The 132780-nt window shown below is 37.7% G+C and overlaps 1 protein-coding gene across 3 annotated transcripts; it reads left to right on the forward strand.

Moving 5' to 3' along the window:
• The first annotated feature begins 3045 nt into the window (after positions 1-3045).
• Positions 3046-104419, forward strand: TAB2 (TGF-beta activated kinase 1 (MAP3K7) binding protein 2). Of its 3 annotated transcripts, XM_037819217.1 has the most exons (8): positions 3046-3163; positions 26924-27072; positions 50737-50927; positions 70446-71946; positions 98138-98298; positions 98508-98601; positions 99852-99932; positions 103092-104419. In XM_037819217.1, the coding sequence occupies exons 3-8, from the start codon at positions 50826-50828 to the stop codon at positions 103232-103234; spliced, it is 2082 nt and encodes a 693-aa protein (XP_037675145.1). In that variant the 5' UTR covers positions 3046-3163; positions 26924-27072; positions 50737-50825; the 3' UTR covers positions 103235-104419. The 3 variants fall into 3 exon arrangements, with proteins under 3 accessions (XP_037675145.1, XP_037675150.1, XP_037675143.1); XM_037819222.1 differs by lacking the exon at positions 26924-27072 and having other exon boundaries at positions 3050-3163; XM_037819215.1 differs by lacking the exon at positions 3046-3163 and having other exon boundaries at positions 25850-27072.
• The last annotated feature ends 28361 nt before the right edge of the window (positions 104420-132780 follow it).

A 132780-nucleotide genomic window follows, 5' to 3' on the forward strand; every position in this document is an offset into this window, starting at 1 on the left:
ATTGCCACAGGCAACTGTATCAAATGGCACAGCTCTAGACTAAAAGGCTCTGGAATGTAGTATAGGGATTGCATCATGTTTTATCTCTGTAACCACTACAATGGGCAACTGAAACACAGAGTCTGTTTTATTCCTTATTTTCTCCATAGAGCCTTGCAGACAATAGGCACTGAATATTTACTGGAACAGTCTATATGGAAATCACATTTGCCAAATACTTGAGTCAGGGTCCCTAACTGTTTTTGTTCAAAATTCAAATAGAGTAAATATGGGAGAAGGAAAAGTTAAATGACCCAAAGTTCCAATTTGTTACCGAGGAATGGACGGTTAGTTCCACTGTAATATGATCTATCCACTATGTATCTATCCACCGTCAATCTATCTATATCTCTCTACCATCTATCTATAGCCCACAACATTCCTCCTTTTAGGCAGGTAGGGGAACTCTCTGCACTTGAATGCTTTTCAGTTTTTTTAGACTTTATTTTGCAATAATTTAAGACCTAACGCAAAATTGCAAGAATAGTAAAAAAAAAAAAAAAAAAAAATTGCAGGAACAGTACAGAAATTCCCAGATTCACCAATTTTTTTAAATATTAAAAATTCTTAATTATTTCAGTGTGTTTTCTCATGAACAAGCATATTCTCATTTATAACCTATTCAGGAAATTTAGCATTGACACAATGCTTTTATCTAATCTGCAGTCCGTATTCCAATTTCATCCATTATCCCAATAATGCTCCTTTATAGCATTTCTTTTTCCAGGAAAGGATCCAGTTCAGGGCCATACACCACCCTTAATTGTCACGTCTCTTCAGTTGCCTTTAATCAGCAAGTCTGTCTGTTACGACATTGACAGGTTTTTGTTCTTGTGGTTGTTGTTGTTTTTTAAGAATACCAGTTATTTTATATAATTTTTCACTATTTGGGTTTGTCTGATGCTTCCTTATAAGATCCAGGATAAAGGCTCTTCAATGTTAGTGCACAGATATATTGGTATACATATGTTCCCCGCCACCCACTGGCTCTTAGACTTGACCTAGTCACACCTAACATATTCATAAGTTTAAAAAGCATTATCATTTCCATTAAAATATGCAGATTTATATTTCATAAAATAAATTTTTAAAAGAAAGCATTTTTGCATATAATACATTAATGTACCATTTCAAAAGCAGTTGTTGGCTCTGTGCTTTATAGTGGTTTCAAAGACAAGTGAAATTTACTTAATAATGGCTTCAGTTTGTTTCTAAAACCATTTCATCAATTCTTTATGAGTACAGAAATAATTCCTCAGAGGTGACTACCATAAGGTTTTAAAGTTCAGGGAATATAAACATAGTATAATAAATATATATTTATATAATAGCATATAAAATAATATAAAAGCAATTCATATTACCAGTGAATAAATTAAGACATAAGGTCTTTCTGCGTTTTAAATCCTAATTCGCTTTTAATTATCTTAATATGGGCACTGGAGAGAAAATGAATTACAATCCTGATATTGTAAATTATAAGCACTTTTGAAGTCATACAGAGTTTTAATTGGTGCTAATTCCCAAAAGGTCAGGTATTTTTAAAGAATGAATGAGGGCAAAGGAAGTGGGGAAACCTGGAGAAGAGAGGTCTGCCCTTCTTAAAAGATGCTTTAAAGAAAAAAAAGGGTCTCCCTGTAGCTATAGCACTTATATTAGAAATGGAAGAATAAAAATGGTCCGTAAGGATTTTTCTGGGGTGTCAGAATTGTTTCAAAGAAGAAATTGGCAGGGATTTAGACATTTTGGACAGGGACCGAAGAATGCCGTAGTGTTTTGGACAACATGAAAGAGCTAGAAATGTTAAGTAAATATTTTACATTGTGAGAAATGTCTAAGTGTTAAACACGTTTTTTCGATGGGGAAATTAAACAAATATTTAAGAAGCTAGAAAACTTTGTCTCCCCTTTTCCCCCAAAGTTACAGTATCTTTGGCTCTACTCCTAGGACCTCTAGGAACGTGCAATTAAAATAAAATCGAAACAAAGCCCTTGCAGGATTTAAATCATTTTTTCTTAAGCGTCAAGAAAACTAAGAGGCCCGACACTTTCAAGTGTGGACATTGCGCATACTGAGGCCTCCGGACAACGCCGACTCCCCAAACCCGGGGCTCCAAGAGGTCTCCCACCTGCTCCCCTCCGGCCGGGCCGAGCCCACCACCCCGTCTCGAGCCCCTTGCCCCGAATCCCCCGCCCCGAACCACCTTTCCTTGATCCCCCCGGCCTGAAGCCCCCCGACTGGCCCGCGCCGCCCCCTCGGACATCCCCAGCGCACGCTCCCGAGTCCCAAGCCCCAGGCCCGTGCACTCCATCAGGATCCCTCTAGCTCGCGACCTCACCTCGATGCTCTCCGAGCCCCCACCTCCATCCCCTCGCCCATCCCCAAGCGCCCTTGCTAGATCCCCGTACCCCTAAACCCTCGGGTCAGAGGCCCCTGCCCTGACGCTCCAGGCCAGCGGCCCCGGGACCCCGCAACTTGGCCGAGGCCCCCCGCCCGCTTCTGGCTGGGGCGAGTCCTCGCGATGCACGCCTAAGACCAGAGCTTGAGGTCTCTCCTTTCAGCCCAAACCCCTACCAGCCACCGAAGAGAAAAGCCTGTCCCCTTGCAATCTGCGCGGACCGCACAGGGCCTTAGGACCCCCGCCCTTCTTGGGTCCTCTGAGCGTCCACCCCATCCTCCCGTCCTCTGCGGCCGCGCCCCGCCCCACGCAGTCTCGGCCCTGCCCCGCGCAGTCTCGGGCAGCGAGGTCTCGCGGTGTTTGCTGCGGCGCCGCCATATTGCGGCCGTATTTTGGTCGGGACGGGGCTGGCGGCGCGGCGGCGAGCGCGAGCGAGCGCCGGGGGGTGGGGGGAGGGCAGGCGAGTGCCGGGGGGTGGGGGCCGAGGGTCGGGGCGCAGCAGCGCGGTCCAGCAGTCCACTTGGAGCTGCTGCATCGCAGCGCGGCGGCCGGGCCGACCCTCCAGCCTCGGGCGGCGGCGGGGGCTGAGTGGGCAGCGCGGGCGGGCGGCGAGGACCCCCCGGCCGGGGGCGGCGGCGGCGGCGGCGGCGCTGGCGGCGGCCCTGGAGGCGGAGACGGCGGTCCTGGTGGGAGCGGCGGCCGAGGAGGGGGCGCCGGCGGCCGAGGGTAAGCAGGTCCGAGCCCCTGTGGGGAAGGGGCTCCGCGGACGCGCGAGGCCCCTGCGGGTGTCTGCGCCTCCTTCGCCCTCAAGGCTGATGGGGCCCCCGGGTTCTCAGACCGGTTGGGGGTAGGGAGCTCTGGCCCGGCCTGGGCCCCGGGGAGTGAGCGGAGGGGGAGGGGAGGACTCGGTGGGGGGCTCGCGGGGCGGGGGCCGGCGAGGGGAGGGCTCCGCACCGAGGTCCCCGCCCGCCCCTAAGGCGTATGCGAGATGGGGGTGAGGGGTTGGTCTGTTTGGGGAGCCGTGGTCTGGATGAAGATGACTTTGGGGCGGTGTACTGGAGGAGACCGAGGGGTTTAAGTGGGCCCGAGGGAGAACGTTTCCCTTTCCAGTCTTAGTTTTCTGTAGCCTTCTTTGAAGTGGGGAGCAAGCCCCTTAGATTTCGCAGGACTACTCTAGTCTTCTGTCTTTAGTCTTCTGTCTGATCGACCTCAAACCCGAAGAATGTGGTTGAGGCAGGGAGGCTGAAAAGGGTCTCTTGGTGGTGCTGAACAGGTGACAGGTGTACTTTCCTGTTGCTGATGTGGGATTATTTAGGCAGCGTTGTATACCACAGTGTCAGAGACCGTGTGTGTGTTTGTGTTTATGTGTTTGGCCATGTTTCATTCCATATATAGTATATTTGAGATGTTAGGTTTCCATTCTTCAAATCGGCTTAATTGTTGTGGAGAAATTCTTCAAATGTTTCTGAAAAGAGGGGTTTCCAGGAGAGTGGAGGGGACTTGCATCTTCACAGGGGTTTTTCAGTAGTTCACCAAATTCAGATTCTAAATGTGAGGGCTGTTTTCATTGGAAAGTTCTTGAAAACTAAGGTCGTATTCAGAGCAACAACAGTAAGGCAGTATAATTTTGCATCCATTTTGTCTGTTATACTTAAGTTAGTAAAGTGTCAAGTTTTAGTGTCAGGTTGATTCACATTTTATAAAAGGAATTAATTTCTGTTTTAGCTCACTCAAAAGAATATGTTGCTCATTATGCAATTTTAGATTTGGCCAGAGATTTGGTGGGCATGGAATAGAATTTTTTGCTTTCAATTTTTATACTACTATTGCTTACCTCACTCTTGGTAGAGTAGCACGCCTTTTAAAAATTTTTTTAAAATTCTTTAGTGAAATTGTGGTTGATTTTAAACCTTGGCCATTTGAAACTTTTAATTTTGAAACCATTCCATTTTCTAATAAAGGATGATTTGCTTTTCATCTTAGCATGGTTTGGGCTGAGCACTTTATTTAGAAACGTTGGGAAGAACTGTCAGGTAAAGGAGCTACAGACTAAATTAGGACTGAGTTGTTTCAAAAGGATCTTGTAGCTTTTAAAAAACTTGTATGGGGCGAATATGTTGAATGACCGTCCTATCGTTGTGTTAACAGGAAATACAACAAAAATTCCAGTGATTCAGAACTTCTGTTCGGGTTTTTCCCCCCTTAAATCTAATCAGTTTCTAATAGAGAGTGCTTAAGTTTTAAATCTTTAAAGAATCAAACTGAAAGTTGAATGTGTTGATTAGTTTACTAAATCCTCTGCTGAATATGCCCCATTATTTCATTTGTCTGTTGGGTGCACAGAGTAACTTTTCCTGCGTTTCGAAGTACTCCTCAGAGGACATGGATGAAATGCAGCCATGGAGAGTATTTTTGAACTACAGTGAACTGCCTCATAGTAGAACCTGTGTTTTTGTAACTTGTTAGGAGGGGGGTAAATAATCTGAGTCTCATCTGGTACAGGTTTCCTGAGAAATAAATTCTAATGTAAATCAGTCCCATTTGATTGAAATATATTCTGTCCTCTCTTAAGTGGAAAGAAGTGTTTTCCTTCAGCTAAGGGTGTTGTAAGACTTTACAGTGGTTACATCTAATGAAATGAGATTTTAAAACTGCATTGTTAAGGAGGAACTAACTACCCAGGTCTGCAGTCATGTCAGTATTGAGTATTGTTTCTTTAGTGTTAACACATTACTTCCTGGGAAATAAAAGTTTAGTCTACTTCTGAAGAGTTGCAGCCCTATAAGGGAAATTTTTTTCACAGAGTTCTGTTTAGAAGGAAATACACATATGTAGCTATGAACATACTACATCTTGAAAAATAGGTATAATGTAGAATATTTTACTGTATGAATTCCATGCCTGAAAAGTTCTGGAGGAATGTCTGAATTTTCTAAAACAGCATTTTTTTAGTAAAACAAGTGAAGACTACAAGTTTATTTTTTTTATGATTATCAAAATATGTTGAAGGGAATTTTGCCTTATTACTGATGTTTGGGGGGAAAAAACTTCTTGGTAATCTTTACAGTATATATCATTCTTGAATTAAACGATAACTCAAAAAAGATTTTAATTCGATTATATTTCTACTGGCCAGGTTCCCATGGCGCAGTAGAGAACAGTAGTAGCATTTTTCCTTTGTTTCACTCATGTCATATTCATTTAATCCATCTAAGATTTGGACTCTAAAATAAAAGGATTATGAAGTGATAACAGGAATTATACAAAGATTGGGCCAAAACACTAAAGGTGGAGAGGATAGGAGATAAGATGCTGGTAGAGGATTAAATCAACAGATTTAGGCAGCTTGGAATACAGAGATGTGGGTAGTAGTGGCTGCTAAGCCCAGGAAAATGATCATGCTGAACTGCACTGAGATTTGCTCTGAATCTTTTGACAGCCTCCAACAACCTATATATGTCGTCTTGTTTAAAACTATCTGTATTATGATGGTAAGGATTTGGAGACACTGACAATGCATGGAATTTAAATTTTGTATGTTTAAGGTTTCTTTGTCTCTGGTTCACACTTCAAAATACAGTATTTTGATGTATTATTTTTATGATTCTGATCCTAAAAAAAATCAAGGGTATTTGGTTACTCATAATAGAAGGCAAAAAAAACTTGAGTAAATATTCTTAGGAGTCTCTCGGTACTGTACTTTTTACATGCTTTTTAGCTAGTTACTAACCTTGACTGTGAGCTTGATAACCAGAGTCAGAGATTAAGAATGGCTGTCTATTTCTTCAGTGTATCCTATCCCTCAAACTACATGATTTTAGTAATTAGTTCTTTATTTACATTCAGCCTTCTAGCAAAGAGGCGCCAGAATAATAGTCACAGTCTCCTGCACTGGAGTTAGGCCTTTCACTTAGAGGCTTCCCTTGGATTTTTTTTTATGGGCTCATTTTACCAAATATGCTTCGTTTCCAATTTCCTAATCCTTAGAAAAGGAATGAGCTATTGTTAAAAGAAGCACAGTGAGAAAAGAAATGTCAACTGATAAGTTACTGCTTCAGGAGATCCAAGTCAGAATTGCCTCAAAGTAAAATCATGAACATTGATGTTAATAAATTATCCCTATGAAAATTGAATCAAGTTCTGTCCGCTAAAAGTGCATTCATTTGAAACTTAGTTTATGTGGATCGCCTTATCTCCTGATCATGCTAGATGAAAGAGGCTTTGCTGAATGTGCCTATTTTTGCCTTACCTTTTTACCTTTTTAATGTAAACCTTTAATAAGAAATTCTGTTCATTGATTTCAGTTCAAATTTGGTATTGAGGGAATGCTATCCTGCACAGTCAAGAAAAGAGAGAATGCCAGCTGTGTTCCAGGCTTTCATTTCACAGATATTTATTGAGCATTTAAGTATGCACTATTTATCAAGTACTCTTCAAGATACTAGAGATACAGCTGTGAATAACACGAAGATTTCTGCCCTCATATAGTTTACATTCTAGTGGGGGAAGGCATGTATAAATGAGTAAAATGTAGTGTGTCTGGGTGGGGGGGAGTACAGTGGAGAAAAATAAAGCAGGAAAAGGGATTGGCAGATGGACATTATATACTTGATCTTTTAAGACTACATAATGGGTGTCCTTGATTTCAAAAAGCGAAAACTGAAATTTTTCTTCGATTAAGAGTATAATTCGTAAAGCTCCATTATGGTTGTACTTCAAAGTTACAGTGTTTCATTTAATAGAGATTTCCTATTGTTAGTACTTTAGAAAGCTGTTTTGTGACTCAATAGAAAAGTTTGGAACCTACTATCCTAGTTTTGAATCCTGACTTTGTCCCTTACTAGCTTTGTGATTGGGGGCCAATTCATTATTCTTCTCTGTAAAATGAGAATAATGTCTACAAGATTGTTTGATGATTGAGTTATACATTTTACGTAAATTGATATATATTAGGGGCTTAGTAAATTGCAGCTTTTGTGTTTGTTTATTGCCTTTCTGGAGTTCTCTGTAAAACAAACAGCTAAAATTAGTGACCATTCCAAAACTTCATAGCACTGTGTGGTACATTGTTTAACATATATTTCATTTGAACAGCTAAAGCAGTCTTGTCAGTTTAAGGTTAATTAAAACACAACTGTAAACTATTCACTAATAACTTCTGGGGAGTTCATACATGTTATCTAGTCAATGTAATATTAAGACAGTCTTACTTTTTCTGGTGAAGGAATGTTGTTACCTGTCTCGTCAGATAGGTGGATAAGCTGGATCTCGATTTTTTTGACAAGCAGGCAACAAATACTGTGTAAGTTTCCAGTTCACATGAATACATGTAAAACAGAACAGTGCTGGCATATAGTTAAGTGTTTGATTAACGGTCAGTTTTCTCATTATTTATTACTTTATTGTGTGATAAGAGTAATTCAGAGAACTTTTATTGTGTGGTAAGTGTGATTCAGAGAACTTTCAAGGATTAAGGAAAACTATTAAAAAAATAAAGGAAGATGCAAATCATGAATAAGTGTTTTGAGGGAAGAGTGGTATAACCATTCATATTGCAATAGTCATTCCTCATTTTTAGACTGGGAGATCCCTCAACTGAGCATCTCAAAGGCAAACCATGCCTTTACTTCTTCACTATATCTTCTCAGTGCCTTGCCTGTAGTTAGGAGCTCAAGAAGTACTACATGTTAAATGTGGAATGGTTTAGTGGTAGCTATTGGGTGTCTCACAAATCCTTGTAGTAAGCATCCTTCTGAGCTTGAAAGATGGCTGCACTGGACTTCAGTCTTTGAAGCTCTAGTTTTAAGCACAGACTAGGATATCATGCAGAGTTTTCTGAGGTGCTATTTAAAAAAAAAAAAAAAGACCAAAAAAATTCTAGAAATTGAAAAGAAGGAAAGAAATCGTTTGCTGCCATATTAGTGATCATTAACCCATGGACACTATTAAGCTGTCAACATCAAAATGAAAAAGTGATAAAGCAATTATTAAAAGCACAGGTGAAAAAAATTCAGTGCATTATTATAAGTAATCATTAAAGGGCAAGTTTATCTTATCCCTTTAAGGCAGTTTCAGTGAAGCTGTATGTAAGTTTGTACTGCCATTATAAATTAAATGGCCCAGTCACTTACTTATATTCCTGTGATGTGGGGAATATCGGTATTTTCATAGAAAAGGGGAAACATCCCCTACCTCCATCCACCTTGACAGTAATCACTTTTCAGATGTTTAAATCTTAGCACGTATCTACTTTTTCCTGTTCTATGGTGAGTTTTCCTCTGCCTAGCAAATAATAGTTCTAGCTTTCCTAAAGTTGTAAGTCTTCTTTCAAGTCCTGTTAGTCATTTACACAGAATGTTTGTTGGATTTGAAAAAAAAAATTCCCCACAAAGATATATAGGAACAAACTTCTTTGCTTTATATTCAAATTTGGTATGACACAGTACTATTTTGGAAATGAGACAAATATATGTTCAGTTGATCTTTTGATACTCTGTGGTTTTTGTTTGCTTGTTTTGAACAATAGTGAAAATCTACCACTGTAAAGGACTATTACTACACAGTGGCAGCTTGAGAGACTTCAGAAAGGAAGTCCAATTTATTCACAAACAGGTACAACATACAAAAGGGCAGTGTAAGAATTTGTGGTATTTTAATTGCCTTGTTAAAGAAAATGGCATTCTTGTTTTCATTTAAGGAGAAAAACAAAAACAGGCCTAGTACCAGTGCTCTGGATTACAAGTCACAGAAGCCAAATAATAAAGCAGAGATTGGAAAGGTTCTGCAAAGAGAAAAGGGAGAGAAGGAGAGAGAATGTGTTTTTTTTTGGGGGGGGGGGGGCTGTAAAGGCAAGAGTAAAGAAATGTGGGACTTAGAGATTTTGGTGGAAATAAAGTGAATGCTGAGTGTTGGAAATAGAATTAATCCATTAAAGGAAGTGTTGTGTGAAAGAGTAATTACTGGTAAGTAAATCCTCCTTATTCCTTGGTTTATTTAATGGTACTTTAATCTGAATAATTAAATAATTACTGCTATTTTAAGGTTTAGTTTTAAGTTTTACTCTGACATTTAGATACATGAAACTTTCTTTTGACCTTTCATATCTTGATGTTAACCTTTTTAGTTTAGCAGAATTGATCTTCCTGTCAGTGTGCCAGCCAACCAGCCAGTCAGGCCAAAGATACTGCTTGTTTCATCAGTACAGCACTAGTGGGCACTCATTGGAATGCTTTTCCATTCCCCATCACTGAGAGAGAAATACTTGCCAATGCAAATGAAAACTTGACATCAGCACCTTGACCTTCTAGGGCATGGTTCTCACACCAGGCAAGTTTTGTTTAGTCACAGAAGCCAACACAAGCAATAACTCTGATATGAACAGGGAAGATAGAGGTAGAAGGGAGTTTACCTGGTTTTAATTCTCAGGAACTGAGGAGAATAGTACTTTTGATTTTGAGTTGGTCTTCTTGTTAACTTGAAGACTTTTAGTTCTCCCCTTCTCTCACATCTTTAATTAAATATCTTAGTTTCACCCTCTTGGAAGTCAGTGTGGTATAATAAGAAAAGGCCTAGGCTTCAAAGTCAGATGAGCCCAAATCCAAAACTAAGCTCTTGTCGGTAATAGCTGTGTGGCTAATCCCTCAAACTCCAAGTCTTGGGCTTTCTTCAGAAGAATTCATGTAGTAATACCTACCTTGTGTGGTACTTTTAACTGCTTATCTGTATCTGTTATATTCTCTAGCTCTCTCCTTACGTTGCCTAGCACAGTACCTACTGGAACCTAGTAGGCATCGATAAATAGCAGTCGAAGTGTAAAATATGTCTTATCATATCCTGTGCTTTTTAAGGCAGCTTTTCTTCCCTATGACTTTTTATATTAGTTTCGTTTTGATCAGCTATTTAGCAAAGTTTAGTAAAAAATTATTTGATCTTTCATGTAGAACAGGCTGAATTGTTCTAGTTACAACATTACTTATGTAGCTTAAATGATTGAAAGTAATTTTACATTTGGAGTTTTGCTGTGTTAGATTTTTCTTTCAAGGTCCCTATTCAACTTCATTTTTCCTCAACAAGTAGTAGAATATAAGGGAAATAGTATTTATACAGTTTAATTCACTGTAACTCTTCAGACCAAGGATGAAATCAATAAAACATCACCCTTATTTAAAACACACACATGCACAAAATGAACATTTCTCTCGTCCATTCCTGTGAAAAAACTTGTATTTTCAATTTGAAATTAGCGCACAACCCATAATTTACTTCTTTTGTAGGGAAGTGTTAGAAAATTAGAATGTCTCAGATTTTGACTTCACCTTAAATATGAAATTAAATATACTACTATATAATTGGTACCAAAAATAATCTGTATAAAATGACCCTATACTTTTTGTTTCAAATTGCTAACTAATATTTCACATTTATTTTGTTAATACTCTTTTCTATATATTTCACATTCAACAGGGAAATAGTGATAACTTTCCCTATACTTATTACTTGATTAACTGCGATTATCTGTTGCTTTGATTTTTTCCTAAAGATACTGTCTTAATCCATTGAGCACAACCAGACTTATGTTGTAGAATAGTTTGCTCTAGAAATAGTATTGTTGGTATAAATGATAATATTCTAACACATTAATTATACCAGTTCTTAATTGTTCACTTAGTAAACTTTAGTTTTCTTCCTGGTACTGTAGTAATACAGATAACTTACTACTGAAATATAAATCCAGTTGCTGTCATTACTGTTGAAATAGTAAAGGGAAAAAAAAAAACTTCCAGCCTTTTATTAAGTATGTTTTAGAACATTTCAGAGTGCCTGTATGATATTTCTAATCCTAGAGGTAAAAAATGATCTTGTAAGTCTTACACACATGCAGTCTGTAAAATAAATCTGGATGCACAAGTAGATGCACAAGTGGTTCTAGCCATTGATAAATGACATGTTATTGCAGAAAGAATTGTAAAGTACCTATTGGTCTCTTCAGTCTTCTTTTTATGGCTAGATAGTTTTGCTGTTGGCAAAATCAACTTGTAGTGTATAGGATTATTTCTATGTGTATATATAAAAGTTTCATTTCTGTTTTGATCAAATACCATTATTCTGTAAACCTAATTAACAGATTTTGAAATCCTTTCAGATGGGTCACTTAATGCCAGTAATTATTAGGTCAGCGAGTTATATTGCTTTTTTGCCTTTTGCAACCGAGTTTGTCTTACATGCAGCAAAACTAATCATAGATTGCATAAAAATTTAAACTGAAGAAACCTCCCTTTAAAAATTAATAATAAATATCTGTGGTATAAAGCCTAATATATAAATATTTATTCCATATTCTTAACATTCTATGAATTATTCTCTCTTTACTGTTCCTTTATTTTATACTAGCATTTCCTGATCATAGGTTTTTATTGGTGCTAGATCATCATTGGAAGGTAATTACGGAAAAGATAGCAACACAGGCAAGAAAACTGTTGCTTTCTAAAAAGATTCAGAATATATTATGTGCTCTGTTTTAATCCATTGAACACAAATTGTGATATAGTTCCTTGCCTAATTTTAGTGCACAATTCAGTGGCATTAAGTACGTTTACAATGTTGTGCAACCATCACCACCATCCATTACCTAAAGTGAAACTCTGTACCAGTTAAGCAGTAATTCCTCATTCCCCTCTTCTCCTCACCCCTGGTGACCTCTAATCTACTTTCTGTCTGTCTCTGTGAATTTGCCTGTGTATCATATTTGTATTTCCATTCATCTGTTGATAGCCACATAGGTTGCACCTTTTGGCTGTTGTGAATAATGCTGCTGTGAACATTGGTGTACACGTATCTGTTTGAGTTCCTGTTTTCACTTACCGGGGAGTGGAATTGCTGGGTTGTATGGTAATTCCACGTTTAACTTTTTGAGGAACTGCCAAAATGTTTTCTGCGGCAGCTGCACTGTTTTACATCCCCACCAGCAATTAATGTGGGTTCCAATTTCTCTACTTCCTTGTATACATTTGTTATTTTCTGTTTTTTTGTTTTTTGTTTTTTTAAATAATAGCCATCCTAGTGGGTGTAAAGTACTATCTCGTGGTTTCTAAAATTTTATTTGAATTTTTTTTAGTAGAGAAGTTGTAGGTTTACAGAAAAATCATGCAGAGTTCTGGTATACCACCCTATTATTAACACCTTGCATTAGTGTGGTACATTTGTTCCAATTCCTAAAAGAACATTTTTATAATTGTACTATTAACTATAATCCATCGTTTACAGTAGAAGTCACAGGGTTATACAATCCTGTGTTTTTCCTTTTAATTTTTATTCCAGTAACATATATACAACCTAAAATTTCCTCTTTTAACCACTTTCAAATTTATAATTCTGTGCTGCTAATTACATTCACAATGTTGGGCTACCATCACCAACTATTAATAAAACTTGACAATCGGCCCAAATAGAAATTCTGTGCAATTTAAGCATTAACTCCCCATTCCCTACCCCCCATACCTCATCCTGTGGTAACCTGTAATCTGGATTTTGACTTTGAGTTTGCTTATTCTAATTATTTCACATCAGTGAGGTCATACAGTATTCATCCTTTGGTGTCTGGCTTATTTCAGTCAACATGATGTCTTCAAGGTTTATCCGTGTTGTTGCATGTACCAGAGCTTTCTTTTTACGGCTGAATAATGATTTCGTTGTATGTATAGACCACATTTTATTTATCCATTTATCTGCTGATGGATGCTTGGGTTGCTTCCATCTGTTGCCATTGTGAATAATGCTGTTGTGAACATTGGTGTGCAAATATGTGTTTAAGTCACTGCTTTCATAACTTTTGGGTATATACCTAGAAGTGGGATTGTCAGGCCAAATGGTAATTCTGTGCTTTACTTTTTGAGAAACTGCCAAACGGTCTTCCACAGCAGTTGCGCCATTTTACATTCCCATGGAATATATACAAGGTTTTCTATTTCTCCACATCTTCTCCAACACTTGTTATTTTCCGTTTTTTTAATAGTAGCTATTTCAGTAGGTGTGAAACGGTATCTTATTGTGGTTTTGATTTCAATTTCCCTAATGACTAATGATGTTGAGCATCTTTTCATGTGCTAATTGACCATTTGTGTATCTTCTTTGGAGAAATGTCTATTTAAGTCCTTTGCCCATTTGTTAATTGAGTTATCTTTGGGTTGTCAAACTGTAGGAGCTCTTTACATAGGCTGAATATTAAACCCTTCTCTGATATATGGTTTTCAAATGTTTTCTCCCATTCTGTAGGTTGTCTTTTCACTGTTGATAAAGTCCTTCAGTTCACATAAGTTTTTAATTATAATGAAATCTTGTCTTTTTTGTGTGTGTGCTTGTGCTTTTGGTGTCACATCTAAGTATCTAGTGTCAAATCCAAGGTCCTGAAGATTTTTCTGTATGTATTCTTTTAAGAGTTTTATAGTTTCAGCTCTTTTATTTAAGTTGATGATCCATTTTGAGTTACTTTTTACATTTGATGTAAGGTAGGCTTCATTCTTTTGCCCATAGAAATCCAGTCCTCCCAGTACCATTTGTTGGAGAGACTGTTCTTTTCCCCTTTGAGTGGTTTGGCACCTTTGTCAAAATCAGTTGGCCATGGATCTGTAGGTTTATTTCTGGACTCTTTATTCCATTGATCTACATGTCTGTCTTTATGCCAGTACCACACTGTTTTGATTACTGTAGCTTTGTAGTAAGTTTTGAAATTGGGAAGTATGAGTCCTCCAACCTTGTTCTTCTTTTACAGGGTTGTTTTGGTGATGGTGTTATGTTTTAAATTTTAGTTTCCAGTTCATTGCCAGTGTTTAGTAATATGGTTTATCCTGTGGGTTGACTGTCTATCCTGTGACCTTGCTAAATTCACTTACCAGTTTTGGGAAGTTATCTGCAGGTTTTTTGGAGATACCATTTACAAGTTGAGGAAGTTTCCTTTCTATTCCTAGTTTGCTAAGAGTTTTTTTTTGTTTGTTTTGCTTTGTTTTGTTTTGTTTTGTTTTATCAGAAGTCAGTATTGAATATTGTCAAAGGCTTTTTCTGCGTCATTTGATAGGAACATGTGGCTTTTCTTTAGACTGTTATCTAATAATAACCGATGGTAACATTCCTTTTAAAGGCTCATTCTGGCTCCTCTGTGTGGAATAAACTATGGGAGTGATGCCGAGGCGGAAACACAGAGACCATACCAGCAGTTATTGTGGTAATCCAGAGGAGAGTTGATGGTGACTTGGGCCAGGGTGGTCACAGAGAAGGGTGAGAAGAGGTCAGAATTTGGATATGTTTCAAACCTTGTGTTGGCAAAAATTGCTGATGAATTGAATCTGAGGCATGAAAGAGAAGTGAAGGAAGATTTTTGGCCCAAGCAATTGTACATATGGAGTTGCTGTTGAGTGAGTTGGGAAATAGTAGTTAAGTGGCAAGTTAGGACTGGACTGGGTAATGAAGAGTTTGCTTCTGGGTGTGTTAACTTTGAAATACCTAGTAAGACATAAAACTGGAGCGATCAAATAGGCAATTCAATATGTGAAATGGAATTCAGGCTAGAAATATATATTTGGGAGTATTCATTTGAGTTTGTTTATAGGCAGTTGTAGCGGTATTTGTTAAACTGTTCCTGTAACCTCTTTCTCTTTACTGTACTTAATATAGGTTTATTAGCAACAAGCCAGGTTTTTCTAGCATGTGAAGAGCTTTATGAAAACTTGGCTAGGTAGTATTTATTAACAGATTGTTGTGTATCTGGCATTAAGTACACAAGAAATTACATGATTGGGAGGCGATTTAGGGGATATATTTTTACTATAATACATATTTAATTATGTTTACTTGATAGGGAGATGACTGTAATAGTGATATAGACATAGGTGTCTTACTAATTTTCAGAGTTTTGTCCTAACTCTTTATAAAATGGAATAACTTTATAAGTATTGTGAAAGGGATTGATACTATTAAGTGCCTGAATGGCTTTCTATGCCAACATTCTCTTCTAGTTAAAATAGCCAGCCAGAGAGGCAGATCAAAAAGAAAAATTAAAAACTGGAATGCAAAGTATCTAGCAAGGAGAGACTTAGATTTCTGACTTAGAGGCAGAAATAAATTTACAAAGGGAGAGGGTGAGCCTCGGTTATAGAGAATTGTTTAAAAGAGATCTTTTAAGTTCCGTTCAGATATATATATTTCATATTAAGGTATTCTGCAATATATTTTTGAAGCACCACTCTTTTACTGTTGGAACTAATTAGCTCTAATAAATTTATTTGATTAATATTTATTTTTATATTAATATTTATTGATAAATCATGTATTTCTAGAACTATGTTGTATTCATCCCTATTGCAGGATTTGCCACATAAATGATCCATTTACCTTTTAGTTTCTCCCACTAAATGTAAGTTTTTTTCCTGCGTTAGTACAATGCCTTGGCTTTTGAGCTCTCAGTATTTGTGAATAAATGAATGAATGAACAAACGCCCACTATGCTAAAGGTCTGCTAAAGCTAGTGGATTTGCTTGCCTTTGGAACTAAGTGACTTTTTGAGATTTTAGAGTCTAACGGTTATGGTCAAATGTCTTTTCTGAGTTGTACGCTAATGCACCATTACCTATCCAAAGTCAGTGACACACACGTTGTGCTTTTTGTTTTCTTTTTCTCCTAGTGGTAATGGGTTTACTCAAATTCATCTAAACTTTGGCCCAGACTTTTAGCATCCAATGTCACATGCATTGCAGATGATAGGCTGGGTTTAGAATTTAGTCCATAGTAGCATGTCTCATAGGAAATTTCCTGTCCACATTTTAAAAGAAAGGAATGTTCATCTACCTTCTGCCTAGTCCTTCTCCCCATTTCCAGGCAGATGGTGGAGGTATAGGCCAAGTTTTTCTTCAGTAATAATTATACTTAAAAAAACATTTTCATATACCTTTTTTTCTTTGAGCTTTACAAGACGAAAATACCCCCAGCCTTTACTATTCTAATACAAATTTAAATGCAAGGGGAATATTTTTTAAAGCCTTAGTACTAACATATTTCCAGATCCATTGTGTGTGTGTACACCTGTTTATACAGACATATATACATCTCTTCATTTGTTCATTTCAGTTCATGACAAATTAATAAAACTTATAGGAAAAATACTTCTCTCTGGTATTGTTGAAATCAGCATAGTAAGAATATGAATTGCTTAGTGCTCTGTTCTAGGCATCGTGAGGAATAAGGGAGGAGTGCTATGTAAGATAATTCCTGTTCTAGTGGAAGAGAGAACAGTATATCATGAACTGAGTCTGATACAGTGGTACCTACCTTGCATGGTTATTGGGAGCATTAAAGGAGCGAGCGTATCCTTGGTAAATCACTTGACCAGTGGCCCAGCTCGTAATAAATGCCTAATGAATGTTAGCTGTTGTGGTGGCTTGGAGTTATGTACCTCAGGAAAACATGTTCTTAATCTGATTCCACTCCTGTGGATGCGAACCCACTGTAAATGGGACCTTTTGGATGAGGTTACTTCAGTTAAAGTGTGGCTTAATCTGGGTTGGGTTTTACTTTGGATTACTGGAAGTCAGGAGAAAAAGCCACAGGGAGCAGCCAGAAGCTGGAAGTCAGTGGAACCTAGAAGAGAAAGGAGAAGATGCCACCAAATATGCATTGCCATGTGACAGAAAAGCCAAGGACCTAGGATTGCTGGCTGCCAGCCCTGGAGTGCCACTGTCTTTGGGGAGAAGGCTTCGCCTTGCTAATGCCTGGATTTTGGAGTTCTCCTAACCTCAAAACCGTGAGCCAATAAATTCCCGTTGTTTAAGCCAGTCCATTGTATGGTGTTTGTTTTAGCAGCTGGGGAACTAAAACAGCCATTAATAGGAAATTTATTATGATTAAACTATTACTGAAATAATCTTTTAATTGTACAGTAAAGTTAAAACTTTTTTTTTTTCCCATTTATTTCTTGAGGCCATTCTTTCCTGCATTTTATCTAGCTTTTCTGACTTCTTTGTTGTGAGTGCATGGTCCTCGCGTCTCCTTTCTGCCTGGCCGCTTTTCTATTATTCCCTAGGTCGGTGACTGTCACCACCTTCTGCTGAAACTTGTTACAGTATCACTGAAAAAGTCTGTTATATCTTCTGGGGAGGAAAATGTCCTGATCCAGCTCATGTTTTAGAAAGCTAGTGAGTTTGTTACCACTGTGAAATATAGCATAGAAAGACTGAGGGTGGAATAAGCCATCATGTGTTACTGTTACTGTGATTATCCAGGTAACAGATGAACAGATGCCTGAACATTGTGGGTAGAAATACAGGAAGGATGAATGCAAAAGATTTTTGTGGAGGTGATCAGTGGAAATTTGCCATATATTGTAAGTGGGGAAGAACTGAAGACCTGAGGTTTCTAGCTTCAGAATCAAACTATTAAGAATTAATATAGAAAATACATTATTGGGTGGGAAGCATTGAGTTTAGTTTCAGACATGCAGACGTTAGGTTGCTAGTGTGGCAGTGTCAGTCTATTAATTTACTGTGTTCTGGTTTCTCCTCCCCCCCCCCCCCACTTCTCTCTCAATTCTAGTTGCTGTTAGTTTAAGAAGTTCTCTTTAGGAAAAGTCATTTCTTTTTCATCGTCATCAACAGTAGAGATTGAAATATGGGGAACAAGTCTTTATTCCTTCCCGCACTGCCATTATTCTCCTCTTTTGGTCCCTTCTCCCCAATGAAACATGTTACTTAGAATAATATTTACCATCATTGTCCACTTCACCTCACCTCCAGAATATTGGTTTTTATATTTTTACATGAAATAAAGGAGGCAACTTGGCATAGCTTTTTGAAAAAAAAAAACACAGAACTTTAGGAATTATTTGTGATTAAAATATTAATCAAAGAGTGGAGTTAACACCTTACTCATCTAGTATCATTGGGTAATAAATATTCTACATAAGATAATTTCCTAAATAATTGAAGCTTACCCCTTTAATAAAGCTCCAAGTCTATTTCTTTATAATGTTTATATGATTTGCTACCTTCTAAAATAAGGAACCCATGCAAACTTAACCCTTTCTGGCAGATGGAAACAGTTTTACCTTACGAATGGGAGTCAGAGGCCCCAGGTTCTAGTCCAAGGTCTGACACTGTTGCTGTGTGAGGCATTTTTTGTGTTTTTACTACTGAATCCTGGGAACCTAGAACAGTGCTAATAGGTGTAAGCAAATATTTTTATGAAGAATCATTGTTTTTATGCTTGCTTTAGCATTCCTTTCCTGATTTATCACATGGAATTCATTGCTGCCTAGTAAATACGCTTCTGGGTTTTTAATATAATAGGAATACCTGGGGTCTGACTGAGTTAACTGTAAGCTTAATGTCTGTTTTAGCTGCTTAGTGGCATTTTTGGCCTTCTCTTGAAATACTTTTTGTTAATGAAAGTTGCCATATAAATGATCTTCTGATACATGACTTATTGATTTACTGAAAACAGTTTATTGAGCTGCCTGTTGTATATAGGAGTGTTATATATGCAAGCATGTAGCCTCTGTCCCCTAGGATCTTATATCTCAGGTGAAGAGACACACAGTGGAACTATAAGTGAACAATTAAAAATTGAATCGTAGAGCATTGATGACACCCCTCACCTTCCCCCAGGTACATTAGGAGTTCTAGGAACAGGCAGTTCTTTGTGGGCTGAAGCAGTAGAAAAAGGCTTCAAGAAGGAGGTGAAACTTGAATTGATTTTCAAGAGGTAATTAATTTTGATAAACTTCAAGGTGGAGAAATGACATTCTCTGCAAGGGCAGTAACTTAGTAAGGAAAGAACTCAGGGTTGAACATGTTCATACATGCCTGACTGGATTTCTATGGGTGTAGGAAGTAGTGGGAAATAAAAATAGATATTTAGCAGAGCATTTTAACCTATGGTCCATGATCCCGAAAGGATCTGAGGATAGAATTCAGAGGGGTCCCTGCATTTGGACAAGAAAAAAATTACGTCTTTATTTCACTAACTTCTAGCTGGAATTCAGCATTTCCTTCTAATTGTTATGACTTTAAGCAGTAAGCCACAGTAGTATTAGCGGTACCTCTGGCTTCTTACTAATTGATAAATCACAGATATTTTCATATTACATTACAGTGGTGGATATATCCAAAAATAATTTATGCATATTACTACTTTAAAATTATGGTTGTTATTAGACCCCTGCTAGATTTTATTGTGTTAGGTATTAATAAAGAAGCATGTATTTTAATTTATCACAAAAAAAGGATTTTTTTTTAATTGGTAACTTTATTTCATATAATTGATTTTCTTTGTAATCATGTATTTTACACATTTAAAACCGTTCTGAGAGGGCATCCGTAGTTTTTCCAACTGTTAAAGGAGTCCATGATACCAAAAAAAAAAAAAGGATGGTGGGCTCAGAACCTTTATCCCATTGGAACCTAATTGGAAATGGCCTTAAACCATTACTCACAAAAACCAAAAGATACAAACAACTCAAGTATCTATCAACAGGTAAATGTGTAGTGGTTCATACACTCAAGGGACTATTATTCAACCATGCTGATACATGCTACAACATGGATAAACCATAAAGACATCATGTTGAGTGAAATAAGCCAGTCACAAAGGAACAAATATTGTTAGATTCCATTTACAGGAAATATCTAGAATAAGACAGAAAGTAGATCAGAGGTCACCAGGGGCTGGGAGCAGGGGGTTTTGGCGAGTTACTGCTAAATGGGTGTAGAGTTTCTGTTTTGGGTGATAAAACATTTAGAAGGTGGCAATGGGAGTACAACCCTGGGAATGAAATTAATGCCACTGAAGTGTACACTTCATCTACTAGGATACTCTCTTGCTTATCACGTCAACTAAAACTCCTCATGTGAGCATTCGTATGCAAGTATCTATTTAAGTCTCCAATTGCAGTTCTTTTTGTGTTTGTTTTGTTTTGATTACAGAATAATAAGTGCAGTTGAATTTAGAAGATTTTTAAATTTCAGTAAGTTGCGGGGGGGGAAGGGGGGAGATCTTAGCTTACAACCATAGATAAATCTAAGATTGTAAATGGTTACCAAAACTCTTCTATAATCCCAAAACCACTACTTTTAACCTCTTAGATTGCATCTATCCAAGTCTTAAGTTCTCATGCAAAGGAGTGAAATATTTAAAGTGAATGTATTAGGAATGTTTCTTAATCTGATGTACTATACTTGATACCTTGGAGTGGGAAGACCTTGGTGACAGGGAGTTAAGCTTCTGGTAATTTATATGTTGGATAATCAGGAATGACATGGTAGCAGTAGGAATAGATGTGAATCAGCAATTACATAAGATATTTGGAAAGAAGTTACAGGACTCAGTGATAAATATGGGGGCTGAAATGCTCAGAGTGGTATAGGAAAGAGTATCAGGAAGAAAGTTAAGATAAAAATAGGATGCCTTAAAATAGAATTCTTGGAATAATATTGTACCATCCATAATACCTTATCTGAAACCATGGGACCATGGGTGTTTTGGAATTCAGAATTCTTTTGGATTTTAGAAAGGTATCATGGTGTATATTTTATATATTACGTAATACCCCCAGCAAGGTCCGAGATATCACCCTGTTAGTAAACACTAATGTTTGTACAGCAAAAGATGTAAATACCTACAGTAAGTAGATTAATAAAGCCAATAGATAACCTTACATCAGTTCAAGTCAGACTTCTGCCACCAGATGACTTTTGACATGAAACATCAAAAAAAAAAAAAATCTTTTCAGAACTTTTGAGACTTCAGAACTATGAAGTGATTGTGGACTGTATTGACTATAACATCCAGCAAAGAGAGTCTTAAGGAGTTATGTTTTAAGTAATGTTACTGGTGAAATGGGTAGGATTTAAAAGAGTCAGGAAAGGTGAAAAAAAAAAAGGCATAGGAAGAGTTAAAATAACTTCAGTTTTCAGGCTCAAAAAAGTATTTCTACTTCTGACAAAAATGGGGAAGTGGAGGAGGGGGGCTAGTTTGGGGAAGAGTTTAATTTTAAACATAAGAGCAATTAAGAGGAAAAACATGTTGCTTCACATGAGATTATATTATTTTTCATGTAGTTCTTATCAGGTTAAAATAGCGTAATACTTGGAAAAGCTTGGAAGTGTTGGAGTATAAAATTTCATTTTATAATGAGCTCTTAATTTTCAGCAACTAATGAGGAGCCTACAGACTCCTGATATTGCCATCTTAAAGTATATCTGGGTTGGGATTGGATGGAAAATGTTTGTAATAAGTGGCTCTACTCCCTGGAACAAAACCTGAAAAACTGACTAAAAGGAGCAGAGTGCGGTAACTGTCTTCTAAGAGGGTTCTTTTCTTTGTAGTTGAATCATTAATACAGTAGTACAATACAGTAATTATAGTGGACATATATTTAAAAGGAGTGGTCATTGCAGCAGCAGTGGTAGCTAGCATGTTTAGGGTGCCAACCATGTGCCAGGCACTGTTCTAAGTGCTTCACAGCCAGCATCCCGTGGGGCTGCCTATGGTCTGGGCCATCGCCTCCACTGGGTGGAAAGCATTAGCATAGGAGGTGGTGTGGTTTTGATTCTCAATCCACTTCAGTAATCTGCAGTGTAGAATATTAAGACATGAGTATATAGGATTCAGTAGGCCTTAACTTTATTGCCATTCTGTGATTTTATTTTAAATCGACTTTGATAAATGGATTCAGGCATTGATAGCATATAAGTAAAATCTCTTAGAAATAGGGACAAGTCTTTTACAAAAATGAAGCAAGGCCCATTAATTACTTATTTTAAAGTTCAACTACTTATTTTTACTGTATATAATGTATGCATTTGTTAGTTTTATGATTTGTAGGTAACATAGAAACACCTATTTTGCCCATATTTATTACAAATTTATTCAAATTCTGCTACTGACTTGTATGGTTAAGTAAGGGTGCTAGACTGAATAGTTACGTAAGGCTCCTCTCAACATCAAATTATTTGATTCTGAATGTTTAAGAATGGAAAGCTTAAACCTAAAAGAAGTTCTCCTTAGACTCTGCTTTTAGTGTAGATGAAATCCAGAGGAACAGTTGAGAGAATGAGTGTCGTGACTTCACACCTGCATTCTTTTTTTTAATGCAATTTTCTTAAGATATATTCACACACCATATAATCCATCCAAAGTATGCAATCAGTGGCTCATAGTATCATCACATAGTTGTGCATTCATCACCACAATCAATTTTAGAACATTTTCATTACTCCAAAATAAAGAAAAAAATAAAAATAAAGAACACCCAAAACATCCCATACCCCTTATGTCTACTATTATTTATATATTTTTGGTCTTCATTACTTATCTACCCATACACTGGATAAAGGGATGTCAGTCACAGGGTTTTCACAATCACATAGTCACATGATAAAAGCTATATAGTTATACAGTCATCCAGAATCAATTCTACTAGATTACAGTTCAACATTCAGCTATTTCCTTCTAGCTATTCTAATACACTAGGAAATAAAGTGGAATATCTGTATAATGCATAAGAATAACTTCCAGAATGACCTCCTGACTATTTGAAATCTCTTTGCTGCTTAAACTATATTTTGTTCCATTTATTTTCCCCCATTTGATCAAGAAGGCATTCTTAATCCCATGATGTCGGGGCCAGGCTCATCCCTAGGAATCACATCCCACATTGCCAGGGAGACTTATACCCCTGGGAGTTCACCTGCATCCTTTTGACAAACATTATTCAAAAGAAACATAGAAATCAGGATCCTAGGAAACTGGAAAAATGTCCAGAACTGACTGGAAAAGAAGTTTTCCAGAAGATGATCAGGAACATCAGTTGTATACAGCTCAGAGAAAGAAGCCTTAGACCCAGGTTAGGAAGCCAGGAGCACATCTCTGTACATAACTCTGCTGCTTAAAGTAGTCTGTGGAGTTAAATTATCACAAAAAGGTGAACGAGGACCCTGAAGAAGCTGTTGGACTTGGTTATTTGCATGAAACTATTAGTAAGGGAGGGTATTTGAAGGCAGATTAAGACAAAATAGAGACCATAGTATAAATACTCAATGGAGAAGTTTGGTAAGGCACAAATGGTCAGAGAGAGATGGCTTGGCATGTCATATTCTTTACATTGCTATTGCTATTTTTCATATACGTTTGTGTTTACTACTAGACTGGGAGTAAGGTAGAGGGCAGGAACTGCAGCTCAGTCTCCTTGTTTTCTCAGTGCCTTGAGTGAAGTAGTATTTAATAAATAGCTTTGTGAATGAATATTTGCTGAATGCTTAGAAGTCTTAAATGGTGAAAGATTTTGTGGTATGAGTTTGTACATGGATGTGTATTTAAGATGAGTAAGACTTAAACATGTTCATAGGTTGAAGGGAGAGATTAGAAAGAAATGGGGCTGCTTTCCCCAAAGGTATGTGAGAGGAGAGAAGAGGATAGGATCTGAGGCCACAAATGAAAATAGTAGTCTTTGTTAGTAAGAGACATTTCCCCCTAAAAGTACCAGACCCAGAAGGTTTTACTTTTGACTTCTTTAAAACTCCTCTATACTCTGATTTCAGAGTATAGAAAAAAAAGAGGTAAGCTTCCCAGTTCTTTTAAGAAAGCCAGCAGTAACATGATAGTAAAATATGAAAGAATAAAAGAAGACTACGGACAGATCTCACAAAAAATTGGTACAAAAACACTTAATAAAATTATCAAATGGAATACAACAGTACATTAGCAGAATAATACTGTGACCAGGGAAGATTCATTTTAGGAATGTAATGATAGGTCCAATTAAACCGTATTAGTAGGTTTGGGGTGGGGGGATAATATCTTGAGAGATTGTAAAAAGGGAAAAAAAAGTCAACATTTATTTCTAATAAGAATCCTTGGTAAAAGAAAAATGGATAGATAAACTTATGATTTTATGTATCTCAGACCATAAGAAATGGTAAAATATTAGAATTCCTATTTTCTAAAATTCTAAATTCGTATTAAAATGTCATGAATCAAAAAAGATCTGGCCTGTATCACTGTTACAAAATACTGGCCAAGGTAATTAGACCAGAAAACAAAATAAGAGATGTAATAATTGAAAGAGAGGATGCAAATTCATTATTATTTGTAGATGATAACATATACCTGGAAAAGCCAAGAGAATCAACTGAAAAATTACTATGAGGAATGAGATTTCAACATGATGGTTGGTTATAAAATAAAAGTACAAAAAACAATGGCTTATGTAAAGTGTTTTTCTTTATGTTCTTTAAACTGAAAGCCTATGCGTATAGATTAGTAAATAGGAATCCTCATACCTTTTTTTTTTGCTTTCTGGGGACTATATTGATTTAATCTTTTGTCATTTGTAAGTAGATTACAGTCTGTTTTGAATATGGCACTTTCCATGTTAACTTCTTAAACTGTTTTGAAATAAAATTAAGGCAGTGGATATATTTGGAGTGACTCGAAGGAAATTATTTTTTAAAATTCTTTGTGGCTTATGATGCATTATTATTTGGTAATGCCAGGGAAGGTGTAATCTGATCTTTGAGCTATATTTGGTAAATAATAATTTTGTGTGGAACCCACTGTTCTATCAGTAAGAGGAAAATTATTGCCTGAATGTAAGACTTGCCTTTGTCGTTAAAGCATTTCCTGACTTGAAGACCAAGTTATATCATATATTGATTGCTCTTCCATTTTATAAACTGTATTCTGTATTAACCTTTAAACAACAGGTGTGTTGACAGAAGTAATTTCTACTTGTCTTGGAGGAAGAATAATTACATGTCTTCTTGTTTACACTAACTCTCTATATATCCTGAATGTAAATTGACTATATTTTAATTCATCATCAGCTGTCTAATTGAGCTCTCCTACATAGTTGCTTTGTAGCTGTTCTGAAATCAAAGTTAAATAAATAAAATCAGTTGATATCTCAAAGGATGTGATGCAGTTGTTATTTAAACCTAAAGCTGTGCAAAATCTTCTGCTTTAGCAGTTAAACAAATGAGTATCAGTTTAAGTATACTTACCTGTTTAGCACAGAGCAGTGCATTTCATTCTTGAAATGCTTTGGTAATACAGAAAAAGGTAGTGTATCAGGATTTTAGGTGCTCCGTCATAGTGACCTTTATAGTGGCCTAATTCTTATTTCCAGTCTGTTGGGTTGAGCAGTGCTATCCCATTGAATAGATGGGAAACCTCTGCAGAGAGGTTTTTTGTTTTTTAAGCAGTTTTATTGAGATATATTCATATACCATACAATCCATCCAAAGTGTACAGTCAGTGGCTTTTCGTATAATTACTGAGTTGTGCATTCATCACCACAATCAATTTTAGAACATTTTCATTACACCAAAAAGAAACACCCCATACCCCTTCACAGTCACAGTCTATTGATAACTTCCCCAGCCCTTTATAACCACTAAACTAATTCTGTTGTAGTTTTAATCCAAGGCCGTGATGCAGCCGAACTGTCTCTCCCAGAACTCTTTTTCCATACTACATGCCACCACAAAAGGTGGAGAATAAATTTTTTTCCCTAAAACTACTTTTTCTCCATTTTACTTTGTTGAGTTGCTAGTTAATAGAAATGCAGAGATTTAAGTCCTTTAAGTCCTTGTCTTCAATTTTCATTTGTCCTATTACAGTTTTCGCAATATCTGCTATCATTTGACAGCAGCAGAGTAATCAGTTTATTTTGACTACTGTGGATTAGTTTCTTAGAAAAACTCCTATAAGGTACCAGTCTACCAAGCATAAGAACATTATTTCCAGTAATCTGATTAGTACAGTGGTCTATTATTTTTAAGTTCCTACCATTTCTCTAACCTTTGTAGTTGCAAGGTTTTTTTTAATGTGGACCTCATTTTTTAAGAAGTCATTGACTGTTTTGGTAACGGAAAAAAAAAGAATTTCCAGTGTGGTTAAGAACCATATCTTATGAGCTGTTCTTTGCCTCCCTCTTTAAGAATTACCAATTATTTTTTAAAATTGGAACTTCAAATACAGTTCATTGCCTGGATGTATTTAAAGCATTTCTTCAGAAACCCTTGAAAATTTATCATAGGAAATTATGGAAGCAGAAAGAAGAGGGTGAAAAATAAGACTGTGAAAGGCAAGAACACAATGACCTGAAAATGATGAGTTTATAATTCCAATTTTACCTGTGTAAATGGATATTTTTTTCTCTTTCTGTTATAGTTACTCTGTGGTTCCATATTGGACAGTTTGTTGCTAAAAGCCATTAGATTGCATAAAAGCTACTGTTTCAACTTGTAGAATTGGGAATCCAGAAAAGAGTTGGGTAGATTAAGAGAATGACTTAACTAATTAAAGAGACCCTTTCTCCACTTCAGAATATTTTTTGTGAGAGACTTTGGGGACTACCTCACTGGTTTTAGATCTCCTAATGTTGTCTGGTCACATTTCTTGTTCTGCCTACCTCCAGTTTACTCTAGTTTCTCTTCTGCTTTCAAGGCTCCAGACCCAGTTCCTGGACCTGCCCTGGAAAAGAAGTATCCAGTAGAGATGAGCTCACTGCAGTTACTTAATTAAAAATTTGTAAGCTGCAAAAATGGCAATGGGCCAACCAAGAACAGCTACAATTTGAATTTTTCTATTTCCAGGTATGCTAAAGTCCATGGCACCAGTCAAGCTTAGCCTATGTAACTGCCTTACTATGAATCTATAATAACCGAAACGTTACTTTCAAAACTTGCTTTAAAATGTAGTAACAGCCCTAACATCTAGGTAACATATAGCTAGTATTGACTTTAACATACCTTTTGCCTGAATATTCCTAATTTAACTTGTTTGCTAGTAGTAGCAAACTAATGCAAGAACAGTTTAAGGAAAATACATTTTAAATGCTCCTGAGTTAAGCCCTGTAAGTGGTACAAAAAGTACTCCAGTCTTTATTGAAAATAAGCATGAACAAGAACAAATGTGTCTTCCTCCAGGAGGTTCTCACATAGTACAAGTAGCATAGAGAATAAGGTGAATGAAAGTAGTTCTCCTTCCTGAGGTCCTCAATTATTTTGTACTATGAATGCCTTCACGTGGAAAGTTAATGTATTCTTCACTAATTGGAAATCTGAAGTAAGATTTCCGGGTACAACCAAATGATGTATTATAGTATTTATACCTGTGAATTTATATATTTAACTGTAACTGTATAACTAATATTTGATAATTTATTACTTGATTGCCCAAAGAAGCTGTAAGTAGTTGGAGTTGCCCTGAAGGGTAACAGCAAAACTAAAAACAGAGGTTTCCTAATACCTCATATTTTAACCAAGAGAAAACTCATGAATGGTTAAAGGGTTAGTTAAGTTTCTAAGGACACTTATTGCTTTTACCAATTTGTGTAGTTTTAGGAACAGTCCATAAAAGGTGACTTTGTTTACTAAATGGGCATATAACTGTACATATCTTTTAATTCTAACATTCATTTGTAGAGGTTAAAGATTACCCAAAATTAAATAGAGGAATTTTGTATCCCAAATGCAAATTTAAATCATGATTCTTGTATTCTAGTGTGTGCCTAACCCCCTCCTGATATTCCCTCCTTCAGGTTTAATGCATAATGAATTTAATGCCATCCAGTGTATTCAGTTTTAGGGCACTGATTATTCGCCATATTATTTGTTTGGTATAGAAAGAATTATATTCCCACTGAATGCTAAATTAGGACTGAAAGGGAGCCACTGACAGAATGGCTGTAGAATCATTACCACTGTTAGGTGAATTGAAGGAGAAAGTGAAGAGGTAATAATGGATTTCAAGTTCTGTCAATTCTTGTCAATGATGCTGTTAGTAATGGTGAAATCTTTCTATATTAAAGGGAGGAGCAAGAGTATTTCCGGGTTATGGAAATGTAAGTATATAATATGTTCTAGAAATTGTGAGCAGTACAGTATTCCTAGAGAATGGTGGGGTACAGAGGGACATGGTGGAAGATGGAGTTTATCATATATGTGCTTTTGAATGTCAGGTGAGAGAGATTGGGCTTAAGTCAGTAGGTAATGGGAATCTATTGAAGATTTCTTAGCATTAGCACAGTAAGTCAGTGAGCCTTTTGGAAAGGTTAATTGGCAGAGTGAGGGTTTATTTAATGAGGTTAGAGATTAGGCTGTAGTAATACTTATTAGAGGGCAACATTTATTTATTATTATAGGTGTCAGGCACTGTGTGAAGTTTTACCTGCATTTTCTCATTTAATCCTTCCTACTTGTGTATAGAGAAGAGTAACTGAAATTGCATGTTAAATATTTAGCACAGGACCTGGTCCATAGTAAGTGTTGAACCAGCGTGATCATACTATAAGCTCAGAGAAGGTGGTGTGTCTTGTCCAGCTTTGTATGTGATGACTTTCTTTAAGGGCATTATGTTTGGCCATTTTAAGCTTAAGATAGTAACAGTAATAATAAGCCTACTTTTTCTACCACCTCCTTACCTCTTTCTTTTAAACAATTAAACCACCTCATTGGTAGGTAAGTACAGCTTACTTAGTTTGAGGGCTTAGTTCACCTTGAGTTAGCCTTTGGGTGAAAAAAAGTCAACTGCATTTTGTTCACTTAGTGGGTCATCAGTCAGGAGACTAAACTTAGAGATGTGTCTGAACATGTAAACCCATAGGTACACTTTAAGTAAAAACACAGTGCTGATTCTTTTCTTTTAAGCATTTTGGTAATTGTTTATTGCTGCAGCTGTTAACTGTACATCAGTAACAGTTTCAGCATAGATAATACAGGCAAAAGATACGGAAAGTACCTCAGGTTGGCTGAGTATAATTCTGCCCTCCCCCCAACTTTAGAATACAAGCAGTGTTATGGGGAAATATGTAGGGAATAATTGTGTAGGGAAAACATCCGTTCTGCTCCAATTATTTCTCACTTGTTTATACTTAATTATACAAGTAATACACAAAAATATTCTCCTTATAAAATAATTAAAACATAATGAGATATGTAAATCTCCTTAACTACCCTCCATCCATGTGTCCCTCTACCCAGTGCCCCCTCCTCCAGTAATCATTGGTGTCTATCCTTTCAGACCTTTTCCTGTGTAGTCATATGAATATATCTGTTTAAAATTGGGTTTTGTTTTGTTTTGTTTACAGAAAGCATATCATATTTTACATGAAATTTACATCTCAGTAATGTCTACAGGTCTTTCCATGTAATTCTTTGGATGTATTATTTCACTTTAAAAACTGCATGATGTTCCTTGGGAAGGCTGTACAATTATTTACTGATTCCTCTTTGGTGGACTTTCAGGTTGTTAGTAGTACACACTGACGTGAACATCCTTTGTGCTCCTCCTTAAACACATGTGTTTTCCTCTAGATTAGATGCTTTTAATTTACATGGATGTTACCAGACCAAGGTAGTGGATTCTTTGCCTAATGCACTCAAATGACCAATTTCTGAGACACCACCATTTCAAAGAGAGAAAGAGTTACATTGCTAGGCACGAAGCAAGAGAGCAGATGGCCTGTCTGCAAAATTTGTCTCCCTAAACTGCAGTAATTTTTATAGTTTTATAATGTCAAAAGATGGGCAGGTTTTAGAATAATGAGCATATTGGCCCCAGATGATGTAATTAGAGGTGATTTAATTATTGAGCATGCACAGTTTGATTACATGCTTAGTCACAGAATGTATGTAAGAGAATGGCAGCCTTCATATGATGATGGGCATGATTTTTAGTATTTATAATGAGGTGTAGGTGACTTGTGGGGTCAAGTCTAAACTACTTTGCTTCTCAGGCGGGCCCATTTTGGTTAGATACAGCTTCAGTTATCAAGAATATCTTTGGACTTGGGGTGGGTTAGTTCTGGACTGACCCTTCATTACTAAACTTTGGCGCTGTCTTTAGTGATCATAAGACTCTAAATTCGAAAAACTGGGTAAAATGGGTACAAGTAAAGGTCAGTCACAAGGTTTTACAATCACAAGGGCACAAGATAAAGGCTATACAACCATTATCAGAGATCAAGGCAGCTGGATTACAGTTCCAGTTTCAGATATTTCGGTCTACTCTAATATACCAGAAAGTAAAAAGGAGTATCTATATAATGATTCAGTAATCATAATCATCCCTTACTGCCTAGCTTCTCAGTTACATAAATATAGGTAGATAGGCACTCTTTATTAGTAGTAACAGGCTCTGTTCAACCCACCTCAAAACTGATTGCAGTAGCAGTGTGTGTGGTAACCCCACAGTCAAGAACTGTTGACTTAGAACACTGATCTGCTTCTGGCTTGTTGGAACTGGGACTATATCCCTTAGGATAGGCTATATCTCTTCATACATCTCTCTATGATTCTCTTCAGTTAAAAAATGGTATAATGATTTACCCTACCAGCTTCACATGTGAGGAGGATAGAGTGAGGTAATAGATATGAGTTATAAGAAGTCCAATAGAATAATTGTAATTCTAGAACTATACTAGGTTATTGTCTTCTTGAAAGCAGGGACTATATATTCTTCATTTTTGCGTGTCTAGAACACAACATGTGGCCCATAGTAGACAGTTTCGTGGAATGGATCCCAGAAGCAGAAGCAAACCAAAAAATGAATCGCACCTGTGAGAATGTTCCAGACCAGTAGAATTTGGTTAGATATATCTTTTACGTTCTCTGCAAGCTGTACATTTAACTTCACTAAAAATTTTACACCTTTTCAGATTTATTTTCTATCACTTCCCTGCTGCACTATAGCCTTAATTCTTTTAGTTTTTCATGTTCTTTTCTGGCTTTCCCCCCCATCACAAACACTTGTCACTGATATCCTGCAAGACTTAAGTTATGTCTCTCCAGTGGCTGAGGTCAAGCACTGCCTCCTTTGTGACGTTTCTCCTGTCTTTCCTAACTTCCTAAGTTTGAGGTGCTTCTTCCTCTTGGCCTCTGTAGCAGCTCAACTGCTTCTCAGTGGTGCTATGTGAGTTCATTGTTGAATGAACACATACCCTCCTCTGGGACTTGGGGGATACCACAGAACCATTTGCTGCAGTTCTGTTTCATTTACATAATATGAATGTAAGACATAGAGCCTAGTGTAAACTATTTTTTAAAAATTCAAAAGCATTCAAAGAAGATGAAGGAGTTTCCAAACTTGTATCATACCCTGATTTTCATCAAAGCAACCTGGGTGTGACAATATATAAAAGAACTTGAAAGAAGTTCAGCCACCTGGTGCCTGTGAGAACTCAGCTGATAACCAAGCTAGCCAGCATTTTCATTCTCCCCTTTCTTAAAGTGTACTTTTAGTTTTCTTATTGCTGCGAGATTAGAAATATAAAAACCTTTGTTTATCTGGGCTTGAACTTAGGCAAGTGTGCTTTTATTAATTTTAATATTGTCAGCATCTATTATAGGGCAAATGGTGGGCACTAAACAAATGTTTCTGAAGTAAGAAAAAACAAAAAACTTGGTACTGTTGACTATATATAAAATTATACATAGAAGGTATATATCATTTCATAAATCAAAATGTTAAGTAGTTGATTTCTTTCATATATTTTTACAATTCCAAATTTCATGTTCCATTAGGAAAATCTTTTTAGACTTATGGATAATGACTATAGGATGAGAGTTCTGGTTCTTTATTCAATTATATTTTATAACTCTTAGATAATTTTGTATGTTGTTAACTGAATATTCTATGAGGGAATCTGTAATCATTTGGAGAATTGTCAAATAGATTTATATATGATAAATCTGTTGAGATTCTTAAGATTATTCTTGACCATCTAATGTAAAATTCATTCCTATAACTATAACAAGATTAATCACCAACTTTACAACAGTTCCACACTGTTAGAGTTGAAAGACTGGCACACACTTAACAAGATTATTGTATTGAACTGAAAGTTGATTCAATTTTATAGTGCATTTTACCAACTTTGCTTATTTTGAATTCTCTGCGGTTCTTAAAAATTCTGAATACTGTTGAGGTAATGAAATTTTGGCCTAAATGTTTTCCTTTTGCACATAGTTCTTTATATATTTACTTCTTTATTTGGATAGCCATCTCATCATTCACCACAGTCAGATTGCCAATCATGTCTATGTGTGTAATTTTAAACTGCCAGTTCGACTGATTGTTAGCTATTATTAAAGGTTTTGAGACCAGTAATATATAATATAATATATAATATCCATTTATACTCTTTCTAACTCAAGAACTTCATATATAAAACACACAAACACACACACATACACATACATGTGCACACTAGCAGCAGCTGCAGTTCACCATGAGGGCCTCACCTGAGTTCCATGACATTAGAAAGAAGGTGAGCAGAGTTATATGAAATGAACAGGAAAAATGTAGGGCCGATTAAGGGGGATCAGTAGGTGAAAGTTTTTGTAACATTCTCTGAATCCTTATAGTAAGATGTCTTCTTGTTTTATATTTTAGCCAAACTATAACTTCACACTTCATTGGGTTAATTGGTTCATTATAAATGTTTATTCTTGGCATAAAATGAGAACTGGTTCTTGCATTTTCTTTCCTCCTTTTCCTTTTCCTTGTACCCATGTATAGGAGCTTATTGTCTTACTTAGCTCCTGGTTTCTTTTAAGGATAATATTTATGCACAGGACAGACTAACCAAAAATTACATTTTAAAAGGCACTAAAAGGTAACTTACTTTTCTGTCTTGAAGCCTTTAATGTGTTGGAAAATAATAATGAGATATGAATTGGAAATACACACAAGGTAATCAGTTATGTAATATGTTTTGATGAAGTATAACCATTCTCAGATTTATTGCACTTTTCTTGATCCTTAGAAAATGGTAGCACTCACCACAAAACCACAATGCATAAATTGCCAAGTGGCTGACTTGCACATTCCTTTTAGAAGAACTTATAACTAGTAAGACTCTACCATGAGAAATGGTCAACATCCGTGGAGTTGAGGCAAGGCATTCAGTGAGAAAATTGGGAAGCTGTTTTTAAGGGGAGGTAGTGTGGATCGTTATGTTACTTTGACTATTTATTGTTTTCTTTTGGAAAGTAAATTATTATACACATATAAAATTGAGAAATAAGTTTTTTGGTAACAATCCTTCACGCCCTTCAAGCTTTTAAATAACACTGACTCTGAACACAATAGCTAACTCAAAGTAATAGTATTTGGATGACTGATTTGGTATGTTTCTGTTATTTTATTTTTATAAATAACTGATTATCCTGTAAAATGATTTAGTGTTACAACTGTGTATGCTAAAGGTGAACTATAATTATCTTGTTTTATTAAGATAAAACAATTACTAGCCATTGAATGTTAGATTTTTAATTGCACAGCTACAGTTCATGCATTTTAATTCTTAGAAAAAGAACTTGATAGCACATAATTTGGAGTGAGATGGAGTGGGGAGAAAGTTTGCTTTGCCTAACATGCTCCAAGAAATGTAATTCCAATAATTTGCTATAAAAAATAATTTTGAAATTATTTATCTTAAATTAATGACATTTGTAAATTCTATCAAGTGTGAAATGCATCAGGTAATATCTAACTGGCATACAATGTGATGCTTGCATAATAAATCAGGACTGTGAACGGTCTTTAAAATAGTGTCTGGACTTAGGTATATAATGTAATTCTTATTTTTTTTTTTTCGCATTTAATTTTAAAAACTTTGTTGAGGCCAAAATGTTTCTAAACTTTGTTTAACTTTAATTTTGAAAAAAATAATAGCTTCATTCAGCTGTTCATACTGCATATCAGTGCTTCTTTTTGTGGTGAAGATGCTATTTAAGAAAACTCACTGCACAGTTTGCTAATGTGACCCAATCCACAAAAGAGACACAAATTATAATTAGTATTAAAAACTTGGGGTAAGGGGGAATGTTTGTAAAAAAAAAAGAGAAAAAAAACTTTCAACATCGTGTTGACAACCAGATAGACAAGTTGAAATATTCTCCCTTGCCTTTGGGCATCCTGGGAAGGTTAGCTTAACCAATGTTGACATCAGAGGAATTTTGAAGAACAGTCAATCCTGTTAAAATTTGACACGTGTTCCTAAAAGTCATCTCACTGTGCAAAACAGGGAAATAAAAACCACAGGACTTACAGAGAAAATGGAATTAGCGGTATAACACTTATAAACCCCAGCAGTGAACATTTTAAAAAAAAAGATAGGAATGTAAAAAAAAAAGTTAGCCCAGTTTTACATATGTTAAGGGTTAAGAAATATGTAAAGATTACAATCAGTATTGTACTTTAAAAGACCTGAAGTGTGCTTGTGGCAGTGAGCATAGGAGGGGTTGTAACTTGTGAATTCTTGTGAAGTGGTAGAGGGCTGGATATCTGAAATCGGACGGGAGCTGTAACACAAGGTGTGGAAGAGCAGGGCTAACAGCACCTGCACAGTGAGCTAAAGGAGTTGGTATATGTTTGAGGGGTTCATGAGCACATTTTGTGAATTCATGCCCAGCTTGTTTCAACTGGGTGTGGTTTTCTGCATTCACCTAGTATTTCTCACAGATGAACACAACAAAATTCTATTAATATTCAGATTGTTTCCCAGTACTTCAATTGTAGAGGAACAAGCTTGTATTTTCAAAACAAGTGCTATAGAAGAACTGAGGTTAAGGGAAACACTTTAATATGGGGGGATAGAAGCAACTTTATATAGTTAGTAGTCTTTAAAAGATGTATCCTGTTTGTTTAGAGATTTATTGCAACAAATATTGATTGAGCACCTACTACTTGCCATATACCTTCTAAATGCTTAGGATACAGCAGTGATGAGCAGGAGTCTCTGTCCACTTGGAGGCTTACATTACTTCTGTGAAGAATTTTGTTTGTGATCAAAATTGATTTTGGTTGGTTTTAGGAGGTAAAATTGGGTAGTTGGGTGGGAGGAGGAGTCTTCTGGGCAAAAGAAATCTTTAAGATAATTTCCTAGGATCCTTTCCAATTCTTAGGAGTCCATGGTTTACCAAAAGAAAAAAAAAAATCTCTAGTTATTCGTATAGAAACCAGAATTAAATTCTAGGCAGTTATATATGTTAAAATAGAAAGGTCATCCCCTTTATCTTCTTTTCCACAAACTGAGGGAGAATCTTAATGTTGAAAAATAAATTTTAGTTTTATATATTTCATTCTATTTCTCTTTGATATTCAACATGAAATATATTTATCTTTGTTAAAATAATTAAATTTGTTCCATTAAAACTCAAAGTCATGTAAGGATGGAACAAAGATAAATATATATAATTTACATAATTTTCATAATAAAAATTTACATAATGATATTGAAATTTTAGTGTTGCTGTATCTCAAGACCTTCTATAATAAAGACCACTGTGCACTTGCAGCCTTCATCACCCTTTCTCAAACTCTTCTCCTGTGACTACTTCTACCCCCTACTCCTTCATAATCCCCTGTTTTCTGTCCCTCATCTCTTACTCTAGCCTGACAGGTAACTTACTATCTCCAGAATCTGCCTGTTAAATTGCCTTGCTTCATACCTTAACCTTCCTATTTAAGTACATTTGCTTGAAGACACTCCCACCCTCAGCCCGGAGAGATCTCTTTAAACACCTGCAGAACAATTTATACCACTAATTAATGTACACTCTAATGTTATTCAGTTTTTCAGGTAACTTTGTCAGAGCTCCCCAGTACATAAGTTAAATTTCTCATATTCGTGGAAAAGGAAGCCTCAAAGATTCAGTCAGCTCCTTCAGTATTCTGCAGGCAAGGTAGCAGAACCTTTGAGAAGGTTGTGTTCCTTTGTACTTGGTGAAAATTCACGATATTTAGAATTATTATTGCTACCCATGTTTGTGTCTTTTGCTATAGGTCAAGCAAGTGTAATACAACTAACTTTCCCTATGTTATCTCTCATCCTTGCAACTCCTGGAATTTTTTTCTCCATTTTACAAAGAATGAAATGACAGTGTTAATTGCTAACATTTACATGAGCTGTCTTGTTTACATAAATGCTTAATGTGTGCTTTATTATTTTATGTGGATTAACTCATTTAGTCCTCATAATAATCCTGTGAAATAGCTGCTCTGTTATCACCATTTTATAGATGAGGAAACATACACAGAAACTAAATTATTTGCCCAGGGTTACACTGCAAGTAAGTGACAGATTGAATATCATAGGTAAAAACAAATTCTACAATCCTAGAATTTGTACTTAACTGGCTATGATTATGTGTCAAATGTGATGGGCTTTGTATACATTATCTCATTTTATTGTCTCATTTCATTAAATTAGATAATGTCCACTTCTACAGAATCAAGGTTGAAATATTTAGCATTGTTAGGTTCTCTCTCTAATATTAACATGTTCCTTCACCAGAAAATCTTAGAAACAAATGGCTAACATGACTACTGTTTCCTTAAATTCTACTCTCTAGTTGTAGGAAAGTTTAAGCCTGTCTCAGAATTAAATTTTATTTATTCATTGACCTTTTTTCTTTTTTTAAAAAAAAGAAGGCTTCCAAAGGACAAGTTAGGAAAGGTTGATACTTTGTCGAGTTTAACTTACATGGATCTAAATAGTTTATATAAGGCACATCACCAATTGTTCCTTTTATTTTAAAAGCTGGCTCTCTGGGAATTTAGCTCTTTTCCTCCATTTGTATGGTACCTCCTCCATGGAAACAAAGATTTTTCAGAAATTGACCTAGCCAAAAGCAATTTGCATTTTACAGTAGATAGCCTTCATCCTTAGTTGACCTAAGGTGATCCATGTGTGTTTATTACAAAATGCATTTGCCCTGAGCTCCTAGATCGACGATTGCAGAAACCACTTAGTGTAAATTTACAAGGGTCATTTTCCCCTCCACCAGCTATTTATTTCCCATTACACCAAATTACATAAAAATTCCTAACCATTCCTCGTGGAATCTGCCTTTTGGTAATTGACTTATTTTAATAACCCTTTTTGTTTTATTACCTTTATCCCGCTTTTTTTAAAATCATGAAATTCCATAGCCCTTCCCATCTCTTTTTTTTTCCTCCTTATTGTAAATACTCCAAGCTCCTCTTATACATAATCCTATGGTCATAGACACTTTGATTTCTGATTATGCCCTTTCCTGTCTTTCATTTACTGTATTAACCAGAAGTCTTGTAGGAACTGGAATAAACTTAACTCGAGGAAACATTCAGATGAGCAGTTATCCTTCTGGGTCCCATCTCATTGGGTTCAGAGAAGAATCAGTGCACATACTTGAGCCCTAACCTCAGGTACTCTGATCCAGTAGGGCTACGATGAAATCCAGTAGTGATTCTGACACAAGTGGTTCATGGACCAAACTTTGAAAAGTGCTCGCCTAGGAAACCCACCCTTTTCTCAAGAGGAGTCTACGGTTTTTGTACCAAAATGTATAAAAAAAATCTTAAGGAACTTCAAGGATTGGCTTTTTACTTTTCCTACTACTTCTTGTTTGCTCTAAGATTTACCTGCTTCGGATATCATTGGTCTTATCAGAATGGAATTAATGGCTCCTTGGTTCTCCACTTTGCCCATCAGAATTACTGGTGGAGTGTTTTGAAATAACGGAGATGCCTAGGCCCTACAGCCAGAAATTCTAAATCATTAGATTTGAGTCACTTCCCTTGCCTTGGACTTTAGTTTACAAAGCTCTGGTGTTGACGGTGATGGTGGTGGCAGCAGCGGCGGCGGCGGTGGTGGTGGTGGTGATGGTGATGGTGATCTGCTGCTGCTGCTTTTGCTACTGCTGATGCTCTCCTCCTCCTTCCCTCTTAATAGGTAACACATGAAGAGAATACAGACTTCAACAAGCACAAAAGAAGCATATAGAATCTCTCTCCCCAACCCCTCTTCCCCCATATACCCTGAGACCAGTTTCTTTCGCAAGTAATTTTGATTTACACCCAAGATGGAGAAGCACTAACTTGGCACTGGCAAGCAGTATACTTTACAGGTGTTAGGAAAAATCTCTAAAGTGTATATACAGGTAGGGGAAAAGGAACTTTTAAGTCTTAAACTAAAAAGGAAATTTGAAGGTTAGCCTACTTCATATTTTGACTTTGACATTGCAGGTATTTAAAACAAAGTTCATGTACAAAGGAAAAATCTAAATAAAAAGTTTTAAACATAGATTTCTAGAGAAGAATTGGAAGCACCCTAATTATTTGCTTATGAGAATGGCTAAATAAATTGTGGTATATGTACTTGCTGGACCACTATGCAGTAATTTTAAACAGTGCTTACTTTCTAGTTTTTCTTGAAGTGTGTGTGACTTTTATATTAATATGTGTATATGCATATATATATATGTATTTTTTTTTAACCCATTATAGTTTACCACTAGAACTTTGGGGTTCAAATTCCATTTATACCTGAAAATTAAATCCTTCTCTGCTATTTGCTTTCTTCCCAGTGTTGACGAATATGTAGACAAGATTTCACTTCTAAATTTCTCCACAGTGTTCTTTACTGGATATTGATTTTGTTATACCATGCATTAAAACTTCAGTTATACTCATTTACTTGGCCCTAACTTTTGCTTATCCACAATGAAGTCATGCCCCTAGTGTATACAGAACTTACTTTGAGCACAGTGTGCTCCTGCTTAAAGTACTTAACATATTAGGAAGTTAGAACATATCATAAAATTAATCTCAATTTCAGAACTGCAGATAATCTTGGACTACATAGCTCTTTTAAGCACCCTACCCCCAAGTCTAATTGCAAGACAGGGCATAAACCCCATCATTGTCCCTATTCATTGAATAAATTTTTCAATACAGAATATAACGTATTGATTGAATACAGTAGGTTGCTTTCTTTTTAAATTTAAATTATTTGTAGTATTGTTTGAATACTTGTTCAAGAAGGTATATGATGAAAAGGAAGTCTCCCTTAGTTGCTTTCCCCAGAGGCAGCCAGTGTTTTCTGTTCTTTTGTGTCTTTCTGGAAACGTTTTGTGTGTTTCTCACATGTCAAAGTCAAAGTTTGTGTGTTCTCATATGTATGCACCTTAACAAGTTAAGCACACAAATGAGAGAATACAATACATTGTTCTTCACTTCAGTCATTTGGTGGTAGTTGTGTTTTTTTTTTAACTAAATGGTGTATTGTTCTAGTTTGCTAATGCTGCAGAATGCAAAACACCAGAGATGGATTGGCTTTTATAAAAAGGGGGTTTATTTGGCTATACAGTTACAGTCTTAAGGCCATAAAGTGTCCAAGGTAACACATCAGTAATCAGGTACCTTCACTGGAGGATGGCAAATGGTGTCCGGAAAACCTCTGCCAGCTGGGAAGGCACATGGCTGGTGTCTGCTCCAAAGTTCTGTTTTCAAAATGGCTCTCTCCCGGGATGTTCCTCTCTAGCAAGCTTGCTCCTCTTAAAAACGTCACTCATAGCTGCACTCCGTTCAGTCTCTTTGAGTCATCATGTTTTATATGGCTCCACTGATCAAGGCCCACCCCGAATGGGTGGGGCCACACCTCCATGGGAGTATCCCACCAGAGTCACCTCCCACAGCTGGGTGGGGCACATCTCCATGCAAACAACCTAATCCAAACATTCCAACTTAATCCCCACTATTCTGTCTGCCCCACAAGATTGCATCAAAGAATATGGCTTTTTCTGGGGGACATAATACATTCAAACCAGCACATGTATCTTGGGAATTATTCCACATTAGCACTTGTTTCTTTTTAGTGGCTACGTAATACTCCATTATCTGAATGAACATAATTTACATGTAGTCTATCATTAACAGATATTTTGGAAGTTTTTGTGGTGTGTAGTTACAGACATTGCCATAGTAAATATACATACTTTTCTGAATGCAAATGACTGCCTACAGAGGGGATTCATAAAAGTGAAATCATAAAGTCAAAGAATATGTGCAGTTTTAATTTTGATAGTTTGCCAAATTGACTTCCTATAGAGATTGCCGTATTACGTATGTAAATGCCTGTTTCCCTTTATATGCATCAGATGATTTATTAACAAATACATTTTGATATTAGCTAAGGATCATTATTTTTTTAATAAGACAGAGTGCCTATGATCCCATCATTCTTATACACTTATATTTTCTTTTGGTTTTTATTGCTACCAATTTTAATTTTTTCCCCAATGAAAATAACGATTTCTGTGTTTTCTGTTTTGTTTTTGTTTTTGTTTTTGTTTTTGTTTTGACTAAAAATTCTATGTCTACGTAATAGTCTAGTATTCCTAGATTTCAGTTTGCAAAGCAGCTCATCAAAATTTGGCTTTTTAATTGTTTCTAGGTTTTTGCTATTAGAAAACTATGCATTAGCTATTAAAATCATGCTTATATTTTAAACTTACATTGAATAATTTCCTTAGGATAAATTCCAAAAGAAAAAGCATAGTACCATCTTTTGATTACCTTATTTATATAACAGCGTTTCCCCAAGTGAAATTGGGGAATTATCCTCAAGGTGCTTAAGGATAAAAGGGACATGACCAAATAAGTTTGGGAAATATTGTGTCTGCCTTACTATCCAGGAAAATTGGAATTCTTGAATTTGTTCTGGTACTTCTTAATTGAATCATAATATTTCCTAGTATATTAGAGAATAACAAATGTTTATCTTCTGCTCACTAGAGGTTGGGATAGGTCTACCTGACCACATAGAAACATGGGAGACCACCATTCAACTGGTGTTTAAAGAAACCTTGTATGGCCTTATTAAAAGCAGGACATCAGAAGGACGTGGTAACTAAAACTGAGAGTTGACCAAAATTAAGACTCAGTTTCTTATTATTCATGTAGCCATGGATTGTCACAATGCCTAACAGTTAAACCAGCCTGCAGAAATAAAATGAGAATGGATCTAAAGCCAAAAATCTCTCCAGACTTCCATCTGTAGACCTGAAAAAGAAAATCTTGACAATCAAATGTTAAGTGGAAATATTCACTATTATAGTGTTGTGTTTAGGAGCTTGTTTTGTTTTGTTTGGGCCTGAAATGAATTCAGTATTAAAAATAGGCTTTCTTTTTCCTATGGGAATTTTTTACATTAATTTATTAAATGCATTTTGTCATTTCAAAAAGACCATATATAATTTTGTGTGTCAGATAACTTAACTATTCAGAGATTATTTCATTCACCAGTATTTGTGATGTTTGTAGCCATCTTGTAGCTGAAAACCATAGGATGGTTGGTGGTTATGCTCTCTTATTTTAATCCCAAAATGACAATGCCTTATTACTAGAGTAAGAATGTTTTCAATGTGAAAAACTCAAAATACTTCTGAAGTTTATAAAGTAAAAGTCAAGTCAAGCCTCTGTCAGTGTAAAGTGGGATTATATTATACGTTGTTTAGTAATCTGGTTGTATTCCCCTGAACGGTATTAATGGGCATCTGTCTACGTCCATACATTTAGTTGACTCCTCATACTTTGCAGCATTTTTACTTAATCCATTGTGTGAACAAGTCCATAACTTCTTAAAGTCATTCTTCTTTTTAAGTTGTTTCTATGTTTTCCATATTATAAATAGTTCTGTAATAAATATCTTTGCTTGATTGGCTCTGTCCTTCAGTAAGTTTCTGGAAATGGAATTGCTAGGTCAGAGGGTCTGTACATTAAAATTAGATTAGCAGTTACATTCCCTCAGAAATGTGTGTATGTTATTCCATTATCTTCTGGCGGCTGTTATTGATTAGAAGTTATTCCTTTGTAGATCATGGCTCTTTTCTCTCAGTTGTTTTTTGTCTTAGAATCTTTGTCTTTGGTATTATGCATGTGCATTACAATATATCAAGGCATAGATTTGTTTTTATTTATTGTCTTCAGAACTTAGTGCTTTCTTTTTCGATAAAAGTTCATGTCTTCAGTTCTCAGCCTTTATTTCTTTGAGTTTTGCTTTTCCCCCATTTTCTTAACTCCTTCCTTCTGGAAATCCTCTAGATGTATGTTTTTTATTCTGTCTTCTGTTTTCTTAATTTCTCTTCTCTGATTTCGATTGCTTCATCTGTCTGCTGCTTTCTGATTGTTATTCTGATATCTGTCTTCCAATTCACTTTTTCTCTCTTCTCAAGTATCTTCTGCTATTTAACCTATTGATGAATTATTCATTTCAGTGATGGTGGTATACTCTCCAGAAGTTCTGCTTGATTCTTTTTTCAAAACTTCCTCTTTGTCTTTGTGTCTTATTCTTACTTTCTTTTCCTTTTATATCTATGATCAGGTTGTTCTGTTATTGTCCATTCTTGGTTTTAATCATCTCGTTGATACTCCTGATTTTTGCTCATGGTGGACCATTTCTTTATGTTTTTGTATTTTACTTAATTGTGAGCTTATCTTCAATAAGAATGTTTTTTCCTCTAGAAATCCTACACAGCCTGGATTAAGAAAGTATTCTTCCAGAGTGATTTTGCATTTGTTTCTGCCAGACACCCCATGAAATCACCAGCCTCAGACCAATTTTCTTTTTTAATTCAATTTTATTGAGATATATTCACATACCATACATACCATGCAGTCATAACAAAGCGTACAATCAGTTGTTCACAATACCATTATATAGTTGTGCATTCATCACCAAAATTAATTTTTGAATTTTCATTACCACACACATAAAAAGAATAAAAATTAAAGTGAAAAAGAACAATTAAATTAAAAAAGAACACTAGGTGCCTTTTTTTTTTTTTTTGCCCCCACCCCCCCTTTTTTGGCCCCCATTTTTCTACTTATCCATCTATACACTGGACAAATGGACAAAGGGGAGTGTGGTCCATATGGCTTTCCCAATCACATTTCAGACCAATTTTTAATGCTAATTTCCTTTTGGAGTTTCCTCTCTACACCTGTAGTATAAATTTGAATCCCACACCTGTGCATGGTACAGGCTTGTGATTTTAATTTTTTAAGGGAGACATTTTCCTCCTAGTGAATGTCAGGTGTCCTTGTTAAGCTTACATGTAGCAGTGGAAAGAGGCTTAGTTGCCTTTCCACTGAAAAGAGAGCCTTTCCAGAATCTGGGCTTTATATAGCTACTTCATTTAATGATGTCTTCCTTATGTAGACCTACAACCTGTCTCCTTTCCACATAGCATTAAAAATCCCTAGAGAGTGTCCAGTTCCGCTAACTACTGCTACCACCCTCTCCTCCTTCCCCACTCCCCATATCACCACAGCATTTCAACTTGGACCCTTATTATTTTGACTTTCAGTTCTGTCTTTGTTTCTAGTGCCAGGGAATTTTCTTCCTTGCAAGCTCTGCTATAAACTGAAACAAATTTAATAATTTTTTTCAGTAGTTCTGGTTGTTCATAACGGAAGTTCAGAATTAGCTCATTACACCATCATGCTAGAACTTAAGCTAAATGGTTTTTTCTCCCCAAAGTGAGGATGATTTTTCCTCAATGTCCTTTCAGTATCTACTGACAGAATATTTAAATATTCTCCTTTAACTATTAATATAATGAAGAACATTGATAGATTTATGTTGAATCCTCTTTGATACCTGTAATAAATCCAACTATAATTTCCTAATCTTTTCTTTAGATACTTTGCACCAGTCTTCCTAAGTAAGTATTAAAAGTATATAGGTGTTAAGATATACCTATAAGGTATGACACTGGTACAGAGGGTTAACAACAGAGTGGTATATGGAAAAACTATCCATTACGTATTAAAGACTATGTTTAATAGAAATACATTACCAACACTGCATTAGTCCTGGGGATGAATAGTTAGCAGCTGATAAGAGCTCTGGGATATATTATGTTATGATAATTGTTTAAAGTTGAGAGTGATGAAGAGTGTACAGCCAAGTGAAGATAATGTGAGAAACTGACCATTTAGTTTGGGATAGAATATAAAGTGAAATTAGGAACCCACTACTTAATAAATCAGGCCCTGGACTTGAGGCTTGCTCTTGTGAAATTTAGGATTGTGAATGGGAGGCTGGGCCCTCCTACAATTATACCTAAGAGGCACCTCCAGGGAACCTCTTTTTTGCTCAGATGTGGCCTTTCTCTCTCTAAGCCCAACTCAGCAAATAAATTCATTAATCCCCCTGCCCCCAGTGAGGAACATGACTCCCAGGGGACTGAATCTCCCTGGTGACATGAAACGTGATGCCAAGGCGTGAGCCGGACCCTGGCAGCAAGGGATTGAAAATGCCTACTTGACCAAAAAGGGGGAGGGGGGGGGCAGGTAGCAAGCTGAGGTAACAGCAGCTGAGAGATCCCAAATAGAGTCGAGAGGCTATCCTGGAGGTTTCTCTTGTGCACCCTCCAGCTAGACATCCCAAAATGGCCACAGTATGCCATGCTCTTACTAAAACTAGTCCCGAAATACCTAGGTCCCTACCTGAGATTCTATAAAATACTCACTTCTAAGTTTTATCTCTCAGAAACTTAAATCCACCAGTGTTCCTATGCCAAACAAGTTCTAAAACCTAGAGGCAACAGCCTCTTTAAGAACAACAATCAGATGCAGCCCCCTTCTCCATATTGTTGGCACCCCCTTACAATATAAACAAGTTAGGGGGCTCGCCCCTGTAGATGGAGAAAGAGATTAAGTGAGAGGAAGGGTTAGCAACAAACAAGATGAGATTTAACAAATGTCTATGAATGCTGAAACTTTATATAAATGTACATATATTTTTAGATGCTGGGGTGTTGGAATAGCTGGAAGGAGGTAAACGACATGGTAGAACCGTAATCTATAACATCCTTTGAAATTTGCTCTATAGCTATCCGTTGAATTGTGCTTTGAAAGTCTTCACCTGTCTGTATATACCCTATATATAATAAGGAAAGGACTGAAACTGTTGTACTGTAACCCATAATGATTTTTTAAATTACCTGTATAGTAATGAAAGTTGCATCAAAAGTTAACAGCTTTCTGTATGCGTGTTATATTTTACAATAATGGAAATAGCTGAAGTTGTGGCAAAAAAAAGTACATAGGTGTTTTGTTTACAATTTTGTGTGTGTCCGACTTTGCATCAAAGGATGGTAGCCTTTTAAAGTGAATTGGAAAACTGAAATTTGTCTAAGCTTTTGGAATAGTTTAACACAATAATTATCTTTTTTCCAAAAGTTTGATACAGTGTGCCCCATCTGACTTGGTGTACTGGGGCGGAGGGGAATGGTCAGGATCAGTCAACCTCGGTCTTTGAGAAACTTTTCCATATAGCTTTAGTCATTGTTTGGGGTTTTTTGTTTTGTTTTGCTTTTCTTGGTTTGTTGTTGTTCTTGTTTCAGTATCAAGGCAGTCTGTTTGCTAGAAAGTAATACATTTCATCCAAATCTGTAACTTGCTAGAATTGCCAGAGCTTTGCTATTTTATTAGACTTACAGAAAAAGTTTTCAGTCACATTTGGTAAATAGTCTACAGGGTTTTTCCCATTAAAAACACACTTTTCTTCCCAAAATGCTGGTATAGGGAAAAACCTTGGGAGATTAGTCATCCCTCAATAGACTGAGTGGCTGTGCTTTTAACAATATTTGCAGAAAAAGTGATGTCAACACTGAATATTGATTTAAGCAAAAATTGTGAAATAGGTAATTGGACAGAGGCGTGGCAGTGGAGAAGTATAGTATATATGGGATAGGGACAGAGTTATAAAGCTAAATCTTCATTTTCCCACACTAGGAAATCCACAGATAATATCTAAAATCAATGAGAAGAAATCAAGAAATAACCCTGTAATCATCTGGTGCAGAAATACAGGAGAAACAACATAATATTGATGGTGGTTACCTCTACAGGGTTGGAATCAAGGGTGGAGAGGAATTAGACAGGGTTTCCCTGACAAACGTTTTAGTACTCTTGGGCTTCTTAGATTATATACATAGTTTCTTCTTTAAAATTTTATTTGAAGTTTTTACTGTAGGATAATGTCATAAATATTTCCTGAGAAAAAAAATAATTATTAAAATATTTTAAAATCAACTTTACATATACTGTTCAGTTTGGGGATGCTAGAAGGAATGTTGGCCTTTAGGAAAAACATGACTCTGTGTAGTGTTTTATCCGTAATATAACCAGTAATACGTTTCTTCAGAAGATATTGAATTATATGGTAGGATTATCTAATCTATACAGGTTTTATTAATGTTGATACCAAAGATGACTCAAAGTTTTATCTGCAGCTCAGACTTCTCCTTTGAGTCCAGACTTACATAACCCAACTTCCTACTTGACATCTCTATTTGGATGTATCAAAGGTACCCTAGAGTCAGTATGTTCAGAACCAAACCTATGATTCTCCCCTTTGGAGACTTAGACTTTTTCTGGTGTTCCTTTTTTCATGAATAGGACCACCATTCTCTTTTGTAAAATACACATAGGTACTACAGCAGTAGTTTTTAACTGGTCTCCTCATATTTTCTTTTGCTCCTTTCTCCGTACTAGAGCCATTCTTCATACATATGTGATTTCTTGATCATGTCACTTCTGAGCTTTAAATCTTTCAGTGACCTTCCTGTTACTCATAAGAGAAAACCCCTAATCTTTAATGCACTGCAAGGCACTTCATGATTTGGGCCCTATTATTCTCTATTGTCTACAGTTTTCCTAACGTACCATGTTCCTTCCTATCTCTGCCTTCAAATGATGCAAAAGAGGTGAAAACAATGATTGTGATAGCAGTAAGAGAGATGGCAGGCAGTCCAGTGTCAGGAGCCAGGACAGAAGATAATATAGTAGACAAGTAAATAGTTTCCTAAATTATAAACTTGTATTGATGTGCCTTTAGTCCAGAGATTTCTGTGGTCTGCAGGGTAGGGACATTGGCTCTAGTTGTTGCATCTTCAGCATACAGTGTCTACTGCATACTAGACATGCCATAAGTGTATGGGTGGTGGATAGATAAATGACAGTCCCAATTTTTGCCTCATAAATACCCAAATTTTGATCAGACCTGTAAGTCTGGTTGCTTTTCTTTTGTTTTTGATTTTTAATCAAAAGAGACTGTGGTCTCTTCCTGTGGGTGATATAGTTGTTAAAACGTTCTCCATGATAAAGCATGCTGAATATGAAGGCTTCTGATTAAGCTTCTTTTATAGTCTGAATGAGCCATTAACTGATACTTAGTACTCTCTGCACTGTCATAATTATTGAGAGGTGAGAAATAAGTTGCTTACAACCTCTTCTTAAGAAAGAAAAGAATATGGCATATTTTGTAAACCTTCCCAATATATTCACTGTTACGTAGTTTTGTATATACTCTGCTATTATTTAGAAGCGTTAAGTCCCCCTAGATCAATTTGAGCTGGCTGAAGTTTAGTTGCCAAAGCTTGGCTAAAAGAAACATTTCTATCAAGTATAATTTCTTTATGCTTTTCTCAGAAGATCAATCATTTTGCATCTTACCATAGAAAATGTCTATTTGATATTAAAAATAACTTGCCAAATTAAAGTTTATAAAGTATTTCTTGGTTTTTCTTTTGAAATTAAGTAAACACCAATTTGTTTCAGTAAGGGGATTGGGGTATATGTACAAATTATTCATCCACAGAGTTTACATTTTAAAATACAGTTATCTTGCCGTCATCTTTAAAGGATATTTTTGCTGAATATAGAATGTGGGTTGACAGGTTAGTTTTTTCTTTTCCTTTCAGCACTTAAATTATGTCATTTCACTATCTTCTGGCCTCCATGGTTTCTTAGGAGAATTCAGCAGTTATTCAAATTGTTCCTCTATGTGTGATGTCATTTTTCTGGTTGCTTTAAAGATTTTTTCTTTCTTTGGTCCTTGTATCAGTAAATTTGTCTTTAACTAAATTGGGTGACTTTTTCCTCAGATATTTTTTTCTACTCCATCCTCTTACCCCTTGCCTTTTGAGTCTCCAATGATATGTATATTAGCACTTTTGATATTGTCCCAAGATCTCTGAGATTCTGTTTTGGTTTTTGTTGTTATTTTTTATGTCATTTTTTTCTCCATCCTTCAGGTTGGTTAATTTCTGTTGCTCTGTCTTCAAATTCACTGGCTCATCTCTTCTCTCATTTCCAGTCTGCTTGCTGTTAAGTCCATCCAGTGAATTTTTATTTTCAGATATTATATTTTTCAGTTCTTGAATTTCCAGGTAGTTCTTTTTTTATAGCTTCTATTTCTTTGCTGAGAGGTCCCAGAATATGTGCCCTTACATCCTTGACCATTCGCCACCCCAGTTTTAAAATATTTTGTCTAGAGTTTATAGTTGTTATTTGTGAGAGAATTGGTCCAGTAGAAGTTACTCAGCCATTTCTGGAAGCAGAACCCCTAAGATGCTATTGTACATTTGAAAAGTTTCCTCCTTTTTGTACTTGATAGTCTTTGTTAGAAAAGAAAAGTGTTTTTTTCAAGAGTTTTAGCGATTTCTCTATGATCCAGCTGGAAAAGACTGGGAAAGAGTTGGTGTGGATGGGGAGGGAGGATTAAGAGTTCAATTTAGGACATAGTAAGTTTGAAATGAGTTTTAGATATCCAAAGGAGATGTCAAATAGCCGTTAGATATATTATTCTGGAGCGCAAGGGAGCGATTGGGGTTGGAGATACAAATGTTCCAAGCCTCAGTATATAGATCCAGTTGAAAGCAGTCTGTTTGAAGGACATCACCTTGAAGAGAAATGTAGATATAGTTGGGGAAAAACCCTAGCTCTAAACCCCATAGCTCTCCAATGTTTAGATGTCCAGAAAAGGAGGAGGATCTAGCAAAGAAAACCAAGAGGGAGAATCCAGTAGGTACGTAGAAAAATAGAAAAGTATAGATCTCAGAAGGCCAGTGCAGAAATTGTTTAAAGAATGAGGGCATGATTGGCTGTGTCATAAGCTGCCAAGAGGTCTAGTGTAGTACCAGAGTAATGGGCTGATAGCTGAAGGGGGATGTGGAGGCAAGGAAGAGTTTTTAACATGATATACTTTAGTATGTTTATCACCCTTTAAGTGATTTTTTTAATTTTGCTTGCTTATTCCCGGTGCTTCTCTTCTCCTGTAACTCAGGTCTAAAAACTAATTCAAAAGCTGAAATTATATCTGGTTTTTTACATGGCGATAGAGAGTTTAGTGAGCTCCATAATGCCAGTGACTTGGTTTGACAGTGTAATTAACCCTGCAGATGTAGTAACTAAAGTGAAGTCACATAGACAAAAGAATTAAGTAAAAATTAATCAGTTGATTTAAAAAAAAAAACCTGAAAGGCTTACTTGATAACCAAAATGAGCTTTTATTCTATTGAAGACTCAGGAGTTCTATCATAACTAAGTCTACTCAAGACTATTTGAATGTCTCCTGTTATGCTGAAAACTGTACAGAGTGCTGGGTACACAGTAATGAACAAAAGAGACCTAAATCCCTACATGTGTGGAATTTACAGACTTGTTTTTAAGCTTATATTATTGAGGTCTTGCAAGAAATATTACAGATAAGAAATTCATTTAAAGAAATTGTCTTTCTATTAAATTTATCATAAAATGAAGTGTATTTTAATTAATCAAATGGCATGGATTTTAAACATCGTCACTATGTTATTTAGTTTTAATGTATTTATACCCCAAAAGGTCTTTCAGATTAAATTTGGTTTACTTTAGGACCTTTAGCAATAAAAATAAAGGCATAGTTCTAAACTTTGGTAACACATTAGAATCACCGGGGGAACTTTTAAAACCCCAAATGTCCAGATCCATCCTCAGACCAGAATTTCTGAGGTTGGGGCTCAAATATTAAGTTATTTGTTATTTTTTAATACACGCAGGGGGAATAAAGTGCTGCTTAAGCCCTTGAGAATGAATTGACTACATATTTAAAGATTACGTGTATCTGAAAGTTAAGAAAGTATATCACATGTATTAGGCTGTAGATCATTAGATTTTAAACACAGCATGTGCAGTCATTTGTAGAATCAAACTTTTTGGGGATTCAAAGAATTAAGAATTTTGTAGAGCAAATAAGATTACTCACCTCAGACTGCCCTCTAATCATTAAGAAAAAAATCAATAAAGTAATTCCTATTCCCTTTTTTAAAAAATGAAGGAACTCAACCTTGCCAGTAGTGTCTCACTTGAATGTCTTTTAGTGTAGCCATAATAGAGCATACAGATATCTAGGAATTAGACAATATAAAAGTTTGTCATAAGGAATTATAAACTGAAAAGACAGTATAACCATGTGGAAAGCTTTATAGGCCTAAATGATATTTTTATAGTATACATTAAATATTAATATTAAATACATATATATTTTATAGTATATAGTAAATGTTAGGTGCTAAATCACATACCCTTTTGTATCGAATTTTCAAATACACAACTATTTATTCTATGATGATTTCTCATTAAATTTTCTTTCTCTTTCACAGACAATGCTCGGACAGAAGAGATAAGTACTATTTCCACTAAGGCCTAAACTTGCCTACCGTACAGATAGTCCTGATCAGGCAACATACGAATGGCCCAAGGAAGCCACCAAATTGATTTTCAGGTTTTACATGACCTGCGACAAAAATTCCCTGAAGTACCCGAAGTTGTTGTATCCAGGTGCATGTTACAGGTCAGTGTTCAGTGATCTCTGGATGTATTAGTACAAATACGGTATTTGTTTTAAACACTAGAAGAAAACTTTTAGATTATCTTCTGTTGGTGTTAGTGTACTAGAAGAAAACTTTTAGATTATCTTCTGTTGGTGTTAGTGTACTATAATGAAGAAAGATCACCCTAGATTTCCCGCAGTCATATGGCCTTTTGTGAGTTAGTTAGGTGCTCTGAACCCCTGTAATGTGGATAAGACCTATTTGTAGAGTAGGTGTGAAAATTAGATGCAATCTGAATTAAAGCATTGAGAATAGAGATCCCTACTTACCTAGCTATGTACTTACTTCTCTACTCCCTCTCCTGTTTTGCCAGGAGAGCTTTTTAAATTTCTAGATCTTCATGTGGAAGTGAGAAAAGCATTAAATAAGGAGACAGGAAACTGGGTTCCTAATCTAGAAAATTAAGTAGTTTGAGTAGACAGTGCCTCACCTATCAGTTCTTTAGAAAAAGATCTCTTTTTTTTTAATTTTTAATTTAATTTATAAGTTTTCCAATGAATATAATTAAGCCTCTGATAATTTCTTACATGGTTCTTAGTTCTAAATACTTAATGATAGTTGTGTCCTCCCATTTGATTAAATTGGAAATCAAAAACTTTTCAGCTTGTTGAAATAGAAATATAAAAAGTAATTGAGGGAGGAGGCGGGGCAAGATGGCAGACTGGTGAGCTGTAAGTTTTAGTTACTCCTCCAGGAAAGTAGGTAAAAAGCCAGGAACTGCGTGGACTGGACACCACAGAGCAATCTGTCTTTGGGCATACTTCATACAACACTCATGAAAACGTGGAACTGCTGAGATCAACGAAATCTGTAAGTTTTTGCGGCCATGGGACCCGCGCCCCTCCCTGCCAGGCTCAGTCCCGGGGGAGGAGGGGCTGTCAGCTCCGGGAAGGAGAAGGGAGAACTGCAGTGGCTGCTCTTATCGGAAACTCATTCTACTGATTCAAACTCCAACCATAGATAGACTGAGACCAGACACCAGAGACTCTGAGAGCAGCCAGCCCAGCAGAGAGGAGACAGGCATACAAAAAAAAACAACATGAAAAACTCCAAAATAAAAGCAGAGGATTTTTGGAGTTCTGGTGAACACAGAAAGGGGAAGGGCGGAGCTCAGGCCTTGAGGCGCATATGCAAATCCCGAAGCAAAGCTGATCTCTCTGCCCTGTGGACCTTTCCTTAATGGCCCTGGTTGCTTTGTCTATTAGCATTTCAATAACCCATTAGATCTCTGAGGAGGGCCGTTTTTTTGTTTTTGTTTTTGTTTTTGTTTTTGTTTTTTTTAAATCCTTTTTTCTTTTTCTAAAACAATTACTCTAAGAAGCCCAATACAGAAAGCTTCAAAGAATTGCAATTTGGGCACGTCAAGTCAAGAGCAGAACTAAGAGAGCTCTGAGACAAAAGGCAATAATCCAGTGGCTGAGAAAATTCACTAAACAACACAACTTCCCAAGAAAAGGGGGGTGTCCGCTCACAGCCACCATCCTGGTGGACAGGAAACACTCCTGCCCATCGCCAGCCCCATAGCCCAGAGCTGCCCCAGACAACCCAGTGTGACGGAAGTGCTTCAAATAACAGGCACACACCACAAAACTGGGCGTGGACATTAGCCTTCCCTGCAACCTCAGCTGAATGTCCCAGAGCTGGGAAGGTGGAGCAGTGTGAATTAACAAAGCCCCATTCAGCCATCATTTGAGCAGACTGGGAGCCTCCCTACACAGCCCAGCAGCCCAGAACTGCCCTGGGGAGACGGCACTCACCTGTGACATAGCACAGTCATCCCTCAACAGAGGACCCGGGGTGCACGGCCTGGAAGAGGGGCCCACTTGCAAGTCTCAGGAGCCATACGCCCATACCAAAGACTTGTGGGTCAGTGGCAGAGACAAACTGTGGCAGGACTGAACTGAAGGATTACACTATTGCACCAGCTTTAAAACTCTAGGATCATCAGGGAGATTTGATTGTTAGGGCCACCCCCCCTCCCCGACTGCCCAGAAACACGCCCCACATACAGGGCAGGCAACACCAACTACACACGCAAGCTTGGTACACCAATTGGGCCCCACAAGACTCACTCCCCCACTCACCAAAAAGGCTAAGCAGGGGAGAACTGGCTTGTGGAGAACAGGTGGCTCGTGGACGCCACCTGCTGGTTAGTTAGAGAAAGTGTACTCCACAAAGCTGTAGATCTGATAAATTAGAGATAAGGACTTCAATAGGTCTACAAACCCTAAAAGAACCCTATCAAGTTCAGCAAATGCCACGAGGCCAAAAACAACAGAAAATTATAAAGCATATGAAAAAACCAGACGATGTGGATAACCCAAGCCCAAGCACCCAAATCAAAAGACCAGAAGAGACACAGCACCTAGAGCAGCTACTCAAAGAACTAAAGATGAACAATGAGACCATAGTACGGGATATGAAGGAAATCAAGAAGACTCTAGAAGAGCATAAAGAAGACATTGCAAGACTAAATAAAAAAATGGATGATCTTATGGAAATTAAAGAAACTGTTGACCAAATTAAAAAGATTCTGGACACTCATAGTACAAGACTAGAGGAAGTTGAACAACGAATCAGTGACCTGGAAGATGACAGAATGGAAAATGAAAGCATAAAAGAAAGAATGGGGAAAAAAATAGAAAAGCTCGAAATGGACCTCAGGGATATGATAGATAATATGAAACGTCCGAATATAAGACTCATTGGTGTCCCAGAAGGGGAAGAAAAGGGTAAAGGTCTAGGAAGAGTATTCAAAGAAATTGTTGGGGAAAACTTCCCAAATCTTCTAAACAACATAAATACACAAATCATAAATGCTCAGCGAACTCCAAATAGAATAAATCCAAAAAAACCCACTCCGAGACATATACTGATCACACTGTCAAACATAGAAGAGAAGGAGCAAGTTCTGAAAGCAGCAAGAGAAAAGCAATTCACCACATACAAAGGAAACAGCATAAGACTAAGTAGTGACTACTCAGCAGCCACCATGGAGGCAAGAAGGCAGTGGCACGATATATTTAAAATTCTGAGTGAGAGGAATTTCCAGCCAAGAATACTTTATCCAGCAAAGCTCTCCTTCAAATTTGAGGGAGAGCTTAAATTTTTCACAGACAAACAAATGCTGAGAGAATTTGCTAACAAGAGACCTGCCCTACTGGAGATACTAAAGGGAGCCCTACAAACAGAGAAACAAAGACAGGACAGAGAGACTTGGAGAAAGGTTCAGTACTAAAGAGATTCGGTATGGGTACAATAAAGGATATTAATAGAGAGAGGGAAAAATATGGCAAACATAAACCAAAGGATAAGATGGCCGATTCAAGAAATGCCTTCACGGTTTTAACGTTGAATGTAAATGGATTAAACTCCCCAATTAAAAGATATAGATTCGCAGAACGGATCAAAAAAAATGAACCATCAATATGTTGCATACAAGAGACTCATCTTAGACACAGGGACACAAAGAAACTGAAAGTGAAAGGATGGAAAAAAATATTTCATGCAAGCTACAGCCAAAAGAAAGCAGGTGTAGCAATATTAATCTCAGATAAAATAGACTTCAAATGCAGGGATGTTTTGAGAGACAAAGAAGGCCACTACATACTAATAAAAGGGGCAATTCAGCAAGAAGAAATAACAATCGTAAATGTCTATGCACCCAACCAAGGTGCCACAAAATACATGAGAGAAACACTGGCAAAACTAAAGGAAGCAATTGATGTTTCCACAATAATTGTGGGAGACTTCAACACATCACTCTCTCCTATAGATAGATCAACCAGACAGAAGACCAATAAGGAAATTGAAAACCTAAACAATCTGATAAATGAATTAGATTTAACAGACATCTACAGGACATTACATCCCAAATCACCAGGATACACATACTTTTCTAGTGCTCACGGAACTTTCTCCAGAATAGATCATATGCTGGGACATAAAACAAGCCTCAATAAATTTAAAAAGATTGAAATTATTCAAAGCACATTCTCTGACCACAGTGGAATACAATTAGAAGTCAATAACTATCAGAGACTTATAAAATTCACAAATACCTGGAGGTTAAACAACACACTCCTAAACAATCAGTGGGTTAAAGAAGAAATAGCAAGAGAAATTGCTAAATATATAGAGACGAATGAAAATGAGAACACAACATACCAAAACCTATGGGATGCAGCAAAAGCAGTGCTAAGGGGGAAATTTATAGCACTAAACGCATATATTAAAAAGGAAGAAAGAGCCAAAATCAAAGAACTAATGGATCAACTGAAGAAGCTAGAAAATGAACAGCAAACCAATCCTAAACCAAGTAGAAGAAAAGAAATCACAAGGATTAAAGCAGAAATAAATGACATAGAGAACAAAAAAACAATAGAGAGGATAAATATCACCAAAAGTTGGTTCTTTGAGAAGATCAACAAGATTGACAAGCCCCTAGCTAGACTGACAAAATCAAAAAGAGAGAAGACCCATATAAACAAAATAATGAATGAAAAAGGTGACATAACTGCAGATCCCGAAGAAATTAAAAAAATTATAAGAGGATATTATGAACAACTGTATGGCAACAAACTGGATAATGTAGAAGAAATGGACAATTTCCTGGAAACATATGAACAACCTAGACTGACCAGAGAAGAAATAGAAGACCTCAACCAACCCATCAGAAGCAAAGAGATCCAATCAGTCATCAAAAATCTTCCCACAAATAAATGCCCAGGGCCAGATGGCTTCACAGGGAATTCTACCAAACTTTCCAGAAAGAACTGACACCAATCTTACTCAAACTCTTTCAAAACATTGAAAAAAATGGAACACTACCTAACTCATTTTATGAAGCTAACATCAATCTAATACCAAAACCAGGCAAAGATGCTACAAAAAAGGAAAACTACCGGCCAATCTCCCTAATGAATATAGATGCAAAAATCCTCAACAAAATACTTGCAAATCGAATCCAAAGACACATTAAAAAAATCATACACCATGACCAAGTGGGGTTCATTCCAGGCATGCAAGGATGGTTCAACATAAGAAAAACAATCAATGTATTACAACACATTAACAAGTCAAAAGGGAAAAATCAATTGATCATCTCAATAGATGCTGAAAAAGCATTTGACAAAATCCAACATCCCTTTTTGATAAAAACACTTCAAAAGGTAGGAATTGAAGGAAACTTCCTCAACATGATAAAGAGCATATATGAAAAACCCACAGCCAGCATAGTACTCAATGGTGAGAGACTGAAAGCCTTCCCTCTAAGATCAGGAACAAGACAAGGATGCCCGCTGTCACCACTGTTATTCAGCATTGTGCTGGAAGTGCTAGCCAGGGCAATCCGGCAAGACAAAGAAAGAAAAGGCATCCAAATTGGAAAAGAGGAAGTAAAACTGTCATTGTTTGCAGATGATATGATCTTATATCTAGAAAACCCTGAGAAATCAACGATACACCTACTAGAGCTAATAAACAAATTTAGCAAAGTAGCAGGATACAAGATTAATGCACATAAGTCAGTAATGTTTCTATATGCTAGAAATGAACAAACTGAAGAGACACTCAAGAAAAAGATACCATTTTCAATAGCAACTAAAAAAATCAAGTACCTAGGAATAAACTTAACCAAAGATGTAAAAGACCTATACAAAGAAAACTACATAACTCTACTAAAAGAAATAGAAGGGGACCTTAAAAGATGGAAAAATATTCCATGTTCATGGATAGGAAGGCTAAATGTCATTAAGATGTCAATTCTACCCAAACTCATCTACAGATTCAATGCAATCCCAATCAAAATTCCAACAACCTACTTTGCAGACTTGGAAAAGCTAGTTATCAAATTTATTTGGAAAGGGAAGATGCCTCGAATTGCTAAAGACACTAAAAAAGAAAAACGAAGTGGGAGGACTTACACTCCCTGACTTTGAAGCTTATTATAAAGCCACAGTTGCCAAAACAGCATGGTACTGGCACAAAGATAGACATATAGATCAATGGAATCGAATTGAGAATTCAGAGATAGACCCTCAGATCTATGGCCGAGTGATCTTTGATAAGGCCCCCAAAGTCACCGAACTGAGCCATAACGGTCTTTTCAACAAATGGGGCTGGGAGAGTTGGATATCCATATCCAAAAGAATGAAAGAGGACCCCTACCTCACCCCCTACACAAAAATTAACTCAAAATGGACCAAAGATCTCAATGTAAAAGAAAGTACCAAAAAACTCCTAGAAGATAATGTAGGAAAACATCTTCAAGACCTTGTATTAGGAGGCCACTTCCTAGACTTTACACCCAAAGCACAAGCAACAAAAGAGAAAATAGATAAATGGGAACTCCTCAAGCTTAGAAGTTTCTGCACCTCAAAGGAATTTCTCAAAAAGATAAAGAGGCACCCAACTCAATGGGAAAAAATTTTTGGAAACCATGTATCTGACGAAAGACTGATATCTTGCATATACAAAGAAATCCTACAACTCAATGACAGTAGTACAGACAGCCCAATTATAAAATGGGCAAAAGATATGAAAAGACAGTTCTCTGAAGAGGAAATACAAATGGCCAAGAAACACATGAAAAAATGTTCAGCTTCACTAGCTATTAGAGAGATGCAAATTAAAACCACAATGAGATACCATCTAACACCGGTTAGAATGGCTGCCATTAAACAAACAGGAAACTACAAATGCTGGAGGGGATGTGGAGAAATTGGAACTCTTATTCATTGTTGGTGGGACTGTATAATGGTTCAGCCACTCTGGAAGTCAGTCTGGCAGTTCCTTAGAAAACTAGATATAGAGCTACCATTCGATCCAGCGATTGCACTTCTCGGTATATACCCGGAAGATCGGAAAGCAGTGACACGAACAGATATCTGCACGCCAATGTTTATAGCAGCATTATTCACAATTGCCAAGAGATGGAAACAACCCAAATGTCCTTCAACAGATGAGTGGATAAATAAAATGTGGTATATACACACGATGGAATACTACGCGGCAATAAGAAGGAACGATCTGGTGAAACATATGACAACATGGATGAACCTTGAAGACATAATGCTGAGCGAAATAAGCCAGGCACAAAAAGAGAAATATTATATGCTACCACTAATGTGAACTTTGAAAAATGTAAAACAAATGGTTTATAATGTAGAATGTAGGGGAACTAGCAGTAGAGAGCAATTAAGGAAGGGGGAACAATAATCCGAGAAGAACAGATAAGCTATTTAACGTTCTGGGGATGCCCAGAAATGACTATGGTCTGTTAATTTCTGATGGATGTAGTAGGAACAAGTTCACTGAAATGTTGCTATATTATGTAACTTTCTTGGGGTAAAGTAGGAACATGTTGGAAGTTAAGCAGTTATCTTAGGTTAGTTGTCTTTTTCTTACTCCCTTGTTATGGTCTCTTTGAAATGTTCTTTTATTGTATGTTTGTTTTCTTTTTAACTTTTTTTTTCATACAGTTGATTTAAAAAATAAGGGAAAGTTAAAAAAAAAAAAAAGAAAAAAAAGACAAACAAGGAAAAAAAAAAAAAAGATGTAGTGCCCCCTTGAGGAGCCTGTGGAGAATGCAGGGGTATTCGCCTACCCCACCTCCGTGGTTGCTAACATGACCACAGACATAGGGGACTGGTGGTTTGATGGGTTGAGCCCTCTACCATAAGTTTTACCCTTGGGAAGACGGTTGCTGCAAAGGAGAGGCTAGGCCTCCCTGTATTTGTGCCTAAGAGTCTCCTCCTGAATGCCTCTTTGTTGCTCAGATGTGGCCCTCTCTCTCTGGCTAAGCCAACTTGAAAGGTGAAATCACTGCCCTCCCCCCTACGTGGGATCAGACACCCAGGGAAGTGAATCTCCCTGGCAACGTGGAATATGACTCCCGGGGAGGAATGTAGACCCGGCATCGTGGGATGGAGAACATCTTCTTGACCAAAAGGGGGATGTGAAAGGAAATGAAATAAGCTTCAGTGGCAGAGAGATTCCAAAACGAGCCGAGAGATCACTCTGGTGGGCACTCTTACGCACACTTTAGACAACCTTTTTTTAGGTTCTAAAGAATTGGGGTAGCTGGTGGTGGATACCTGAAACTATTAAACTACAACCCAGAACCCATGAATCTCGAAGACAGTTGTATAAAAATGTAGCTTATGAGGGGTGACAGTGGGATTGGGAATGCCATAAGGACCAAACTCCACTTTGTCTAGTTGATGGATGGATGTGTAGAAAAGTAGGGGAAGGAAACAAAAAGACAAAGGTTCCCAGTGTTCTTTTTTACTTCAATTGCTCTTTTTCACTCTAATTATTATTCTTGTTATTTTTGTGTGTGTGCTAATGAAGGTGTCAGGGATTGATTTAGGTGATGAATGTACAACTATGTAATGGTACTGTAAACAATCGAAAGTACAATTTGTTTTGTATGACTGCGTGGTATGTGAATATATCTCAATAAAATGATGATTAAAAAAAAAAAAAAAAAAGTAATTGAGGTGGAGAACCTAAGATGGCGGCTAGGTGAGACAGGGCAAAAAAACACCTCCTTGAAAAAATACTAGATAAAAACCAGAAAGTGACCCAGAACAGCAATTCCAGTGATGCACCAGCTGGACAAGGTCTGCTAAAACCACAGGGACTGTGCACTTGGTGAAACTGGGAGTCTGCATTCTGAAATGAGTGAGTAAGCTGGTTGAAAGTCCCGCGGCCGCGCCGCGGTGTGGGGAAACCCAGGATTGGCGTTTGGAGACAGACTAGTTATTTAAAAAAAAAAAAAAGAAACCCAGGAGTGGCTGCAATTACAACGGTGAGAACCGCGCAGTGAAGCACAGCAGGAGCGGGCTGTGCCAACCCCTTGGTGCCTGGCGTGGAGGATAGTCCGCTGCTGATTGCCTCAGGGCCAGGGGGGCAGGGGGGTGAGCCAAAATGAGAAAGAAACCGCGCTGTTTGCAGCCGGCTCCCCAGCATGCTGGCGACACTCCTGCCCAGGGCCAGACCCACAGCACCGTGCACACGCCACAATATCGGCTGTGGACAGTGGCCTTGGGTGCACATGCAGCTAGTTGTCCCGGAGCTGAAAAGGCAGAGCTGTGCGAAAAGGGGTGGAGGGGTTGAGACACCCCATTCAGCTATCTTTGCATCAGTCTGGGAGCACCCCTGCACAGCCCAGCAGCCCGGGGCTTCCCTTGAGGGACGGCGCACACTTGTGACGTAGCACACCCTTCCCTCAGCAAAGGTCCTGGAAGATCACAGCTGAGAAGGAGGGCCCTCTTGGAAATCCCAGGGACCCTACGTCAATGCTGGGGACTCGTGGGTCAACAGCAGAGACAATCTGGGGCAAAACTGAAATGAAGGCTTAGACTCTTGCAACAGCCTTGAATCTCCAGGAACACCTGGGAGGTTTGATTATTAAAGCTGCCCTGCCTCCCTAACCACCCAGACACACACCCCACATTCAGGGTGAACAGCACCGACAACACACCCAAACTGAGTTCACCAGTTGAACCCCACAAGAATCATTTCCCCACACACCACAAAGACAAAATGGAGGAGAACTGACTTGAGGGGAGTAGGTGACTCGCAGATGCCATCTGCTGGTTAGTTAGAAAAAGTGTACGCCACCAAGTTGTAGATCTGAAAAATTAGATTAGTATTTTTTATAACTTGAAAGAACCCTATCAAGCAAAGCAAATGCCAAGAGACCAAAAACAACAGAAAATTTTAAAGCATATGATAAAACCAGACGATATGGAGAACCCAATCCCAAACACCCAAATCAAAATATTTTATCAGAAGAGACACAATACTTGGCGCAATTAATCAAAGAACTACAATCAAAGAACGAGTGCATGGCACGGGATATAAAGGACATGAAGAAGAATATGGCACAGGATATAAAGGACATAAAGAGACCCTAGAAGAGCATAGAGAAGAAATTGCAAGAGTAAATAAAAAAAACAGAAGATCTTATGGAAGTAAAAGAAACTGTTGGCCAAATTAAAAAGACTTTGGATGCTCATAATACAAGATTAGAGGAAGTTGAACAACGACTCAGTGTCCTAGAGGATCACAGAACAGAAAATGAAAAAGAATGGAGAAAAAAATCGAAAAAAATCAAAATGGATCTCAGGGATATGATAGATAAAATAAAACGTCCAAATTTAAGACTCATTGGTGTCCCAGAAGGGGAAGAGAAGGGTAAAGGTCTAGAAAGAGTATTCAAAGAAATTGTTGGGGCAAATTTCCCAAATCTTCTACACAATGTAAATACACAAAGCATAAACGCCCAGCAAACTCCAAATAGAATAAATCCAAATAAACCCACTCCAGGACATATTCTCATCAGACTGCCAAGTACTGAAGAGAAGGAGCAAGTTCTGAAAGCAGCAAGAGAAAAGCAGTTCACCACATACAAAGGAAACAACATAAGACCAAGTAGTGACTACTCAGTGGCCACCATGGAAGCGAGAAGGCAGTAGCATGACATATTTAAAATTCTGAGAGAGAAAAATTTCCAATTTATCCAGCAAAACTCTCCTTCAGATTTGAGGGAGAGACTCCCGAGGTTGTAAATCTCCCTGGCAATGCAGAATATGACTCCCGGGGATGAAACTGGACCCGGCATCGTGGAACTGAGAGTATCTTCTTGACCAAAAGGGGGATGCAAAATGAGACGAAATAGTTTCAGTGGCTGAGAGATTTCAAATGGAGTTGAGAGGTCACTCTGGTGGACATTCTTATGCACTGTATAGATAACACGTCTTAGGTTTTAATGTATTGGAATAGCTAGAAGTAAATACCTGAAACTACCACACTCCAACCCAGCAGTCTGGACTCCTGAAGACAATTGTATAATAATGTAGATTACAAGGGGTGACAGTGTGATTGTGAAGACCTTGTGGATCACACCCCCTTTATCTAGTGTATGGATGAGTAGAAAAATGGGGATAAAAACTAAAGGACAAATGGGGTGGGATGGGGGGAATGATTTGGGTGTTCTTTTTTCACTTTTATTTTTTATTCTTGTTCTGGTTCTTTCTGATGTAAGGAAAATGTTCAGAGGTAGATTGTGGTGATGAACGCATAACTATATTATCATACTGTAGACAGTTGATTGTATACCATGGATGATTGTATGGTGTGTGAAAACTGAATTTAATTTAAAAAAAAAATTTGAGGGAGAGCTTAAATTTTTCACAAACAAATACTGAGAGATTTTGCCCATAAAAGACCTGCCCTACTTCAGATACTAAAGGGACCCCTACCGACAGAGAAACAAAGAAAGGGGAGAGAGATAGAGAGAATTTTAATAGACGTATATAGAACCTTACATCCCAAATCACGAGGACACACATTTTTCTCTAGTGATCACAGATCTTTGTCCAGAATAGACCATATGCTGGGACATAAAACAAGCCTCAATAAATTAAAAAAAAAAAAAAAATTGAATATATTCAAAGCACATTCTCTGACCACAATGGAATACAAATAGAAGTCAATAATTTTTGATTTGTAACTCCAGTATTTACTTCCTACATGATTTAAAATACACAAACTCTAATGACAAATCAGTGGTTTTGGACTCAATGTAAAATATGTAATTTTTGACAAGAACTATATAATGGTGGGGGGATGGAGGCGTATAGGAACATAGTTTATGTGTCCTATTGAAATTAAGTTGGTATCAAAGAAAAACAAGATTGTTCTGGATTTAAGAGATTAAATTTAAGCCCCACAGTAAACACGAAGAAATTATCAGAGAATATAACCATAGAGATGAAAAGTAGAGTATGGGTTACAAGAAGTGGGGGAAGGGGCAATGGGGAGTTAAGAAATGATTGTAGGCTTGCTGTTTGAGGTGAAGGGAAATTTCTAATCATGGATGGTGGGAAGGTGATAGCATTACAACATTCTAAATGTGATTAATCCCACTAATTGAGTGCTAGGAAGGAGGTGGAATGGGAAGATTTAGGCTGTATATGTTTCCACAATTGGGGAAAAAAAAATGACAGTCTAAATAGATGACAGTTGAATGCCAAGGATGATCCTGGATGGGATCTGAGGATGGAGGACAGGAGGCTCAAAAGGACACAGTTGGGACATAAGAAAAAAGAAAAGGAAATATAGAATGTAAGCTTTGTATCAATGTTGAATTTCTTGAACTTCTTAGCTGCGCTTAATGGGATTACATAAAAGAATGTTCTTGTTCATGGGAATTGTATATGTGAATTATAGTGTTTGTTCAAGGATGTGTGCAGCTTGCTCTCATGTTCAGAAGACAGAGCAATAGATGATGGATGATAGGGAGGGAGGGAGGGAGGGAAAGAGAAATGGCAGTGTGACAGCGTATTAAAGTTGGTGGATCCGGGTATCGGGGGAGGGGGGTCAGGGTATGCTGGAGTTCTGTGTATGGCGTTTGTATTGTTTTTGCAGCTGTTCCTATAGCTTTGAATTTATTTCAGAATAAAATTTTAAAAAAAAGTAACTGAGGCTCAGTTGGACAAATCATTTTTGAAGTTTGCAATTCTGTGAAATTTCCAAAGGCTCAGTATCTACACTTGATATCAGACAACTACATTTTAATTAGTCTCCTTGCCTTTGCTCAAACCACTTTTGGCCTCTCTGATCCATCCTCCTCTCTACTGCCAAGGTGTTTTTCCAAAAGCAAATTTTGTCATATACTTACCTGCTTAAAACAACCTAATTGTTCCCATACCCTTCAGAGTAAAGAGCATGCTAGGACTGAGGTGATCTGGAACCCTGCCTTCATCTATAGCCGGAGCACTAGCCCAGTCTTTCCTCACACCCCATGCTGTATCCATCCTGAGCTGCTTGGAAGTTTTCAAACATGCCTGGTTGTTTCTGTAGTGGTTGAGAGCATGTGTTTTGGAGATAAACAGACTTGAGTTCAAATTTTGATTTTCTAGCTGTAATTTAATTAACTTCTCCTGACCCTCATTTTCTTCAGCTGTACAATGGGAGTAAAAGAAAACTTCACAGAGAATTAAATGCGATAATGTATATAAAGCAACTAGTAAAGTTACCTACTCATAATGAGTGCTCAATAAATTTAACAGTCAATATTAACAGCAGTAATAATAGTAGAAAGCCCGTAATAAATATTTGGTTAATGAATTAATAGTTCACATTTGCCAATGTGAAGAGAAGAAAGCTAGAGAATGGGGGAAAAGGTAATAAGGATGGAGTCAAAAGTTAAAGAAAATATGGTTGAGGAATAGAAATAGAAGGGAAAAGATAATCTGTGCCTAAAACTCAGGTTCCTTTTCCTAACTTTTCAAATAAAATAGAATTTTTTGGTAAAATAAAGCTGTGTTGAGAGTGAGTCATTGAAAAACTAGTATGAAAATACTATCAGTTCTTCAATAAAATTTTTTAAGACTTAATTTTGAAAAAACTATCCACAACAATTTTAAAGTACCTTAACTGGGAGTAAAACATACAGCCTTTTGTAGAATTATTTAAAATGTTTTCAAAAAACTAAAGAAGATCCGTATGGGCTCTTAGAGTATGTTCTTCTGGATGTATTAACTTAATAAAACAAGATGCAGAGCAACGTATAGTTGTCCCCTGTTTGCATAAAGAAATACTGGAGGGATTAAAAACAAAATTAATAAAGATGGTTACCCATAGTGAGCGAGAGAGAACAGGCAGATGGGGACAGTTATGATGTTTTGAATCCATGTAAATGAATTGCCTATTCAGAAAAGTAATAATTATAATTAAGCATGTTTTTAACTTTATCAAAATATAGAAAATAGATGGTTTTGAATTTCCGTTGGGTACCCAGTAATGTTGCCATCACTGTGTTGATACAGTTTTACAAAAACAAACCCCCTACAGTGTTCATCCTAACACCTAATGATGACTAAAATTAAATGTTTTCATTTAAATTGAGTTGCTAATCATTCTGGGCATCCAGATAATGTGCTTTTTAGAAGTATAACAAGAACTTCATGACAAGAAAAGAATGGGGAGGGCTTCTCTGGGAATATAACTAGGGTGTAAGTGTTCCCAAATTTGGAGAAACAGTTTTAAACTGTAAAGGTAAATTAAGCTACCTCTAAAAGTAGTAGGAACATCTACTGATTTGTTGACAGCCTCTCTTTTGGGGGCTCCTCTCCCTTTCTCAATTGGGTGGGCTTCTGTCCTTTCTGTTGAGATCTTCCCTTTAATATACCAGTTCTGAACTTTTTCCAGATTTAAAAAAAAAAAAAAAAATGCAAAATATAAGGAATTAGAGCTGTCATGCATGCTGCTGTTCCACTCTGTATACGTTTCCTTATTAAACAGCTTGCTGCTTAAAACAAAAGCATCCCCACTATTGTTCTCCTTTTGACTTTATTAATGGCTTAGATCCCTTTTTGGAACTACCCACATCATTTCCTTATGCTTTGGATTCTGAGATAGCTGTATTATTAGCAGATATAATTTGTACCTTCAAAGTTTATTTTTACATTTGGTAATTCTTAGAATAGTGTGAAAATACTGCTTAGTTGGCACTTGGAATGTTTTCTTGTTTATTGAATTTTTCTGTTTAATTATCTTAATATGGTTGAATTTATAGGTTAGAAATTTGCTGCTTTATATTTCTCTTCAAAATAACATGTTAAATTTTGTTCATTGAATCATTTGTAAGGCTTAGTATTTAAATGCCATATCCTTCATTGAAGCCTTTTAAGATGACTGCAACCCATAGTTCTCATTCATAATTCTGTTGTAACACCTGCCATTCTGTGTTGTATTTATTTGTATACACATTAATCTTCACTAGACTGTGCGATCTTTGAGAGCAGATATTATGTTCTTTTCTTCTTGACTAGTGAATTATCAATAAATGTTGATTGAAGGAAAGAATGGATCAGAGTTTGAGAGAGTGATCATCGGCTAGACTTTGATCCTATCTGTAATTTTCATGTTTCTAAAAGGAGCTTGGTGAAAAATGAAAGAGGAGCTGGAAATAATGATTCAGACTTTTTTGTAGCTATGAAGAGAATACAAATTTATGACTGTGTACCAAAAAAGCAGTGATAAACCTTTTTAAAATTTGTATCCCACCCCTTTTTTGTTTGTTTTGTTTTTTTTGTTGTTTTTAAATGCAGTTTTATTGAGATATATTCACATACCGTACAGTCATCCAAAATGTACAATCATTTGTTCACAGTATCATCATATAGTTGTGCATTCATCACCACAATCAATCTTTGAACATTTTCATTACTCCAAAAAAATAAGAATAAAAATTAAAGTAAAAAAGAACATCCAAAACATCCCATACCCCTCCTCACCCCCTATTGTTCATTTACTTTTTTAAAAAACAGTTATATTGACATATATTCACATACCCTACAATCATCCACAGTGTACAATCAGTTATTCACAGCACCATCATACAGTTGTGTATATGATTGATTCACCAGAATCAATTTTTGAACCTTTTCCTTATTCCCAGAAAATAAAAATAAAAGCAAAAAAAAACACCCAAAACTTTCTATCCCCTCCATCCCACCCTATTCTTCATCTGCTTTTTGTCCCCATTTTTCCACTCATCTGTCCATAGACTGGATAAAGGGAGTGCAAGCCACGAGGTTTTCACAATCACACAGTCACACTGTGCAAGCTACAGTTATACAATAGTCTTCAAGAATCAGGTCACTGGGTTGCAGTTTGACAGCCTCAGGTATTTCTCTCTAGCCATTCCAATACACTAAAAACTAAAAAGATATCTATATAGTGTATAAGAATACCGTCCAGAGTGACCTCTAGACTCTATTTGAAATGTCTCATCCACTGAAACTTTGTTTCATTTCTCTTCCCCCTTGGTCCAAGAAGATTTTCTCAATCCCACAGTGCTGGGTCCAGGTTCATCCCCAGGAGTCATTTCCCGCGTTGCCAGTGGGATTCACACCCCTGGGAGTCATGTCCTGCATAGGAGGGAGGGCAGTGAGTTCACCTGCTGTGTGGGCTTGGGGGGAGGGGGGCCACATCTGAGCAACAGAGAGGCTCTCTGGGGGCCACATGTTTTTATACACTTAAGGAGGGTCCTCTGAATACATTTTCCCATTAAAAGTAACCAGGCTTCTTTGAGAAATGGCTGATTCTAGGTCTGGGATAGGAAATGTACCAGATGAGCTTGAACATCTTGTTATATCAGAGAGCAAGGAAGCTATGAAAGACAACTGGGTTCACGTCTCGTGGACACAGGAGCCAACCTGAAGAGGTTCGCACTGGCCTTCCAGTAGATTAAAACACATCAAATACATTAAGGATGTACATAAGTCTATGATGACACCAAAAAAACTTTTAAGAGCACCAATTCATTGTTCTAAAAACTGGCAAAGAGAAAGAATGTATTTATCCCCTCTTCTGTGCAGAGTAACCAAATAGTTGAAGAGAGCAAGTTATTTAAGGAATTGCAGCTAATAAATGAAAAAGGAATCTTAGTTTAGGGTATCAACAATATCACCATTTTACAACTCTTAATTGAAATGTTTCTAAATAGTGGTCATCAGTTACTGATAAAATCATTAAACGGATTAAACCAACATCTGAATCCACCCATCAGCTTTAAAATCATAAAAGACAGGCAAACATTCTGTGCCTTCTTCTGTGATGCAGTAAGAAATAGACCCTATGAAAGACTGTTACCAAAAATTCAAACATGAACCCAGTCAGGCCGTTAGCTATAACTACCCATTCACAATGGTATACAGAGTATAAATGCATGACACCACAAAATACAGTGAGCCAGTTCTAAGGACAGCTAATCCGGTTTCTTCAACAAACAAATGGTTAGAAAAATTTAAGAAGAGGGGAAGGGTAGTTGTTTTAAGAAACCTTAGAAGCATATCGACCAAATGAAATGTGTGGACCTTGTTTACATCCTGATTTAAACTAACTGTAAAAAGATTTTTTAGACAATCAGGGAAATTTCTTTAGGTGATAATTAAGTATTATTGATTTTTTTAAGGTATGATAATGGCATTATGGTAATGTGTTTTTTTTAAACTCCCTATCAAGGATACATATTGAAATATTTACAGATGAAATGCTCTGATGTCTGAGACATGATCTAGCTTGGTTGTAGGGGGTGGGGAATAGCTGGGACATACACATTAGACGAAAAAAGTGTTGCCTCATATTGATACTGTTGAAGATGGGTGATGAGTGTTGGGAGCTTGTTATGTTTACTCTTTACTTTTGTATGTGTTTAATTTTCTGTAATAAAAAAGTTTAATAAGCACATTTCCTTGTATCTTATTGTAGCCTTTTAAAATTTCTGGAAGTTCTTTTATGTTGCCGATAAGAACATTTTGTCTATAAAGTATAAATAACCTAAGGACACACAAGTTATGGCATAACTGGGACTAGAACATTGCTGTTTAATATGAACATATAAGATGATTAAAGATTATAAAGAATTAAAGGGATCTTGAGAGCCCAAGAGGATTAAAGAAGACTTTGTGAATATAATTATCAAGCTTTTAAAGAGGAAGTATGAGATTTGATTTAATAGGGATTATACATTTTAATTTGGGAATGTTGGCAGAAAGGAGATGAGAAGAAATATAGCATCTCTGAGAGCTATGGCTTAGAAGGGAGAATAATTTACTTGGAATGGCAGTAAAGTTAGCCCAAAGCAAAAAACACCAATTAGATTTGGCCCAAAATAAAGTTTTAATACAATAAGGAATAATCCATTGTTAAAGATTGTGAACAGTTTCTAAGTTTTATTTGGAGAAGTAGTATATATCAATTCAGAGTTATGAGTGGGATAAAAGGATTTTTATAGCTTGAGAGATTTAGATTGTTGGTTAAAAAAAAAAAAAGTCAGGCCTTGCTATTCTTTTACATTGCCCATTCAGTGTGGACTATCATTCTTAACAAGACTTCAAGATACCTTTTTAGTCCAGTTACATCTAATAAGATTTTATCTCATAACAAATTGTCTCTGGACATTTTGACTTGATTTCTTCTTTTTTTTTTTTAAATGTCTGAAACCTGTCCCACCCCGTCAGTCTCCTAATCTTCCAGTCATCTTTGAATTCTCCTTCTAGCTAGTGGCCAAATTGTGCTATTTATTTGTTGTCTTTTCTGATTCATTTCAACTGCCACGTACTCGTTATTTCATGTCTTCTAGCTGGTCTTCCTGTCAAAAGTGTTTCCCCTTTCCTATTCATCCGAAGTATCAACTTGTCTGTTCATTTACTTTCCTTGTGTCTTCACTTGTGTTCATTTACTTTCTTTGGCGCTCCGCATTGCCTAGATAGTCAAGTCAAACTGTAGAGTGACTTGTTTTTCAAAATCCTCCATTATTTAATCCCAGTCTCTCCTTCCAACAGTTCGTTCCACACATTTTTTAATGTGAATCTTTAACTCAGGCCAAATCTATTCCAGTCACCTTTTTGGAACGTGGTTTGCTTAATGTCATGATTGTATCTCTACTCGTGCCATTTCCTTCACCAATAATTTTTCCTCCTATCTATATCCTACATATCCTATGAAACCCACAGGCCATACCTTCCAGTCCTTTCTCCAATAGTCTGTAAGATTAACTCTCTCTGTTGAACTTCTTCACCACTTCTTATTTGGCACATACTCAAAAATGCATGGATTGTCTCACTAATTGAATTGCAAGATCTTAAGTCTGCCATAGCCTCAGACACAGTGCTGTACACTTTGTAGTGCTCAGGAAATATTTTTATGGATGAATTATGACTAGTGGTTAATCCATCTCTTTTCAGGATTCTTTCAGAACAGTCTGGTTTTTCATTTCTCTGTGGTAAATTTGTATGGTACTATCTAAACTCAGATATGAACTAAATTACCCTGGAGGCTTCTTTGAGCCTATATTTCATACATAGGTATATGCGTTACACAAGTTAAAAGGAAGTATGTGAGGAATTCAGAAGACTGGTATGGATTCTAGAACTTCATAAGTACTACAAATGTAATTTATAAAAGATAATTAGTTTAATAGAGTATATAGAGCTTGAGCGTTGCAAGCATTGACAGAATATTGCATATAGTTTTAGAAATTTTAAATTAAATTTTTAACCTTTTTAAATGTTTAAAAAATGTTTAATTGTACTGCATTATATACTTACAAGTTGAATGATTATGTTCTGTGTGACATTTAAATTTTTAAATTAGGTTATAAGTTTGTTTTGCGTGAATTCATTTTACTGTAAAATAGGTCATAAAACCAAACAGTGATTTAGTTCACTTTCAGCTATTGTTAGTCAGAGATCTTTTCCATTACATTAGTAGTGAGGATTTTTAATTCAACCATTTGCATAAAAAATAGTTCTCAAATAAAAAAAATTCAGATATATCTGTTTTAATTGTATTAAAGAAATACTTAATCATGTAATATCTTAGCACAGATAGCAGTATAAGCGTTAGCATCTGCTTCTTAACTTCAGGCTGGTTTTTTTTGTCTGTTTATTTTATAGAATAACAATAACCTGGATGCCTGCTGTGCAGTTCTCTCTCAGGAGAGTACAAGGTATCTTTATGGTGAAGGAGACTTGAATTTTTCAGATGATTCTGGAATTTCTGGTCTACGCAATCACATGACTTCTCTCAACTTGGACTTGCAGTCACAGAATATTTACCACCATGGAAGAGAAGGGAATAGAATGAATGGAAGTCGGACTCTAATGCACAGCATCAGTGATGGACAACTTCAAGGTAGCCAGTCCAATAATGAACTATTCCACCAGGAGCCACAGACAGCACCAGCGCAAGTTCCTCAAGGCTTTAATGTTTTTGGAATGTCCAGTCCTTCTGGTGCTTCAAATTCAGCACCACATCTTGGATTTCACTTAGGCAGCAAAGGAACATCTAACCTTTCTCAACAGACTCCCAGATTTAATCCCATTATGGTAACTTTAGCCCCAAATATCCAGACCGGTCGTAATACTCCTACATCTTTGCACATCCATGGTGTACCTCCACCTGTACTGAACAGTCCACAGGGAAATTCTATCTATATTAGGCCTTACATTACGACTCCTGGTGGTACAGCTCGACAGACACAACAACATTCTGGCTGGGTATCTCAGTTCAATCCCATGAACCCTCAACAAGTCTATCAACCTTCACAACCTGTTCCCTGGACTACCTATCCTACATCTAACCCTCTGCCACATACCTCAACCCAGCAGCCCAGTCAGCAAGGCCACCAGACCTCCCATGTCTATATGCCCATCAGCTCACCTACTACTCCACAGCCACCAACAGTCCATCCACCTGGTAGTTCACAGTCTTCTGCCCATGGCCAATATAACATTCAGAATATTTCAACAGGACCTCGGAAAAACCAGATTGAAATTAAACTTGAACCCCCACAAAGAAACAGTTCTTCAAAATTGCGTTCCTCCGGACCTCGAACCTCCAGCAGTTCCTCTTCGGTCAACAGCCAGACCTTAAATAGAAATCAGCCAACTGTTTACATAGCTGCCAGCCCCCCAAGTACCGATGAGGTAATGTCCCGTAGTCAACCTAAGGTCTATATTTCAGCTAATGCCACCACAGGAGATGACCAGGTCGTGCGGAATCAGCCCACACTCTTCATATCCACTAACACTGGAGCATCTGCCACCTCCAGGAACATGTCTGGGCAAGTGAGCATGGGCCCTGCCTTTATTCACCACCACCCCCCCAAAAGCCGGGCAGTGGGCGCCAACTCCGCGACTTCCCCTCGCGTGGTGGTCACACAGCCCAATACAAAGTACACTTTCAAGATTACAGTTTCTCCCAACAAACCCCCAGCAGTCTCTCCAGGGGTGGTGTCCCCTACCTTTGAACTTACAAATCTTCTAAACCATCCTGATCATTACGTAGAAACAGAGAGCGTTCAGCACCTCACGGACCCTGCTTTAGCACATGTGGATAGAATAAGTGATGCGCGGAAACTGAGCATGGGATCTGACGACGCTGCCTATACACAAGGTACTGTAAGCACCACAAGTGGGGAATTTGCCAGGCAGGGTTTAGGGTGTACGTTTGAGTTCACGGCAAAAGTGGCATTGGTGTTATTATTTCATCTTTTAGTTATAATAGTTGTTAAATGTTGCACCCAGATAATGTTATTTTAAGAACATTTGAGAGAATTCATAGACATTTTTTAATTTGAATTTTTTTATCTTGTAACTTGAAGTTGGAATGATGGAGTGATCAGCTCTTCAGAATAATCAACCCTGTTGGGGGCTTTTTTGGTGTTCATAACACTTTGCAGTTAATCCTTTTTGTGCTAATGCTGGCTTTCTCTTTAAAATTTCTGCAAATAAAAATCCTTGGAAACACAAATTTTAATAAGAGATTAGTTGATTGTTGGCTAATGTGGTAAAACTACCTTCTTTGACCAGTTATTCGAAGAATAAAGAATTCTTCATTTTTATATGACATCATAGTCTTATTTTATATCAAAGTCTAAATTGCTACATAATTCAGAAAGAAATTTGAATCTTGTTGCTGATCCTTACCTCTCTCAGCCTCCCATACATGTCAGTTAATGCAATGTTTCTTTTTAATTGAAATTGTGGATAAGAAAGTTGGTTATAAATGTTGGTTGGTTATAAATCTATCTCAGTTGATTATTGTTTCCTGAAATAGACTAGTGATAAATTGGCATAACAGTAAATTGTGTCTAATAATAATAAATTGTGTTCAAATAGAGACAATCTCTGTTATATTTTGTCTGACTCAGTCTTTAGCGGGAATGAACACATTCACATTAACATAGTGGAGGCTAAGTGTTTGCTTTCTTGCATACTGATGAAAGTTTGCAGAGTAACTGTGAGTCCTTTAGAGCAAGAACATGTCTTAGTCATCTTTGTATCCCTAATAAATTGTTCACCTATAATAACTTTACCCTCATTCAGCATAAAGCCCCCCACTACTTCCAGTACCACTTGTCCTTTTTAAAATTTCTAATACAGTGACTACTGCAGAGTTTGCTAGGGAGACCTGATTGTTTTGACTTATTCTGTTTTAAACAATTTTTTTTTTACTGGTGATTCTCACCCCAAACTGGGCTGTGGTACTTTCACATTCTGCAGTCCCCTATGAAGCTTTCAACAAATAAAAATGCCCAGCCCCAGCTCAGACCCGTAAAGTGAGAATCTCTGAATGGTGAGGCCTTGGCTGGTGGTGATGTGTTGGTGTGTGCACACTTTCAAGGTTCATGGGTGATTGCAATTGTACTAGAAATTGTGTTAAAACTTAATTTTATATTCCATGTATCTGTGACTAATTAAAAACATTTTTATTTCGTTTCAGCAATGCATAAATTTTAGCATTATTTGTTACGTTGATTTTTTTTTTAAATTCCCATTCTTCCCCCACAGTCCTTTTTTCTCCTATTCTCCTTCCCTCCAAGTAGTAGATTTCCTGTGTTGGATGGTTTCTGAATCTTAAATGGAAGGTAAATTTGTTTTTGAAGATAATTTTAAAAGGGAAATTTTTAAGTCAACCTTGCTACCAAATCCAGTGGGCATCTTTCCACCCTCATCTTCCTTGGTCTTTATCAGCAGCATTGGACACAGTCATCACTCTCTCCTCTGCAAATCAGACTGTTTGTTTATCTTCTAGGATTTCCACCTATCCTAGTCTTTGCTGGTTTGCCCTCATCTCTTTGACCTCTCACATCTTTTTCTTTGGTGAGATCAAAGCCTCAAAGCTCAATTCTGGACCTCTTTCTTCTGCTTCTTTCCCTAGATGGTCACTTTAAATATCATGTGCCACTGACTCCCAAATTGTAACTCTACCTAGACTTCTTCCCTGAATTCTAAGCCAGCTTTATTTAACTAGCGATTTAACTTCTTCATTTGAATGTTTGATAGTCATCTCAAACTTAACCATGTCTAAAACAGCTTCTGGCATTATCTCCTTGCCTCCTTGTGGTTGTCTTTCAGCTCAGCAGCCAGTCAGATCGTATCACTCCTCTGCGCATGATGGCTCCCTGTTTCTTTCAGAGTAAATGCTACAAGGGCGTATGTGGTCTTCTGCCCCAACCCCAACCTCCTCCACCCCACCCCCACGCCCTCTCTTTTCCTATTACTCACCACCTTGCTCTCTCTGTTCCAGCCCTACTGGCCTCCTTGAACAGAGGAGACATACCGTGGGGCCTACCTACTTGCTAGTCCACTCTGTCTGAAATTGTCTTCTTCCAGAAATCCACATAGTTAGCTCCCTCTTTCCTTCAGGTCTTTATGAAAAGCTACCTTTTCAACGAGACCTTCCCTGGTCTTCCTATCTAAATCCCTTCATCCTTCCTGAGCATTCCTTTCTCAGCATACCTGCTTGTATTTGCCCAAGGAAAGAAACTGGACTATCTAGTATTAATATACCTAATAACTAATACTTGCTGGAAGCTTGCTATGTTCTAGGCACTATTCCAAATGCTCATTTATTTCTGAAAACCAACTATCAAATAGGTACCAGTATTACTCCTATTTTTGGAATGAAACACTTAGGAGTAGGTGATTAGAGTCAAGATTCTCACCCTTGAAAGTAGGGCCCACACTCTAACCACTGCACTGTATGTAATGTTTTTCTTTCCAGATTTTCAAAGTAAACGCCTGCTGGAAAGATGCTTCAAATTTATCTTTTGGCTTCACGTAACTCCTATACCCCACTCTGGGGACCGCATGTGTCTCAGTTTGAGAAACATGAAGCTAAAAGATCCCTCAATTAAAAACAGAAATAGAGCTACCAGCTGGGGGGTGGGGGGAGCAGTGAGAAGGACAGCACAATAAATAGGTAAAATTAGGAATTAGTTGAAACAATAAAGTAATGCCCTGAGTAGACAGATGTAGGGACCATCTTGTCATGGCACCTGAAGGTAAAAAAAATTCCTGATGAGTGAAGACTGGTTTGAGAGCTCCAAGCCTACCAAAGAGCCAGCAAGCTGGTTTTCCAGAATCTACCACTTGTCTTCACTAACAGCCTTCAGACAGCTGTGACAATCTTGATTACTTTCTTTAAATCCAGCTACATGCACATGAAATTTTCTAACCCTCCTTTGACTTTGGGCCCTCGTGTTATCTATGTGTGCACCCACTGCCTTGGGTGCAGCCTTTCATCGTCTCGTTCCCTTCTGTTTCGTGTGGATCTGGTATCAACCCAGACTCAGATAGCATCCAGTGACAAACTGAGTAGTGTGGGTTTTTTTTTGGTTTTTGGTTTTTGTTTTTTACTTAGTTCAAGTCAAAAAAGACACCTTTTTTTGCTTTTAACTAATACATGTTTGAGACTTGAGAGTTTACACAGCACTCACAGTACTAAATGGGGGGATCCAGGCAACACTGATCTTTAAGCAAGGATCTCTTCTGAACTCTAATTGGTGTGGTATAATAAAGAGAAAAGAAACATCTCGGCATCCTTCAGTGAAACTGATCTTCCTGAAGCTCCTAGAACATAGTGTGCCAGGATAGAAAAATAAGTTGAGCCAGGTGCTGGAATAATAGGGAAATGTTTTTCTCAAACTGAGGAGGAAACATACATGAATAAATATGGTGACCAAAATGTGTTGTTGTTCTTTTAGTCTAACATTTGAAATCTAAAATAATCGTTTTCAAAAAGCAAAAAAATTGTGTTTATAAAAGATATATTGTTTGATATGCCCTCTGCTAGAGAGCGAGTCAAACGAAAACAAGTAGATTAATGAAACCTCTCCCAGGACCTTGTTCATACTAAGTCTAACACCCCAGCACCCCCAAAAAAGGGGAAGTAAACCTTAATCATTAAGGTATAACAGAAATCAGAGACAGAAATGAGTGCTAAATAGAAAAAACAAATAGGGTTAGAGAGAAATTTCAATATAAAGTCTCTAAATTTGAACAAGACCTTTATTTTACCTTCTAAGAAAAACAGAGTATTGACAATTGCTCATCAGATTTCTGGCCAAGTAGCTACATTTTTTTCCCCTTGAGTCATACCACCTGACTTGACCTAACTTCCGAAAAGTACCCAAACATACTTGATCATTCACTCCACTCTGAGTCTTTCTGGTGTCCCTCTCCCCTTCAAAGAGGTATTGAGAACAAAATGCTTCACTCATTCAAACCAGTTTTCATGGTGAGGAAAAAAAGGGCTGCTTTCCATATTTTGTTAAAATAGCCAGGACTGTTACCAAACTAACACTGCTGCCCGAAATCATTTCTCGTTCTCAGTTACCTCTACAGAAATCTCTCTGTGCTATTAACTTGGCTGGTAACTGTTTCAGTTGTTTTGGGGAGAAAAAAATACATATATAAAATCATAAACATTTTCAATGATTTCTTAATGCTTTTTCCTTTCATACTGCCAAGCAGTAACCTTAATTTTGAATCTAAAATAGAAATGCAAATGAGAAAAATTATGAGTTAGAAATTAGACTTTGTGTTTCTCATCCCTTGTCACTTTTCACTTGTACTGTACTCCAAATCAAATACTTTTCTGTTTAACAAGATTCACTGGGCTTAGATATTGTTTTCAAAAAGAAATGTAATTTAAATTAGTTCACATTTTTTTATTTGCTCTTTGATTTTTATGTGTCTGCTAATTGAAAATGCCTTTTTGAGTTGATTCACTATGTTGACATTAAAGCCACATTTTAAAATAGCTAGCTCAGTAATTAAGATTAGTTGATATCAACCCACAAAAGAATTTTTTTTTTTCTCAAATCAGTCCTCCTACTTTTAGGTTCTTCACAGTTTTAAGACTACCTACCTTTTTAATTTGAGGTAAATGCCAGGGTTGGAAGAGACGTTAACGGTCATTTGGAATTGTAGACCAAAGGCTATCCAGTCCACTTCCCTGTCCACCCCTCCATCCTACAGGATCTCTATCACTTGTAAATCCATTCTGTGCTTGAATTCCTTATAAATAAGCTGCTTCTTAAGATAGCCATTTTTGGAGAGCTCTGCCAATTAGCAAGTTATTTCTTATATTAAACTGATATCTTAAAATTTAATTATGAAAATAACATGCAAACGGTGAAAGATTCTAACTAAAAACAATACAATACAATAAAAAATGTCTCCCTGTCTCATCCTCCCCCTTAACTGTCCCCCCATTCCACTATCAGAGGTTATCTCCATTAGCAGTTTTTTTCCAGCTTCCTTTCATATTCACTCATATGTATACACACACACCTTTTTTTCTTTTCAAAAAATGGGAACACACTAAACATGGATATTACATAGGCTTATATGTGGGAATAGACAATATATACATACTCTACAATATATACAATACAAACATTCTATAAATACAGAAATATGCTTCAATTTTTTTACCTAATATATATTAATATAGTTGTGTTTCAGCATGTTCAAATTTATTTCATTCTTTTATTTAAATTTTTCATTCATCCTTTTAAACAACTATTGAGATAATAGTTCACCTACCATACAGGTCACTCATTTGAACTGTACAATACAGTGGTGTTTAGTGTATTCAAAGATATGTATGACCATAACCATAGTCAATTTTAGAACATTTTCATTACTTTAGTTATCAACCTCCTACACCACCCCCAGCCCCAAGCAACCACTAATCTATTTTCAGTCTGTATAGATTGCCTTTTCTTGACATAGCATATATATGGAATCATATAATATGTGGTCTTTTGTGACTGGCTTCTGTCACTTAGTGTAATATTTTCATGGTTCACTCATGTTGTAGTGTGTATCAGAACTTCATTCTTTTTTATAGCTGTATAGTATTCCATTGTATGGTTATACCACATTTTGTTTACCCATTCATCACTTAATGTGTATAAGGTTATTTCCACCTTTTGGTTATTAAGAATAATGCTGCCATAAATATTCATGCACAAGTTTTTGTGTGGACGTATGTTTTTATTTCTGTTGAGTTTATACTAGGGCTGGAATTGCTGCGTCAAATGGTAACTGTGTTAATGGTATCCCATGTTTTCCAGGACAAGTGCACCATTTTACATCCCTACAGCAATGCATAAGGGTTCGGATTTCTCCACATCCTCATCAACACTTGATTATAACTGCTTTTTTGATTCTAGCTATCCTGGTGGGTGTGAAGTGCTAGCTTGTGAATTTTGATTTGCATTTTTCTAATGACTACTGGTGTTGAGCAACTTTTCATGTACTTATTGACTGTATATATTCTTTGGAGAAATGTATGTTCAAGTACTTGGCCTATTTTACTGGGTTATTTGTCTTCTGGTTGTTGAATTGTAGGACTACTTTATATAGTCTTGATAACCTTAACAGGTATATGACTTGCAGCTATTTTGTCCCATTCTATGGGGAGGCTGTTGCCATTTTCTTGATAATGTCCTTTGATGCACAACTTTTTTAATTTTGAAGAAGTCCCATTTAGTTTTTTCTTTTGTTACTCATGCTTTTGATGTCTTAACCAAGAAACCATTGTCAAATCTGAGGTTATGAGGATTTACCTTTTGTATTTTCTTCTATGAGTTTTCTAGTTTTAGCTCTTGTATTTAGGTCTTTGATCTTTGACTATTCTTTCCCCAGTGAAGGGTCTTAGCACCCTTGTAGAAAAGCAGTAGACCATAGATACATGATTGTATTTCTGAACTCTCAATTCTACTCCATCAATCTATATATCAGTACCACACTCTCTTATTACTGTTGCTTTATAGTAAATTTTGAAATCAGGAAATGAGAGTCCTTCTACTTTGTTCTTTTTTAAGATTTGTTGTGGCTATTCAGGGTCCCCATAATTCTATATAATTTTTTAATCAACTTACAGGTTTCCACAAAAAAGTCAGCTGGAATTCTGATAGGAATTTCTAAATGTACTTGATTTTTTTAAAAATCCAAACAGAACAAAAGGGATATAAAGAAAATTTCCGCTGTAACCAAAGGCTAGTCACAAAGAGTTGATTGTGTATGTTTCTAGAAATGGAAATTGTGTATTCAGCCAATATACTTATACCTCTTTTTATACATATAGAAGATACTGTTTTGCTTTTTTTATCATACTACATCTTTGAGAGTATTCTGTGTCATGAGAGTATTCCATGTCTGCAAATGTAGATCTCTACTGCCTTAACAAAACAAAACAGAACAAAAGGCTGCATCTATAGTATTTTACACCCTGACCTCTTTAACCAGTCCTTTCTTGATGGCCTTTAAGATAGTTGCTAGTCCGGCTTTTCCAAACAGTGCTGCACTGAAAATCCTTATTTATACATAGCTGTGCTCATGTTGGAGTATTTTGGCAGAAGAGATTACTAGGAATGTGGAGCTGCTGTGTCAAAGGATATGTGTGTTTTTAATTTTGATAGATGTATCATCCAGGCTTGTGTGTGCTGCTGTAAACAACAGTGGTTTATTTCTAGCCCCAAACATGTTGTCCATTATAGATTAGTTGGTAGCCTCTGCTCTGCCTCATCCTCACTCAGGGACCCAGGTGGAGGGAAGCTCCTTCTCCATTATTCTAGGATTTTCAGGATGACAAAGGAAGGTAGAGCAAAGGAACGCCAGCCTGCTGAAGTTTCTGCCCAGACACAGGCTGTTCATTAGCCAAAACAAGACACATGGCCTCACCTACCTTCAGAGGGACTGGGAAAGCCCTATTCAATGACTTAGGTGAGGCAGAAAGCCAGAAAGAAATATTTTGTGAACGACGCTGATGACTACCCTGGTGGATACTGCCAGTTTTAATTTTAAGGCCCTTTCTAAGAAATCAGTACCAGTTTATGCTCCTGCATTTATAAATGGGGAATCATTTTAGGCAAAATTTATAAGAATGTTCTTTTCCCCTTCTGTCCCAAACCCATCAGTGTGGTGGTTATAGAAAAAAATACATGTTTGTCAGCCTGGTAAGTTTAAAAAAATTTTTTAATTAATTTGCATATCTTGAAATATAAGTGAGATTGAGCATCTTTTCATGTATTTGTTTTTTTTTTCTTGAATCTTCATTTTATTGAGATATATTCACATACCACGCAGTCATACAAAACAAATCGTAAATTCAGTTGTTCACACTACCATTACCTAGTTATACATTCATCACCAAAGTCAATCCCTGACACCTTCATTAGCACACACACAATCCCAGAAATGTTTATCAAGCAAGTGAAAAAGAGCAATTGAAGTAAAAAAGAACACTGGGTACCTTTGTCTGTTTGTTTGTTTGTTTGTTTGTTTCCTTTCCCTATTTTTCTACTCATCCAGCCATAAACTAGACAAAGGGGAGTGTGGTTCTTATGGCTTTCCCAATCCCATTGTCACTGCTCATAAGCTACATTTTTTATGCAATTGTCTTCAAGATTCATGGGTTCTGGGTTGTAGTTTGATAGTTTCAGGTATCTACCACCAGCTACCCCAATTCTTTAGAACCTAAAAAGGGTTGTCTAAATTGTGCATTTAAGAGTGCCCACCAGAGTGACCTCTCGGCTCCTTTTGGAATCTCTGCCACTGAAGCTTATTTCATTTCCCTTCACATCCCCCTTTTGGTCAAAAAGATGTTCTCCATCCCACAATGCCGGGTCTAGATTCATCCTCGGGAGTCATATTCCACGTTGCCAGCGAGATTCACTCCCCTGGGTGTCAGATCCCATGTAGGGGGGAGGGCAGGGATTTCACCTTTCAAGTTGGCTTAGCTAGAGAGAGAGGGCCACATCTGAGCAACAAAGAGGCATTCAGGAGGAGGCTCTTAGGCACAGTTATAGGGAGGCCTAGCCTCTCCTTTGCAGCAACAGTCTTCCTAAGGGCAAGTCCTGTTGTGTGTGTGTGTCTGTGAACAAAGCTTTGTTGTAGGCTGCTTAGTCTGTTTTTTTCTCATTTACTTTTAACTTGCTCAATAAATTTTTTTTGTTGTACAATTTTTTTTACTTTTATTTATTCCAGTTTACCAGTTTTTCCCTTATGGTTTCTGGGTTTTGTTTGTGTCTTATTTAGAAAGCCTGTCTCTGTTCTAAAATTTTGCAAAAAGAATAGAAATCTTGAACCGTATCCTTCTCTTTAGTTACGGTGGTACCCCTTGAAACCATATTGAACTGACTTTATTTCTTTTCCATATGGCAGGACTTTAAAAACTTGAAAATAGGTACCATATATCCTAATGAAGTCTGAACCTTCCTAAGCTATAAACATCCTGGTTCCTATAGTGTTTCATCCAGTTGTATTTCTTTCAAGCCCTTTGTTGTCTCTAGGCCTGTTTTCTTCATAGCTAAAAAAGAAACATATATATCGTCTACCCTTAATGCTGTAAAACTGAATGCAGAATCTTAATCATGTACAAATAAGTGCCAACAAATTATTACCTAACAGAGGCTGCACAGTTCTGCTAAAATAGATTAACACTCCTATCTATATTAGTGTCTGAATAATTTAAATTTCTTAAAATTAATTACAGAAGTTAAGCATCATTCTTCATAATTTTGTTGTTATATCTGTTGCCCAAATTTAGGGACCAGTTGCAGCAGTAGTAAAAGATAAGATTTTATACTATACTTAAAAATAAAAAATAGATGAAAATATTAGGGTTTTTTTTTTAAAGGACAAATTTCTTCAGTTTATAATTAACATGAAAATTAATAAGGGAAAGATCAACAAATCAAAGAAAATAGGTTAAAACACCTTAAACAATTCACAGATAAAGAAATACAAATAATTTGTGTAAATGCAAAAAGATGCTCAATTATATTTAAACTGTACAATGCAATCTTTGACTAAAAAGTTTGTCAATCCCAGAAATGTTTATCAAGCATCACTGTTGATAATAAAGCAGACAGATAGATACTCTTGCAGATTGTGGGCAGGAGTGTATTAGGTATAACTTCAGTTGAAGGCATTATAACAATAACTCTGAATATCAACATTTAAAACACATACCAGTTGACCCAACAATTCCAATTCTAGGAACTCATTCTTGCATATATACAAAAAAATAGACATTTATTGCAGAATTATTTGTAATAGAAAAAGAATAGAATCAACAGGAAGAGAACTCTATATGCTAATTTTAGTATACCTCTTCAGAATATATTTTGCAGTATGAGGATAGCTGGAAGTTAGTTCTGTATGAACTGGTATAGAAGTATCATCAATATGTTAAGTAATAAAATGCAGACTTTAACACACAGAGATATATACACACACATATATATGTAATATGCTTTTATTTCCAAAGAATATCCTTGAAGAATCTTAAAAACAGTCGTGGTCTGCCCCTCAGTAGGCACACTGGGAGATTTGATTAAGGATAGGTAAGAGATTTACATTTTACTTTATGCTGTTTTGTGTGACATCCCTTTTTACTATTTATTGTTACTGTCATTTTCAATTGTTTTATTTTTAAAAGTAGACACATTACATTTTAAAAAACCGTATGTAATGCTGTGGAAATTGAATGTCTGCATAGCATTAAATATTAATAAAATAATAAAAAGATGAAGATAATTGACAAGAATTTAAATAAAAACAAAGCTAAGAGAACAAAATTAACATAGATAATGCAAAAATTAAACACCATATAACTCATTAAAATTTCATTCATTACTTGTTACACATTAATTATTGACTCACCACTATATATGCATTACAACTTTCTAGGTGCGATGATAAACTAGATATTTATAGAGTTTTCATTCGAATCATCAGTATATCAGGATGCTTTTTAATTTTAATGTATAATTGTTATCTTTGAATCTTCTGTGACTCAATCACATATGAAGTATTTTCCAGGAACAAAATTACTTTCTTCTTTTTAATGGTTCTAAGATATCTGTATCTGTAAGTCCTGGTACATTTTCCAGGGGCAAAAGTATTTTATTAATATGTACATCACAGTCCTTAAAAAAAACCTTATGGAGAAGTTAGACATTATTTATACCCTGACATGCCTATAATTATTAGCAAAGCTAACACTATCTGGAAGTTCAAGTGTGTTTTTTTAATTACAAATAGAATTGAGGAACTAAGAAACTGTCTTCATTCTTTATCGGAAGCTGGCAAAAGTTGAGTCAAGACTAAGCTTTCTGAAATTGCTGTGTAAAACAACTAGAGTGCTTTATGAGCCCTCGTATTTAAATTCACTAATAGTTATTTCAACAACCACAAGAGGGAGTCTTAGACTAAATTACTTGTGTCCCATTAAAATTTTAATTTTGACTGAAAAAGGATTTAAAAGGTGCCGAATATTTTTTTCATAACTCTAATTCATCCTCCTTTTTCATCTGTTTTTAAGACAGGTTAGACAGGTTTATGTCCTGTATCTCTAATTCCTCTTCCTTTTCTCATCTGTTAAGGAAAGCTGGCTAGGCAGGTAAGTTTAGAAAACTTAAAGAAGTCATTGTATGATTGAGGTGTTAAATACATACTTATTTTTTATTAACCTTGTTAGAACTACAATGTCTGCAACCTAGAAATCTTACCATGTTTCTTAGTGGATACTGAAAAACATTAAAGCAAATAAACATTCAAGGAGACCTTAAATCTCATTTTCATTTTATGTGTACTTTCTGTTTCTTTGACTTATTAAAGTTGAAAATTTTACTCTACTTTCCATTAAACGTTGTTGTTTTACATTTAATAGATACTTATCAAGTGCCTACAATTTTCAGGGTATAAAACTAGATACCGGATGGTACAAAATTGAATTCAATATTTTCCCTCAAGGAGCTAGAGATTTAATTGAGGGATGAACATAATGAAAAGTCTAAAGTGCTGGATTATTTCAATTGCAAAATACAGTAGTCTAACAATAACAAACTTTCTTCTTTAGTGTGACACCGATTCATAAATACAAAGTAATGATATGTAAGCTCTTTAAACAGTTTGTTCCCTTAATTTTGTTTCCTTCCTTCACATTTTATTCATGGCCTTAATTTATTTAATACCCTTAGAACAGGCAGTATAAAAATTAATTTAACCTACCATTACTATCCAGATTATCTTGAATTCCAGCATAGTGAAAACTTTAATGTATTTTTGGTTGAGTAACTAAAATATCATTACTATGCTAATATTGCATATGAAAGTGTGGCACAGTCATTAGCCGTGGCTTAATATTAAGATTTAATTACTTATATATGATTAGATGTTATTTTAATTTTTACCAAGGTTATACAAATCCATTGGTACAGAACAGTTTATAAAAAAAAGCAGTGAGTGATGTCTTCCTTCACCCTTTCAACTCCAGGCGCATTCCCCAGTGTAACCACTTTTAACCATCTCTAGATATTTTAGTCCTTATTGTTACTTCAGTATGGCTTTAAAAATACATTTATGCTGTTGTTTTTCATTTATCAGCTTTAAGCTTTTTTTCTGCTAACTTCTTGCTATCATAGATAATAATATGGGTTTGGCTCACAGATAACACATAGACTGTAAGCACCCCTTCCTTTCTCAGTACCTCACATCTTCCCAACACATATCATTATTTTTACTTACAAAACTTACATTTTCATAGTAGATAACTTTTACATTTTGTCTACAACCATAATTACATATTTTTGTGCTTATTCTATAGGTTGATTATAACAGCTGAAAGGTAATAAATGGCGCATATATATAAACAGAAATAGGCTTCTAAATGTTCACTGTAGAGCCAAGTGGTTTATCTGTATTATAGTGCTTTCTTCATACAGCTTTCTGTTTTCCTTGGAGTTCTTAATTTTGTTTCATTCTCTGCCTTTATTGTGTTCTTTAAATATCTCCAAGGCACTGTCTATTCCTTTTTCCAGGAGACATCTCTTCTCTGATGTGGTATTGACTGGTTGTTCACTGGACTTTCTGCATAGCCATCATCCAAGGATTTCTTTTCATTGCTTTTACAAATTGGCACCACTGTTTCCCTTCTTGGATTGTGCCTTCCTTTTGCTAATGGTAATATCTTCCTAATAAAGAGGTGATAACTTTCCTCAGTCTTTAAATGTCTGAAAATATCCTCATATTTGAGTGATATTTTGGCTGGATTTAGAAACCAATTAGCCACAGATGTGTGGGTTTATTTCTAACTCTCAGTTGTACCTTGATCTGTATGTCTGTCCTTATGCCCAACTATACTGTTTTGAACTTTGTGTAAGTTTAAAAATCAGGAAGTATGACTCCCCCAACTTCATTATTCTTTTTCAAGATGTTTTAACTATTCAGGGTCCCTTGCCCTTCCAATATGAGTTTGGTGTTACTGTTCAGCACTGCAACTTTCTTCACTCTGTTTTATTAATCTGTGCCATTTCATCTGCTTTCAGTCTTCAGAAAACTTGTTGAAATCTCTTGTCCATTAATTGCCTTCTGCCTGTTCTTTATTGTTGTTGGATTGTATCAGTTTATTCTTCTGCCATTGTCATGGGGTTTCAGGAGGAAGAAGATGATGTAAATACAGTGCTCAGTCAACCATCTTTAAAAGAAAATCCTGGCTAGTATCAGTGAATCTTTATAGCTGGACATTTAAGTCAGTAGTCTGTAAATCAATGGCAGAAGTGGAAAGATACTTTCCTTCAGTTTACCCACTGAAGTCCTTAACAAATCACCCCTCCGCCTGTAGAAGTGCGCATTACTAGATTGTGCATGAGCCTAGTTATCTGTATGTGCTGTTGGTACTTCTTACTCACAGGCCCATTTCTGAAAGTGTTTCATGGTTTATAATAAAACAATTATTGCAATTAAAAACTAATTTAAGTTAATGAATCTGATGTGATTGTATTGATGTCGATACAATGATTTGCCTTTCAGCAGTATTTTTCTGTTTATTGTTTTGGTTTGGTTAGACTGTTAAGGAATTATTCAATAAAGGTGGTTTTAAAACAAAAAAACTAATTTAAATGTTAGCTGAGGATGTATGACATTTAAATTAAAAAAAAAAACTAATTTAAATGTTAGCCAAGGATATATGGCATTTAAATTAAAACAAAAGTTATATAAAATGATTTTTAAGAATATACATAAAGATATATACAGTATTCAGAACACTCATTTTCCATGATACTGTTCTCATTTTCTGCTGCTTATGTGAGTGAGCACTTTCTTAGTAATACATAATGCATAATATTGCATTTTATTATTTTATGACTATCTTTAAATGGTTAGCTTTTTTTATTTCTGCCAATAAATTTGATACCAATTTAATCATGATAAAATTACTATATGTTACCTACATATTTTTTAAATAGACATTCAAAAAAATATTGTTCAGGTTTTTAAAAAACTGTGGATATGGGTCCATTCACGTGTATCCTGACATATTAAGCACAAATTTAAATCTTTATCAGAATAAGAATTTGTACACTAAAATGAGCAACAGTTTATGGAGATTGTGCAGATGCTGTTAAACATACATTTGCATACAGATACATTTATTAGAAAATGTAAGTGCTGTTACTTACGAAACCGATGCAGTCTTCAACATTAAGAACAGTAGAACAAGTATAATAAAATTCATAACATCGGGAAAAAAAGTCTTTCCTCGTGAATTCCCAAGTATGTAATATTTTATTTATTTCAGAAATATTCTGAAGATTTACCCTTTAACTTCAGAAACTCCTCCCAATAATACCTTCAGCAACTGTGGTTCCTTCAGTTCTTCTAAATCTTTGAAATAAGATTGTCCAAATAGTAACTCGTGTGTGCTTCACTGATTTTAAGTTTCTTCACAAAACAAACAACAACCAAAAAAGCCAGTATAAGTGATTCTCTCAAGTCTGTTCATTGTCATTTTCTATAACTGAAGTGAAAGTAAATTTTCAGCCTCATCTCCAACAATTGCAGCCTTCATTTTGTAAGTCTTCCTTACTTCTTTTCCAAGCTGTCCATTCTTTTGGACCCTGGAGTATAATTGTCATGACTCTTTTGCCCCAGTCAGCGTCTAACCCTTCTTCATTTAGTGGAAGCTGATCAGAGCAAAATTGTCTTTCTGATGATATATAATTATCCTTCTTGAAGTATGAGTCTAGTGGTGTTATGTCTAAATGGATAAATGTTGTATAATATTTTGCACAGGGAAGGTTAACATTGCAGACAAAACCACAGCTAGAGAAGAAAAGAGTAGCTTAGCTGAATTTTCATAGTGAATTTTAGAAATTTGCCTTGATTCCCCTTTTTTTCTCTGTGATTCATCTTTCTCATATTCCTATCAAAAAAAATAAAAACAAACAAACAAAAAAACCCAAACCACAAATGAAAACTGAAATAGACAAATAAAAATCCAGGATCTTAGAAGAAAGAATTGTTTAGAGACGTTATTTCGTTCCTACTGTATTCAGAACATTTTTTGGCCTGTTTATAATTCATAGTCAGGCATACTTAAGAGACAGTGAGTAATCTGCAAACTGGGTATGTCATTTCTAGTAATATAGTCATTGTAACTCTCCTCTAAAGTTTTGTTTTCACTGCAAAGAAATATCTCCTTATTAAATTGTCAGTCTGTGGATTCAGAATATTTTACTTTAGAGCTTCAGTCCATTCATAGATCTTACTCCCAAAGGCAAGCCATTGCAATAACTCCTTTCTTCGTGAATTCTCAAGTATGTAATATTTTATTTATTTCAGAAATTTTCTGAAGAATTTACTCTTTAACTTTAAAAACTCCTCACAATAATACCTTCAGCAACTGTGGTTCCTTCAGTTCTTCTAAATCTTTGAATCTGATTCTGCCTAATGTTAAAAGCTATCTCCCACTAACTTAGGCCTTCTGTGTAGCCGTCAACTCTGGTTTACTTCCCTACTTTGAAATATATGTTAAGAAGTATCTGTTTGGGGATTACTAATGAAGCCAAATGTGACTGGGAGAATGTTCAGCCCTTGTCCTGGAATGTATGCTCTGAGATGCATTAGTTGGAAATAAATTAGAATATTCTTCTTTGACTTTCCGTATAGAGTGAGAGTTATATACTAGCATTTTTTCACTTTCATCATTAGGTAAAGAACTTCTTCATCTCTCATAACCTTTCTCAATGTTTTGACTTAAGGTCATAATTTTCTGAAATGAATATTGCTACACTGGCTTTATTTTAGTTTTGTGTTTTCCTGGTGTATCAATTTCATTTCTCTAGCTGCCATCAAGATTTTATCTTCATCAGTTTTCAGTAGTTTGCCTATGATATGTCTAAATGTTTTGTTTTTATTTTTAATGCCACTTAAGGGTCTCTGGTTTGTTGTCTTTCATTAATTTTAGAAAATGTTTGGCCATTATCTTTTCAAATATTTCTTCTGACTTCCCGCCTTGTTTTTCTCTTTTCCCACTTCACCAGTTAAACATACATTTGACTGGTTGATATTGTCACACAACTCTTAGGTGCTCTGTTCTTTTTTCTACCTTTTTTTCCTTTGTATTCTCAGTTTTGGTAATTTTTGTCTTCAAGGCCTCTGATTCTTTTATCTGTGTCCAGTGTGCTGATAAGAGCCTTTAAAGTGTTCTTTATCTCTAATATACTATTTTTTCATTTCTAGCATTTGATTCTTTTTTATAATTTTCATCTCTTCTCAAACTCCCATCTGTTCCTGCATGTTGTCCACCTTTTAGATTAGATCCCTGAACATGTTAATTGTAGTTAAGTTCCCTCTCTGGGTCATCTTTGAGAATGGTTTTGTTGCTTGCTTTATTTCTTAGGTAGTATTCCATTTTCTTCAGTGTTTTGAAAGAGTTTGAGTAAGATTGGTGTCAGTTCTTTCTGGAAAATTTGGTAGAATTCCCCTGTGAAGCCATCTGCCCTGGGCATTTATTTGTGGGAAGATTTTTGATGACTGATTGAATCTCTTTGCTTGTGATGGGTTGATTGAGGTCTTCTGTTTCTTCTCTGGTCAGTCTAGGTTGTTCATATGTTTCCAGGAAATTGTCCATTTCCTCTACATTATCCAGTTTGTTGCCATACAGTTGTTCATAGTATCCTCTTATAATTTTTTTAATTTCTTCGGGATCTGCAGTTATGTCACCTTTTTCATTCATTATTTTGTTTATATGGGTCTTCTCTCTTTTTGATTTTGTCAGTCTAGCTAGGGGCTTGTCAATCTTGTTGATCTTCTCAAAGAACCAACTTTTGGTGGTATTATCCTCTCTATTGTTTTTTTGTTCTCTATGTCATTTATTTCTGCTTTAATCCTTGTTATTTCTTTTCTTCTACTTGGTTTAGGATTGGTTTGCTGTTCATTTTCTAGCTTCTTCAGTTGATCCATTAGTTATTTGACTTTGGCTCTTTCTTCCTTTTTAATATATGCGTTTAGTGCTATAAATTTCCCCCTCAGCACTGCTTTTGCTGCATCCCATAGGTTTTGGTATGTTGTGTTCTCATTTTCATTCGTCTCTATATATTTAGCAATTTCTCTTGCTATTTCTTCGTTAACCCACTGATTGTTTAGGAGTGTGTTGTTTAACCTCCAGGTATTTGTGAATTTTATAAGTCTCTGATGGTTATTGACTTCTAATTGTATTCCATTGTGGTCAGAGAATGTGCTTTGAATAATTTCAATCTTTTTAAATTTATTGAGGCTTGTTTTATGTCCCAGCATATGATCTATTCTGGAGAAAGTTCCGTGAGCACTAGAAAAGTATGTGTATTCTGGTGATTTGGGATGTAATGTCCTGTATATGTCTGTTAAATCTAATTCATTTATCAGATTGTTTAGGTTTTCAATTTCCTTATTGGTCTTCTGTCTGGTTGATCTATCTATAGGAGAGAGTGATGTGTTGAAGTCTCCCACAATTATTGTGGAAACATCAATTGCTTCCTTTAGTTTTGCCAGTGTTTCTCTCATGTATTTTGTGGCACCTTGATTGGGTGCATAGACATTTACGATTGTTATTTCTTCTTGTTGAATTGCCCCTTTTATTAATATGTAGTGGCCTTCTTTGTCTCTCAAAACATCCCTGCATTTGAAGTCTATTTTATCTGAGATTAATATTGCTACACCTGCTTTCTTTGGGCTGTAGCTTGCATGAAATATTTTTTTCCATCCTTTCACTTTCAGTTTCTTTGTCTAAGATGAGTCTCTTGTATGCAACATATTGATGGTTCATTTTTTTTGATCCATTCTGCGAATCTATATCTTTTAATTGGGGAGTTTAATCCATTTACATTCAACGTTATAACCGTGAAGGCATTTCTTGAATCAGCCATCTTATCCTTTGGTTTATGTTTGTCATATATATTTTTCCCCTCTGTCTATTAATATCCTTTATTGTACCCATACCGAATCTCTTTAGTACTGAACCTTTCTCCAAGTCTCTCTGTCCTTTCTTTGTTTCTCTGTCTGTAGGGCTCCCTTTAGTATCTCCAGTAGGGCAGGTCTCTTGTTAGCAAATTCTCTCAGCATGTTTGTCTGTGAAAAATTTAAGCTCTCCCTCAAATTTGAAAGAGAGCTTTGCTGGATAAAGTATTCTTGGTTGGAAATTTTTCTCACTCAGAATTTTAAATATATCGTGCCACTGCCTTCTTGCCTCCATGGTGGCTGCTGAGTAGTCACTACTTAGTCTTATGCTGTTTCCCTTGTATGTGGTGAATTGCTTTTCTCTTGCTGCTTTCAGAACTTGCTCCTTCTCTTCTGTGTTTGACAGTGTGAACAGAATATGTCTCGGAGTGGGTTTATTGGATTTATTCTATTTGGAGTTCGCTGAGCATTTATGATTTGTGTATTTATGTTGTTTAGAAGATTTGGGAAGTTTTCCCCAGCAATTTCTTTGAATACTCTTCCGAGACCTTTACCCTTTTCTTCCCCTTCTGGAACACCAATGAGTCTTATATTCGGACGTTTTATATTTTCTGTCATATCCCTGAGGTCCGTTTCAATTTTTTTAATTTTTTTCCCCATTCTTTCTTTTATGCTTTCATTTTCCATTCTGTCATCTTCGAGGTCACTGATTCGTTGTTCAACTTCCTCTAGTCTTGTACTATGAGTGTCCAGAATCTTTTTAATTTGGTCAACAGTTTCTTTAATTTCCATAAGATCATCTGTTTTTTTATTGAGTCTTGCAATTTCTTCTTTATGCTCTTCTAGGGTCTTCTTGATATCCTTTGTATTCTGTACTATGGTCTCATTGTTCATCTTTAGTTCTTTGAGTAGCTGCTCTAGGTGCTGTGTCTCCTCTGATCTTTTGATTTGGGTGCTTGGGCTTGGGTTATCCATATCGTCTGGTTTTTTCATATGCTTTATAATTTTCTGTTTTGGCCTCTTGGCATTTGCTGAACTTGATAGGGTTCTTTTAGGATTTGTAGACCAATTGAAGTCCTTATCTCTAATTTATCAGATCTACAGCTTCGTGGAGTACACTTTCTCTAACTAACCAGCAGGTGGCGTCCACGAGCCACCTGTTCTCCACAAGCCAGTTCTCCCCTGCTTTGCCTTTGTGGTGACTGGGGGAATGAGTCTTGTGGGGTCCAATTGGTGTACCAAGCTTGCGTGTGTAGTTGGTGTTGCCCGCCCTTTATATGGGGCGTGTTTCTGGGCAGTCAGGGAGTGGGGGTGGCTCTAACAATCAAATCTCCCTGGTGATCCTAGAGTTTTAAAGCTGCTGCAATAGTCTAATCCTTCAGTTCAGTCCTGCCACAGTTTGTCTCTGCCACTGACCCACAAGTCCTTGGTATTGGTGTATGGCTCCTGAGACTTGCAAGTGGGTCCCTCTTCCAGGCCGTGCACCCCCTGGTCCTCTGTTGAGGGATGACTGTGCTATGTCACAGGTGAGTGCTGTCCCCCCAGGGCGGTTCTGGGCTGCTGGGCTGTGTAGGGAGGCTCCCAGTCTGCTGAAATGATGGCTGAATGGGGCTTTGTTAATTCACACTGCTCCACCTTCCCAACTCTGGGACAGTCAGCTGAGGTTGCAGGGAAGGCTAATGTCCACGCCCAGTTTTGTGGTGTGTGTCTGTTATTTGAAACACTTCCATCACACTGGGTTGTCTGGGGCAGCTCTCGGCTGTGGGGCTGGCGATGGGCAGGAGTGTTTCCTGTCCACCAGGATGATGGCTGTGAGCGGACACCCCCCTTTTCTTGGGAAGTTGTGGTGTTTAGTAAAATTTCTCAGCCACTGGATTATTGCCTTTTGTCTCAGAGCTCTCTTAGTTCTGCTCTTGTCTTGACCTGCCCAAATTGCAAGTCTTTGAAGCTTTCTGTATTGGGCTTCTTAGAGTAATTGTTTTAGAAAAAGAAAAAAGGATTAAAAAAAAAAAAAAAAAAAAGAGGGCCCTCCTCACAAATCTAATGGGTTATTGAAATGCTAAGAGACAAAGCAATTAGGGCCATTAAGGAAAGGTCCACAGGGCAGAGAGAGCAGCTTTTCTTCGGGATTTGCATATGCGCCTCAGGGCTTGAGCTCTGCCCTTCCCCTTTCTATGTTCACCAGAACTCCAAAAATCCTCCGCTTTTATTTTGGAGTTTTTCGTGCTGTTTTTTTCTATGCCTGTCTCCTTTCTGCTGGGCTGGCTGCTCTCAGATTCTCTGGTGTCTGGTCTCAGTCCATCTATGGTTGGAGTTTGGATCAGTAGAATGAGTTTCCGATAAGGGCTGCCACTGCAGTTCTCCCCTCTCCTTCCCGGAGCTGACAGCCCCTCCTCCCACGGGACTGAGCCTGGCAGGGAGGGGCGTGGGTCCCCTGGCCGCAAAAACTTACAGATTTCGCTGATCTCAGCAGTTCCACATTTTCATGAGTGTTGTATGAAGAATGCCCAAAGTCAGATTGCTCTGTGGTGGCCAGTCCACGCAGTTCCTGGCTTTGTACCTACTTTCCTGAAGGAGTAACTAAAACATACAGCTCACCAGTCCGCCATCTTGCCCCTCCTCTTGCTTTATTTCTTAATGATAGGTTGGGTTTTTCTCTTGCTTTTCTCTGTGTCTTGTAATTTTTTATCAAATGCCAAACATTGTGTATAGAAGAGACTGAGGCACATAGTATTTACACCCAGAAACACCTCTTATTCTGTCAGGCTATTAGCATGGAGGATTGAGTCAAATTAGTCAAGAGTAGAGCTGGGTTTGTGTTTTGTTGTGGCCTTCAATGCCCACAGTCTCAGATACCTCCAGCAGTGTTATCTTGTGCTTCAAGAGTTTCCTGAAGTGCAGGATTTCTATTTTACTTGAAACTTTTCTGTGCTGTGATGAGGCCCCATTTTACTCAGAGCCCTTGATATATTAACAAGGTTCTACGTGATCTGGCAAAGGGCCAGCTAGTAAATGTTTTAGGATTTTGCAGACCATATAGTCTCTGTTGCAACAGTTCAACTCTGCTGATGTAGGGTAAAAACACCCATGGGCATGGCAGTAGTCCAGTAAAACTTTATTTACAAAACAGGCAGCGGGCCAGATTTAGCCTGTGGGCCATTCTTTGCCAACCCTTTGTTTAGAGTCTTGTTCTCCACATCTACACACACCCCTTTACCAATAGAATGTAAACTCCACAAGGGCAGAGATTTTTGCCTGTTTTGCTTTGTTTTTCCCAAGTGCTTAGAACAGCGCCTGACACATAACAGGTTCTCAGTTTATGGAATGAATAGATGAGTGAATTATGCTTTAAAGTGTGTTTCTTATAAATAGCATCTAACTGGACTTTAAAAATCCAGTCTGTTGGTCTTGGTATCTCAAAGATAAGTTTAGTTAGATTGCATTTATTATGTTTACTGATATATTTGGAATTATTTCTGTTTGTTTTTGTTTTTGTTCTCTATTTCCTTTTTTCCCTCCTTTCCAGCCTTCTAGGTTTAATAAAATTTTCTTTTCTTATTTCTCCTTTTGTTCTGTGTTTTGATTTAGAAGCTGGACATTCTATTTAACTTCTTCTAGTAATGACCCCTAAATATTTAACATACACATTTGACTTAGCAATGTTTGAGGCTAATCTTCTTAAACACTTTCAAGACCTTAGAATGTGTCACCTCTGATCTTTGTACTTCCAGTTTCTTGTTATTCTTTTCTAGTATTTTAGTTTGACTTTGTTTTAAACCATTTATGCCCTACTCTGCCCTACTCCTAGCATGGTCTTTTTTGGTTTATAATCAGATTATTTTAGAGTTACTCAACCTTTACTCATTTCCTTTGTATTTAATTTTCTTCTTAAGAAACATCTTTAGTAGTTCTTTCAGCAGCATTTGTGGTTGTTAAACTCTCCCAAACTTTGTCTGAAAATGTCTTTATTCACCCATACTCTTTGATAATTTAGTGAGATTAAATTATTTTCACTTAACACTTTGAACAAATTATTCCATTGTCTTCTGGTATTGGTTGTTTCTTTTCTTCAGTTGCAGAAATATCTCAGCCAGTATCTTTTAATTTTATACTACTCCATTCTTTTTGTTGTCTTCTTCTGGAACTCCTTTTAAAATACGTGAGAAAACTTTCAAATCCTCTTTCATGTTTCCTGTCACTGTCTCTGTGCATTCTGGTTAATATTTGTAGATCTGCCTTCCAGGTCACCAGCCCTGCCTTCAACTGTATCTCATCTCCTGTTTAATCCATTTGTCTTTTTCATTTCAGTGACTATTTTTCATTTCTAGAGGTTTTTCCGAGTCTACCCATTGTTTTATTCATAATGTCTTATTCTTTTGTTATGGTGTTTGTCCCTTCCATTATTATTGTAATGATTTTGAACAGACTTTTCATAGCTTCCTTCAGACTATTATGTAGTCTTTCAGTTTGGGGGTCTCCTTGGCTGTGGATTCTCATGATAGGTCATTTCCTTGTTTAGTCATAGTTTTCTGTGGTGAGCTTCTCGTCATTGAGGATTTTTTCCTTTATGGATCCTGTGCTCCCTGGTAATGGAAGTGGGTTGCCAGAGCACTTTGCCTTTGCTTCTGCTAGGAACTCCAAGGAACTCACCAGCCTGGGGCTAATTGTTATAATTTCTTACCCTGATGTTCTCTCTCTGCCCTTATGGTGTTAATTTTGTCCACTTGAATTTGGTATAACTTAGGTTTCAACTTCTCAGGAAATGTTTTTATCCTCTTCCCGTATTTAATATTGAATAATATTATAAATGTGTATCTTGTTTACTAATTTCTACATAAACATAAACCCTCATTTAGTCATTAGAACTAAATAAGTGAGTTTAGTATTTTTTGTACATATTTGAAAAAGTAACTTGGGGGCTAGGGGCGGGGTTGGGAGGGCAAGAACTCTAGCATTAATAAGAAATGCTGCTTTAAAACAAAGTAATCAGTATTTGAACAGATTTCAAATTCACGCTGTTTGAGACATGTTGGTATGTGGCTAGTGTTTAGAAATGAAGGATAGTATATAACTCGTCTGGTTTTCCTGTGCCTGGCCCTTCATTTCCTCTTCCTGCTTCCATCTTTTCTTCTCTTATTGTCCCAGTCAAAAAGTAAGAACCCACATCCTCATACTTCTTTTATCAGACTAAATAAATCTTAATGCAGAATTTTCATGTTTTGGAAATAGTGAGATAAAACTCTGCAGTTCGGATAAAATAAAATCAAATTAATGAAAGCCGACAGACAATCTTGGTAGGTACAGATAATGCGATGACATTGAGATTCAACCAGAAACATTTATACCTCTGTAAAACACTTTCCTTTTTCACAGAATGTATATATTTAAATGAGAGGTTAACAGAATTGTAATGCTTAGAATGGGCCATGGATTTTAAATTTTAAGAAATAATGCCCTAGTATTCATTTCTTCCTGTAAATGGAAAATTACAGAAGGAAACATCTTTGGATTATATTAATGTTAGATCTTTGTTAAGAAAGATTAGCTGCTTTTTAAAGTTAATAACTGAACCTAACAGCCTCTTCTACCCCAGACTCTAAATCAGGTTTTAGAATACACAACTGTTTTGAATGATTTGAGTGTACTTTAGTATACTGTACTTCTTTCCTTATTTTTTTGATTTATAGACATTGTTTTTTTGGGGAGGTGGTTTATTTTATTTTATTTGGTTTTTGTTGTCATTCAGAGCTAGGAAGTACAAAGTAGGAGAGAAATACATTAAAATTATCAGGAAGCAGCAGCATACTATGTAAAAGATATTGAGAAGGTCAGTCATGGGAAGAAAAAATTTTAAACATGGTTGCCGTGTATTACGAATACCTCCTGAAAAACCTAGGAAAGATTTGAAGTATTTGAACAATCTTTTGTTTTGCTTGTCTGTGTTTCCTTGAATGCCCATTGTGCTGAGACTGATCAGGGAGTTGGGAGGAGCAGGCTGGTAACATACTCATGGTATCTGGCGTATAGTTTCTGGCTCAGTAAATGTTTGTGGAGTGATTGGATTTGATCAATGTTCAGGCCCTCTTGGTTTTAAAGTCTGCTGAATACCAGTTGACTGTTTCCCCCACCTAAACCAACCTCCTGCTCACAGCCCTGTTCTAGGGCACTCTGATTCTGGGCTAAACATCTATAGTAGCTGTCTACTTGTGTTCCTTCTTCCAGTCTCTCTCTATTAAAAGGAAGTTTTCCGTGTTTGAACTTCATAACTCTGCTGTGTAAAATCTTTCAGTGGCTCCCCATGTATTTGTAGCAGTGGTCAAAACTGGCAGCTCTTTAGCAAATCTAGCCTACAGAGAGTTTTTATGTGTTTCAAGTCTTCTTTCTGGTGTGATTGCTCTTAGGTGGTGCATGCATTCTTTATTTACACGTCCCCAATAGATTTATAGACATTTGAGTATAACAATATGACCATTCAGCATTAGTCTAATCTGTCTAATCTATTTAACTTTTTCATTTTAATGTCTATTTTTCACTTCTAGAGATTGTTTATGGTATTTTTCCAAATCTGCCTGTTTTCTCGTGGTAGATTATCCCATGCTATGTCTTTTTTATTTTTTTCCTTTAATCATATTTTTTATTGTAGAATATAACATATATACATAAAAGTAATAACTTTCCAACTGCAATTTAACAAGTAGAAAGCAAATTTCAAAGAATATTATGGATTACAGTTCCACAGTTTCAGTTATTTCCTTATTGTGAAATATAGCATATATACAAAAATATAATATCTTTCAAAGTATGATTTAACAAGTAGTTATATAGGAAATTTCCAAAGTCATTATGAGTTACAATACCATAGTTTCCTTTATTTCCTTATGTTGAAATATAACATATATACAAAATGGTGATAGCTTTCAAATTACAATTTAACAGGAAGCTATAGAACAAATTTCAAAAGATGCTATGGGTTAGAGTTCCATTTCAGTTCTTTCCTCCTAGCTATTCTAATATCCTAGCAACTAAGAAAAAGAAAATTATGTAGAGATTCAGTATTCATAATCCTTTGTTAAATTCCTTCTTGTCTGTGGCTACCCCTTCCTCTAGTTTAATCACTTTCCTGATCTTCAGGGATGTCTAGGCAGTGACCACCCTAACTTGTTCATGTTGAAAAGGGGTGTCAACTTTATGAGAGAAAGGGGGACATATCTGGTTGGTGTTCTTGAAGAGGCTGTTGCCTCTGGGTTTTAGGACTTCCAAGCTATATCTTTTTATAGAAGTAGACTCAGGTCTCTTCACTTCCAACCCAGTATCCTAAAACATAGGGCTTGTGTTGTCCAGGGATGGATCACAAGAACATATACCAATTTTTATGGCTTAAATTTCCTAAGCAGTTCATCATTCATGCTACAAGTTTGATTGCTTGTTTTGTTTCTTTTTAAAAACTTGAAAAAATATTTTCACAAAATGTAATCTGAGTTTAAGACAACGTAAGTGTTTGACTTATCTCAAGGGTGTCATTTTTTATTTTTGCTTTGCAGTTTGAACAATTTAACATTAACATTCGTGTAGATTGAAATCAGTCTGCCTGTTTTATTTGTTGCATACATCACAATAGTTTCGATCTACTCTTAACATTTGCTTCCAGAATATCTAAAATGTTCATATTAGAATACCTTATGCATAGAGCAAACATGTCATATGTTTTAGAGTTGAAAGACTTGTCCTATCAGAGGTTCAGATGTGAATTAGGTAGCAGTGAGTAAATCAATTGACTGGAGCCTTTAGAGAAGTAATAGGCCAAAAATGCTGTCTTCAGCCATAAAGTGAATTTGTCCAAAACCTAGAATATATGTGTGTGTGTGTGTATTAAAGTGAGTGACTTTGTCTCAACAATTTTCTAGTTAAATTTTTGAAATTTTGGATGTTTAAGCTCACAGTATGCTGTTATAATGTAGATCTGGGGTTCCTGGCAGTTTCTTGTTTGTCACATAATAGTCAGTTGTTTGTTTTCCCAAGGACTAAAGTAGGTGGATCCTGATGTTTACTGATATGTATTGCAGCTTTGTTGGTACACCAGAAGGCCAGAATGGAACGACTTCAAAGAGAACTTGAGATTCAAAAGAAAAAGTTGGATAAACTAAAATCTGAGGTCAATGAAATGGAAAATAATCTAACTCGAAGGCGCCTGAAAAGATCGAATTCCATATCCCAGATACCTTCCGTAAGTCCCTCTGACTGTTGTGACCTGTGTGCTTGAACCTGAGAGGGGGCAGTCTGTCGTAAATGCAAAGGCTTCATCTCGGTTTTTGGAAATGCTTCTAATTCATCCTTGTTTTTCTGTCCTTACCCTCCCCTGCCAACCTTCACTCTCTCTTAAGTAATGACATGAGAATTAAATGCAGATCTTTCTTACATGAAATTATTTTTCAGCTCGAAGAAATGCAGCAGTTGAGAAGTTGTAATAGACAACTCCAGATTGACATTGACTGCTTAACCAAAGAAATTGATCTTTTTCAAGCCCGAGGTAAAGTAGTTCAGTGGATACTCAGCTGAAATTTACTGTATTAATTTACCAACTCTTTCCTGTGGCTAAAAATGGACATATCAGTCATAATCTTATTTTCTCAGAACACAGGGCTTTGGAGCCAGATAGTGCTAAACAGCTACTAGGTTTTTATTTTCTCTTTCCCAAAAAATATGTATTTGATTGAAGAGTAACTTGATAAATTTTATATCCTTCAAATCCACTTCAGTCATGTGTTAAAGGAAGACAATGGTTAGTATATCTGACTGTATTGTCAAAAGTATTACTTTTATGTATTAGCAGACTCCCATAATATTTATTAAGATTAAAATATATGTATTCATGTACTTTTCTCCTATTTTCCTTTTTTACTTCTTAAGAATCATGCTTTTAAAAACATAATTAAAAAGGTACCCCCACCTCTCCTTGCACTATCTTTTCTGACAAAATAGAAAAGAAAATAAATAAAAATATGGCTTATACATTTTTAGGACAATGATATTTTTTATACTTGAGATATAGTAACAAGCAGTAATTGCTTATTGTAACTAAAAATGTTTTCAGTTTGATTCAATTTGGACAATTAAAAGGAAATAGTATAACTTAAACTCAGTTCTGAAGTTGGGAAATGATTAAAATACATAAAATGGAAAAGACAGTAGAGAGAAGAAAGCCAATAAAAAATGAGTCTTTGATCACAGAATCCAGTAAACTGAAAGATTAAATAGTTCTATTTTAAAATGTTGGTAAGCTCTTTATCTTGAAACATTCATGGAAAAATGCCATGATTTAACTTTGGAGAAAAAAAGTTAGTGCTGGTCTAGAATCTGTAATCCTTGAACTTGTTCCTTTTGTTTAAAATATGAATCATTACATTACATTAGTGCCAGGTTTTTCTCATTACTTAAATATCATGTTTGACAATTAAAGCTCTATTTTAAATTGTTAAATTAAGTTATTTTAATTTGACACATAGAATACGGGTTTAGTTGTAATTCTGTTAAGTGTCTTACCAGCATTAATTTGACTTCTTTCCCACTTTACCACTCACCTCTGTTTATGGGTGCTATATTATACCTACCTCAACTGTTTTGAAATCCTTACATATAACTTGACATTAGAGGTTCTAAATAAATGAAAAGCATTTCTTTTATACTGTGGTCTTTTGTAGAAAATACTTGCTTTTTTAAAAATAAAATTAATATTTTTGAGCTATAAACATTGATACATTTATTTTTTATGTGTTTCAGGACCACATTTTAATCCCAGCGCTATTCATAACTTTTATGACAATATTGGATTTGTAGGTCCTGTGCCACCAAAACCCAAAGGTAGTGTATCCATTAAGTGTGAAAATGTTGCATTTTGGAAAACAAGATTTTAGAAAATTTTTATTTTTAGCAACCTTCCACTCTAGAAGTGCTTCAATCTTTGGCTTTTTCTAATGGATTCATTAGGAAGGTGTTTATTTTTACTTACCTGCTGGGGATTGAGAAGAATGCAAAGGTGTAATGTACTTTGCGCATTAATAGGCATACCTTTAGAATTCATTATCTACTCTCAGTATCACAGATCTTGATGGAAAACATCAAATGCAGAAATTTGTGTTCTTTAAAATTGTAGAGTAATAATGATACAGACACCTTAGAGGTTTGTTTTTCGTGAATATCCTGTTATTTAATTTGTACGCAATTATAAGTAAATCACAACACCTGAATTCCAGATGAATGATTTTGGAAAATTGTCTATTATCGTTATGCATTATTGATAGTCACAGAATATTTGCATACCAAACTGAGGCATGTCAAAATACATGATAGAAGAATTTTTACATTCTCATATAGTATCCTGCTTTCTCCACTCCATTTTTTAAGCATAACATGATTAGACCTAGCTGTGACTTTTTTTTTTTTTTTTTTCACTTAAATGTTTTTAAGCCTAGTTAGCTGGAGTTTAATGAGCAGTTATTACCGAGGAGCACGAGTGACAGGAGAGCCTTTGCACAGTAGGGCCTGCTCAGTCACTGGATGCTGTGTGGGTGTTGGTTGAATAAAGGAGTAGGGAAAACAGCACCCAGCTCCTTAAAATAAACAAGGTGGGTATTCCAGACTCTGAATGAGTTGCCTTAATATAATCTTTTTTACTCCCTTTCAAAAACTGGAATTTCTCTTATAAAAAGATGGTTTTGCTTCAGCATAATGCTGTACTTGTATGTTGGGGGTGTGGAGGTCAAATATAGGTGAAATAAAATTGGTCTTGATAATTGTTGAAGCAGGGTGAGGGCATGAAGATAAATTTTACTGTCCTCTTTTGTATATGTTTGATATTTTTTCAAAAAAGATAAAGGAAAAAATGTACTTTAACAAAAGATAGAAACTAGTATGCTTGCTGTTTTGGGGGAAATAAAGAATCAGTCATCTTTTCATGTATGTTTGAGATAAAGAGGCATTAGTCTCATTTATAGAGATTTAGTTAGATCTTGAAATTAGTTGTGCTTCACAATGCAGTTTTTTTTTTTCAACAGCTAAAATTAAATGTAGAAATCATGTGATCCCTTCCTAGGATCTGATTTCCTCTGTTCCCCAATTCTGGTTGGTATTAGTTTCCAGATACACTAAAAAAAAATCCATAATTCTGTGTACAAAATGAGACTGTGCAGATGTAAAAAACCATTGGAAATTTTTCATTTAAAAAAAAAATGTAGGCCATCTATTGATTGCCATAAGTAATTACTTAAATAATGAAGAAGAGAAGAAGATATATGCTGGCATTTTGTAATAGACCAAAGTGTTAAGAAATATTTGCTTATGGTCCCCTTTCCTAAAATACCTTTATGGCTAAACAAAAAGGTTGGAAGGCAGTGTTCTGCTAAAATGCACCAGGTGGCAATGTTTTTAATACTCGAGTGAGACCAAAATTATAGTAATGGGATGGATCCCCATGTTAAAGTAATCATTCTGTTAACTCATGTTACCCAAGTGTTGTGGAGTGTGAAATGGTTTTAGATAGTAAACAGTCAAACTTTTTTTGAATTAACATTTATTTTAATGTGCTTTACAGGGACTATAGCTGGTATTGTTAGACCCTTGATTTTACAAATATTTTTTCCTAACATAAGGGTAAATGGGATATTTGTTTTAAAATTATTCAATTCAAAGAAAAATACTATATAAATAATAGTCCAGCCTGTTTACATACATGTGACCAAAATGGTGAAGATGGAAAACCAATGCCTAAAGTTTGAGAACTTTGCAATAATATGCTCTATAAGACTGATCAGTAAATGAGGTGCTGTAAAAGGGATTCAAAGTACTAAAGTCCACTAAGTATTTTAAATTTATTTTTTAAATTAAATGTGTTTTCATCTAGGCAAAATAGTTTCCTAAAATAGCAGAAAAGGTATCATTCCCTTAGCAGCTCAATAGAATGTGTGGAAATTGCAAATTAATATACACTGCTTTAACATAGTTTTGAATCTTCAAATTATGAACTTTGATGGGAGAAATCCAAGGATGATGCTCCTTTCACCTTAAATGTCTCAAAAATAACTTATAGAAATACTATTCTAAATTTATAATGGAACCCAGATAAGAAAGTGGTTTCATAAATGTAATTTCATTTTCGAGCTAACCTTTGAGAAATGTAACTGTTCCCTGTGTTTAAGACACCTCCCTCCATTCAACCACTCTAGAACATTGGCCTGTTAGAGCTACAATGGCCCTACAGATTTAGTCCACTCTCTATTTTACAAGTAAAAAAGATTAAACCCAGAGGGTATATAATTTATCTAAGATCACAGAACAGAGAAATCGGGAGCCAGGATTATAGAACTCAGTTCTCACGGTTCTCAGTCTAGTGTTCTTTGTACTGTGCCATACTAAATATGATAAAAAATGAACATGAAGGAAAATGTGGTAAAAAATTTTTACACATATTACTTCTCCAGGGTCTGTTGTTGTTTGATATATATAGTTAAGTGAACCCTTAACAATTATGTTCTTATTTTATAAATACATGTTTGCATTTTATACTTTATATTTTATTTGTATTGTTCAAAGCTTACATTTTCAGCAGACTGGGAACATTTAACAGAAGCATCTATTCTTGGTAGAAAATAGAAATAAAAATATGACTTCAGTGAGAAATGAAACTCACTTTAATGAGACTTAAGTATGCTATCAAGAATTACAATAATTGGGACACCTTTTCACAATCTTAAGTAATGTTGTGGGAATCTGTCATTAGCATATGAAATTGATTTTCCTTTACTCCTGCCTCAAATTGGAGAAAATGTTACTGATTTCCCCTTTAAGGAGATACTGGGTTGGTTATGTCACATCCATGTTGCTATTCAAGGTGAGTGACAGTCTAGCATGTGTGTCTTCGTTTGTTTCCTTCGGTCAACAAGCACAATTAGTATTTAAAGTTGCTGGTAATATATCAGACATTGTGATTTTTGCCTCTAAAATAATTATTTTGCTTACTTACAGATCAAAGGTCCACCATCAAAACACCAAAGAATCAAGACACAGAAGATGATGAGGGAGCTCAGTGGAATTGTACTGCCTGTACTTTTTTGAACCATCCAGCCTTAATCCGTTGTGAACAGTGTGAGATGCCGAGGCATTTCTGAGCCAGGGGCCCTATATCTTCTCTAAAACTGCATCTAAAGTTCAAGAAACTAGTCTGTCATCAGGGGAAAAGTTTCACTGCTCCACAGGATTTTGTCAAATTGAAGGTGTGACAAGATGGTGTTGTGCTAATCCTAAGTGCCAGCCCCCAGAGCTCAGAATACCTCAGGATCCTGTCATAGGCATTGAGATCCATCATGTGAAAGGCCATCGGCTGAAGGGCTCAGCACCTTCCGCCTGGCCATGTACAGTGTTACTAGTGTCCTGCCTTGGATCATTCTCAACAGCCTAGTGCTTTGGGGCTCCCAGTACCTTTCACCCCTCCTGTCACTACTGGATTTTGGCAGGAGGAAGGAATAGAGCGATAGCTTTTTTTTTATTTTTAAAGCTTTCAGTGAAACACTACGTACACAAAGAAAAGGAACAAGGTGTAACTAAACAGTTTGCTGCCACATAGTGCCCATGAATAGGGGAAGAACTTCACAAATCTGTGGTACTCTTGGCCTTGTCTTTGTCTTCCCTGAAGGCATCTCCACTCTGTGAAGCCAGTAGAGTCTCAAGATGAAAAAGAAAGCAGCATGCATTGTCTGTACAAACATGCAGTGAAATACCCCAAAGCTTTTCTTACTGTACAGATCTCTCAAGTCCACTTTTAAGTGATTTCTTCTCTTCTTTATTATTTTCTTATATTTCTATATGTATAGTGTAATAGTCTTTTGTTAACTAATTTTCTTTTTCCCTTTAATGATTAAGCACGATCATGACCCTTTTCAAGCCTTACGTGAGAGAAGCAGTGCCTTAAAATAAAAAAGCATTAATGAAACGAAACTATGCACAGAATAACTTTCCTCTACTTATTCTGTATGTGGCCCTCCTCAGTGCCAATGTTCTGTGAAGACATGCAGATGCTGCACAACGGATTGCAGGAAAGGTGACAAGAATTACGTCTGTAGGTCACACTATATACTGACTTTAGAGGTGGGTGACAACACAATGTTTTGTCTTCCACAAGGAAGCTTGAAACAAGAAATTTTCAGTCCACCGACGGAACAAGGTTAAGCTTGCTTCATCTGCCTGGTGTCCTGCAGAACTTTCACAAGAGATTATTATTGGGGAGGTACAGTTTAAAACCAGCAGCAGCACCAGTACCTAGAGCCCCCACCCACCCACCCTTTTTTTTTTTTTTTTTTTTTTGGAGAGAAGTTTATAAATGCTTTACTGTTCAGGCAATCAGTTTCTAAACCTGACTTGGTGGCAGTGACAAATGTATTTATAAAACAAGGTTAGTCATATTTAGGACAACTGAAGAAAAGCTGGAAAAAAGAAAAACAAGCAAACTTGAACAATGAAGCAACCTCAAACATCTCTTTATTGTGATGATTTATTTTTATAAGGAAAATAAATATTCAGATGATCAGGAATGTATATAACTAAAGGAAATCAAGAAAAACAGTATGCATTTAAAAAGACAGAATTATGAAATTATCAGTGCTTAGAAAGGGGCTAAGGGAAGTGCTGACTTGTAGCAAAAGTTAGGAGAGAAAGTCGACTGTCACCCACTGTAAATGTTTGCAAGTGGATATTTCTAAAACAGGATCATTACAGGTGATCTCTAGGAATGTCAAAGCCTTGACTTGCAGGCTTTGCATTTTGTATATGGGAAAGAAATACGACAATCCTAGTCAATTAGACAATAGCCCCAAAGCCCTTGCATTTGATGCATTTTGTTTTAAAAACAAGGCCTTGTTTTTCAGCTTCATCTGCAGTTCTATGTGAAGATTGATGAATCAGTTTTTACTTGTTTTATTAATAAAACGTAATTTGGATATCTTGAGTTGATGATTTTGTGATTTAGCTGGGTAAACTATCTTTGTAACAGATAAGTTATTTATAAAAATTAAAAACTTATATTCTAATTTGGATTTTGTGACTTGTTTTTAAAGTGTGCGGGGCAGGAGATAATTTGTACCCCAGCAAAACACTTGATAGTTGAAACAGGGAAAACTCATTCTCTAAGGTCTTCTCAAGATAGGTTATATGGTGTTCAATTGCATTTCTTGGGTTCTTTTTTATCAGTTTCCCCAAGCTTCTTAACTGATTGAACATTTCAGCTGAGCCTGAAAAATGAATATTGCTTCTTTTTTGCAGTTTGTTAAAGCTTTCCCTTTCATTTCTTACGATTTTTGAAAGTTTACCTCATTGTTGAAGACCATTTCTTGGACCATTTAGCCTGAGCAAGCAATCATTTAGGTTTTTGTTCTCTTCCATAATATGTGGGTGATGAGAGTGATGGTGCATCTTTTGAGGGGAAATTTTATCTTCAGACTTTTCAAAAGTATTATGACTCATTTTTCTGAGCTTGGAAAAAGCAAAGTAGCGGTTGCTGATCCCTTTATGATGGCTGTAGAAAGCCGTGCCTTGATTGTTCTTTTAAACCTAGTGGGAAGGAAATACTCCTTTTCAAGAAATATCATGTCTGCCCATGTTGGTAGACTGGAGATCATCTTCAGGGATAACTGCACTAAAATGGATTGTGCACGTCTCCAGAAGTTCAGATGGAGAGACAGACTTCTGTTTCTTGTCACTAATTATCCTTGGTTACTTAACATTCTCTATATTTTCAAAAGGGTGGGAGGAGGTGACAGTTCCCATAAACTGGACTTAAGGAAAACATTCTATATTAGCAAAATGTAAGGTGGTATCTACCTATTGTAACTAATACATTATACAAAGATACATGTTGTATTGCAAATTTTTGTGAAAAAAATAGGAAAATCTGTTTCTCTTTTCATTTTTCTATTTCTTTTTTAAATGACCAATCTGAATCAATCTACAAGTCTAGTTAACTTTGCATTGGAGAATTGAAATTGTGCATAAAATCATTTCTACAGATAGTCCAAACTGTATTAGCTGTTAGCTTTAAACTAATGTTTTAATGAAAGCATTTATATATATAGCAAAATCAACTGACAGTTTATCAGTTTCCTGTTTCCCAATTAAATGATGAAAAATTATAGTGAGCAATGAGAGGTTTAAAAGGTGAACAGTGCAAGATATATAAGATATAATATTTAGTCCATGAATAATTGAAATTGGCATATATTGCCTTCAAATATTAAATTTGTGGTAGAACCTAGGTCCACTCCAGATCTAATTTCTGCACCCTGGGTATTAACATAACTTTTCGTGTAATATTACAAAATACTTCTAGTTCTCCATGACAAGTGAACATGTTTGGGGTCCAATGTTTAGAAGTTATGATTATCTCCATTATTAACTGCAGTGGCTCAAGGCTGTATTTTGTTTATTTAATACATTTTTTATTGTGAAATTTAGTATATATGTACATAACAGTGATAACTTTCAGAGTACAATTTAATGAGTAGTTAGCAAATTTCAAAGAATGTTATGGGTTACAGTTCCACAATTTCAGTTACTTTCTTCTAGCTATTCTAATACCCTAGCATCTAAAAATACATAAAGATCGAGTGTTCATAAGCCTTTGTTAAATCCTGTCTTGTCTGTTGCTACCCCTTCCTCTCATTTAGTCACTTTCTCAATCTTCAGGGATGTCTAGGCAGTGACCATCCTAACTTGTTCATATTGAAAGGGGGTGTTGACATTTTGGTGAAGGGGGCTGCATCTGGTTGTTGTTCTTAAAGAGGCTGTTACTTCTGGGTTTTAGGACTTGTCTGGCATAGGAACACTCTGATGGGTTTAATTTTTTGAGAGATAAACTTAGTGAAACTTTTATAGAATCTCAGGTAGGGACCTAGGTATTTGGGGACTACTGTTGGTAAGGGCATGGCATACTGTGGCCATCTGGGATGTCTAGCTGGAGCTTGCATAAGAGAAATCTCCAGGATTCTCGACTCTAGTTGAGATCTCTTTAACAACTGTAACCTTATTTTGTTACCTTTCTTTTCCCCCTTTTGGTCAAAAAGGCATTTTCAATCCCTTGAAGTCAAGCTGCATTTTAATATGTATTACTGCTTCCACCTGAAAATATAATTAGGCAACTGAGAGAAAAGAAAAAAACTAAACATAATTTTGTAACTTTGTTCAGTTGGGTTTCTACCCCTTCGGTAAGTGGTAGGTTGGTTTTTAGGGGAACAGGAACATGTTGTTAATCATATAAAAATGCTTGGTAAGGCATTACCTTGCAACTATAAATTCCTTGTAGATTAAAGTTCAAAAATGGAATTGCCAGGTTCCTCAAAAAGTTAATTACCACAAGACGCAGCAATTCCACTCCTAGGTATATACCCCAAAGAATTGAAAACGAGCTCAAATAGATATTTGTACACCAATGTTCATAGCTTTATTCACAATGGACCAAAGGTGGAAACCACTGACATGTCCATCAGCAGACTGAATGAACAAACAAAATGTATATACATACAATGGAATATTGCTCTTGGTCGTCAAAAGGAATGGACATTCTGATACATGCTAGAACATGGTAGAATCTAGAAAACATGCTGAGTGAAGTGAGTCAGACACAAAAGGACAAAGGTATAGGAAATACTTAGGATAAGCAAATTCATAGAGACAAAGTAGATGAGAGGTTACCAGGGGCTGGGGGGAGGGAAAGTGTGGAGGAGTTATTGCTTAATTGGTACAGAGTTTCTGTTTGGAGTGAGGAAAGGGTTTTGGAAATGGTGGTGCTCACACAACATTGTGAATGTGATTCATATCACTGAATTGTACACTTAAAAATGGTTAAAATGGCAAATTTTAAGTCATTTAAAGCCACAATTTTCTAAAAAAATGTATTGCCAAGTTGTATTGTATTAGTCAATTGATTGACTTAGTTAATTAGAAAAGTTTTGAGAGTTGGATTTTTACCATACACACCTTGTTCCCCGGATAGGCCACTACTCAACTATTAAAAGAGTAAAGTTGGGATCTAATTCAAGAAACTTCACAGATTTACTGTGTAACCTGTTATAGTCCCTTCCTTTATTATAGCTTTTATTTCCTTTCCTTGTTAAATGAAAATTATTGATTATATTAATATTTAGCCCACCTCACAGGGATGTTGTATTAATATGAAACTGCCTGAGCCAACCTCGCCAAGAACTGTACTATACTGAAACAGTGGGTTGCGTTTTTGCATGAATAGGTTATGGGCTTTTTTTCTCCCAGTGGTATTAACCAATGGAAAGGTAAATTTACTACTTAGTTCTCTGTATTGGTCTAGGGACATATCAGTGGATCTGAATTTGGTATTTCAGACACTGAGATTGCATTGTTTTGCCCTTGAATGTCAAAAGATTGGTTGATTTGCAAAGATTATAGAACTGTTGGAGGCTGGCATGAAGATCACATGTGTTCATGTTTCTATTAACACATCCAGCTTCTAAAGAATGGACTTTTTATGATGGAGTATAACCAAGTATTTCTCAAGGAAAATAAACACTTTGTCAAAGGACTTCCTCTGGTGTTTATACACCCACATATTTTGCTTCATGCTTAAAATTGACCCAGGATACACTTCAGTCTAATGTCTCCCTCTTCACAGATCCTTTCATTACCTCCTTTTTATTCCAGTTTTTGTGTATGTGCATTTGTTTGTTTTACCAAGGGCAAGAATACATCCAATCTCTGGCCCTAACTTACATAATAGAAGCAGTGGAGTTCACTGATCTTTGTTCCCCAAATCTTGATTGATCCTCATAGCACAGTGAACAAATTGTATTTTCACTCTGGAAATGCTTTCCAGAGGTTATGAAAAGAACTTGCACTCCCACCTTTTTAGTCCACCCATCAGTTCCTAGTGGGGCTGGTTTCCCTGCACAGTGTATTTAACTGTTTTCCTATCTCCAGGTTCTTACCTCTGCCTTGCACACTACAGCGAAGTTAAAGATACACCACCACATCCACCTCACTCGTGCAGAGAAATCTTTTTTTTCCCCTTTGTTCTCAGCATAAAATCAAGACTTTTCACTGGGCTTTCCAACAGAGCCCTCGCACAGTCATATCAGCCTGATCACTTCCCTCACAGGCCTTGCACAGCCCCCAGTGCTCTGTTGTCCATCCTAGTTCTCTTATTTCTTCTTAAGGAGATAGGGTCACGGTTATGAGGTGAGGTCCTCCCAACCTGTACCTTCTGGCAGCACTGGCCATCTTGTATGCCTGCTTGGCATTCACTGCTGCTACGACCTACTTACAGAACATCCTGACTGGGGAGGTTTCACAATGTGCCCCTTTGGTCCCCACATTATACACCCTCATGCATAGTTAGGAAGTCAGTAATTACTGATGGTAATGGTTATCCTTAATTTGAAGGTGAAGTTAATTTCTAATGTTTATTCAACTGAACCAGTGGATGCTGTCATTTTGAACTTGGTTCTTGGTGTATTTTTCCCATAAGTCCAGTATTAAACGTGATAGGTTCGCAGACCAGCCCACTAATAAGCTAGAATGTTATGCATTTGAAATACTGAAATAAGGCACGGCGCTGTTGGGGCACCAGTAAAAATAACAAAACAAAATTAAGAATTGGTTTCATTGTCTTCTATGTGGTGCTGAAGGAGGGCCACACAAAATAGAGACTTTTTATTCTGGAAAATTCCAAAGTTAACTTTTGAATTGATGCTCCTGATTCTGTTAGATCAGAGTTCACTTCAAAGCTTAAATTTTGTTTTTTCTTGGAAACAGGTGTTTGAGTGACTTATCTTAGACACAATGAGGGTCATTTTTTCCCCTCACCATTAAAGCAAGAGGGGTGTAGGAGACTGTTTTTTTTTTTTCCTGAGAAAAACTGGTCAAGAAAAGATTAAAGAAAGAAGAAACCTGAATGCAAAGTGCGTAATAAGCCCCCTCCTCTACTCCTTACCCAAGGAGGTGGGAAGAGAGTCTTCTAATAGAAAAAAAGCTGAGAGCAGGGACTGTTGGTCCGTTTGTAAACCAGGTGTGTTTAACCAAGACCCTGCCTGCTTAATGCGTGACTTAAGCCTAAGTTTTGTTCCATAAATTGGCTTGAAGTCTTGACTACTACATTTTTTATTTTAAATGGAATTCCTTCATATCTCATTTTTGAAGTGCCAGATTTTTTCCATAATAGAACAGCCTTCACATACTCTGCACACTAACTCACCAACCCAGGCCACCAAGCTCTACTGAGCTAATGAATGAGAGGCACCACACGCATTTTCATTCCAGCGAATGATGATGGGTGATTTTTGTTATGATTGTGATACATACCAAAGTATAATTATATTTAAAGGCGAACACATACAGCAAAGATTTGAAAACTTGCCGCCTATATTCCTCTCCATTAGATGCTGTCTTTTTGTTTTCTCCTGTTTCCTACCATAAATATGCTACAGGCAAATGTACTGTTTCACGTGACAGGACACATTCTACAAGTGAACAACTGGGCAACTCCCTGAAGACATTAGGCCAACTGCCATTGTTTTCTGTTGAGCATATGTGCTCTCACATCATAACTATGTTTGCTGCAGCACAAATGTGTGAGGTGGTGGAAAGCTTGCATTTTCATAGCGTTGTTAACATATCATGCTTCCACAAGGAAAAGGACCTTGTGACTAATGAGTCTCATTGGTTCTATTTTCTTGGTTTTCTTGAGGCATGATGGTGAGACGCTAAAAACATTCCTCCTTGTCAATAGCTTTCTCTTCTCTAGACCTACCTGTATGAGTCTTCCCTCATATAATCTATTCCCATTCCTTTCCTTAGCCTTCTTTGGCCATGCTTTATAAATTATGGCTGGACTTAGCATCCTGAGCTTGTTCTCTAGCACTTGCAAATCTTGTGCACTCTTTTTTTAAACTCTTTTTCCCCCTTTATTAGGGAAGTTGTGGGTTTACAGAAAAATCATGCATAAAATACAGGATTCCCATATACCACTCCACCAACACCTTGCACTGGTGTGAAGCATTTGATACGATTGATAATGGCCCAATTTTTATAATTGTGCTCTTAATTAAAGAGTACAACTTAACTTTGGGGTCACTGTGTAGTTTAATTCCATGAATCTTTTTTAACTCTGTTACCATATATACCATCTAACATTTCTCCTTTTAATCATATTCAGATATATATTTCAGTGTTGTTAATTGTGTTACACTATTGTGCTACCATCACCACCATGCATTACCAAAACATTTCTATGATTCCAAATAGGAACCCTGTACATTTAATTTCCCATTTCCTACCTACCCCCACTCCCTGTCCAACAGTAATCTATTTTCTAGATTCTGACTCTATGAATTTGCTTATTCCAATTGTTTCAAATCGGTAAGATCATACAATATTTGTCCTTTTGTGTCTGGCTTATTTCGCTCAACATGATGTCTTCAAGGTTCATCCATGTTGTGTGGATCAAGACTCCATTCCTTTTTTCGGCTGAATAATATTCCATTATGTGCATATACCACATATTGTTTATCCATTCATTGGCTGATGGACACTTGGGCTGCTTCTATCTTTTGGCAATAGTGAAAGTCAGTGTGCTGATATCTGTTCATGTCCCTGCTTTGAGTTCTTTTGGGTATGTACCTAGTGGGATTGCCAGGTCATAGGGTAGTTCTATTCTTAGCCTTCCTGAGGAACTGCCAAACTGTATTCCACAGTGGCTGCACCATTTTTCATCTTGTCCTTTTGATTACATCTTAAGGGCAGATCGGAGGTTCCCTACCATGCCCACACTTTCGTGGTGATTCCATGGATCCCAGCTTCCCGCCAGAATTGGACCATCCAGACTCTCCCTCTGGTTATTTATATATATATATTTATTGAGATTGTTCACAAACCATACAATTATCCAAAGATCAAACTGTACTATCACCCATGATATCATCATACAGCTGTGCATCCATCACCACAATTAATTTTTTTTCAATTTTTAGAACATTTTCATTACTCCAGAAAGGAAATAAAGATGAAAAAAGGAAACTCAAATCCTCCCATACCCCTAGCCACCCCCCTCCCCCCATTATTGATTCATAGTTTAGGTATAGTACTTTGTTACTGTTGATGAAAGAATGTTAAAATACTACTAACTGTAGTATACAGTTTGCAGTAGGTATATTTTTTTCCTATATGCCCTTCTATATTAGCTTCTAGTTATAGTGTCATACATTTGTTATAGTTCATAAGAGAGATTTCTATTTGTACAGTTAATCATGGACATTGTCCACTACAACTGTTTTATACATTCCCATCTTTTCACCTCCAACTTTCCTTCTGGGGACATACGTGACTCTGAGCTTACCCTTTCCACCACCTTCACACACCATTCAGCACTGTTAGTTATTCTCACCACGTGCTACCATCACCCCTGTCCATTCCAAATGTTTAAGTTCACCCTAGTTGAACATTCTGCTCATAATAAGCAACCGCTCCCCATTCTTTAGCCTCATTCTAAATCCTGGTAACTTATATTTCATGTCTATGAGTTTACATATTATAATTAGTTCCTATCAGTGAGACCCTGCAGTATTTGTCCTTATGTGTCTGTCTTATTTCCCTCAGTATAGTGCCCTCAGGGTTTCTTCATCAACTCATTTTTTTAAGACAATTTTCTTCACACACCATACATCCCATCCTAAGTAAACAACATTGGTTCCCTGCATAGTCACATATTTATGTATTCAGCATCATCACCACTATCTATATAAGGACATCTCCATTTCATCCACAAAGAAGGAGGAAGAGTCAAAGAAGGTAGAGAGACAAAAGAAAAAAAAAAAAGGAGGGAAGAAAAACATGACAGCTAGAAAGCAACAAAAGGAAAGATAGCATTAAACTAAAAGAGAGAGAGTAAAAAGTCAGACAACATTATCAATACCAGGAGTCCCATACCCTTCCCCTATGTCCCCACTCCCATATGCATTTAGCTTTGGTATATTGCCTTTGTTACCTTAAGGGAAGCATAATACAGTGTTTCTGTTAATTATAGTCTCTAGTTTGCATTGATTGTATTTTTCCCCCAATCCCACCCTATTTTTAACACCTTGCAATGTTGACATTCATTTGTTCTACCTCATGTAAAAACATATTTGTACCTTTTATTACAATCATTGAGCACCCGAGGTTTCACTGAGTTATACAGTCCCAGTCTTTATCTTTCCTCTTTCTGGTGTCCCGCATGCTCCTAACCTTCCTCTTTCAACAATGTTCACAGTCATCTTTGTTCAGTGTACTTACATTGCTGTGCTACTGTCTCCCAAAATTGTTTTCCAAACCTCTCACTCCTGTCTGTTCCTTTCTGTCTGCAGTGCTCCCTTTAGTATTTCCTGTAGAATGGGTATCTTGTTCATAAACTGTGTCAATGTCTGTTTGTCAGAGAATATTTTAAACTCTCCCTCACATTTGAAGGACAGTTTTCCCGGATATAGGATTCTTGGTTGGTGGTTTTTCTCTTTCAGTATCTTAAATATATCACCCCACTTCCTTCTTGCCTCCATAGTTTCTATTGAGAAATCTGCATATTGTCTTATTAAGCTTCCTTTGGATGTGATGGATCGCTTTTCTCTTGCTGCTTTCAGGATTCTCTCTTTATCTTTGATGTTTCATAATCTGATTATTAAGTGTCTTGGCATAGGCCTATTCAGATCTATTCTGTTTGAGGTAGCTGTACTTCTTGGATCCGTAATTTTCTGTCTTTCTTAAGAGATGGGAAATTTTCATTGATTATTTCCTCTATTATTGCTTCTGCCCCTTTTCCCTTCTCTTCTCCTTCTGGGACACCAATGACATGTACATTCCTGCATTTTGTTTTGTCCTTAAGTTCCCAGAGATGTTGCTTATAATTTTCCATTCTTTTCTCTGTTCTTTTGTGTGTAGGTTTTCAGGTATCTTGTTCTCCAGTTCCTGAGTGTTTTCTTTTGCTTCTTGAGATCTGCTGTTGTATATTTCCATTGTGTCTTTCATCTCTTGTGTTGTGCCTTTCATTTCCATAGATTCTACCAGTTGTTTTTTCGAACTTTCGACTCCTACCTTATGTACGCCCAGTGTTTTCATTATACGCTTCATCTCTTTTGCCATATCTTCCATAAACTTTTTTAATTGATTAAGTATTAGTTGTTTAAATTCCTGTATCTCAGTTGAAGTGTAAGTTTGTTCCTTTGACGGAGCCATAACTTTGTTTTTCTTACAGTAGGTTGTAGTTTTCTGTTGTCTGGGCATTTAGTTTCCTTGGTTCCCCCAATCAGGTTTTCTCAGACCAGAATGGGCTCAGGTCTTAGAAGAAGGCACATCTCCCTGAGGGTGTGTCTTAGAAGATTGGTGCACCCTGTGAGGCCTCAAGTCACTGTGCTTTTCTGCCCAGCAGGTGGTCCCTGTCAACCTGTAGCTCCAGACTGGTGTAAGGAGGTGTTGCCCGTGGCTGTTTTACCCCAGGCTCTGCAAAGGTCTTGTTCTGAATGGAAGGTGGGTAGTAGAGCTGGGTCCCACCTCTTTCCTCTTAGGGAAGATACCCCCCACCCAGGGAGAGGTCATTAGCATTTGAATAGACTCTCTGCCTGTGCTGTCTCCACCCTTATCTGGGTCAGAGGGCTGGGAGCTGAAAATGGCTGAGGCTTTCTCCACTAAGCCGAAAAAGGGACAGAAATCCCCCCTCAGGGAGAGTGCAGCCACCCTCCGGCTCTCCAAGGTCAGTGGTCACCAAAAGCTTCTGTCTGCTTGTTGGGGATTCCTAGCTTGTACTGAGCAGTTCACACTTGTTAATTAAAACCCCAGTTGGAGCTCAGCTGAGCTATATTCTCTTCCTGGGAGAGTGCTGCTCTCTAGCACTGCAAGGCTTTGCAGTTCGGGCCATGGGGGAAGGGGGATCCCGGCTGGGATCCACAGTTTTTACTTACAGATTTTATGCTGCAGCCTCAGGCATTCCTCCCAATTCAGGCTGGTGTGTGATGAGTGGACAGTCACGCTTGTACCCCCACAGTTATTCCAGATTATTTACTTGTTGTTCCTAGTTGTTTATTAGTTGTTCCAGGGGGACTAACTAGCTTCCACTCCTCTCTTCTTCCCTCTCCCCTCTGGTTTTGTGTTTTGTTGTTTTGTATCTTGTTTTTTAATCCAGTGCTTTTACTTTGTGGCTATTGACTGCTATTTTTATAGAATCCTTTTTTCTAATGTTTTAGTTTATTTACATTTTAACTACTCTTTCAGTGTTAACAATCCTCATCTACATATCTGAACATTTTCCCAGTAGGTTTGTATGCCACTCACCAGGAGACTAAGTAGGGTGGTGGAGGAGATTCTCAGCGTCAGGACCCACTGGGATTCAGCCTATGGTAAGTGCCAGAGTACATAGATCATTCACACCAGCATGGACAAGATCACATTTTCCTGGCATGATAGCGAGGATGCCTATTAAAAGTTACTGCAGTGCTTTCCAATTACCCATTTCTGTCACTAAGATAATCAAATTGATAAGCAAGATGTGTTTCTTCAGCAGATAAATTGGATATGTTCCTTTTTAAATATGAGTTATCTAACACTTGCTCATTGATCTAAATGCCTTACAAATATCAACTCACCCAATCCTCATAACAACCTTGTTTTACAGAAGAAGAGCTCAGGCACAGAGAGGTTGAGTAACTTACCCAAGGACACACAGCTAACTGAATCCAAATGAGCAGTCTGTCTCCAGAGTCCATGCTTTTAACCTAAACACTAGGCTGCCTTCATGCTCTCCTACATGACTACAAATTGATTTTTTTCCATTTATTCCAAGATAACTATAGTAAGTTACCAGCTTCCAATTTCCAGAATCATCTGTACATTTGAGGAAGACTTTTACATTTCAACTTCTGCTACTTCCTCCTTTGGCTCATCTTTCTAACTAAATTCCTATGTGTGAGGACACAGTCTCTTATTTTATTCACCACTATATACCTTGTCCCATCTTGTGCCTGGCACTAGGAGGTGCACAACAAATTTTAAGTGATAAATTTGGTGACCTGCTCTAACTTTATTTTTCAGTGATTTTCCCCAAATGCTTCTCAGCACCACATTCCTCCTATAAGCCAAACAGTGCTAGATAATGTGGGAGGTAAAGTCATTGCCCTGGAGCTTACAAAAGGGAATTAAGTATGCAGGTAATCCAAACACAGAGAAAGTGTTGTACAGAGAAGTATGCAGTTCAGCGGAGGGACAGATGTCTTCTAAGGGTTGGATCGGGGGCAGTTTATGGAAGAAAAGTCATTTGAGATGGAACTCAAATAGTAGGTAAGAGTTTGACAGATGGGAAGAAATTCCAGGTGCAGAAAACAGCGTGAGCTATGGTGGAGTCTAGAAATGCCAGGGTTCGTGCAGAGAGCTGCAGGAAACCTCCCTTGGCTGAAAGGTGGGTACAGGTTGGGAAGATAAGACAGGAAACGTAATTTGAACCACTCTATAGAGGTCAATTAAGAGTGTACCTCATTTGACAGACAAAAATGAATCATGAAAAGTTTTGGAGTGATTTGCTTAAGAGACATGAAAACTTGAACATGAATGTTGATAGCGGCTTTATTCATGTAGCCCAAAAATCTCTGTCAACAGGTGAATGGATAAACAAATTGTGGTAAATCCATACACTGGAAGACAATTCAACATTAAATTTAAAATGAGCAACTATTGATACAACAAATATACATGACTCTCAACTGCTTCATGCTTAGAGAAAAAAGCAAGACAGAAAAGTACATTCTGTATGATTCTATTTATATGAAATTATAGAAAAGGCAAAGCAAATCTACAGCGACAGGAAGCAGAGAGTGGTGAGATAGGAGTCACTGAAAAGGGGGAACAAGAACTTCAGGGTGATGGAAATATTCCATGTCTTCATTGTGGCTGAGGTTACGCAGGTGTATCCATTTGCTAAAACTCTTTTAAAAGGGTGCACTAATCAAAGCCACAATGAGATATCATTTCACACCTACTAGAATGGCCAGTATTAAACAAATAGGAAACTACAGGTGTTGGAGAGAATGTGGAGAAATTGGAACATTTATTCACTGCTGGTGGGAATGTAAAATGGTACAGCCGCCGTGGAGGACGGTTTGGCGGTTCCTCAGGAAGCTAAGTATAGAGCTGCCTTATGACCCTGCAATCCCACTGCTCAGGATATACCCAGAAGATCTGAAAGCAGGGATACAGACCTTTGCACACTGATGTTCATAGTGGCATTGTTCACAATTGCCAAAAGATGGAAACAACCCAAGTGCCCATCAACAGATGAATGGATAAAATGTGGTATATACATATGATCGAATGTTATTCAGCAGTAAGAAGGAACGAAGTCCTGAAGCATGCAATGACATGGATGAACCTTGAGGACATTGTGTTAAATAAGTCAGACACAAAAGGATGCAAACTAATTATTATATGTAAGCTCATAGACATAAAATCTAGAATATAGGTTACCAGGATATAGAATGAGGGTAAAGAATGGGGAATCGTTGCTTAATATGTGCAGAATTTCTAACTAGGTTGAAATAAAATGTTTGGAAATGGATAGAAGTAGTGGTAACACATTATTGCGAATATAATTAACAGTGCTGAATTGTGTGTGAATGTGGTTGAAAGAGGAAGTTTAGTCATGTATGTCACCAGAAGGAAAACTGGAGGTTAAAACATGGGTATGTATAATAACACAGTGAATCTTGTGGTGGACAATGACTGTGATTAATAGTACAAATATAAAGAAGTTATTTCATGATCAAAAGTGTGATACTATTACAAGGAATTAAAAATTGAGTGGTATATGGGGAAAAAATGTACCTATTGAAAACTATGGACTATAGTTAACAGTAATATCTTAATATTCTTTCATCAACAGTAACAAATGTACCACACTGAAAATAAGGGTAAATAAGTGGGGGATGGGGGTAAGCGGTATGGGATGTTTTGAGTTTTCTTTTCTCTCTTTTTTTTTTTTTTGTGGAGTAATGAAAATGTTCTAAAATTGATCGCAGTAATGAATGCACAACTATGTGATGGTACTGTAAGCCACTGATTGCATATTTTGGGTGGATTGTATGGTGTGTGAATATATCTAAATAAAATTGATTTAAAAACAGGGAGTGCTTCATTGTGTATAAATTATACAACTTATGTGGGTGTGTGTTATTTTATATAAATTAAAACTAAGTTTTTCTACAAAAAGCTTTAGTTTCTCTATAAGAAACATTTAATGTGTTTCAATACTTCTTCCCCTTTACCCTCACCTCAATGAACAAAAACACCCATGAGAAAGGCTCAAATAAGGGGAAAAACAGAAACATAAAATAATGTTCCCTGAGTAATTATCAGACATAAAATAAAAACCTTCTCATATCTAAAGCTAAAGACCCACAGGTATCACCCTCTTTGAGGATTTCCATGCTGTATACTGTTACTGACATGTATCTTATTTAAAACTCACTTCATGTTGGTAGTATCCTTACCAGTTCCTCTCGTGAATTGCCACACAACTGCACGATTTTCTTGTGAAACCATAACACAGTTCAATGCTTAAGAAAGAGAACTGCTTGAGGCCACCCATGGCCGGAGCAGTGTGTTGTCTTCTTCCCTTCTGGGACTTCGTGTGAAATCAGTGCACATGATGGCACTTTGGAGTGGCTGAGGGGGCAAACCTGCCGCTGTGCAAACACCTCCCACAGGCTCTCTCTTTCTTGGGGAGGAAGGGACCATCCTGTCCTGACAATGCCCACCCACCACGGCCACCGTCTGACTTTCCATAAAAGGACTCCAGCTTCCTGCAGCTCAGCCTCTGCAGTACAATCGGATGTTCTCCAGGGAGCTGCTATCTCCAGTTTGCCCGTGGTCAAGTGCTTTTCATTAAAATGTACGTTTAATTCTAGCAATTCCCTTGCATAGAAAATTAACTCTCTGGTTACACTCTCCATGTCACATGTCATGCTGTCTACAAATCTCAAACAACTATCTGATGCCTCTGCTTTCTAGAATTAAACCTTGATTTAGGCATTTCATGACTTATTTATTCACTCAGGGAGTGCAGTCCTCAGTGCCCGGCACTCTCTGGGTTCTGGAGATGCAGATACAACATTTTCCAGGCTGTGTCTGTGCCCTGTCTTTCACGGGCCCCAGACTGGCTCGTGTCTTCTGTCTTATCCATGTCTCCCGATTGCTTTGAGAGTGGTCTTTTTATATTTTAATTTCAGACACTCTCTTTAGGAGCATATGCTCAAATACAGAAGAATAAATAATATTCTAAATGTGAGTGAATATTACCTTTACTCAAAAATTATAAACTTAAAACATTAGTGCTTTTCTGTCTTCTGCTTTCATGATATGCTAGAGAATGTCTTCAGTCAAGGGGTGTTGCTAAATACCCAAAAAGTTAGCTCTTCAGTACTGGTTTTAGTTGTGATGCTATTGCTGTTGTTGAAACAGGGCTAGAAAGGAAAATGGTGTCACAATTCCTAAAGGCTGTTCATTTTTGCTCTAGATACAGTACAAGTTTCATCTTAACTGCAATATGCTTAGCAGTATCTGATTTTCTTTTTTTAAGATGGATGGATTCCTAAATCTGACATCATTTTTTGTTTCTTCCTCTTCTTTCTCTCTCTCTCTCTCTCTATCTGTCTCTCTCTCTCCTGCTTTAAATAGGGAAGGAAGAGCAGGAGGTATCTCAAAAAGATTCTTCCTTTCCACCTGAAATGCTGTTGGGGGAGGGGGAAAACACGTGTGCGGTTTCTTTATTTGGGCTTTTCTTTCTTGCTTTCTAAGCACCTCATGAGGCTGTCTTTCTGTCAGCTGATCTCTATGTGGCATAGCTCTTAGCTGCTGAGTAAACAGAAGTCAAGCAAAAGAAAAGCCCAAATACAGGCAGAGGCATAATTACCAGGGAACATTTTTAAGTTGAAACCATTGCTCACCCGGAAAAACTTCATAGAGAACATTTTAAAGCTGTCTTCAGATTTCCCTTCAGAAATATTTTCTTACAGTGTTCTTATTTCCACAGTTAAAAAGTAACTGTTAAAGCAGGGGACGAATGTCCTCATTAATTCCAAAGACGGCCCAAACGTGGCCTCCCAACTGTGGATCACAGGAAGGCACAACAAGCTGCAGGCCACAGGAGTCCACAGCGTCCAAGCCTCTGGGCCAGAACCTCTCAGCAACCACACAGAAGCGACTTTTAAAGTTAAAGGACAGCACCAAGTGCTGGCGAGGACGCTGAGCGACAGGGACTCTCTCTCACTGCAGAGGGGAATGTAAAACGGCACTGCTGCTTTCGAAGACAGGCTGGCGCTTTCTTACAAAGCTAGATAAACATAGTCTTCCCATTCGATCCAGCAATCACACTCCTAGATGTTTCCCCCAATGAGCTGAAAACTTACAGCAACACAAAAACCTGCACATTGAGTGCCCGTAGCAGCCTTATTCATAATTGCCGACAACTGGAAGCAGCCAAGATGCTCTGCCACGGGTAAATGTATGAACAAGCCGTGGTGCACCCTTTCAATGGGGGAGTATTCCACAATTAAAAGCAGTGCATTCGCCAATGTTCATAGCAGCATTATTCACAACTGCCAAGAGATGGAAACAACCCAAATGTCCTTCAACAGATGAGTGGATAAATAAAATGTGGTATATACACAAAGTAGAATTCTACACGGCAGTAAGAAGGAACGATGTTGTGAAACATATGACAACATGGATGAACCTTGAAGACATAATGCTGAGCGAAATAAGCCAGGCACAAAAAGAGAAATATTATATGCTACCACTAATGTGAACTTTGAAAAATGTAAAACAAATGGTTTATAATGTAGAATGTAGGGGAACTAGCAATAGAGAGCAATTAAGGAAGGGGGAACAATAATCCAAGAAGAACAGATAAGCTATTTAACGTTCTGGGAATGCCAGGAATGACTATGGTCTGTTAATTTCTGATGGGTATAGTAGGAACAAGTTCACAGAAATGTTGCTATATTAGGTAACTTTCTTGGGGTAGAGTAGGAACATGTTGGAAGTAAAGTAGTTATCTTAGGTTAGTTGTCTTTTTCTTACTCCCTTGTTATGGTCTCTTTGAAATGTTCTTTTACTGTATTTTTTTAATTATTTTTTTTTTATTTTTTTTTATTTTTCATACAGTTGATTTAAAAAGGTTAAAAGCAGTGCATTATCAAGCTGCAAAAAGACATGGAGGAAACTTAAATGCATACTGCTAAGTGAGAGAAGCCAGTTTAAAAAGGCTATGTATCGTATGAGTCCAACTATACAACCTTCTGGAAAATGCAAAACTATAGAGAGTGTAAAAAGATCAGTGGGCGCCAGGGGCTCCGGAGGCAAGGGAGGGATGAATGGGTGCAGCCCAGGGCATTTTCAGGGCAGTGAAACTATCCTGTCTGATACCGTGATGGTGGATAAGTGACATGCATTTGTCAAAACCCATAGAGCCGTATGCACCACACAGAGTGAGCCCTATGTGACCTATGGACTTTAGTTAATAATAATACATCAGTATTGGTCCATCAAGTGTAACAAGGTGCCACACTAATGCAGGATGCTAATAGTAGGAGAAACCTGTGGGTGGGGGGCAAGGAGAGGATATGTGGGAACTCTGTACTGTCTGCACAATTTGTCTATGAACCTAAAGCTACTCTAAGAAATAAAGTCTATTTAAAAAAAATCGGACTGTTACTGCAAGGAAGAGGCTAGGCCTGCTTATAATTGTGCCTAAGAGCCTCCTCCCGAATGCCTCTTTGTTGCTCAGATGTGGCCCTCTCTCTCTAGCTAAGCCAACTTGGCAGGTGAAATCACTGCCCTCCCCCCTACGTGGGATCAGACACCCAGGGGAGTGAATCTCCCTGGCAATGTGGAATATGACTCCCAGGAAGGAATCTAGACCCGGCATCGTGGGATGGAGAACATCTTCTTGACCAAAAGGGGGATGTGAAAGGAAATGAAATAAGCTTCAGTGGCAGAGAGATTCCAAAAGGAGCCGAGAGGTCACTCTGGTGGGCACTCTTACGCACAATTTAGACAACCCTTTTTAGGTTCTAATGAATTGGAATAGCTAGCAGTAAATACCTGAAACTATCAAACTACAACCCAGAACCCTTGAATCTTGAAGATGATTGTATAAAAATGTAGCTTATGAGGGGTGACAATGGGATTGGGAAAGCCATAAGGACCACACTCCACTTTGTCTAGTTTATGGATGGATGAGTAGAAAAACGGGGGCAAAAAAAAAATAAGGCACCTAGTGTTCTTTTTTACTTTAATTGTTCTTTTTTCATTTTAATTTTTATTCTTCTTATTTTTGTGTGTGTGGTAATGAAAATGTTCAAAAATTAATTTTGGTGATGAACACACAGCTATATAATGGTACTGTGAACTATTGAATGCACGCTTCGTATGAGTGCATGGTATGTGAATATATCTCAGTAAAATTGAATTTAAAAAGAAAATCAAAGGGAAGCCATCACCTGCACTGCATGAGGATGTAGTATTTTCTACAATGGGCATTTACTGACCACCCCTTTTGGCCACATCAGGGCACTTAAACGCAAGGGAGACCCATCCCCGCCATCTTTCCATTATGGAGCAGTAATGGAAAAAATAAATAGCAACCACCACCATAGAAGGACAAACTCAGCCCGAAGGGCCTTCCCAGGGAGGGGGCAGCAGCTCTGCTGGCATCCAGGAAAGTTGGGGAGGTGTTGGGGGTGGGTGAACGTCATACCTGGAGCTCCCAGGCGCCAGGTTCTGAACGACCCCAGTCCAGAACTGGTTTTTCAGGGACCTGTAGGAAAATAAGAAAAAAAAAAACAAGAAAAATGAGGACAATGTACTGAATCTGCCATAAAACTAAACTGGTCTCATTTTAAAGGCTGCCTTTTATTATAACATATTTTTTTTGACTTGAGAAATAGCCCAACTGTAGAGCTTTTAAATCCAAAAAGCCAGCTGTGTTTGTCTGCATCCTCCGACAGGCAGACACTAGGACTGGTTTAGGGGTGCAAGAGAAGTATGGGGGGTCGTGCTTGTGAAGAACAAGGGGAGGGAGGTTGGGAGATGGTGGGAGCCTTCAGCGCCCAGTGCAGGTCTGATCCTTGGGAAGGAGAGAGAGAAAAAAAAGGGGGGACCAGGCAGGCAGAATTTCAGACTTCAGGCAGACTAAGAAGGTTTCAACCAGGCTGATAGGGTGCCGCCAGCCAATTGTCCACAGAGGAGTCCCTCATCTCACAGGGACAGGCTTGAGTTGGTCGCCTACTGGGCTGGGTCATGGCTAGAAACAACCTGCGGGAGCCTCAGTTGCAAATGCGGATGGGGGGATCTAGAGGGCCATCCTGGGCCTGGGTCCATGGAGCCCCCACAACACACACCTGGGCACAGCGTCTTCACCATCACTGTGCCTCACAGGTCTGCTCGGCTTCTCCTCGTAGATCTCAGAGCAGCTCCTCCCGGGCTCCCACGTACCTACTCCTGAAGATGGGGGGCTGGCAGGGCAGCCCCAGCACCTGTCGTTGCAGCTTGTCCCAGCCATAACTGGCACTCACCCTCTCCCTCCTCCATCATCCATTCTGCACCCCTCACGCCCAGCCATCACCTGGCGCTGGGACCTAAACCTTCGTTCCCGGGCTGCCGAGTCCTCAGCACCCATAGCCCTCACAGCCCGGGGGTGCCCCCAAATCCATCTGCAGTCACAGAGGCAAGCGGACCAGGGGTGGCCATTCTGGATCACCCCAACACATTGTTCCCTGCACCCATTTTTATAAACAGTCCTTACCTTCTCCTGCCGACCAAGACAAAAGGGCCCCACTGTGATGGGGCCTCCACTCCTGGACATGGAGTGGAAGGGCTGATGAGACCTTCCTGGCAGGAGCGTGCTCCCTTGGGGCCAGGACCTGCAGCCCTGCAGCACCCAAAGTCACGGGAGAGAAGGACAGACCACCCCGGGGGTCATTGCAGGTCATGGCATCTGTACCCTCCTTCTTCCTCCCCTTGGTTCCCTGACTGTGTACTCTTCCTGGGGACGTGGCACCGTATAGAGATTTTCAATGCAATGTGTAAACTGCTACCTGAAGGATGTTTCATCTTACCAAAATGTCACCTCTAACTGGTGCTCCAGCTGTGCCTTGGAAGGCTGTCCCAGTGCTCGGTGGTATGGGATGTGACATGACCATTGGGTGTCATGGTCAAGGACCCATTCCTGCACCTTTTTCGCTGTAAGTGGATCCCCTCGTTGCAGGCTGTGCCACCTGGGATTCCGTACCTAGCAATCCAGCATCCAAGAAGCCCCCAAGATAGTGCTGGCTGAGCCTCTGTGGACTGGTGAGATGACCCCATACCATGAACATCTGGCCCTACACAAGAGAATGGATCAGATGTAGCTGACTTGCTACCAAGAGATCAATTGCCTGTCCCCAAGGAACACAACCATACCAGAGACCTGCATTGATCTCAGTTGCTGACAGGTTGGAAGCTCAGAGATGGTAGTGGTCAGCTTAGCTTCGGCAGATGATGGTCCTTGCTGAGCACACATCCACTGCGTGCACATGCCATAGTGCCAGTTCCAGGGGGCCAAAAACAAAGTGGCTAATGCCAACTGGACAAGTCATTTTTTCTACTTGGCAGTTTGATGCCTCTTCCATGGCAGATGCTGTCTTGTAGACATAATGGATGATGTAAGAAGTTTCACCCTTCATGCTTCCTCCCATTTTTGCACCATATGTCTCTACCCCAGACCTCCTTGTCTCCACCTTCTGGTTCTTTTCATTCAGGCCCCTGACCAGGGAGCCAGGCCATTAGCCGCTGCCCAGGAATCTGTGTACATTCCCACCTGGGCCCCTTCTCCTTCCACTCAAGGTGGATGACAAAGGGCACTGCCCAGAGCTCAACCCACTGGAAGGTTTTTCCCTGTGTTGTTTTTTCAGGGCCACTCCTGAGTGTAGCTGTGCTGTAACCTCCATCCATTTTCAGCTTTCACCCACATCCCGAGCTGACCCACCCATAAAGGAGGGCTTTTCCCTCCCCCTTTGCTGGCCATATAGGACCCACCTAAGGCCAGGGGAGTGAGCTAGGGAGGGGGCACTGGTGGTGATGTGGAATGTGGGCCACCTGCTCATGCAGCCTATTCAAGCCTCTGATCCTGCTTGGGTTTGATCCTGGATGCACCATTTCCATCTTAAAATGAAGCAATGTTGGGCCATTTGACTTTATGACTTGATGTGTCTGAGGGAACCAGCTTATTGTGGGCAGTTCTGGATCTGTCCTGGGTGCCCTGTGATCAAGGCCTGGTAACATGCCAAGAAGTAGATACTAAGATGGGTGAGGTGTGCAGGAGATACACTCTGGGAAATGCCATGAAGGATAAAGAAGGAGGAAGCAGGACATGGGGAGAGCCTTGAGGCCGCAGTGTAGACCTGACACCTGTGAAGGAGGGAGGGGCAGAAGGACTCCCAAGTAAGGCTTCTCAGACTGCAGGCCAATTCCAAGAACACTTCAGCCAGGCTGATGGGGACCCTTGAGCAAACATTGTCTAACAGAGAGGAAAGCTGTCCAACAGCAGCTCTTCAGGACGAACTTGACTCAGTACCCCCACCTTGCTCAGTCACTGGCTGGGAGCAGCTCATGGAAAAAGTGGCCTCAGGACAAGCGTGGGGTAAGGTGGGTGGGGGAACCAGAGGGACAGCAGCCGGAGCTGTGGGTCGGCTATGGTTCCGGATGCAGGAGGTCAAAGCACTGTGTTGTCACAGCAACCTCTCTCCCTCCACCATAGCCCCAAGGTGGGTTTAATTTCACAGGACAGCCTATTTGAGCCACTCACAGAGAACAGGGCATCACAGCCATGAGAGAGATGGCACTGTCCTGGCCAGCATGGCCAATGGGGAGTATGGCACTTTTCAAAGCTGAGCAAGCTGGCAAAGCCACATTTCAGGCTCTCGTGATACACTATCGGTAATGCAGCGTTGCAATTTGGTTTTCACGGTTGTGAAGCCACAGAATGTACATGAGACTTAATTACAGTCTGAGAAAGGGCCCTTTTTTTTTTTAAGCTTTGAAGTATTACGGGAATATTCAAGGATACAGTAGCAGTGTGCTACCCCAGACAGCTTTGTTGCAAGTGCTCATCATTATATATATTCTAAATCCCATGCCAGCTTAATACCTTGATTCACTTAGAAAGGTGCATGTCATTTCCTTCCAACTCTTACCCATTTTTCTCCAACAAGGGCCTGAGGAATGGGATGAGGGTGGTCAGAGGTGGGTGAGAGGAGTGGGGGTGGGGAGATTGAATGTCCCCCAAGATGGTGAGGGTCCCAGAGTCGGGAGCCAGCAAGGGGGACACTGGATGCTCTCAGGCAACAGGGCATGGAAAGCAGACAAATGATGAAAAAGCATCAAAGACAAGCTCCCTCCTTTTGCCAGGGAGCAACCCAGGGTGGGAGTCTGGGTGGGCTTGTCATGGTGTAACTGCAACCATGTGACCCTAGCAGGACCTAAGTTCCATTCTGCCTGGACATATGCAGGAAGGAAGGGCTCCCTAGGAGGCACAATGTAGCACCGCCTGGGTGACTATCGGGGGGAAGTTCTGGATCCAGAGAAAGCTGCGGAGGTGACGGCCGTGACTGAAAAGAGAGAGGGTTTTGAGCAAGTCTTGTAACCTCTGTCTGCCTTAGTTTCCTAATCTTAAAACCCACCTCCTGATGGGTTGCTGGATGGGACGACAGTGGAGGCGAGCGCCGGGGAGCAGCAGGCTGCAGACAGAAGCGTCCAGAGGGGACCCCTCAGCCCCAGCCCACCAACGGGCCCAGAACCTGTCTTCCCATTTTGGCACCACCTGGATTCTCCCTGTTCTCCCTGTTGTCAGTGAAAACCACATCCCATACCTGATTTACCCCCAACCTGCCTGTGCTCTACTGGGGAGGACAGAGTGTCCCCGGACAAAGGAGGTGCCTTGGGGAATCAGCGCAACCAGCTGGTGCCCCCTGTCCCAGGCTTGCTCACCTGGTTAAGGGGGTAGCACTGCCCCGGGAGCAGGTGGCCGGTCCTGGCCCAAAGCTCAGGTGGTCAGGAAATTTTCAGAAGAAGAGGCAGATCGGGTGTGGGCCCAGCCGTGAGGTGTGAGCATTGAGGAGGGGGCCTCAGGGTGCAGAGGCCCAGCCCACAAGGCAGCTTCCCATGAGGAGACCCTTAGCAGGGGTTGAATGTTATACAAGATGGGAAGGAGGCCACAGCAGAGAAAACTGTGACTCATGGACCCCAAAGCGGGCAGGATCCTGGCCAGTTTGTGGAAGGAGATGTGTGCAGGCAGCCTGAGTCCAGGGAGAGAACAGCAGGGGACCTGGGAGGTCAAGGCAGGGGACAGCAGCCACGCTGGCTCCAGGCCCATCATGGATTTCGGGCTTCCAGGTAATGCCATTGGAGAGCAGGAGGGCCACTGCTCGGGGCAGTGCCTGATCAGAGCTGCCTCTTATAGATGGCTCCAGCAGCAAGTATGGGGGATAGATTGGAGCGGGCAGGAAGCTGTTGTTGGGGCAAAGGACATGAATAGGCAATTCACTGGACAGGAAAACACCACAGCCAGTGGACAGAGGCAAAGCTGTCCAGCCTCAGGCGTAAACGGGAAAGTGCAAATGAAGACCTCAGTGAGGTACAATTCGCATCCTTCAAGTAGCATCCCTGGTAGTCGTGCAGCAGGATGGTTTAATAGAAGCTGATGGAGTTGGGGATGGGTCTACTCAGCAGTTCTACTTCTAGGGAGGTGCCCTGTGGAAACTCATCCACACACCCAAGCAAATGAGATTAAGAACGGGAATTAAAGCCTGGTTTGTTATGCAAAAGAAAAAGAAAGAGAGAGAGAGGAAGAGAAGGGGAGGGAGGGAGGAGGGAAGGAAGGAAGGAAGGGAAGGAGAAGGGAAGGAGGGAGGAAGGAGGGAGGAGGGAGGGAGGGAGGGAGAAGGGAGGGAGGGAGGAAAAAAGGAAAGAGGAAAAAAAGGAAGCAACCTAAATATCCACTGAGAGGGGAACAGATGAGTGGATTGTGGCAAGTTCATACCACGGAACCTATCTTTTTATTTATTTTAATCTGGCAATTAAAATAGGCTGGAGCCCAATATATTAACAAAGCCAAATCTCAACATACAATGCTAAGTAAAAAAAGCAAATTGCAGGCACAAGGATATGTGGCATTTGGTACAATTTAGATAAAATTTTAAACATAAGATACTATGTATTTTCAGGCTTATGTGTATGTAGCAAGGCATAGAAATAGATGGGAGGATACACACTAGCATAGAACAGTGGTTACTTCCAATTTGAGGCAGTTATGTATAAAGCTGCTCTGAGTAAACTTTTGCGTGGATATCCATTCAATGGAATATTATTCAGGGATAAAAAACAGTGAACTCTCAAGGAAGCTGCAGTGCATATTGCGAAGTGAAAGAAGCCAGCCTGGAAAGGCTACATAATGTATGATTCCAACCATATGACATTTCTGGAAAAGGCTAAACTATAGAGACTGTAGAGAGATCAGTGGTTGCCAGAGGATACAGGGAAGAAGAAGAGAAGGATGAACAGGTGGAGCAGAGGGGATGTTTAGAGCAGTGAGACTATTCTGTCTGATGCTGTAATGGCAGCTACATGACATCATGCATTTGTCAAAACCCATAGAAATGCACGACATGAAGAGTGAACCTTAATGTAAACTATGGACCTTAGCTACTAAGAATGTATTGATATTGGATCATCAGTTGTAACAAATGTAGTGCACGAATGCAAGAGGTTAATAATAGAGGAAATTGTGTGTTTGGTGGGGGGTGGGAGGGAGTTTATGGGAACTCTGTACCTTCTGTGTAATTTTCCTGTAAATCTAAAACTGCTCTAAAGATAAAGTTTATTATTTTAAAAAAATATATATAACTTCTATTCAACAAAAGTCCATAATAGATTTGAGAATAACCACAGGCTGGGAAAAGGTCTGTCCAAATCATGTAACTGGAAAAGGATTATTATCCAGAATAAACAAGGAACTGCTACACATCTATACAAGGGGAAAACAATTACACATTAGAAAATGGGCAAAAGTTCTGAGCAGGCAATTCACAGAAGAGGAAACTCAGAAAGTCAATAACCACCAGAAGACGGAGATCAGGAAAATGCTAATTAAAACAACAAAATAATTCCACACTCAGACTGGCAAGAAAAAGAATGAAAGAGAAGGAAAGAACAAAGGAAATAAAATGCTTGACAAGACACAGTGCTGTCAGTGACACGGGCAAAGAGGAGCCCACCCACCACCTGAGCGAGTGTAGACACAGTCAGCCACGTGAAAACCAATGCAGTAAAACGTGCAAATGAAAATGTGCATGTCCACAGCCTTAGCAATTCCACTCTTAGATGCAGAGAGAAACGCTTGCCCATGAGCACAAGCAGGCATGGATAAGAATAGTCATTGCACAGTATGTGGCTTAGGAGTTGTCTGGGCTGGGACTGGGAGTGGGGGTAACAGAGGGTCTCATTGGAGTGATGGAAATGTTCTAAAGCTGGATTGTGATGATGGTTGCACTACTCAGTAAATTTACCAAAAATCATTGAATCATACCCTTAAAATGGGTAAATTTTTTTAAACTCAGTTTTATTGAGATATATTCACATACCATACAATCATCCATGGTATACAATCAACTGTTCACAGTACCATCTTATAGTTGTGCATTCATCACCCCAATCTATTTTTGAACATTTTCCTTATACCAGAAAGAATCAGAATAAGAATAAAAAATAAAAATAAAAAAAAGAATACCCAAATCACCCCCCCCCCACCATCCCACCCTATTTTTCATTTAGTTTTTGTCCCCATTTTTCTACTCATCCATCCATACACTGGATAAAGGGAGTGTGATCCACAAGGTTTTCACAGTCATACTGTCACCCCTTGTAAGCTACATTGTTACACAATCATCTTCAAGAGTCAAGGCTACTGGATTGGAGTTTGCTAGTTTCAGGTGTTTACTTCTAGCTATTCCAATATATTAAAACCTAAAAAGTGTTATCTATATAGTGTGTAAGAATGCCCACCAGAGTGTCCTCTCAACTGCATTTGAAATCTCTCAGCCACCGAAGCTTTATTTAGTTTCATTTCGCATCCCCAAATGGGTAAATTTTAGAAATTGTCATTGTAGCCTGTTCATAATGACAAAAATTGGAAATAGTCCATATTTTTAAAACACATTATTATCAGTACAATTGAATACAATACAGTGGTTCAAATAAATAAGCCAGAGCTACTTACATCAACATGAATGAACCTCCAAAACAAAAAGCAGATGACGGGCTGGGGAAGAAAAAGCAACTTGCAAAATAATGCCTGTAATGTAAATTGTAACATTTACATAAAATTGGAATACTTGCAGAACGATGCTGTATAATGTTTTTGAGTATATAATAATATATATTAATGTGATGGCATGAAAATATGAATGGGAATGAAAATCATTCTCTGGGGAGAGAAGGAGGAGTGGGACCAGGTTTGGGGTACTTGGGGAGCTGCAGCTGTATCTGTAATGTCTTATTTCTTAAAAAGCAAACCAACAAACAAAAAACACTGAAGCAATCACAGCAAATGTTAAAATTCAATAATTCAATTCAGGCGTTTGTTATGATACTCTCTGTGATTTTCTGTATGTTTGAAATATTTTATTATGAATGTAAATGACCTGAAAACATCTTTCGTTTGCCTTTCCCGTCACACGTGATACCCGGCCCTTACATCGCCCCTCAGAAAAGGCGGTAACGGCCCGCGTGCATCCATCTCTTGCGCGGGCACTGCCCGGCCGTGGGAAGCCGGTGACGAGGACTCGCGGTGGGAATCGTGGGCACAGGTCGTGCTCCGACAGCGACCCCTGGTGGCCAGCGCGGGTCCGCCCGGGCTGGGACCCCACGGGCTGCAGCTGCGTCCCCAGCTTGGTCCTCTGGGGGCTTTAGAGAGAAGAGAGGGATCGGGACTGGCCCACAGCGCCCTCCTCCGTTTTCAGAAGACCCGAATCCTTTAAAGAACTCTTCCTTCCAAGCTGAGGCAGCCGAGCGCTGCCTCCAGGAGCAGCCTCCTGCCGGCACTGAGGCGGCATTTGAAGCCCTTTGAAAATGTTGCCTCCAACATTGCACATGAAGTGAAATTTGAGGGGAGGAACTATTTCTGACGGTGGGTAGGGCAAGACCACGGGGTTGGAACGCATCCTTTTTTCCATTCTGACGCAGTTGATCAGGGATGCAGTGTAGAACGCGTTGGGGTGATTTTTAAAAGCACAGAATGACAAGACTGGACAGAGGCCACCTACCAACACACCACAAGGCACTTGGCTGTCGAGATGTCCGAGTACAAACACGAGACTGAGAACAAATAGACGCCACAACACTAGTGTTTCTAGCACAGCACGGGACAGGTAAAGATGTCCCTCAACGCAGGCAGGAGCCTGCTGAAGAGCCAGGAGGTGCTCCTTCCACGGCCATTTATAAATTCTCCAAATCTTTGCAATAACAAGCCACTACCTAAAATGACCACTTACCTGCTTTGGCAATGACACTATCAACGGCCTGAGCACTTGGTCCGTCACGATTATTGGAAATCAGCATCTTTGTAGAGCCTAGTCACAGGAGCCCCAGAACAAGAAGGGGCCAAGGTCAGCTAAGACACCACTGAACAACAAATGCCCAACCATCCATTTCATCAGCAAACACTGAGCTCCTGCTACATGCTCTGGTTTCAAGTGCTGAGAATCCAGTGGTTAACAAAGCAGCCAGAAACCCCTGCCCTTGTGGAGCTCAGTAACATTCCAAACCCCAAGACTCACTCCAAAGCTATTTTAATTGAGATGCTGTGGTGTTGGCACAGGCCCTTGGGACAGACTGGAGAGCACAGAAACAGAAACTTGATGTGCCGTGGGGTTTGGGAGTGGGCAAAGAATGTCCATATGGGGGGAAAACTTCCTAGCCACACACGGAAACCAATTCTGAGTGGATGAAAGACCTAAAGCAAAATGTCCTCTGTCTCCAGAGAGTTTTCGTCTACGTGGGCAACAATATAATGACAGTTGCCGATATTTCATGCAGTTACTGGGTCGAGCATTGCATGTTGGGATCTCCATACAACACCTCATTTAATCCTCGTGACTGCCCAAGACGTCCATCACCCTGTGCCAGTTTTACTGATGGGAAAGTTGAAGTTCAGGGTGGTTAAGATACTTTCCTAAGGGCACACAGAAGACAGTAGGTGGGAGAGCTGGGTTTTGCCCTTGGGCTGCCGGAAGCCGTGGGCAGCTCTCTAGACGCCAAGCACTAAGTCCCCACTGCGAACGGTAAAGGGCCCCTCCCCAGTCCCTGCTCGTGGGAACAGTAGAAAGAACTCTAGATTGGTCCATCAGCTTCACATCCAGAACCCAGCACTTATCAGCTTGGGTGGTATTGGACAAGTCACCTCTGTGAGCCTCAGGTTATTTTATCTGCAAAATGGGGCTGATAAAACCTACCCAGAAGGCTGTGAGTTCATATGGAAACCACATAACGCAGCATGTGGGAATGCACATGGGGAATATCAGCGTGCCTCACAAATGCAAGC

This window comes from Choloepus didactylus, chromosome 2 (genome assembly GCF_015220235.1).
Source record: "Choloepus didactylus isolate mChoDid1 chromosome 2, mChoDid1.pri, whole genome shotgun sequence".
In the NCBI taxonomy this organism is placed as follows: domain Eukaryota; kingdom Metazoa; phylum Chordata; class Mammalia; order Pilosa; family Megalonychidae; genus Choloepus; species Choloepus didactylus.

Excerpts from the sequence above, each read along its gene's own strand:
- TAB2 (XM_037819217.1), top strand. The coding sequence starts at position 50,826 with ATGGCCCAAGGAAGCCACCAAATTGATTTTCAGGTTTTACATGACCTG. Across the intron at positions 50,928-70,445 it reads TATCCAGGTGCATGTTACAG|AATAACAATAACCTGGATGC; the intron begins GTCAGTGTTCAG and ends TTTATTTTATAG. Across the intron at positions 98,602-99,851 it reads TGATCTTTTTCAAGCCCGAG|GACCACATTTTAATCCCAGC; the intron begins GTAAAGTAGTTC and ends TATGTGTTTCAG.